The sequence below is a fragment of the Phragmites australis genome, chromosome 15 (assembly GCF_958298935.1).
Source record: "Phragmites australis chromosome 15, lpPhrAust1.1, whole genome shotgun sequence".
In the NCBI taxonomy this organism is placed as follows: Eukaryota; Viridiplantae; Streptophyta; class Magnoliopsida; order Poales; family Poaceae; genus Phragmites; species Phragmites australis.
The window spans coordinates 2,750,340-2,878,730 of NC_084935.1; the positions used below are offsets into that span (position 1 = coordinate 2,750,340).

At 43.5% G+C, this 128,391-nt stretch overlaps 9 protein-coding genes and 1 non-coding gene across 13 annotated transcripts; 3 read left to right on the forward strand and 7 right to left on the reverse strand.

Annotated features, from left to right (window-relative positions):
- Positions 1–17,616: 17,616 nt before the first annotated feature.
- Positions 17,617–19,543, reverse strand: LOC133893604 (myb-related protein 330-like). The gene is made up of 3 exons (XM_062334669.1): positions 19,154–19,543; positions 18,838–18,967; positions 17,617–18,722 (listed from the first exon to the last, which is right to left on the reverse strand). The coding sequence occupies exons 1-3, from the start codon at positions 19,284–19,286 to the stop codon at positions 17,936–17,938; spliced, it is 1,050 nt and encodes a 349-aa protein (XP_062190653.1). The 5' UTR covers positions 19,287–19,543; the 3' UTR covers positions 17,617–17,935.
- A 20,481-nt stretch (positions 19,544–40,024) lies between these two features.
- On the reverse strand, positions 40,025–44,129 carry LOC133892497 (pectin acetylesterase 12-like). Its single transcript, XM_062333316.1, has 12 exons — positions 43,470–44,129; positions 42,535–42,617; positions 42,274–42,403; positions 42,064–42,137; positions 41,825–41,911; positions 41,617–41,741; positions 41,420–41,480; positions 41,195–41,248; positions 41,042–41,119; positions 40,829–40,934; positions 40,593–40,738; positions 40,025–40,472 (listed from the first exon to the last, which is right to left on the reverse strand). Exons 1-12 carry the CDS (start codon positions 43,639–43,641, stop codon positions 40,356–40,358), a joined length of 1,233 nt encoding a protein of 410 aa, XP_062189300.1. The 5' UTR covers positions 43,642–44,129; the 3' UTR covers positions 40,025–40,355.
- Positions 44,130–49,780: 5,651 nt separating this feature from the next.
- TRNAH-GUG (transfer RNA histidin (anticodon GUG)) lies at positions 49,781–49,852 on the reverse strand. The gene has a single exon. It is a non-coding gene; the product is annotated as a tRNA-His (tRNA).
- Positions 49,853–54,738: 4,886 nt separating this feature from the next.
- Positions 54,739–57,128, forward strand: LOC133892498 (uncharacterized protein C24B11.05-like). 2 transcript variants are annotated; one of them, XM_062333318.1, is made up of 9 exons: positions 54,829–54,886; positions 55,078–55,112; positions 55,506–55,567; positions 55,669–55,734; positions 55,818–55,915; positions 56,036–56,161; positions 56,274–56,480; positions 56,581–56,646; positions 56,747–57,128. In XM_062333318.1, the coding sequence occupies exons 3-9, from the start codon at positions 55,522–55,524 to the stop codon at positions 56,900–56,902; spliced, it is 765 nt and encodes a 254-aa protein (XP_062189302.1). In that variant the 5' UTR covers positions 54,829–54,886; positions 55,078–55,112; positions 55,506–55,521; the 3' UTR covers positions 56,903–57,128. The 2 variants fall into 2 exon arrangements, with proteins under 2 accessions (XP_062189301.1, XP_062189302.1); XM_062333317.1 differs by lacking the exon at positions 55,078–55,112 and having other exon boundaries at positions 54,739–54,886.
- A 4,698-nt stretch (positions 57,129–61,826) lies between these two features.
- LOC133893440 (ras-related protein RABA5a-like) lies at positions 61,827–64,795 on the reverse strand. Of its 2 annotated transcripts, none has more exons than XM_062334455.1 (4): positions 64,444–64,795; positions 62,870–63,268; positions 62,228–62,559; positions 61,827–62,087 (listed from the first exon to the last, which is right to left on the reverse strand). In XM_062334455.1, exons 2-3 carry the CDS (start codon positions 63,207–63,209, stop codon positions 62,231–62,233), a joined length of 669 nt encoding a protein of 222 aa, XP_062190439.1. In that variant the 5' UTR covers positions 63,210–63,268; positions 64,444–64,795; the 3' UTR covers positions 61,827–62,087; positions 62,228–62,230. The 2 variants fall into 2 exon arrangements, with proteins under 2 accessions (XP_062190439.1, XP_062190440.1); XM_062334456.1 differs by lacking the exon at positions 64,444–64,795 and adding an exon at positions 63,793–64,421.
- Positions 64,796–72,614: 7,819 nt separating this feature from the next.
- LOC133893691 (anaphase-promoting complex subunit 13-like) lies at positions 72,615–82,914 on the reverse strand. Of its 2 annotated transcripts, none has more exons than XM_062334782.1 (4): positions 82,729–82,912; positions 82,583–82,645; positions 73,565–73,644; positions 72,615–72,927 (listed from the first exon to the last, which is right to left on the reverse strand). In XM_062334782.1, exons 1-3 carry the CDS (start codon positions 82,820–82,822, stop codon positions 73,637–73,639), a joined length of 165 nt encoding a protein of 54 aa, XP_062190766.1. In that variant the 5' UTR covers positions 82,823–82,912; the 3' UTR covers positions 72,615–72,927; positions 73,565–73,636. The 2 variants fall into 2 exon arrangements, with proteins under 2 accessions (XP_062190766.1, XP_062190767.1); XM_062334783.1 differs by lacking the exon at positions 72,615–72,927 and adding an exon at positions 72,950–73,071 and having other exon boundaries at positions 82,729–82,914.
- A 5,782-nt stretch (positions 82,915–88,696) lies between these two features.
- On the forward strand, positions 88,697–90,771 carry LOC133892767 (uncharacterized). Its single transcript, XM_062333717.1, has one exon. It carries the CDS (start codon positions 88,817–88,819, stop codon positions 90,530–90,532), a length of 1,716 nt encoding a protein of 571 aa, XP_062189701.1. The 5' UTR covers positions 88,697–88,816; the 3' UTR covers positions 90,533–90,771.
- A 2,132-nt stretch (positions 90,772–92,903) lies between these two features.
- Positions 92,904–96,892, forward strand: LOC133892769 (DEAD-box ATP-dependent RNA helicase 36-like). Its single transcript, XM_062333719.1, has 6 exons — positions 92,904–93,918; positions 94,688–95,040; positions 95,457–95,660; positions 95,757–95,838; positions 96,221–96,319; positions 96,478–96,892. Exons 1-6 carry the CDS (start codon positions 93,253–93,255, stop codon positions 96,598–96,600), a joined length of 1,527 nt encoding a protein of 508 aa, XP_062189703.1. The 5' UTR covers positions 92,904–93,252; the 3' UTR covers positions 96,601–96,892.
- Positions 96,893–97,066: 174 nt separating this feature from the next.
- Positions 97,067–101,948, reverse strand: LOC133892768 (probable receptor-like protein kinase At2g42960). The gene is made up of 8 exons (XM_062333718.1): positions 101,570–101,948; positions 100,668–101,360; positions 100,443–100,547; positions 98,572–98,694; positions 98,311–98,481; positions 97,998–98,127; positions 97,609–97,818; positions 97,067–97,521 (listed from the first exon to the last, which is right to left on the reverse strand). The coding sequence occupies exons 2-8, from the start codon at positions 101,333–101,335 to the stop codon at positions 97,399–97,401; spliced, it is 1,530 nt and encodes a 509-aa protein (XP_062189702.1). The 5' UTR covers positions 101,336–101,360; positions 101,570–101,948; the 3' UTR covers positions 97,067–97,398.
- Positions 101,949–116,569: 14,621 nt separating this feature from the next.
- Positions 116,570–119,672, reverse strand: LOC133891978 (IQ domain-containing protein IQM2-like). The gene is made up of 10 exons (XM_062332705.1): positions 119,531–119,672; positions 118,898–119,345; positions 118,681–118,795; positions 118,503–118,568; positions 118,313–118,401; positions 118,135–118,225; positions 117,900–118,046; positions 117,705–117,797; positions 117,481–117,582; positions 116,570–117,386 (listed from the first exon to the last, which is right to left on the reverse strand). Exons 2-10 carry the CDS (start codon positions 119,314–119,316, stop codon positions 116,751–116,753), a joined length of 1,758 nt encoding a protein of 585 aa, XP_062188689.1. The 5' UTR covers positions 119,317–119,345; positions 119,531–119,672; the 3' UTR covers positions 116,570–116,750.
- Positions 119,673–128,391: the final 8,719 nt, after the last annotated feature.

The following is a 128,391-nucleotide window of genomic DNA, read 5'->3' on the forward strand; positions in this document are numbered from 1 at the left end:
TGCAACGCCTGTGCGAAAGTCCACACGACGATTGCGACCAAGCACGTGCTATGCTAACGCTGGCCCCCGGTTGGGTAGAATGAGCACCTCGCGGCCACCACCGATCCGACCAGGACCCCAGCTATGGCTGACGCTAGGGGCCCTACCAGTTCGGAGGCCCTTCAGTAGCAGTACAACGACAATCTTGTTGTACCCTAAGGGGCTATAGAGGAGGCCACGACTGTACATGCTACCACGGCTAGCCAGCAGGTGCACATGGTGGCCCTTCGGGCTTAGCTAGAGGAGCTACAGGCGTCCTTGCATGCTGCACAAAAATCTGTGAACATGACTGTTGCCGCTCCCATGATGGTCAATGCTATGGCAGCCCACACTCCGTGGGTCGGCAAGGGTGTCGACTTTGCTACTCATCATCCTCAAGCGCCATTGACGATCAGTCCACAAGCACCAGAGCCTCGGGCCCGTTGGCGTGAGGCTCTGCTCCTAGATTCTGACTCTCCCTTTCAGGCTAGCATACAGGCCATGCCCTTCCCGGACGGGTTTTGGACCCCCAACTACCCACTTCTAGAGGCGATTCGGATCTGGATGAGTTCGTTCGTGTGTACGCTCTTGCCATCAAGACTAATGGGGGCGGGCAGGCCATCATGGCCAAAGTGCTTTCCTCTTGCCTTGGAGGGAGTTTCCCTTCGATGGTTATGGGCGCTGAAGCTCAGGGTCATTTACACATGGGGCCAACTCTGAGATGCCTTCTGCAACAATTTTTAGGGCACCTTTGTCGGCCTTGTGACCTCTGGGAGCCTGTTCGTTGTTAAGCAACAGTTGGGCGAAACCCTCCTAGAGTATTTTTGGAGGTTTGCCCAAACTAAGACCTAGCTAAAAGGCATCTCGGAGTCATCGATCATCGACACAGCTACCCAAGGTCTGGCCTCCAAACCCATCTTTGATCGTTTACATCAACGTCCGGTGTGCACAATGAATGTTCTCATGTGCAAATTCGAGGAATATGCCAGTGAGGAGGAAGAGCGGCTTCATCAGGAGGCCATGGATGCAACTGTGCCCCCCCCCCCCCACATTGAGCCTGCAAGGCCAACCTCACAGACGGGGTCCTCACACTCTCCGTTACCCCCTTCGGCAAAAAGAGGCTCCGAGGAAGCTAAGGGCTCCAGAGCGCGTGACTCTCGGCAATGTCAGTGGTGCGGCATCCACAACATTGATTATGGGGCAGGCCCAGGGCACTCTGGATCCTTCCCTAGGTGATAGCGTGCCCCGAGCCAACACTCGGAAGAAGGGTACTGGTGCAATTGCACGGAGCCAGACGCGCCCACAATACCGAATCTTTCGAGAGGAGTAACGAGCAGTCTGGAGGTCGTAGGCCTGGAATGGGCCGCCAGGTGGATCACTTGGCTTTACCGAACCTTCCTCAGCTGGGTCTACCTCCTATGCCTCAGTCACAATTGGTCCAGCACATCAACGAGGGGGACCGTGTCAGACAGGTGGTCCTTGCAATAATGGGAGGGTGATCCTCTAGCGGTTCATCAAAGCAGCAACGACAAGACTACGAGCGTGGGGTCAACCATGTTGCTCCAACTTGCATCCACCACCAAATCCCTGGATGGGTTGAAGCCCCTATGACTTTCGCCTATGATGACACTATGAGGGTGAAATTCCCCCACACTGATGCCCTGGTCATCACGGTTAGCATCACCAACGTCGAAGTCCGAAGGGTTCTGGTCAACGGGGGAAGTTCAGCAAATCTCCTCTTGGTACATGCCTTCGACCAGCTTTGCATTTGGTGGGGCCAGCTCACTCCGGCCGGAGGCCCTGCTAGGGATTTAATGCCCCTTCCCCTCGATTCCTTGGGCTAGATAGAGCTTTTAGTCACCTTCGACGAGGGCTCTGCTACCCGGGCCGAAATGATCACCTTCGACGTCGTGGACATACCCTACGCATATACCGTCATCCTAGGCTGGGGAACCTTGAATAAATTCAGAGCGGACTCCCATCATAATTACATATGCATAAAGTTGCCTGGACCCCAAGGGTTGATCTTCATCCACGATGATCAACACTTGGCTAGGTGCATCAAATTCGGACACCCTGCCCCACTCTACAGCCGCCACATGCATAAAGTGGCCAAAGGCCCCCTTGAAGACCCCCCTCCGGAGTGCCACGACCACCGTGGCCCTCTAAAGCCCTAGCCAGAGGGGGACGTCAAGCATGTCCCGTTGGGCATGGGGAATCGCCATTGAACCTTTCAGATCGGGCCGAACCTCGCTCCGGAGTAGGAAGCCCAGCTCCTAGCCGTCCTACGGGCCAACATTGATGCTTTCACATGATCTCCATAGGACCTCCCCGGAGTCAACCATCGCATCATCGAGCATGCCCTCTGAGTTGACCCACAGGCTTGACCTATACGCTAGGGGCTCTGCAAGCTATCCTCCGAGTGGGCGGAGGCCACGAAGGAGGAAGTTCAGAAGCTGCTGAAAGGCGGTGTCATAGGGGAAGTCATCCGCTCAACGTGGCTATCAAACCCCGTTCTGGTCAAGAAGCCTAATGGGAAGTGGAGCTTTTGCATTGATTTCACAGTGCTCAACAAAGCCTATCCTTGAGACCCATACCTGCTCCCCCGCATAGACCAACTAGTGGACTCCACCGTCAGCTACGAGTTTCTTTGTTTCCTAGACACATACTCCGAATACCACCAAGTGTGGATGGCCAAGGAAGATGAAGGCAAAACCAGCTTTATTACCCCTCCGGGGTATACTACTATGTTCGGATGCACTTTAGCCTCCAGAATGCCAGAGTCACCTTCTCTCACTCAATACACAAAATTCTAGAACAACAATTAGGCTGCAATGGTTAGAGTTAGAGGAGTCTAAGGATGGCAATTTTTTTCCTTAATGAAACGATGTATTATCCCCCTCAAAAAGGTGGCCTAAAAGGCAATGCCAAGATTTTAAATAAATCTCATTACTCACATCACATACATTTAGAGATATTAAGAATTCATTCAGAGGAAGTAAGCCTAATAATTTCTAAATTTAAACTTATTGATACCCTTATTGTCTCTGAAATTACATTAATAACAATAATCGTCCAACGAAGAAACTAAAATGAGATTCCTCTTGATGGAAGAAACATGAAAATATTATTAAGATGAAGGATGAAGCCGCTATGCGCTATCTAATACTAGTGGAGGTGACCCGACGGCTTCAACTTCAGCTTTCTTCTGTTGGCGACTCTAAGAATTTGCTCCCCTTTCTTAGGGTTTTCATGGTATGGAATGTCTGTAATGAGTTGGCAACATGCACAATGAAACTTAAATCAATTCACTAGGTTGAAGAAATTAACATAATGAGATTCATTAATAAATATTATTATATCATTACCCTTTCTTGTGAGCCATTTTAGGAAACCAGCATAACCTCTCTGGTAGTGTCCTTTCTTGTGGTAGAAGTGAATTCATCATCCTCCATTTCTCCAGTGGCAGGGGCAGAAGGAGTAGGTCCCTTGGGCTTCCTCTGCATTGCCCTTTCAGGCTTAGAGGAGAAATGCAACTTTTTCTTAGATTTATATTCCCCTTCGAATTCCCTCTTACTGAGGCTGCTATCGTGATGCACATAATCTTTACTTTTGACCCTTAGTATCCTCCTCTTGGACACACATCGTGATCAAGTTGCTCATGATCCACTTCTCCTTCTGATTGTTGTAATTGATCTTAAATAGAGTAAACTTAAGGTAGAGAGATCATACTGAAATGGACAAGAAAACCTTCAGAGATCTCCATGTCCACGCCTATAAGCTTTACAGCCATGTTTGTCATCATCATAATGTGCTCTCTAATGCTACCGGACCCATCATACTTAGTGTTTAAAAGTCTTTGAATGAGCGTACTTGTTGGAGGGTGAACTCCTCAAGCGGGGATCCGGAGGGACACCCTTTGAGATTCGGCCGGGGGGGGGGGTGATTCTGAGTCCGCCTCGTACGTGAAATAAATGGGAGTATATGAGATGCAGGTGGAGTGGATGATCGGATGCATGAGGAAGTAAATGCTCATGGGATTTTTGACAGGTTCGGGCCGCACTGAGCATAATACCCTACTCCTGTGTGTATGCTATAAATGCTCTAAGAATGTCTCTCTGAGAATCTACTGTGTTACAAGAATGTTTGTCTAAGTCTATAGCTTCGTGCTTCTTCCGTCATCGTCGTCCGGAGCTCGTCGGATGTGCCATGACCGATCTCTGTCCGATGTGTTCTTCAGGCTCTGTCTCTCTGTCTTCTAAAAGACTTGTCCCCTTCTCCGGGGAGCCCGCCCCTCTTTTATACCCGGCGGGGCCGGTGGCGTGCCCAGAAAGGATTGACGTAAGTTCCAAGGCGCCATAAATGGAAAGCAACCATCATGGGCTGATGCGTGAGGTGACGGGGAGGGTTGAAAATGCGCCCCCGTCCGATCTTCGTCGTCATCATTCCGCTTTTCAACGGATGCAGCGAGGAGGGCCCGCCGGGCAGCCACCGAGCAGCCCCGCGTGCCTACCCGGTCAGAGTGAGTCTGACACAGCAGAGCGGCAGGCGTCGCGCCTCGAGCCCTGCGACGTTATCCCGAGGCGCGCCGGATGACGTGCGATGGGACCCACGCATTAAATGTCCACACACCTCACCTCCTTGCCAGACCGTGGCAGGGACTGACAGCAAGCGTGAGGGAAGTGGTTGTAAGTGACAGGCCACGCACCCTCTTAAATGCAGTATCGGGCCTCCCACCAGTTGACACCTCACCGCTGAGCCCCTGCGGGGAACATCGGCGAAGGACTTCTCAGGCCCTCGGGGAACTGTGAGTGCTCGAGGACTACTATTTACAGCCCCAAGCACTCTCTCCCGGATATACCCTCTCTTTGTCCTCGGGGAACTCGGGTGCTCGGGGACCACTGTTCATGGCCCCCAGCACTCTCTCCCGGAACTTTGACTGCTCGGGTCCTCGGGGAACTTGGGTGCTCGGGGACCACTGTTCATGGCCCCGAACACTCTCTCCCGGAACTTGACTTCTCTTGTTATCGGGGAACTTGGGTGCTCGGGGACCACTGTCCGTGGCCCCGAGCACCCTCTCCCGTAACTTAGCCTTCTCGGGTCATCGGGGAACTCGGGTAGTCGAGGACCACTGTGTATGGTCCCGAGCACCCTCTCTCGGAACTTAGCCTTCTCAGGTCATCGGGGAACTTGGGTACTCGGGGACCACTGTGCATGGCCTCGAGCACCCTCTCCTGGAACTTGGTCTTCTCAGACCTCAGGGAGATAATCCCCGAGGGAGGGCGCCATGTGGCACTCTGCTGTCCTGGCCTCGGGACTCGGGGACCCCTGGTTCCCATGTCACCGACAGTACTGGCATCAATCTTGGAGGTTCCTTTGAATTGCTCCTCCACGGACGCCAAGTACTTCTCAGCAGTATCGGAGTCGGGGATCTCTCCCCTTAAACCAACAGAAATGGAGTTCTTCATTACCATCAAACACAAACGGTTCGATCGCTCCCACTTTCGGTAATTGCATCATAATTTTTCTTAAGTTCATTATAATTCTCCATGCCAACGGTGGGAGTAGTGAGAGCGTCGACCCTGAGTGTATAATCAAGATCCAGAATACCAAAGACAACAGTTACTTTAGCATTCCAAGTGGGAAAATCATTCCCCATGAGGTCCTCTATGCCATCAACGGTGGCGGCAATGGTGGAAGTGTTAAGAGCTAAAGGAAAGTTTTGGACCAGATTAGAACATTATCATGAAAAAATAATTTGCACGAAAATAACTCTACGTTGGTCACCATTGCGCAGAAAACTCAATTCCAACCCGTATCACCATTGAGCAGAAAATGAAAAAAATAATTTAATAAATACATAAATGACACATAAGTACAATCAATATTGGCCAGAAAGTAATTATGGACCTTCAAAAAATTAATCATAAAATTTAGCACATGATTGCGAACAATGTTCGTCAGTATACAACTGTGACCAAAACAACATCAAAATTCTCTAAATATTTTTTCCAGTTAGTTCCAATTTACCCAGAGAAAAAATTTATAAATTTTTTGTGCATAAACTCCCATTATTTGGGCAAAATTAGTTTAATTAAACCAGTGCATAAAAAAACATTAAATTCACTGGAAAAATTCCATTACATTAAATATTATTTATTTAGACCATTATCATAAAAATTTCAGTAAATAAAGGAAAAACATTATAAATCACTGGAAAAATTATTTCAGAGAAGTAAGATTAAATTTGGGTACATTAAAAAATATTTCTTTGGGCCATCAACAAATCCAGTGTATAAAAGAAAAACATTAGAAAATTCTCTGGAAAACCTCTTTAAATAATGAAGCCCAAAAACCCTTATAAAACTGGCCCTATCCGAATGCGCGGCTCTAAGACAGGCTGGTCCAAAAAACCCCGTGTGTGCGTCAGCCTGGTCGGTAGCTCAGCCCAGCCGTGCGGCCCAGTAGCGCGGGAGCGGATCCGAGCCTGCGACGCCTCCATCGTGCGCGCTCGGCCCGTTAGAGCGGCGCTGGCCTTAGCCCACGCGCGGCGCACGCATGCGGCCTGGTTTGCGGCTCGCCGCGGCCCACCTTAGCATGTCCAGCCCAAACGAGGGCAGCGCCAGCTCCAGATGTATCTTAGCCTCTCATCCTCATTGGACGGCCATGCGCATGTTTAGCCGCATCAAAACCATGGTGCGACGCCCGGAAGCCCTAGCCCTAGCTCATTTCCTCACCTTACTCCGCTCCTCGTGACGCCCAAGAGAGAGAGAGAGAGAGACGATAGCGGCGGTCGTGCATGAGGGAGATCTCCGGCAATGGCAAGCCACCGGCAACATGTTGGGGATGCTCTTATTTCGAGGTTACCCTGTAATTTTGCTTCTCGCCGACACCTCTCTGCTCACGCCACGTGTCCACCCCGATAAGCAAACGAACGACTTGTTGTTGAGTGTTGACTCTCCTTCTACATCTTGTCGCATGCAGGTGAGCGAGGCAGCGGCCAGCCTACTCCCCTCCGATTTTGAAGATTTTGGACGTTAATGGAAAGAATCTTCTCCAAATCGAAACTTTGTTCGCCTAGATTCAAAGCTTTTGTTTTTATATCATAAGTTTTGTGCTATGAATTGTAAGATGTACGATAAATTGTAAGTTTTCGTGCATGAATCAAAAGTTCTGTTCTTGAATCGAAGGTTTTGGGACGTAGATTGGAAGCTTTTGTCGATCCTCTAACTTTTGGGATGTAGTGTCACTTTTCTCCATCCAACGGCTCGTGGAAGGGCTAAAGTCATGAATACTGTAGTGCGGTGATTTTACTCTGTAAAGGTAGAGGATCTCAATCCCTTTTATCTACAACTTGACAGCTTTCGCGCATTAATTGGAAGTTTTACTCTTGAATTGAGGGTTTTGAGCCGCTGATTGAAAACTTTTCTCCAGGAAATGAATTTTTTTCTTACAATTTGGAAGCTTGTGTTCTTGAAGAATTTTGTTTTACTCGTGAATCGAAAGTTTATTTGCAAGGAATTAAAAGGTTTGAGAGAAAGGGAGGGGAGGGGTGGGGGAGTGGACGAGACATCAAAGGCTTCAGGGGAACCAGGAGGAAGACGCACCGGAGGAAGGAGAAGAAAGTGGACGAATCATTGAACGCCACGTTACTGACCGCGAGTTCAGATTGCAAAGGTTGACCCGTGGGTGCCATTTGGGCCACGTTTAGGCTATCCTTTTTAGTGATTTTTTTAAAACAAATTATAAGTCATTTTTAAATCGATCATCTCCACTCAAAATTTACTTATGCATATGCACGGCACTGCTGGAAATAAATTCCACTCAGTAATGTTACCGGAGCTCCATCTTTAAAAATTCTTTAAACTGAATATTTCTAATTTTAAAAATCTGTGAAGGTAGAATTGGAGATTATATTATTTTTATTTTACATTAAAAATAGAGACATATACTATTTTATTTTAGCTTACAATATCAAAATCTAATGTGAAATTAGAAGTTAGAGCTTTAACAAACATATATGTATCCTATATCGCTAAAACATATCGGACATGCGAAGGTAACACAAGTAATCCCCGGCGATCGGCCATGCGTCGCACGGTGCGCCACCCCGGCCACCCGCAAAGATCGATCGTCTTTGCCTTCCCGGCCCTCACTGCACGTATCAAATGACCCTTGATTCTAGGTCAGTTTTCTCACTCCTGCTCGCGTGCCACCCGGTCAATGCAACCTCACTGGCCGCTCCGTTCCCGCACCGCCTGTCCCTGGCGCACACATTCCTCCTCCCCTAGGTCACCCACTACTCCCACTACCGCCAGTCCACCGCTCTCCCGACTCGTGCCTGTAAAAGCCCCCGCCACATCCCACTCCGAGTCTCCAACCGCAACCACTTAGTCCCTTGCCACGCCTGGCCGTGCATGGGGTTCCCCACACATGTTCGCTTCGACACGTCCGCACCTGAGATCAGCGCATGAAGCTCCCGCTCAAGCCGTGCCGTGGAGGCGAGGAGGCGTCGACAGCTGGTCGGCTGGGCCACGATAAGCAGGAAGTGGCGGCGGTGGACGGGTGCCAGACACCGAGGCGCACCTAGGGAGTCATGGCGAGTGAGGCGTCGTGCCCACCAGTGCCCAGGAAGCGGAGGCCTCAGTTCGTGTTGACGTCTACGGTAGCGCAGCGGATGGAGTTCTACACCGAGGCCAACCTCGAGGTGTTGTTTGCCGCGCACAACGTCTAGAGAGGCTAACTAGAACCACACGTTCGCAGCAGCATGGATGCACTGGATTACTAGTAGTGTAAGGGTAAGTTTGGTTTGAGCGCGAGGTTGAATGTGATAGAGTCATTTATGTTTTTTATAGGATGATTTAATTATCTGTTTAGTTGGGATGTATGCAGTTTTCTATTTGATTGGTGGAATTAGGTTGGATAGTATGAGCTAATTTTCTGTTTGGTTAGTGAGATTGAAGTGAATAAAATAATCTATTTATATTTATAGTACATCATATGAGAAGAATATTAGTGATTTTTAAGTTTTATCTAAAACATTAAAAATTACTAAAAGTTACAAAACTAGTTTTTTAGAAAAATTTAATTAAATATTGACTCATATTTTTTTATCAAACCAACTAAAATAGGTTACTAGTGAGCTCTAGAAGTCTAGATTACTTATAAAAACTTTTAGATATTTTGAACTATTTTTATACTTCTAAATAAAATCATGAGTTAAATAAAAAATCGTAACGCCTATGTAGAGCACGCGAGCCTAAGTAAACTGTCTATGAAAATATTCCGCCCTACTCAGCCATCTAATACTGTCTCGTGCAACCAAACAGCAGATGAATCTGGATGGCTATATCCCAGACGCAAACGGACCTAAGTAAACTGACGAAGGTAGTAGCTAGCTAGGGACTGTGCTTAGCATTTTGTTTGGTCGGCGAATTAAGGCTTGTTTCGCTCGCTCGTTCAATCTCTGTTTGTGCTTGGCAAACGTTTGTTGGAATCATTGAATGGTGGTCAGTGGTGGATCGTGAGAATTTCTGTCTTTTTCAACAGTAGATCGTCCTTCGGTAGTTGATTTTCCTTTGTGAATGGTCATGCACTCATGGCCATGGCCTGCCGCAGCGAAGGAACAGTTCCGTCTCTGCGTGCAGGGTGTACTGTATTTCTTAGTGGTTCAGATCAAGAGACTCTCCCCTGAAATTGCAGGGCTGAAATTAGTACAGCAATGTATAATTTCCGGTGTCTTGCAGGAGCTATCACACACACACATGTCCAGAAGATTTGGGCCAGAGAATGATTCTTGCCATTTGGCGCGAGACACAAACCTCAAGCTTCAGGAATCTGGGAACTTCTGGAAACGAATTAGGCATCTGAGACCTTTGCAGTTAACATTTTTGTTTTGAGCTGGACGGTCTACTCTTTTAGTTATGCGGCGGGATCCCATCGCAGTCGACTGCACCGATTGTCGGCCGTCCGTTTCCGTGATGAACAATACAGATACATTGCTACAGTACCAACTGTTACAGTAATTTTCTGTCCATTATTTCTGCTACAGTATTCCACGTACGCCTCGACCGCTGCTAGTGCGACTGCTTAAGTTGCAGTCACACTAGCAACTGCACAGGAACCGGCTCCATTAGTTATACTGCCTGTCTGTCTATGACTGTGATGTGACCGGTGATCATCATCAAACACTCAAAAGCATAAAAAAAGCCAATTTGCTCGTTTACTAGTTTCATAGAACATGATACCAATATCTTTTGCAGTAACTTTTACCGTTTTTGATCCTACTATCACTGGCACGCTAGCCAATTTTCTTGTTTTTTTTTTGTTATAAAGATTGAAGAACCTTACTCGACTAGTCCAGTAATGTCTCAGCCAAGAACAATATATCCTTGAAAAGCCGAGAAAATCAGCTACGAAGTGCTGCAACATGAAAAAGGGTCTGACAAATGGACACCGAGACTGAAAAAAGACAGAGATACGTTAATGCTATTTTTCAACTCGGACGATCTATGTGATAGTACCAACTACCAAGCAATTTGCCCAAAATTTGATAGGTAGTGAACACTGTTCGTATAGAACGAGAGAAGCAACCTATCACACTTTTCTGCCGTTTCTCTGTTGGTTGCATGCACAAATGATTTGAAGCATGAAGGTACGCAAACAATCATTTTGACGGGGTACTTGGACTACGGGAGACCTGCGTTATGAGTCCTTTATTTTTTCTCTTTATGTATGGTACAACTACTGAACTCGCCAGGAGCTAGGCCGGCCGGCCAGGCAGCGTGCTTCTGATGCGTGTATACGTACTCCACAGTGATGGCTATACGATCGTACGTTCAACGTAAAAACTGTGAACTGTTCACCCTGCATTCGATCTTCTGACTGCATTTGCAAGTACACATGTATGTCCGACTCGTTAGGTACCTGATCGATCGACATGAACCTTACGCGCAGTCAGGTACACGCTCGTACATGCATGTACGCACCATTTCACACGGTACGTGTAGTTAATCACCTTAATTAAGTAGGCCACCATCGTGGACCGATTGCTTTACTACATAGTATTATTGCATGCGCTGGTCCTGCATGAGGTGTCTGTCTCCATGCATTAATCCTGGATGGATTGGAGAATAGTTCGATTAGGGCATCTTCCGTAATCTATATTAGCTAGTTATAAAGATGTTCACACCATATATTTATCTATGCAAAGGAGAGTTAATAAGAGAGAGAAAAACTCGCTACTAACGTCAATGTTTGTCTACGTGGAGTAGAGTCGATGCGATGAGAGAGAGAGAAACTAGCTATTAACGTGTAGTTAGTCTATAACGTATTTCAAGACATATGCAAACTTTTAATACCATATGACATACACAATCACAATAAATTAGGAGGTAATAATATAGCTTCCTGGTTTATTGAAATGGTTGTCTATTGTGTTATCTATAAATGATATAGATAATTTTTATAGTTAGTGGTTGACTATATTGTTATAAACGCTCTTAGGTTATCTCTAATAATGTAAGTTAGCTAGCTATAAGAGATGTCATGTCGGATTTTTATCTATATAGACGAGAGAATAAATGAAGAAAGAGAAAAACTAGTTACTAATCAGTAGATAATCTATTTATTAAATAAAATGATATAGTAGTCTATTGCATATAGGTCTATATTAATTTTGCAGACATTGTTATGATTATGCTATTGGAGAAGTTGGGTATTATATTATCTATTTGTGACATGTATAACTTTTGTAAATAGCTGCTATCTCTTAGGATATGAGTGCGTCCATGTATGTCATTTGTCAATCAGAGCTTTGGTTTTGGGTTATAGATGGGTAGATGATGCTTAGTCTTGTTTCCGGATATTAATCATGATAATTGTTCTACGAATTTGATAATAGTGCTATACAACAATGATAAAATATAATGGAATATTTTTTAGCAACATGATATAGGGATTTGAGTAGTGGTATGATGAGATGTATGGTTGGAAAAGTGGTAGTCTTGCTCAAATCTAAGTACCGGTTTGTGGGGTGATCTTTATATGTTTACAGTACAACCACAAGTCTGAAATGGATGGGCCAAGCCAAGTAATTTACTTACTCCTAGAATAGTGTAGACTAGGCAGAAGAGCGGTGACTGGACAATGTCTTGAGATCCGAAAGGTGCAAGAGGGGGCTTCCGTTGTTGAGGTAGAATCACACGACAGTGAAACCTTATCGAGTAGACATGTGCTGAGAGGGGGCATTGCAAATACTTTGTAGTGGATTCCTAGCACAGACCTCGGTAGTGTGTAAGAGTTCTCCGTCGGCTAACGGATGCTCGACAAAACATGATGGAACGTCTTGTGGATAAAATACAACCTCTATAGAGTTAAAACTGAATATTCAACCACGCTCGATCATAAATGGCACTGAAAACCTACCATGATTATAACTTGATATTTTGGTTAGTCGGGCCAACTGTGATGGTGGGAATCATAGTTGAGAATGGTTAATCATAGTGGTGGGAACTATGATTGAGGGTTCAACCTTAGTGGATGGAATTTTGGGTTGAGGTGTTGGTTAGTTGGTTCAAGATGGAAGGAATCTAAGTTTAGAACCAGCTATATTGTTTCTTTTAAACGGTTTGTATTATTGGCATTAATAGTACATACGGTTCTAGTTTAGAACCGTTTGTACTATTCCTTTTTATGGTTCTAATTTGAAACCCGCTGTACTATTAATACCAATAGTACAGACGATTCCAAATTAGAATTGTTTGGACAAAAAGGAACAATATAGACGGTTACAAACTACAACCGTCTGTGTTAATAGTATAGACAGTTCTAGTATAGAACTGACTATACTGTAGCATCCCACTTTGTTGCAACTGCTCGTTACAGTTTTCTAAGACGGTTCTAGTTTGGAGCCGTCTGTGGTACTCTTTGTACATGTGGCTCCATATATCCGTCTGTATAAATGTGTTCTACTAAATGGATTTTGTAGTAGTGTTTGTTTCTAGCGTCATAGGTCCTAGCCTTCGCTCGCCAATACTTATCAAATCCTATGTCAGGGTGGCGGTGGTGGACCTAATCCTTGCTAGTCCATGACACGAAAAAGTTATCCCACATCATAGTTATGGAGACAAAATTTTTGGCTACCTGCGTAGAGTACAAAGGGAGGACCTACGCAGGAAGCAAAGATTATCAAGATATTTAACAAGAAATGAAGCAAAAATATATTACAAATTTTTTTAGTAACATCAAGTGTTTCAATTCCCAAAAGTTAGTGACAATGTGTATCTCCTCGCTCACACTTGCTCCGAACCTCTGGTCACATTCGGTGCATCATCAACAATTTGCAAAGGGGCAGGCAGTCAAGTAGGCGGGATAGAGGGTCATGCAGTTGCCGAAGCATCCTTGGTCTTCGCGGTAGCTTGCAACCAAAACCAGTCAAAAAAAGTGAAGGAGAGTATAATAAAACAATAATAATGCATAGCAAAGAAAAAAGGAACATACTCTTCGGCAGTTGTTCTCCGCCTCTTGAAGGGCGAGGTTGTGCCCATACTTGCCCCAGTAGTTGCTGGTGAAAGCTTTGGCGGCGGCCTTCGACACCTTCAGCACCGCCCCGGTCGACATGTCCGGGGGTAGTTGACGAAGGGGGTATGGAGCGCCTTGTGGTGGTCGCAGCCTGTCATCTCTAAAGATTGTATAAGGCTTCGATAAGAAATCATGGCTTAGAAATTGCCATAGAAGTGTCCTACTTGCCGAAGGCCTTCAAACAATTACATGATCCACTCAAGAATGTCGTTGAGGTCGCCGTGGTCAAAGGCTGGAGTTGAGGCTGAAGCACCTAGTTCTTGAAGAGTTTTGCCAATAGCTTCGCTAGCCCTCAGATCCTTTTGCTCCAAAACTTCAACACATTTTGAACACATCCTGAGCAAGTTGCCTTGCCTTGCATAATGCTTCGACTAGGCGTTGATTTTCAAGTTTCTCGGTCATGAAGGTAGTACCAAGCTCTGACACGCGTGCTTCAGATGCCTCTGCACGTTGACGAAGGATGTCTACCTCCATCTCCAATTCCTACACGTGCAGAATGGTTGTTTTTATTTGCGAGACATTCGCCAAGCTTGCCTTCACCCTTCTCCACTCTTTGGAGTAGCATATCCCTCATCGCCTCCGCCCCCTTCGAGCGAGCCTCCGCTTGTTCCGCATGCTTGCGCATATACGAGTATGCGAAGGAGAGCATAATAATAATCGAAAGTACCTTTGTTGTCACGACGTCGAAGGCCTCCGCAAGTTTGGAAGCAAGTTTATGTGCCAGTTGTATCTCGAGCTTCAGGAGGGCAAAGCTACTGAAGATGTTCTTTGTGTCCTCTACCTCTCAGGTCGTCAGTTCAAATGAACGCAGTTGTAGCTCTTTGGCCTTGATAACTCTAGCATTACGTGAGGCACCCAGTGACAAAAAGTCTTTGCCACCACAACACCCTAGCTGTGGCAAAGCATCCTCCTCATCTTTGGCATTCGTAGTCCATTGACTTTCGGAGGATTCGGAGTTCGAGCTAGAAGGTGAACTGGCTAACTCGGATACATAATCAGCTGTGCTAGCCTCTTCTGTGCGCTTGTCGCATCGAAGCTTGGTCCCCTCTCTTTTGCCACAGTTGAAGAAAGATGAGACCCCAAAGGTTTGTTGTCATCGTTGTCGATTATGAGGGGGGCGTAGTCGATCAACGCAGATGTCATGGCACACTTAGGAGAAGGGGCAACAACATATGTTGTCCGCTTCGGAGGTGCCTGTCAGAGGGGTACAACTTCAAAGACTTTAGGGCCCCTAAGGTCCTCACTCGGCACATCGCCAAGGAGTAGTTGGACAAGCCTTTTCTTCGAGGCAATCATCTTTCTTGGCCCCTTGAGCCAAAAGGGTTTACAATTTTTCTCTTTTGCTAAGTTTGGGTGACGAAGGGCTCTCCGGTGCTAGAGTCCAATGGATGCCCCTTTTCGGTGCCGCTCATAGATGACCCGATAAGTTTTGGCCTATCCTTGTAGGCGAGCCCCCAAAGCTCAAAGATCCGATTCAGCCAGCGACAGAGGGCCTGTTCTACACAAGCTTGGCCTTCGGTTAGGATGAACTTCCATAGCAGAAGCCAGGCTTCAGCCTCTGCATCATCGACCGTCACAATTGTTACAACATATGAAAAACTTAAGAAAATAGAAGAAAAATCGAACATTAATGGGAGTTAGGCCATAAGACATATCAGGTTTTCCCTCAAAATTAAACTGGGGGTGGCAAAGCCCCTCTGCCCCTTTAACCCGAAGGATGGAATGGACCACACTTCGCTCAGCAGCCAAACCCCTGTGGTGATGAACTCTTCAATGAGATAGTGAGTGCTCAGGTGCTTCGCACACCTCATAAACGCCTCGAAGAAGGCCCGCTGGGAATCCTTTAGCAACACATCTGTGGCGCGATTACCTTTGTAATATTGCATTTATACACTAGGTACTCTTTCTTATCTACCTTATGGTAGAACCACCACTATGTCCAGTCCTTCAGCCATTTGTTTTTGTAGGCAACAACAGGCATAGCCAAGCTTACGTAGTAAGAAAAATTAACGCAATCATAGTGGGCTTCACACTGCACGTTGTCTATGAAAATCGGCTTCGACTGGTGGTGGAGCTGGTGAACAGCAACGAAAGCTTTGGCGGAGGCCTTCGCTCCTTCTGACCTTGCCACCTAGGCAAAAAGGTTGAGCCGAACGATGGCGTTTGGTGTCAGTTGATGAAGAAAAACTTTGTACAACTTTAGGACCTTTTCCACCATCTCATAGCAAGGTAGGCAAAGTCCCACGCGGAAGTAATCCACGAAAAAAATGGCTTCATTGTCTATCGGGCTTGGGATCTCCTGCTCCTTCGAAGCTGGACTTTTGAGATATCGTTAATCAGACCTTCTTTTTTTAGTCCGGCTAGGACCCCTTCGTCAACCTTCGACCGCCTGATCTAGTAGGTCTTCAGCTTCATGGACTTGCTTTTGGGGCCATCGGCTCAGAATGTCTCGGCTTTGGTTGAAGGTGCGTAAGTTACCATGTGGCTTCAGGCAGAGCGATGGAAGTAATTTAAGAGGGCTTGAAAGCAATGTGTTTGCAGTAAAATGAAATGAACCACGGGGTAAAACTTATATAGCGATCGAAACGTCAGCTGAAGAGTACTCGAAAAGACGATGTGCGTTGGGAATCGAACCATCGCATTAATGGCAATTAAGACAAATGAATAGTAACCAACATTCCAAAAATCAAACCGTCTCCCCAGATATCATCACTTTTAGAAAGGATATACCCTTCGGGAAAGCAAAGGGGGCCAAATTCAACGAAGGTGAAACGTATAGCGGGAGGCCTTCGATGGGCCGAAGGGGATGGCGTTTGGTGATACCATCTAATTCACAGGTTTGGCCCATCGAGGAGGAACCTTGGCCATGGGGGGATGTTGTTGAGGAATGGTCTCGCAGGCCCCCTTCGGACCTTGAGTCGAAGACCACTACAACCACCGCAAACTAACAAAGCTTATAGCTATCGTGGATCTATCGTCCTGCAGGAATCCTTCAAAAAGGCGAAGGTACCCTTCGAACACTCGGCGTCGCAGGAGCAATTCCAATAACTGGGACAGGCGAAACCTTAGTCAGGCCTTCGGAGAGCGGCCAAAAGACTTCGCTCGGTGTCACGAGGGAGTCAACCGAAGGGACGCTGAAGGTGTTACTGGGCGGAGACCTTTTGGGGTCCAAGCGAAGGGAGGGCCGTTGCTAGCGACCGAAGACCATGAATGACAAGATTGTAAATAATCTAGATATGCTTATAATAGTATCGTATTACCCACGAATATTCCGGGAATGTGACAGTTGAGTGGGTAATCTTGTAAACGGTACAAACTCAACGCACAAACTTTCCAAATTCCAATTAAAACTTTTGACTTCTTTCAACTCCTTTAAGTTTCAAATTCACTACTTTCAATATGTTCTTTGGGGAAATTTCACCTTGGAATGGTGCACAATGGAATCTTGCGGTCCTCACCAGCTGTAGAGGCAACATGGGTGACGCGTAAAGTCTATTGATCCAACACGAGTGATTTTGGCTTGGGAAAGGAGAATAAGAGGATGACATACTATGTCATGGGAGGATGAAGGGTCGCTCGACGTTGCTTGACCCCTTTAGAGAATGAATCAACTCCGGTATGACGACCCTCAGGTAAACTGCCTCAAATAATGCAAGGTTATAAATCATGTGAGTACAATATATACTGCACTCCCTCTTGCGCGTGGGCACCAATTCGCAGCATAATTTTCTCAAGAACGTCCGTGGAGTTGCAACATTCTTGAGTTGAAAACTGTGATGGGTAAGGGTAAAATGTACAAAATCTAGTTTCCAAAAATTCCATAGAGCAGTCATATTCCGAACAATTTTTGTGCCAGCTAGACGACAAAAGTCGTGCTGCAGGCAAAAGAAAGTGTTTGCGGTACAATTCAATCATAGCCAAATTGAAGCACGAGCGACGCCGGGACCAACACCAACACCATCGCGGAAAGAGAAAAACGGAGGACCCCATGATAAAGCCAGCTCTGAAACAGAGAGATTACTGATCAATCACCATCCCTTTATTTAATTAACCACGCAATTTATAAAAACCTCTTATATATGTATGTATATATATATCTATATACCTTTCTGTCTCGTCATCACCATCACCATATGCACTTAATTTACATGTCGAACCGGCAAATTAACACGCAACGCAAGCCCGATAGACCATCCAGAAGATTTTGAGAAGAAATTTACAAACCAAGCTCACCAAACATTATATATGAATCGTACGTACAAGCACATGCACACGTATATAAGTCTTGAGCTGATCGGCACGCGGTGGTTAATTGCTCGCCGCCGTCTGCGCTGGCTCAATTCAAGCACCAGCTGGTGCTGAGCCCGTGCCCGTCGACGAATTGCACGGCGTCCTTGCTGTCGCCGTAGATGCACTGTCCCGCGGGGATGGCGCCCTGCTGGTACTGGCCCCCGCCGTAGCCGTCGAACACGTAGTCGGACCACTTGAGCTCGTCCAGCGCCGCGCCGTAGTGGTCGACACCGGCGGCGCCGCAGCTGCTCGTGCCCAGCTCCAGCCACGGCAGGTGGTTGGTGGCCGTGGCGCTGCAGCTTTGCGTCGACTCGAACCCGTTGCCACTGTTGGTGTTGCCCTGTTCGTCGGTAGCCGTGGTGGTGGTGGCCGCGGGGCTTAGGCCAGCCATCGAGTTCAGCGTGCTGGAGCTCGACACCGACGGGAGAACGACCGCCGGGACACCGGAGGGGCCACACTGCAGCGCGTCCGGGTCCAGGTAGCATGCAGCGAAGTCCGCGGTTTGGTCGTACCCGGACAGCGACAGGGATCCGTCGCTGCAGGCGTGCCCGCTCCCGCCGCCGTCGGTGCTACTGCGGCTGTACACGTAGCTCTCCGCCGTCACGGGCGGTGGCATGTGCTGTCCCGCGGTCGACGATAGGATGAGCTCGGCGTCACTGAACACCGCCGTGCGGCTGGCTGCGGCGGCGCGGCCGCTGCTGGCCTCGGCCAGCGGCTTGTGGGTGGCCGGGTCGATGCCGCGCTGGCGGAGCTTCTTCTTGATGTACGAGTTCCAGAAGTTCTTGACCTCGTTGTCTGTTCTTCCCGGCAGCTGCGCCGCAATCTGAGACCACCTGTTCGTGCACGCACGAGCAAATTAACAACTTTTCCAATTTGATTAGCTGAACTTGGACAAGATATCATCTCTAATTTCCTAATACAGGTGTAAAAATTTAGTATTATACGTACTTGTTGCCTAGCATGGAGTGGAGATGGATGATGAGGTCTTCCTCTTCCTGTGAGAATGCGCCCCTCTTGAGGTCCGGCCTAAGGTAGTTGATCCACCTCAGCCTGCAGCTCTTTCCACACCTATCAAGGCCTAACACAACAACACGTCAAGTAATTAAACTAGCTCACGACTTCGACGTTGGGACTCGATTCAACTAATATCTAGGATCCTTTTTTTAAGCAAAATCAAAAAAGGATAGCAATGTCGCATATTGCCGTTGGAGAGCTAAATTAACAAAGTCTCTGGGGAGTCTATAAGCATGGTATAGTGCACTACCTGCCAGCTTGGGGACAGAACTCCAGCAGCCGTGGCCATACTTGGCAATGTGGTTCATCAGCTTGTCGTCCTCCTCCGGCGACCACAGGCCTCTTCTCAGCTTCTTTTTGGGGCCACCCGCCCGCCTCGCCATACCGCGAGAAGGAGGTAGTAGCTACCTCAACGGCGGTGCAGCCGTTGCTGAGAACGAAGCGGCCGGAGAGGACGACGACAAATGTGGCAGGAGAAATGGCCAGGGAAGAGTGAGGTATAAAAGAAAGCTCGGACTGGGAGGCGGGAGGTCGCTCTCAAGTAGGTGCCAATTTACTGTAGACTATAGAGAGTGTGAGCGAGTGTACTCTCTCTCTCTTCCTCCTCCCCTCCACTTTTCAGCTCTCCTTTCTCCTCGCTTCGTCCACCTTTGCTCCGAGCAACAAAGGTTGTCGTGAATCATGCATGGAAAAGGCAATACTACCACTGCAAATCTTCATCCGTGTGTGTGCTGATTGATTAGGTCTCGTAACTGTCCACCGAGCTGTGTTGGTAGGGCAGGCTGACTCCTTTCTGCCTCCCACTTCGCTTGCACTTTCTCGAGCTGAATTATTTTCACCTTGACACTCTGCATCCACCACTGCAAATGCTGCCTGCATGCATGGCCCTGTTGGACTTTGGGCGTTCACTTTGCGTTTACATCACTTCATGATAAGGGTTATTTGGAACGCAAGCAATCAACATGGCAACATGCATGGTTACCTCATAACCTGATGAACATTATAAATTAGCAATTGCTATCAAGATTAACGGCAGCTAAATAAAGCAGAACCAGTATGGTGGCACAAGCTAATAGCGTGCCAGCCTCACTGCAATATTTTATCACAATAACATTGATTAATTATATTTTACATAAACTTTTTATTTAGGTATTTGATTTTTATCTAAGACTATATTTGATGTGATCCTCCTTTTTACATATACTCTTTTTATTATTTATTTTATTTTATTTGGAATTTTTATTTAGATATTTTGTTTTCCAAACCAAAATTAAATTGTTAATTTTTCATAATTTTTAATTCCGAAATTAGCTATTTATTAATTGCATTTGATATAGATGTCTTGCTTTAATCTAGACCGTTATATGTAATCTAGACCGTTATATGTTTATAACAGTGAGTGGTCTAGATATTTTTCTTTTTCTTAATTAATGTGGCAATTTTATGACCATGAGAGCGAATATGGTATCTACTTTTAAGGATCTATTTGGTAGAGCTCTAGCTCTAATAATTCTGAGAGCTAAAATATTTCTAACTCTTGAAATTTGAGAAATTTGTGGAGCTAGGTTTGTGGATACACCAAAGATATTCATGTGAGTTATATTATTTTTATTTTAGTCTAAAACTAGAGACTTAAACCATTTTATTTTAAACTATAAACACAAGATCTGATATGAAGCTGAAGCTCTATCAATAATCTAACACTTAAATAATAATATAATAGATAGATCTAGCCAATTATGGCCATGGGGGGCTACTACCTAGCCTCATAGGCTGGGCCGGGCACGACACAAATAGGGTTGAAAAGGCCCTATGCAAATCTGGCGACATCACAGCACAGCACGGCGGCACTGCCTGTGTGTACGAGACGACGATTCAATCATAACCACATGCTGTTAACTTTTATATGCCTTTAGCTAGCTTCGCCATTTGGAGTATACAAGCAGCAATATAATCGATATGATTTTCTAATTTGTGATTGTTAATGTGTGATCTCTCCTTTGCCACACACACACCAAGGCTGGCCTGTCCTTTGTTTTGGAACAGATCATGCCATGGATCATTTTCCCTGGCAGAAAAAGGGTCGCCACCAGCTTGTTACCTCAAGACGGAGAGTAGCAAAATCGCACGCGCTTCTTTATTCCCCCTTCACACCGACAGATATATGTCCTGCTCACTGTAAGCATCAAGTGCTATTTTCACGCAATAGCTTAACATGTTTTTTTGGTAATTCAAGCACACGCTTCCTTGCTCGAGCAATCAAGCAAGACTCTATCTGGACTAGCTACAACTAATAACGCTAGCTAATTTTATTCAGATCAGTTGTGATCAATTTAGTATCCATAGAATGATTCCTTTTCTGAATAAAAAAATTAATTAGTACACGTACGTGTCAAAATCTCGGGGGAAAGTAGCCTAAAAATCTACAGCTACGTACGTTCATGCAGTAGACTGCGACCGAATACATGTCACGTTCAAGTCAGTGCACAGACACGCATGCATGCATAGATAGAGTACAAATCATATGCTGAATGTCCAACTGAAAGTTCTTTGCTATTGCATCTACTAGAGCTGTTGTTTTTTCAGTATTTATGCTTCTTGCTTTCTCCTCCTTTTCAGTACAGCAGAATTGGTTATGGATTGAAATATCGGCAAATGAATACATAGGTGTACAACAGCTGAACGACAGAACTGTGCCATCCATATATATCATCAAAAGTAAGTGAAGAATACTGGTCATTGCTTGCTTCAATCAGCTTATTTAATCGTCATGTATTATTTGGAGATAGCTCTAGAGTATAACAATTTTTGTGGCAAAGCTTCCTGATGTTAGTTTTGTAGTGAACATGTTTTCGGAATATATATGTAACAAAAAAGACGTGTTGTTGGAGAATTATGGCTCTTTTGGAGACACGCAAAGATATCATATATGGTTGAGTTATGCCGGAAATCAAAGAACATAAAGAACATTTAGCACAATTCATAGAAATAAATGATGAAACATGCAACCAAATGAATTGAGAAAACCATGCACCATGTACCAAATTAAAGTATCCTTTGGACTCGCGATCGTTAGCAAATGTACGACTTATGAGTTGGAGTGGAAGCTGAAGGACACACATACGTAGGGCCCGTGTAATTTTCGGCCACTTTTTTAAAACGAGTTCTCAATTATATGCCATGTTCATGATCGCAACTTGAGTAATTACACGGCCAGTATGGAATATCCGGGATTCCTTTGATCAAACAGGAGCTGGCAGCATAAAGACAGTACACATGTAACGCATGTTAGGTACGCAATGATGCATAAATTATTGGGGTTGCATGCGAAGATAGGAGGCGCAGCTTGTACTCTCCGTAACTGCTAATAATGGAGAAGTATAGTACGTTTCAGACGATGGAGATGTCCATGTTACTAGTAACTCTCGGCGTATTATGCAGACTTACGTCTTTTCTATTTTCCTATATGTGTAGTAATATGCTAATGGATAGAGGATCAGGCATGCATATATAGGGTAATATTGCTTCATATAATTTTCTTTAATACATAATCGGTAGGGACGATCCTACTGTTTTCTCAAAAACAAGCTACACATATGTACATTTGGAATGGAGGTGTAGCACATACTATATATTATATATGCACATGTTGCATGCTACCGATATAAATATGCAATAAAGACTCAAACTTGTCCATGATCAGGACATGCACCAACAAGCAACAACAGCTGGTTATAATTTTGAAGCCAGCAGTTAGTAATTGGTTTGGTTTGCTAAGGCCACTCCCAACGCTCTGTTGACGCAAAAAGATATCACATCAAATACTGAGTATCTCGTGTGCATAATCCGACGAGTAGCACCTAGGATACCTCAGTCATGACGCTACAACGTCACCCACGCTCAGGAGGGACCCCATCATAACGTGAATGAACGGTGGCTTGCCTTTGACCGTCGAGATCAAGAACATATAGTAATGTAGATTGGAAGAGAGAACATGACTACAGAAGCTAGGCAAAATAGATAAAAACGAAAGATAAATTGTGTTTTGGTTGATTGGTCGATTCTTTCAATTGGCCATGACCTTCTCATATTTAAAAGGTGGCAGGTTTTAGCTGTAAGAGATCAGGACTTCTAATTTAAACCGAGCAAAACTTACAGATATGATTCGGCTATGCCTTTTGATCTCCAAAATTTCTATAACCAACATACATTTCCTAATCGACCACGTAAACTCCCATATATCTACCCGAGTATCTTTTATTGCAGCTCGGCCTTCTTGGATTCGATCACATGCTTGACCTATCCATGTACTTGAATCCAACTAGCTCTTTCACCTGTCCGGAGACCAACGGCTGAAACAAACCGTGGTCACTGATCGTCTCACTGGCCGTGACCACTAATCGTATTCACTAGTCGTGGTCATGAAGTATTGTTCACTAGTCGAAGTTACTGTTCATCTAGTCAGAAGTATTATCCATCAGGCTAAGTAATGTTCACCCTGGTCGGAACATTGTTCATCATGCTTGGAGCACTGTTCATCATGGTCTGAGCACTATTCATCATGGTTGAAGTAATGTTCACTGATCAGAGTACTATTCATCGGTCAACCAGGAAACTTTCAGAACCAAAATTCTTCACAATATGCCAGTTTCAATCGTCGACACATGCCCCCTGTTTTTTTGGTAAAGCTTGTGTGCCAAAAAAAAATCTTCTCTACTTCTTCATTTCTTAGGGCAATGATCAAAACATCAACCATGAATATCTTAGGACGATGGTAACTAATACATTAGTCTTACGTCTTTCTTATTGATTCGCTACACCATTATTTAACCAAAACTCTGAAGGTAACATAAAAATCATATTAATGTTCATACCTTCGGTTGGTGAAGCATCATTAGAATGCACCGGTGACTCCACATAATCAAGTAATTCTTCATATTCCTTGTCATCTTCCATAGGCGCCGACGTTGTTGTTGGTGAAGGGACTGTTGTACGAGCTATTATAACATCTAGCTTTAGTCTCCATATTTGCTTCACGGGTTGCATTGACTTAATCTCATTGAAAGTAGCATCACATAACTTTTCATCATTTTTTACTCCACCAATTCTTGCTTGCGTAGCCATCGCAATTTTTGTTTCTTTGTGTGAGATAAGCCTAAGGGACACCACCATAGCTATAGGTATTTAGAAAGCGTCTTGATGCTACTTGCTTCATGATCATTAGCCCTATGAACAATTTGGACAGCAGTAGATATGTGTTTAGAGTTGAGCGATTTATCATGGCCAATATATTCATTGAACCACTCTTAATAATATCAGCAGTAGTAGCACATGCTTTATCAACATTAGAATATGAAAATTGAGTAGAAGCACTATCCTCCTTGACCCAGTATACTACATCTCTAGTATATTGAACATCAGTATACCGATTTGTCTGCTTTAATCGATCATGAATTGGACGTGATATTCTATAAAATACCAGCCTTCGTGGTGCTGTCCACTTCGAATAAAAAGGATTAAATTGCATAAAAGGAGGTGGAAGCCACATACCGTTATAGCCCCAAGTTGGACAAGGAGGAAAAAGCATTGGAGGAGGCATCCAGGACCATGGCGCCATATCGAATGGTGGGTACATGTTAGTAGCATTATCCTCCCTTGATTGATGATGATTGTGCACTCCTTGCTATGAAGGTGATATTGATCGCTTAGCTCCACTTGGCCAATTTGTATTTGCTTGGAAGGCCTTATCTTTCTCATATTTAGACAAGAGTTGCTTGAAAGTGAGCTTGAATTTCTCAACCTTGTCATGTTTCTTTGTCTCATTGATTTTCCACTTGCCAACCTCCAGATTATTTGGTTTGATCATCTTTGGCTTAGCATTGACATGCCTCCCAGCGGCTGAAGTGTTCTTTGCAGTCTTGACCAATCCTTTGCCTTTGGGAGTTGGCCAGATTAATATGTTCTTGTCTTGTAGATCAACCATATTAACTGGGAACGGTTGAAGATCTACTTGCATCTCCGTAAATTTCAATCGTCCTTTATTAATGGTCGATTGAATCTGTCAACAAAAAATATTGTAATCGTTAGTAGCATAAGAATAAGAATTATGCCACTTACAATAAGCTTACTTCTTTAATTCCTCCAATGGTGGAATCACATGACCATAAGGCAGCTTAATTTGTTTTTCATATAGCAAGTAATCAAATATTCTATCACACTTTGCTACATCAAAAGTAAACTTAATTTCTTCTTGCTGATTCTTAGGAGGCATCGACTTAAGAGCAGAGCAAACAAATGGTTTAGACTTAGAAGACCAAGCCTATTTAGCCACACATACATCAACATCACCATCGTCCGAATTTTCATATTCATACTCAAGCATATGCACATTAGGACGATCCTCTCTTACTCTATCATTTGATTTATGAAAATTTCTAGACTCTTTAGCCCTGCTTTCTTAGCCAGAGCTTTTTGTAATACTTGGCTAACATCTAACAAATCATGATTCTATAGCTTTTTTTTAAATGAGAAAGTAAACCAGAATAAGCTAAGCCAGCCAAATCTCTATCAGAAATTATCAAATTAAAACATCAATTTCTTGTATATCTAAACCTTTGAATGTATTTAGCGACGGACTCGTTATGTTTTTGTTTAAACGATGTTAAATGTGACAATCTAAGCTCAGTGTCCCCAGTATAAAAATACTTATGAAATTTATGCTCTAATTGGGGCCACGTATAAATGGAATTAGGTGCCAAAGAAGTAAACCAGGTAAATGCAGGGCCAGACAATGGTAAAAAAAATAATCTTAATTTTAACATATCGGTAGCACTAGCTTCACTACACTGCAAGATAAATTGAGCGATATGTTCTAGAGTAGTTCTACCATTATGCCCAGTAAATTTAATAAACTCAGGCACTCTATACCCTCTAAGATACTAAATATTATCACAGAAATTAAGGTATAGTTTTTGATAGACACGTGCTCTGCCCTTAGGTTCTACCCCAAAGTGTTTCTTCAAAATACTAGTCATTTGCTCTCTAGTATTTTCATGTCCCATAGGTTACTCAGCTGGGGACCGAGTAGGAACCACATTAGTTTGTTGCTGCTGCCCAAAAGAATGTGTAGTTGTATCATGAGAGTGCGGCACAACGGCCTGCATATATGGAGTACTTTGTAGAGGCACTTTGAAACAAGATTCCAGCAAAGGACCATAAGGGATACCAGAGCTTTGTGGAGGTATAGGTGGTGTACTATATGCAATGGTATTATATGGAGCTACCGGTATGTTTGCAGAAATTTCATTAACTTGGCTATTACTATTAGCTACATGTGGAATTGAGTTAATTATACTAGATGTCGTGTTTGATAATGGAAAAAAAAATGGTGTGACCTCCGGTTTAGTGGCATCTAGTGAAGTAGGCGGTGGTGTCACAGCATTGGTCAAACCTATAGCATTAGTTCGGCTATAAATTTGTTCCATCGTCATACTTTGTTGTGTAGGCATAGGTGGTATAAATTTTACCGATGAATCAAATAGACCTTGCTGAATTATACCATCATTATTAGAAGTTGATCAAGCACTAGCATTATGTGATAGATGTTGTTAGTGTATCCTTAATATTTTGCATCTCAGGAACCATAGACGCTAAACAACTATTGAGTGATTGATTAAAACCCTTAACTAATGCATCAAACTTGTTACTCATAACAGCACCTACTTGCTGATCAATCATCGAAGCAACTTTCTCTTCAAAAGGAAGTGTGTTACTTACAGTGGGAGTTACCTCGGGCTTGGTATCTCCTCCCTTCCGGACACTGCCCTGCCTCGTCTTTTGGTAGCACGAAGCGAACGCCCTGTCGAACTTAATCTTGTGCCTTTCATATTCTTATTGTGCCTCCTCATCATGCTCTTCAATGGTGGGCACAATGACATTGTCGGGGTCAACTTCAGATCCTTTCGTCATGGCTAAGGTTTTAAAATTCGGTTAAAAGGCAGTCGAAAGTTTCTTCCCCAGCGGAGTCGCCAAAAAGTGTGTTGACGCAAAAAATGTCACACCAAACACAGAGCACCTCGTGTGCACAATTCGGCGAGCAGCACCTAGGATACCCTAGTCATGGCACTGTGTTGTCAGATCTTCATCGTCACCCACGCTCGGGAGAGACCCCGTCGGAGTGCGGATGGCCGGTGGCTTGTCCTTGGTCGTCGAGATCAAGAACAGGTAGCAATGTAGATTGGAAGAGAGAACAAGATTACAGAAGCTACGCAAAATAGATAAAAACAAAAGATAGATTGTGTTTTGATCGATTGGTTGATTTTTTTCAATCGACCATGAACCTCTCATATTTAAAGGGTGACATGTCTTGGCTGGAAGAGACCAAGACTCCTAATTCAAACTGAACAAGACTTACAGATATGATTCGGCTATGCCTTTTAATCTGTAAACTTTCTATAACTAACATGCATTTCCTAATCTACCTGAGTATCTTTTATTGCAGCTCGGCCTTCTTGGATTCGACTACATACTTAACGTATCCATGCACTTGAATCCGATTAGCTCTTCCACTTGTCTGGAGACCAACTACTGAAATAAATCGTGGTCACTGGTCGTGACCATTGATCGTAGTCATTGATCGTGGTCATGAAGTATTGTTCATTGGCCGTAGTTACTGTTCACCGATCGGAAGTATTACCCATCTGGTCAAGTACTATTCACCATGGTCGGAATACTGTTTATTGTGGTCGGAGCACTGTTCATCGTGATCAAACAAAAAACTTTCAGAACCAAAATTCTTCATAATATGTCAACTTTGGTCGTCAATGCGCACCATGTTTTACAATATCTTAGGCATTAATTAGTTAGCTACGTTGGACAAAAGAGGATGTGATAAGGAATTAAATGAAGAAAGAGAATGAGCTAGTGTCTTTTATATAACATTAGCTTAGCTCAAAATACAGGAAATAGGTGCATCATAAATATGCACTAGGGTAATTATGTCTTAATGATGTGAGGTGAGGGAAGATAATATGTATTAATTATGTGGATACTACCTCCATTCTTAAAAGGATGTCGTTTTAGCTTCCAACACGTAGAACAAGGTGACATCAATTCTTTCACCTTTGACATATCTACCCCTCTTAATTGCTCCCACTTCCAACACTTCTAATTAATTAGCATACAATCCACTACACTCGTTCACTCAACTCCAATTTCTAATTAATTAGCATACAATCCACTACACACGTTCACTCTCAACTCCAACTTCTAATTAATTAGCATCTAATCCACAATACTCATTAATTCTCAACTCCAACTTCCAGTGGCTTTTAATAGAGGCTCTTTGGGGAAACATCACCTCGTAAACCTAAAACAACATGTATTTAAGAATAAAATCAACTTTCTAAAACGACATCTATTTCAGAATGGAGTAGTACTATTTTAGATACAATATATTAGGGTAGTTTATGATATTAACTTGTGATGTCGCATTGGGAGTGGCATAAGGACTCCAGTGAAATCAAGTCGAAGTTTGCCAATAATGTGGCGTGTGTATTGTATTTTATGTAAAGACACTAGTGAAAGCAACTTGTCACCAACTCTCGTGGGGTACTTAATTAAATAGGGTAATTAATAGAAGTAAAACAGCGTCGATTGGAGAAATGGGGACAAGCGAGGGGGTAACAGCCACGGACAAATTCATGCCATATCTAGCTAAATTTGGATATAACTCAATTTACAAACATGCATGTGTTATATGGAACCTAAAACAGACAAAAATAGTTAAAAGTTAGCTATCTTAGTTTACGTACGACTGGTACCTGATATACAGGTCTGTAATTAACTGTGTAACATATACAACTCGATTCGTTTAATATATTTGTTAATAAAAGGAGGTGATCATTCCACCACACAGTGGCTAGAAAAAATAGACTAGACATTCTAAAAACAAACTAAATTACATATATAGGGGACTAAGGCACATTTGCTAACAACCAACTAAAGACGCCTCACAAAATGTTTATCAGCCACCACGCATGTATGCACGTAGACCGGCTGTGGCCCCATCCATGGCCGATCCGTCACTCCGGGTGTCATTTTGCGTCGTGTTGGTACCTGATATTCTGCAAATGTCATGCATGTACGCACAACCACGGGTAGAAGTCAGGAACCATACAATGTTCCACCCGGCCACCAAACACGGGCGACTATTCCAGCACACAACACACAGCCGACATGCGCTGCTGTCCCGCTTGTTGGCACAGCGCTAGCTAGGCATATAGCAACACTAGATGCACTACGCTACACAACACCACGCGACGCATATGCACGGCCGGGACCAATATTCCACGCCATTTTTCACAGTCACGTACGGCAAAATCATCAGCTCGTGAGATCTGCCAAAGCTCTTCGCAAGTGCTTGAGCAGGCACATAGCATGAGCAGAGGCAGTAGTAATCTGACGCAGACAGCGACAATACCATACGGTCCCATCGAGCAACAGAGCCATGCATTGCATTGCACGCACGTCTGACGGGGCGCGCGCGGGCGGCTTTAACTGCGCGTACGCCCGGCCCTCCGCGCGTCCATGCCGGCCCATCCACCCGGGCCGCGTCCCCACGGCGGACGCGCACGTCCCACCTGCCCCGCACGCCTGCACTCGTCACCCTCGTCCGTCCGGCTGCAAGAAACCGAAGTAAAGGAGCAGGGCGTTGAATTTAATTAACTGGATCGTTAGTTCTAACATCAAACAATATCTTAATTGTGAAAGCACGTGGACATGCCCGTGTTCGAAGATATCATCTATAGTTGATCAGTGAGGAGGAGATGCGTCGGTGTAGCCGTGCAGACCGTCGATGTAGTGGAAGCCAATGTGGTGAAGCACCTCGGTGAAGTGACAGCGACGACGACTTTCACCTTGTTCTCTGCATCTTTTTAGATCAGATTAGAAGATGCAGGAGAGGTCAAGTCAGACGTGAAAATTACGATGGTACGTTAGAGCACACCGATTAGAGCATTGGAGGGAGAATGGACTCCTCCTCTTTCTCGGTTACATTAGAGATCATGTCAAGGCATAAGATCGAGATTAATTTCAACAGGGGGGGCAAACCAGCCGGGTGGCCGTCGCGGCGCGTCGCTCTCGATCGGCTGGCTGCTAGTGCTTGCGATGGCTCTCGTGGAGCCGTGGGCGCGCGCGACCGCTTGTTGCCATGGCGCTGGTGCGGTTCGGCCCCGCGCGCGCTTACACGGGCTAGCTTGCTATTCGGCGTCGTGGAACGCGCCCGGCCGGGAAATTTAACAGGCGTACGTACGCGAGTGTCCCGTGCCGTGCGTGCATCGACTAACCGGTCGGTGGCCGATGGTCTGATGGATCGGACGTGCCGTGGGCGCGCGGGCGAGCGAGTCGCCGTCGCGGGTGCGTCGTTGTCCGTCCGTCGGAGGCGGAGCGTGGGACGACGACGACCCACCGCGCGTCGCTCGCCGATGCGTAGGTACTGTCGGATGCTTGACGCGTGCGTACGTAGCGTTGGGCACTCTCGGTAGGTACGCGCATACTCGTACGTACCGGAGCACGTCCTTGCCTTCTGCGACAGTAGCAAGTTCAACATCGATTAAAGATGTGAGGTCGAAATCAGATAGTAATAATGGTCATGTTTTTTCAACTATGAGATTGAAGATTTCTCGAAGGGAAGGACCAATGAGTTTTGAGTTTAAAGCTTGCGTGTCGGAGCAAATACCAGATAGATCAATGCATAATCCAGTAGCCAGTTTTGCAAGAAGAGAGAAGAAAAGGTAAGGCGGTGGCATCTGGCTTCGGCGTCGTGAATCATTGGACATTGACATTTGGGCGCTGCCGATCGAGAGGCAAGCAGCGTGTTCAAGGTAAATGAGTAGAGACATAGACTCGAGATTGAGAATGAACTTAAGAATGAATTACATTGTCTTGATTCAATAGACTGTATATATATTTATACATGAGGAATACACGGCGGTTGCCGTTAGGGATAAATGTCTCTCCAATTGACAACAATAACTGCTAATTGCATGCAGTTAGGTGAAATTAATCATAGCAATTATTCCTAACACTCCCTCTTGTCAATTTCGTCATCTGTATAGGATCAGGTAAAATACCATGTTACAAATAAAACACTGCAACCAACTATGATGCAGATAACACTAGAGTGAATGAGTAACGGTGGTAGATCCAAGTGATGAGGGGTAGGTACCTTTGAGCGCAAGGATTCTGGTGTTTGGGTTCATGACCACGGAGTCCGCGGTGATGGGCCGTCAGAGTGACTACATGGACATGGCCATGTAGATGACGATGACGTTGTTCTGAGGGGAGGTCTCGTGGACGCAGATGTACTTCTCCGACTCCATGGTGACATGGGTGAAGGTGATGAACTTTGGCGTGATGCCCAGGCTAAGCGGAGAGATCTGCTGTGAGGGAGGGAGATGCGAGAAGGGGACAGTATTACCGTGAGGGCCTCGCGCATGGCGATGGGGCGTTGGCCGCCACCATAGCGACTGGCGGTGGTTTTGAGATCACTCTCGAGTCTGGAGTGTGAGCGAGAGGAGGCTGCGACGGTCTGAGGGAGGGAGATCAGATCTGAGTACACTCCACCGCCGACCACCTCACCCCACCACCAAACACCGCCTCGCGCATATTGGATCTGAGGCGGGTCCAGCCTCACCACCGTTGGATCCGCGTGGCCCTGGTCCTGCCTTGGCGCACCTCGATGTCATCGGATCCGGGTGGGCCTCGACCTCGTGGCCTCCTCTTCCTCGTGCGGGCGCTGCCTCTTTGAGCGGGCACCACATTTTTCTCGCACAAGCGCCGCATCTCCGTGCCACCATGCGAATGCCCAGGAGAGCCATCGCCTCCGGTCGTCTGGATCTGAGAGAATAGGAGAGGTGAGAGAGGAGAAACAGAATGAATGAAGGAGAGAAGAAACATAATAAATGTAGGAGGGAGGAGCTCAAGCTCATCAACGATGGCGTCTGGTAGCCCCATGGCGGCGGAGGCCAGCAGGGAAGGGGGTAGCAGTGTGGTGGGGAGGGGGCAACGGTGACGAGAGATGAGTGAGTGGATGAGAATGACCGGGTGTTGGGCGGAGGAGATATTTGCCCTCTCCTCGACAGTGCCAGGTGTCTTTTTAAACGCATCACTAATGACTGATGTATCAGTGACGGGTAATAACTGGATCCGTCACTACTATTATTAGTGATAGCTCAAGTTGAGACCTGTCACTAATAACATGTCATCTAAGATGGGTTTGAGCCCGAGGTTGTTTTTGTATCGTATTATCTTTGGATCCATCACTAATTACACATTAATGATGTATTTTGAGCCGCCGTCATTAATATTGTGCCTCCTTTGTTAGTCAGTAATCACACAAGTATTTCTAATGGAAGGTTCTCAAGTTGTAGACCTAAGCAAAACTTGACCCATGTTAAGTAATTACTCCCATCTAAGACAGTTCAGTGAATTCCTTTATGTAAATGCCAGCCATGTCCCTTTGAGATGTGGCTGATTAGCGGTAGAGAGCCGTGCGTGATAACTTGTTCAATGTAAATGAGTAGGGACATCAGAGACTGAATGAACTCAGGAATGAATTCTGTTGTCTTGATTCAATGGAGTGTGGGTACAATACATGATGAATAGACAACAGTGTCTTCCCAACGGACAATAATAACCGCTAACTGCAATTAGGGGAAATTGATGACAGCAATTATTCGTAACACAGCGGTCCCTGACTCCCTCCCATTGAACATTGCTGCTGAGTCGATTGGCAATGTGGGTGGGCCGGTAAAGCAACAATTCAGCTCAAAAAGAAGAGAATAAAGGATCTTGTGGGCTGTTGCAACCCGGAGATGAGATGGCAGGGGAGCAGGTCGGCCCGTAACGTGTGGTGGCCATGTGCTTATGGGCCGTTACTGGGCTTGCTGAAAGAGAGTCGGCCAGTCGGACCAACGCGGCCTGCAGGCCCGCCGAGTCCGAGCTGCCATGGGCCATCTTCCACAGACCTCTACCCACGGTAGGGAGCGCACAGCCGCGAATTTTTTATATATATATTTTTCAATATTGTACAAAAGTAAATTTCGTAAAACTATAAATATTTTGATAAAATTATCGTAAACTACATATTAAACAATAATTTTGTAAAACTACACATATTTTGGTAAAAATATCGTAAAACTACATATTTAAACAACAGTTTTACAAAACTACAGATTTAACGCTAATTTTATCAAAAAACTACATATTCTAGTCCCGTTATCATGACAACCGGGTCCCATTTGTAATCTCACAGTAGCTATCAGCTCATGAAACGGACTATCCGTGAGTTCATGTGACTGCAAGCAGGACTCATTCGTCAAGTTAATAGGTCTGTAATAGAATCTATAGTTTTACAATAAAATCGACGCTAAATTTGTAGTTTTGTGAAATTGTTGCGTAAATCTGTAATTTTGCTATTCATGATTATTTTATCAAAGTATATGTAGTTTCATGAGCTTCCGGATGGTCCGTTTCATGAGCTGGCAGTTGCTGTGAGACTGCAAACGAGTTCCATCGTTATGGTAACGGGGCTAAGAACAGTTCCTCTAAAATATGTAGTTTTGTGATAAAATTGGTGTTAAATCTGTAGTTTTGTGAATTGTTGTTTAAATCTGTAATTTTTCTAAAGATATAAAATTGACATTAAATCTGTAGTTTTACGTTCATTTTGTCAAAGTATCTATAATTTTGTGAAATTTACTCTTTGCAAAATCACACAGTTGTTTCAAAAAATTGCATCAATAGGATATCGGTGCCTGTTCATCGGGCGAGAGCAAGATCTCATTCCATGAACGGATGACACCTTTTGAGGCTCGCAGGTTAGGGAATAAAAATGCGACACGATCTCGAGTCGCCCGTTCACTTTGTTGTCGCTCGGTGAACGGGCGAGATCTTTGTGAGAGCAACTATGGCAGGCCTACCCAAAAGGTGTCGCCCACTATTCGAGCAACACCTTCGGGAATAAAAACCGCGCACACCGGCCCAGCCAACATCAGCACCACATTTGCACTGAGCGCAGCCGAGAGAGAGGGAGAGGGAGAAGAGAGCGCCGGGAGAGGGAGAGGGGAGGAGGGGAGGGAAAATTAGAGGCGAGGCCCTACTAGAGGAAGGAGGTATATTTTTCTATCTTTTTTTTACAAATTCGGTAGGATAGTCAACAATGGTATATTTTTCTATCCTTTTTTTTTTTACAAAGCCTTTAGAGGTTAGATATAGGATTTTTTTTATAAATCCGGTAGGATAGTCACTAGACATAGGTTAGAATATAGATATAGGTTTTGAATTAGGGTTAGACATAATTTAGCAATTAGATCTTGTTTGTACATATATTTTAATAATTAGATATAATATTTAGCCATATGTTAGGTATTAGATGTAGGATTTAGACATAGTATAGGCATAACTGAGATAGTAGATGTAGGATTTAGATGTGTTTGATGTAGCGATTCAGAGAAATTTTGTTGCAATGTAGATTAACTGTTGGAACATGTTTTTAATGAATGTAGCAATAATATTAGAGTTTTTGGTCGATGCTCGCAAGTATGTCAGATAAGTGGTAGTTTATGATTTTTTATATGGACAATGAAATATTATATGGTCTGAAAGGGGCACTATTGTCTGTATTTGAGTCAATGGATAAGGGTATTTCTAGACCTATGCAGAAGAGTGTTGGATACTTGTATGACTAGTTGATGTGGTGTTTCAAAATAGATCTCGAGGTTTAAAAGATGACCATTAGTATTATGGGTAACCGTTCTAGAGATGGTGTGTACTAGGAGATGTACCTACTTAGGGAAGATCAAGTCTGGAGGATGTATTTGCAGGATGTTGTGCAAAGAGATTGGCTACCTATGCTGCTTGTGCAATGGAAGAATAAGGAAGCAGTTGGAGAGATGAAGGGTGGGGGACGCAGAGGAGAAGGGTGATAAGGAAGAGTATGATGAGGATGAGGATAATGAGGATGTCGATCTGGATGCTGCATATTAATCGGACCATCCGACTGAACCGATCGGTAAGGCAGATGAGGAGGAACGAATCTCTTCTCTAATTGAACGGACAATGGCATGATGGGACATGTGTAGCCAGATCTGTAAAGTAGGTGGTGCATGAGGCATCTGGGTTCAAACTTCTTCCGTCAATTTAAGAAAAAAAACCTTATGAACATGCTCGAGAGATTATACGATCAGAACCAGCAAAGGAAGTTTGATGCTCTTTAGAAGACACTGGATGAGCTGATGAAGATATAAACACGGGAGCATGCATGGAGGTCTGTGAGAGGACTGGAGGACGAACCAATACCTCTTGAGTCCCTAGCAACGGACAATGAAGCTGGCATAATATGAAGGATCGGGTCATCTACCTAGTCATTTAGCGAATGGATTAAGAATGAGACGAAGGAGAAGTGTGTTCTGCTCTACGACACAAACGGGGCTAGGCATGGTATTATGACTACTAATTTAGTATAGGTTTGCAATTAGGTGATGAAAGGTGTTAGGGAGTTGTCACTGGTGGAGATTGTAGAGTTCATACTTCAAGAGACATGCAAGCATTTCAGAGAGCGATATGCAATAGCGCACCCGGTACTAAATGATGCTCGTCTGACTTATGGGACGAAGATGGCCAAGTACATGGAAGACAAGATGGAGGAAACAAAGATGCACCGAGTGGAGGACATGGGAATTGCATAGCATAGATACGAAGTTCTATGTAGGGACAAAGGAATGAGGGGGCAAGCATGAGAGAGTTATCTTGTACCCTCTTCAATGACAAGTGCATTTGCAACTACTATAGGTCGATGCTACTGCACAAGTCATGCTCACATGTGATTATCGCGTAACCTGTGATGGGGATGAGAACTCGGGGGTACGTCTCTGACTACTTCAAGAAAAAAACTATGTTCAATACCTGGAACCATGAGGTCTATGGTTTCGGGATTTATTGTTCTTTCACGAAGGAACCTGGGCCCAATTATGTGTTCATCCTTGATCCCTATAAGATGCAGTAGCAAAAAGGATGACGCGGGACTACGAGGATCCGTAATTATATGGACGAAGCAGAAGTCGGCTGTCACATGAAATTGTGCACCAAGTGCAATAGAACGGGACACACTTACAAGAAATGCACCATTGATGTTCCAAGTGTCAACCCCGTGGAAGCAGATCCTTCTGGCTTAGTTGCAGATGTGAGACATCCTCGTGCTCATCGATCATCTGCTTCATTGACTCATCGAGTTTGATAATTATCATAATTCGTGTTGTGATGGTTATTAGTGTGCACAATATTGTATTTTATTATTGTATTAGTGAGACGGTCACTATGTTTCAGGTTGTAACGTCTTACGTTGTGATTCGGTAACATATTTTGTGTATGCTTTGAATAATCTATTATATCATGTTACATGTTGTATGCTTAATTGTTACTCTGTGTTTGTTTTGCTTATCAAACTGTAAATAACTTGTGAACATGCAAGTATGGCGCAACTGGAGCTGCTTGACCCTCAGCTGGATATTAGGTGCCATTCGTACCGTATCGCCATGCAGGCTAAGGATATCCCAGTACTACGACCCCATGTGCCAGATGAGCTCATGAGGGTTGACACGCGCTGGATCTTGAGGTTTGTACCATTTGAATGTAACATTTCATACGGCTTGTTATTTGTATTGCTCGCTAACTGTTGTTTACAGGTTGCATGCTGCTGGGCTACTTTCATTGTGTTAGCTTGAAGGTGGACACTTTGGTAGGGGACTCGGAGGTGTCCATGCGGTTCAGCTATGATAGGGTCCTACTCGCGTCCCTTGTCAACAGGTGGCATCCCAAGACGCACATGTTTCATCTCTCGTGTGGCAAGATGGCACCCACGCTCGAGGATGTCTCCCTACTGATGGGCCTACCTTGCGTGGGTGTCGCAGTTGGAGCCAGGGACATGAGCGTGATGTGGCGTGACAAGTTGATGGGACGCTTCTTCGTCGTTCAATGGAGGGACGACCTAGCCCCATTCAGGGCTTTTCTAGGGTTCGAGAAGCACGGCCCGATAAAGGCTTTTCTCATTCAGCTTGTGGTACATTAGTCTTGTACTGCTTTGGCATATCCTTTACATTACTAACTAATAAGCATATTTGTAATTGTTTGTTATGTGATAGGTAGAAACCATCCACCCACTAACAGACAACGATGACATCTCCCGTCACTTGGAGGCGTACCTCCTATGGTTGTTTGGGTGGATTATGTTCATCGAGACTGACGGCAACACAGACTCAAGGAGTATGATCCTCTACGCGAAAGAGGTTACAAACGTCGATCTGGCGAAGGTCCCACAATACAACTGGGCTTCTGTTGTGTTGGCTGCAACGTACTGCGGCCTCTACGACGCCTGATGAAGACCGACAACAAAGCGATTCTCACCGGGTGTCCCCTTATGCTTCAGATATGATCATACAAGCGCTTCACCATCAATAGGCCCCTTGTGGACCACAGTGGATACAAGTACCTTGCCATTGGTGTCGACGACCCGATCATGGGCTCGTTGTGGTGCAAATATAGGTAAGACCTATGAAATTTGCACATATTTGTTAATTACTATCTTTTTTTTGTTTCTCTAACTTATTTTGGTTACACAGTTGATTTGGTCGCGTATAGACACATTGCACGTATCCGAACTTTATTCACCAGTTCGATGAGCTAACAGTGAATAATGTCCGCTGGAGGCCATATATGGAGGAGGTACTTCAACGTGCTCTGCTTGGACTTACGGTGATGTGCTTATGAGACCGGGAGTACTAGATCACGCGGTGCGCCCTCGTCTGCGACACCTACGTCGAGGAGTACTTTTCGCATCGCATCGCATGATGCGACAATTCAGGAAGTTACAGGTGTTCCCGCTCCCACTCACCAGGACAGTGCCTAGCAACATACACAGGTGCGTAACATTGCAATTACCTTTTCATTGGAGATGTTGATGCATATTTTTTCATGTTCTTATATTTTTGCAGGTTAACGTGCAAGGGGGCTCATAGCATGAGCACGTTTGCATCTCGTGTGCACACGTGGGTTGAAAGATGGGACAAAGCTATCGAGGACGTCATGGACAAGGATCGACCGCACTATGAGGAGGCGTACGTGAAGTATCTATCCTGGTTCATGCCTCCGACATGGATCTGGGTCACGTACACACCAACCGAGCTTCTGTGACATGAGCTAAACATTTGCAACACGTACCCCACTCATAGGGACCAGGCACATTCACTTTAGGTACATAGAGTACTATGCGACTCCTCATTTACAACACTTGTTGGTAAAAAAAAATTGTCTAATGAAATGAAAATTTTCTTTGCTGAGGGGCATACTACACCAAATTGAGGTCAAGGTGCGGATCGACAATGGCATCGAGGTCCCCAAGGCCGAGGTCAACACGGCGTTAGACCGGGTTATTTGACAGGTGAACAAGGTGTTCAGGGTGCTCAGCTGCAGGTCATCCTTGGACGTTGCGATGGGACCACGAGTGTCGACTCCTCTCCTAGCATGCCCTTCGACCATGTTCACCGAGCCGCCGCACCCACCAGTACATCCAACTTTCGTCGCATAGCCGTCGAGGCCTTCCTCCTCCTTAACACTGAGCACTGCGTCAGTTGGAGACGCTTCCATGAGATAGAAGCCAATGAGAGGATAGAGGCTACTCGCAAGCGTATTCAGGAGGAGCAGCAGAAGATGAGGAAGGAGCGTAACCGCATGATGGCAAAGGCCCGTGAGGCAGAGAGGGAGAGGAGGTGTGAGAGGGCACGTCAGACGCGTGAGGCAGGACTAGAAGTGACAAGGAAGGAAAAGTACTCATGTTCCACTCAGTAGGCCAGATGTTGTAATCATGTTGTTTACATTCCCTAAGATATGTTAGGTTTAGACGCGGTACTTGTTTAGGTTAGAATGATGATGTATCGTACATGACATTGTCCGTGTATGTCATTATTCCTATTAACATTACCGTGTTCAACTTTTGGTTTCCGTCAATCCGGGTATCCAAAATATCGCACAAACTTATAATGCCACTCGACGAATTGAAAACATAAAAATTACGCCGCACAAATGCCTATTCTGTCACAAATAAAATTAAATTTGGCCGGCTAAAAAAAATCGACCACAAGGTGTCGTATGTTCATTGGGCGACACATTGCTATCACCTGATCAGTGGGCAAGATAAAGGTATCACCCGATCACCGGGTGATAGCAAGGTGTCACCCCATGAATGCGCAACGTTTATCAGGACCGTTCATTTGCGTTGACATTCGTACGAGAGAGGTAGGTGAAAGAAATTGTAGAGTAGGTGAGAGAATCAATTGATAGATAAGTATCAAGTGAGAAATTCTACGGTGTAACTAACCAACAAAAATATTATATGAAAGTTGTAAAAAAAGTCTGATAAAATATGATAGTGTAGATCATGATATCATCTATCATCTCATAAAATTTGAGCTCAAACGACAATTTGTATAAGTAGAAAAAAAAGAAATTTCATCTGTAAATAGTATCTCTGTATGAATCACTAAATTTTCTCTTTTTTCTCTCTACAAGTTATTGTTTGAGCTCAAATTTCATAAGATGATAGATGATAACATGCTCTACATTATCATATTTTTGTTAAAAAATTTACAACTTTTAACGTAGGGTTTAGTTGATTGGTTACACATTTTTGTTAGAATTTTTACAGCTTTTAACATAGTGTTTTGATTGATTGGTTACATAAATTGATTTATGTAACCATTACACAATACAAATTTTCCCAGCCTAGATGTATCGGACGAGGCTGGGAGACGAGATTGGCTAGTTACGCCGCGCGGCAGAAGAAAACTGGAGATCGGTGCGGTTGGGGCCTGACGCACGAGCATCCCGGCTGCCCTTCCTGCTGGCCTTAGCCTGTCTGCACCGCCCACTCGATCGGCCAGCTCCCACACCATTATTCCATCATCATCCCCCACTGCCCCGCTTTACATGAGGCTGGGGTCATGTAGGACAAGCTCACACACACGCATTTCGCAAGCATACCAGGTACCAAATGCCAAACTGACGGGACTTCCTGTGAACACTAATTCATATTATCACGTTTCATACATGAATGTGTAAGGTTATACAGTTCACATACATGGTCAAAATGTTCAGGAACATGATCAAGGGTATGTTCAATGAAAAGAATCGATATCATGATATGTGAAACTAATGCAGAGACCTCCTCGCGTTGACGCATTCGCGTGCGAGGCCCTGCCCTGTCAATAATATGATCATAGAAAGCGATGAACAAGGGCAAGCCAGTCACTTGCACCCTTTCTATATCTATACCTTGTTTTGATTCTGTACCCAATGGGGTTCCTTTTACCATCCCCAATTGTTGGTGTCAAAGAACAATCTTAGTGGTCTCCCCTGAACACGAGATGATGGCAAGTGCCATCGCAAGGGTATGCACAGTCTGTGTACTTCGCGTCCCCCCTCTGGAAGAACCAATCCCCGACAGCTTCAGCAATTCTCTGTGTGTCGAAAGACATGGAGACGGTAACATCAGACTAACCTGATCATTCGATTAACTAACGAGTCCTACCATGTAACTGATACAAGATAATCTGTTATTTGCATCACTGCACGCGTACCTTGTTACCGAGACGCGGCGAGTTGTTTGCGTACCATGTATCCTGTCTCTCGCTCTGACAATGAGCAAAACATGAGTTGATGAATACACCATTTTGCCCTGACGCAGAGAAACCCTTCACAGCGTCAAGCATTTGGTTCCTGAAACCTGCATATTCATAGGAGTTCAGCGGTCAGCCAATCTGGTCGTAAATTAACAAAATTACAACTCAAAAGATATGGGAAACCAATGAAATACCTTGTAAGAACTGAAGCTGATTGCCATTACAAGAGGCATGGTTCATCCTACATCCTTGCCATAGACCTTGGGGATCAGCTGTTTTGGGGGCCACACTTTGTTGAAGCTGAAAAGTACAAGGTGTAGAATTACTTCACTGAATATTTTTATTTACTCAATTTCAATTTCAGTTCTAGATCAATTGCAGCATAAGGTTATATGCATAACAAGTACCTGCCACACATCATAGGCAGTGTTCAAAATGAAAGTTGGGGTCTGAATGTTCGGAACAACGTTCTGCGGGAAAAAGCACTGTAGGGAGAAGTAGTTAGGAAAAAAAGTTTACATGTTTCATCTTTGATAGATATCCCTTGATATTTGTATTACCGAGGTTTTGTCCATACGGGAGGTGCAAGACCTAGGCAGGCTTCTTCCAGAACCCTGAATTTTATGTGAATTTCATTAGAATGGTGTAGGCAAAATGACGTTATTGCTATTGGTGCATGGATACTCTGACAGGAATTAGTAGTGGCACCAATGGTTGAAGTAGGATTTCCAGCAAGAAGAAATTATCGTGAAAACAAGAATTATGGCTGACAAAGTGACACATACCTGCAATCTCACAATGCCATTGAAGAAGGATCTCATTTCCCGACGACCAGAAACATCAACGCTGCAAATGGTTAAAGGACCGATTCACCTTAATATACAATTGAAGTGATTACACTTTCTTGATAGGAAATAAGTAACTGACTATGAGTAAAAAGGATGATATCAAAGCAAGTTTCACTGTATATTCATGAACATACGTGTCAAGAAACATTCCAGCATCAGCAAGGCATTTGACTCTGGTATTCGATGGAAACAATCCACGGAACTCATCACAGTGAAGTATGGTAGAAACACCACCAGCAGAGCATCCAGAAAGAAGGGCCTGGTACAATAAAGTGCATCAGGGGAACGGAGATGATTCCCTAGAAGCTATAGAAAAATGAGTAACAGTGGAAGGATCAATACCTGATTAGCATAGCGCATTCCTTGGGCCATCAGATCATCCATTGCAGCCTGCCAAATGCGCTGACCTCGAAAATAAAGGCCTGCAGCCTAAATATAGAAATTCTAATCAATTGATGTAGTTCAGTAAACAAAACAAAAAGACATGGATTGTTGGATTTATATCCTTCAGCGCATGCATTTAATATTTGGTGAAACTAGATAAAATAAAATTTTGAGGCATGAGACAGAATTGCACTAACCGCATCAGAACCTTCACCAGTGAAGGATGCGCCATCACAGTACCGAACCTTCACTCTATTCCAGTTGTAGAAATCTAAGAGGCAAGAAAAATCATTATGATTACTCAATCAGAAACAGCAACTAAATAATCAACAGCAATATTTTTTTAGAGCAAAGTAGTACGAAGTCTGAAAAAAAAAATCACAAGGCAAACTTGCTCAGAAGAATACCAGGATTTTCTTCAGGTCTATTACTCATTATCCCTGTGAACTGGAGTTGCCTCTCCATGTGATTTGATGACCCACGACGACTGCTCTTGCGGAACACACAGCTTTTAACATCATTGCACCAGCCTCCACCCTGATTTCCATATCAATCACAAGCAGATACTAAGCCCAAATGGTGCATTGCAACATCTAATAGTACAAAGAGCTATTTGCATCAATTTATCAGGAACTTCAAATATATGTGAATTGAGAAGTATTACTCACCTCCAGATTGACAAGCCAACTGTTTGCTCCTGATCCAAACCCTCGGTGCAGGTGGTAACCCGGTAAGCTTCCATCCAAGCACACTGTAAAAGTTATCACAGGAACTAAGCATCAACCTTTACCAGCTACCAAGCTATAAGCTAGAATAAATTTCATGCACACCCAAATTTTGATCTAAATTGAATTAATTCCTGTTGAACTACTTCTACGGTGCTATTACTTTTTAAAATCCAAAGCAATTGCCACCCAGCAGACTTTCTTTGGTTAATTTTACACAAACAAGATCATCATAACATAGATTCAAAAACAAACGCCGCCCTGCAGCAAGTATAAATCTTGAGAAACTGACTGCCTAAGTGCATAAAAACAAATAGGAACCCAGGTCGCGAATTGTTTGGTATTTACAATAGTCACTAGGCAATCACGCATAACAACTTACAAAAAACACATGCAATAGCCGGTGTTTTGTGGCTAGTCCCTTTTCCCCCAATCAAGCAACAATAATTCATCATGACAATTCTAAAAATAATGATAATTCATCATGGCAACCACAATCATTGCCAAGGCTAGATCCGCACCCATACATTTATCAGGATCCACACATGACACATGCTACGACCAAACACCGGAAGGATAAGCCTGCATGATCAATCAATTAACACAGCACCTATATAAAAGGGGATATGGAAAAAAACACGAGTAATCACAATCCAATCGACTAATGCATAGATGCTCTGACCAACCAGGGTCAACTCAGCAGGGACATGCATCACATAACTCGATGACTCAACCAAGGCACACCGCACACTCCTCCAGTCCACTGACTCAACTCAAGAAGAACTCGCGTGACTGCTAATAAAAAACTAACCTTTGCATCAAAAAGCAGATTAAAGAAAGGAGCAAGGAACAATTCAGCTGGAACAAGAATATATTACCGGCTCCCTTGGCCGCCGCCGACTGGATGAGTGTCAGCCCGACGAAGACGCCGTTGCTGCCGCCGGAGTTGGCGTTGGTGCCGTACGCCTGCGTCTCGTTCCACCACGGCTCGGAGCCACGCACTGTCCCGACCAAGAACGCAAGAGCCAGGGCGAGAACGCAAGGAGCCATGGTTCTTTGCCTCCCCCTCTCCCTGCGCTGGCCTCTCCCCGCTCTCTCTCTCGTCGCAGGGGAGGTGTGACTTGTGAGCACGGGGAGGAGTGGATCTGGAAGGGAGTGAGACTGGGAGGGAGATGGAGGAGAAGCGAGCGCAGTCGCAGAAGCGGCCAAGCAAGAAAGGAACTTATACGCGGCGGCAGCTGGCAATGGAGATTCTGGAGGGTGGCGCTAGTGGAAACGTGTAACGCGGCGTGCTGTTGCCTGCTGCGGTGTTACAATTGTGAAGTAAAGCATCTCCCCATTGGTGGTGCGGAGAAAAGAAATGGGGAGCTTAGCAACCAACGGTGTGGTAGTAGCGGAATTACGGGGAGGCGAAGGAGGAGGAGAAAGAAAACGGCTTGGGAGAACTGTGATTGCATTTACTACTTTTCGGGGAATCCAAGCCGAGAGCCGCTATTACAGCTGTGTGCTCTGGCTGCTGTACGCTGGTTGGTATTTTGGGCTTCATTGCGAGCAGCCGAGCACAGCTTTTTATGGGGAGGCGCAAAATAGTTGATGTCGGCTCCTACTACCACGTGAATGTCCTTTCGTCTTTGTAGAAGAACAAAAGAAGTTCAAATTTACTGACATGTAAACAGACTACAAAAACATTGAATTGTGAGGAAAGAAACAGAAAGTTTACAAGACAAGCGTATCGAAACGGAGTGAGCAGCTCACGTCCCATACGGAAACTACAAATGCAAGTTTGGAGTAAAGCATTTCATCTCTGTGGTTAGCTGCTGCTCGCTACACTCCCACACTGTGATTGACTAGTTTAGGCGGTTAATCAATGGGCATGCCTAACAAATTCTCTTTATGATCTAGTAGAATCCTTTCGCAAAAATATTTTCGTTCTTTTCAGCATTTCAACAATTTTATTTTACGATTCTTTTTAAAAAAGATTCTTGAGATCATTCTCTTTATGATAAAATTCTCTACTTACTCTTTATGAATCTTTTCAAAAAGAAACTGTTGGAGATAAAAAAAAAATAAAGAGAATAGAAATAGAAAAGAAATCAGAAAAAATAAAATGAAAAAAAAATGATTGGACATGGTATAACAAAGTGGCAAGTTCCTGATAAAGCTCGGATTAGTCCATCAGCTAAGAGCGAACGAAACGAAATGACACGGTCGTATGGACCACCGACCACCTCTTGCAGGAAAACTGCAAGCTTTGCAGTGCTGAAAACAACAGCTCGCTGCATGCAGCTCGCCTGATGCTTCCACGTACGTAGCGTCCCGTCGCTGGAAAACGAAACCTGACCGACTATATTCAGCCAGCCGGCACGTGCCGCGGGTGTACGAGTACAGCCTGATTCTCCCAGCTCAGCTGAGCCCCTAGTAGAGCGCATGGCTCAATGAATTCTCAAATAATCGAGCTTACCACTAGCAATCGCCTCGAGGAATTTAATCATGACACCCTGGCGAATCCAATGATCAAACAGTCACGAGAGCTGATGGACTCCGGTCGACGAGGCGAAGAAAAGAAGATTTTTATAGTACACTTAAATGAGTGTAGGTCGTTTATTTTTTTTATTCTGTGATTTAGATTGATCTAATGATACTTTATCATTTACCAGTATCATAGGTATCATTAAAGAGTATCATGGTTATTATAAGGGTAGGATTGGAAAACAAAAAACCATGATAAACTTGTAAATTATATATTTAATTAGGGAATGTCAAAATGTTAGCTTATTTCTCGGATAAGCTTTCACTTGTTCTGTTTATTTCATTTATTAGGGTTTTCACCCTCCGTCGGCTGGTATGGGTGACGAAGGTTCAAAGTCCGGTCAGTCAATGACATAATTACCTCTAAGGATATTAAGATAATTACAATAATACCTACTAAAATAGACGATTAGATCACAATAATAATACTCCTCACTATTTAATATCATGGTGTAATGTAAAGGTTCTCGAAGAAAAAGGCACTCGGCTTAATCATATCGATCAGATCAAATTTAGAAAAGTTAGGTCTTGAAGGCGAGCAGCGAGTGACAGCAGGAACCAGTGAAATGGCTCGTGATTGCAGGGCTGCGAGCGAGTGACAACTGACAGCAACATCGATCACCCCCAAAAAAGAACAAATCTTCTCCATGCAGGCTCGCCAGATAGCGCGCGGCACCCGCCGATAACTGTGCAGGTGTGATTGATTTTGCGTATGAATCTTATAGGTATGAATCCTATATATAATCTAAACGAGTCATATTTGTTAAAAATGATATATATATATATAAGTTAAACGAAGTTATATTTGTTGAAAAAAAATATTTATTTGGCTATATCGGTTTGGATAGGCTGAACTAAGTTCTATTTGGTTGATCAAATTTGAGACTACGTACATGAGTGTAATAGTTGAGATTATGATTAATTGTTCGTATAAAAATGATTCTGTGATTATAACAGGAGGATATGTCTCTATGCAGAAGCCTGTATCCGTCAGATAAACTATGGAATTGAGTTTCTCTCCTAAGCTAGATTGTGAGCGTGTATTTACATTAACTAAATCAAAATATAATAATGTATGTAGATAATTAAATATATTTCTCTTTTAATTATTCCCTAGCAACTGGATTCATGCTCGACCCACTGATCAGAAGCTTCCGCCAAGCAAACGAACGGGAATGGGAGCCGGAGCCACAGTGCCGCACAACACAGAGCCGAAGCACAAGGCCGCATGCTGCACGGAAGTGCATGGGCATGGCCATGGTGGCCAGACTCCAGAGTGCTCCGCAATAGTTGGCAAAAAAGAGAGAAAGAAAAGGAAAAAAGCAAAGTGCTTTGCAAGAGGAGGTGGAGACTGGAGAACACGCTAGAAAGAGACGTGCGGAATAAATTGGCCGCCCGCCCCCGCCGACACATCGATAATGGGAGGATGTGGGATGGTATTCCATCGGCGGTGGTAAAGAAGAGGCTCCTTTTGCCGTCCTCCGTCCACAGCGGAGAATGCTCCTGCTTTTGGGAGAACACGTTGACCATGGCCACTGCCCTTTTGTACTACAAATTTAGCGGTACAAAGCGAGCCGACGCATGTTCAGTGGGGGCGATTTGTTGTCTGTATAGGTTTTGCGTGTATAGGGTTGAGAGTAAATAGTTTGAACGGAGTTATATTTGTTAAGAATAAAAAATATTGTTTTTTATCACCGTCTGCGTTGAGTTTCTGTTTAATTGATTGAATCTAAAGTTGTACTAGAGGATGTAAGATTTGAGACCAGGAGGAGGTGATTGATTGCCCGGATGAATAGATCCTGCTCGGCGGATGCATATAATTTCAAAGAGAAACGGGATTGATTACTCGCATGTATTGTTCTAGTCTGATTCGGTGGATGCAAATATATGTTCGCAGTCTAGTCCGAGAGAGATGCTCCACAGCTTGGCTCAGTAGATGCAGGCTGCTGTATCCACTCAAACAAACGGGTCCATTTGTCGGTGTCACAAAATCACCTTTATATGAGCACCTAATCAGAATCTTAGCTCTTATATCCGTTTATACGGCCTCATATTCAGTCACCCAAATAGAAACTCAGTTTAACATGTCCAGACAGATACAACCAATCAAATACTATCTTTTTTAACAAACATGATTTCGCCCAGCCTACGTATACAGTACATACGGATAATAGCACATGCAGGCAACCAATCACACCCTGATTGGTTGCTCGTATTAGAATAGTTTTGTGATATTGATAAGTGAGTTTATCTATATGAGCGAATGTATAAACTTGTATCCGTCAGGTTAAAATAATATATACGAATAACTAAATCTATTTTATTTTAAGATTGCACGTATCTGTTGAGTCGAATTGTTTTCGTGGAGACAAACAATACCCCAAATGACACCTGTTGTGTTGTATCGATGAGGACACCAGGACATGGCGACATGCATCTGCTCTTTTCTTTTAGCAGATTGATGCATGTTAGGTGGTAGTAGTATTAGGTAAGATCTATCGTCTACTTTACACTGTGGGTTTATTCTCTAACGGTCCATCACACATTACAGCACAATATGGACACATACTCGTAATCTAGTGCTATTCCCTGCATCGATCCGTGCCATGCAGATTGGTATACAGTCTACTTACCAGCCACAGAGAGCTGGTCAGGTACTGGCTGTCAAGCAGAGTGTAATCTCGGAGACCTAGTGCCTGGTTCTCAGTTTCCGCTCAACTGAAACAGTACAAGAAGGCCACGGAGCACGACGGCGAATGGTACACTCACGGCACGCCGGAGTAGGTACGGCGCATGCACCACCACCATCCATCGAGCAGAGCAGATGCATCCGTCGAACAAGCACGCAGAGCGCCCATGGGCCGGCCGGGAGCACATGGTCATGGAGGTCGCCAGTGCTGCCTGTGACGTTGCGTAGAAAAATACTGTAATCAGCTGGGTCTTCAAATAGAGTATGAACAAGTGACCTGCCTGCCGTGCACACTGCCTTTTTGGATCATGCTAGCGCCCAGTAGCAACCCAGAATCTCTTGCGATAAAACAAAGGAGGGGGTGGATTAGATTACGCTGACAGATGCGTTGCCTCAGGACAGGTCGAAGCTAAGGATGTTCCACTGTCGAACAACAGTCTAGTCTCTACTACTCTCTAGCGCGCCGCGCTGATCAATCGAACACAGCGATCGTCATTAAGATGCTGCTTGGCTCAGCTTCAGTTCTAATATCCATACTGGTTTAAGAGTTTACAGAATAAAATAATAGTTTAAATAATTATTTTTAATTTAAAATAAAATTAACATGATTCAAGCAAAGACTTTTAATCTGTTCAAAGCTCCAAACTAATGATGATTAGCTCGAGCTGAAGTTCTAGTAAATAGTAGGTCCTAACTTAATGCAGATTAGGTAGAGCCTGCATGAGTAGAGTAAACGAAGGCGAGTTCCGATTAGGACCGCATGCATCTTGAGTAAGAGAGCGCGCGGCACCGAAAAGCCGGTGCTCGATTCGAGCGGTCGTTGTGCCTGGCGAATGGCGATGCGCTTGGAGCGCCTGCGGCGCGCTGTCCATCACGGTACGAGTTGCCGCTCTGCCCTGTAACCTGTCCCAACCGCCATGCGCCCATGCCGTGGTGAACCGGTGATCTGAAACACAAACACGCACGAGAAGTGGACGAAACACGCAGGAATTTAATCGTCGGTGGGACGCACCTGCTCATGAACAGAGGGTGCCATTGCCAACATCCTGAATTTTTCTTTGCGGGCCCTCTCAAATTTGGCTCTGTACTTAGCATGGTGCCAGCACTTTACAACGAAACAGAGCATGGCACGGCAGCTGCCCAAACCGCGTCGTCGTGCTGCAACTGCAAGTGGACCGGTACAGTGGCTCACATAACTCCACATGAAAAACAGGAAGGGTGATAGAAAGGTAACGCAAACCTTATAGAATCAAGCTTCCTATTCTTCGTATGTCTAAAATCGTGCGAGATTTCAGTGACGTTGGACGAGTCAGGGAAGATGGACTTTTATAGTTCGGGTTTGGAAGGATTTTACGGATTTGAGCTTAAAAGAAACTATGAGAGAGGTAGGCAAGCCAGGAGGGTTGTGGGCGGGGTGGTGAGGCAGTGGGCACACCGCCGGCTGTGGGAGACGGAGGATTACCGATGGGCTAGGGTGGGGTGGGGGCGTCACGGCGTGCCAAGTTAGCGTGACAGGGACTTCAAGAGCAGATCTAGCGACGTCCTCGTCACTTGAGATGGGTCAGCGCGATAGGAACAACAACAGTAAGGAAGGAAGACAAACAGTCATGTAATTTGATCGGAGGTTGAAAACAATATATCATTCGTCAGATCCGTATCCGGTGGCTAAGACCTATCGATTGAAAAAAGCTCCGATTTCAGGCTTTTGAAGTTTAGCAACCCCCTTATAAAATACATCACCAAGTATTATAATCATATTCCTTCATCTTAAAACATGAAAAACAAGGGAGGTTCAAAGAAAAATAAATTAATTAATTTGCAGAGATGGGCCATACGTGAACGCCCGACTGCAAATTACACGGCCCTTCCGTAGCCCGCTGTTACTTGGGCCAGAACAACAGATGTTCAACCGGGCTCAATAGCCCAGTAGCTCATCGCCAAAAAGCTAATGAAAAAAAATGATGTTGAGAGTGTGGCTGCTGGGATTCGAGCCCAGGTCTCCACGGCCACAACGTGGAATTCTCACCACTAAACTACAGCCACATCTGTGCAAATTTCTGACGGATTAAAGCTGAAGAATTTTTCTTTATTAATGACCCAACTCGCAGGCGCACAATCTTAAGTCTTGATTGGTTCCTGACTAATTTTGCCATATATTATGTTTAAGATTAGTCTTGTTATATTTTTATTGTAAGAAAATTGACTAACTAATTTTAGATAAACTTTAATAAAATATTGTATCTATGACAAGTGGATCAGAAAGCTAAAAAATTAAGCAATCTAGAATGATGGCACCAACCAAACATTGTCTAATAAAATTGAGGTTGACTAAACTTAAACGAGGCAAATATAGTTACAATCTAAAAGTACCCTTAAATTTTGTATGCATTTTATTATTTTTATATACATATTCATTGTCATCTTTGTAGATGATTAAATTACGTATTCTGTGATACCAAACATATGAAATCAGGCACAAGTCTTAGCTAGGGTGCAGTCGATGCCACTGTCACGTGCTACTCCACGAACCTTTCTTTCATCGAATCAAATCTCCTTAGAGATTTGGTCGACGAACCTTTCTTCCATCGAATCAAATTTTGTTAGAGATTTGGTAAGTGATATTTGTTTTAGCTGTAGATTATGAATTATAGAAAATTAAATTGTAAAAATTGTACAATATAATTTAACTTTTAGATCGTAACAATCCAGCAATCTATTTTTCACTGAATCCTATAAATTATAGGATACAGTTTTAATATCAAACTTTTTACAATCTAGCGTGTAAAAGACAGATTACTGAATTATTACAATTTAAAAACTAAATTATACAATTAGCTTTTACAATTTAACATATTTATTTTAACTTATAAATTATTTTAATTTATAGATTATAATAATAATCTATAAACTAAAACAAATAACCTTAAATCACGAAGATGTGACTATATGACTCCACCGGACCATCCCTGCATGCGGACCGTATCCACGCACACTTTACACTTCCTATCACATGGCCTGTCAGCTGACCAAATGGACAGCAACTTGAAACTGAAAAGAGCGAAAAAATCAGTTCAGCTGCTTGTTGCAACCAGGTTTGAAAATTCGTCCATTACCAGTCGATAAGCGTGATTACCGAACTTAATGTTCCCATCGATTTCATAATATGACTGGTTTACGAATTTGAATTAAAAATTCAAAAATAAATAAAAAAATCCTGAAAAAAAAACTAGAAATAATTATAAGACCTTATGTGAAAAAAATTTAAAAATAATATCATTTGCATCATATTCTATAGGGAGTAAGTTTGAAAGAAAGAAAAAAAAGTTGAAGGGTGTAGCTCATTTATTAACTTATGTTAAAGGAAAGCTTAACATACCCACACATATTTTTTATGTAGCGCTTATCTTAAGAGGATATTTAAAAAATTTCACTTTATCTAGAGTTTTATTAATTTCTTCATGATTTTTACAAAGTTCACAAACAGAAAGTTAACATATTAAGAAACAACATTATAATTAACTTTTTCATGTATACCATTATTTTTCATATATAAAGCATAGTATAAGTAAACTAATAAAAATGGTTTCACTAATTTTTGAGGTGTGATAGGTTAGTTATGAATTAATCTATTTGTAACATATTTACACAATCTTGCATATTACAATAACTATTTCATGAGTTCATATATTTTTAGAAGACATAAGATCATGTAATAATACTAACAAAATTAGTTTCATGATTTTTGGATTAGCAAAGAGTTAACTATACATTTAACTAGGTTTAGCAAATACATTTTCTCAAAGAAAATATTCAACTTTTTTATGAATATAATTACTTCTAACATGTAGAGCATGTTACAAGAAAAAAAAATTGCTTCATTTGATTTGAAGCTCAGATGAATTAGTTATTAATTTTATAAGGTTGAATCATTTTTTTTTTTTGGTTGAACTTCATCCGTTATCGAGAAATACGCTCAGTAAATCAAAAATTCGACCGGTTACCGTGAATATGGTCAATTCAGGAAATACGGAAAAAAACATCAATAAATTGGTCAATTTGGCCAGTTATCGGTGGAATTCGACCGATTACCGTTCGGTCGATTCGATCTGAATTTGCCTCAAATTGTAAATTTTATCAAGTGGATTTGTCCAAATTCTCACCAAATTTTAACCAGTTTTTGCGTTAACCACACATTTCTGGTTACCATCGGGGACCGATTTTCGAGATCCAAACGAATTTATAAATCTTGGTTACAACACTGTGCTTGCATGGCGTTCTTGATTCCTCCTCCTAATGGCAGAGAGCCAGAGAGTAGTGGGTTGGTGCAGCTAGGGATTTAAATTTCGATGAATTTTTTTTAATTTTGAGAATTTCGGAAGGGATAAAATATATAATTTCATATTTTTCTTTCACTGATATGCAGGACCTACAGAGCAAAGGACGAAAAAATACCGAAATTTTAGCGAAATCTCTTGAATTTCGGTCTTTTCGCCGGTGAACAAAATAAATTGTAAAACAAAATCGAAATCCTTGATGCAATGGCTCAGACACGCACTAAGAGTCTATTTGTTTGAGCTTCTATTTTTGTCCTTTCTGCTGTCAAAAGCTAGAAACTCAAACAAACAAGATTATTGAAAAGTGGTTTTAGAGATAAACTAGAAGCTGAGAAACTAGTTAAGAGTAGTTTTTTCTGGAGAAGTGGTGTGTTGAGAAATTGCGAATTTATTGTAAAAACTAACGGCTAAAATTCAAAATCAATTTTTCAAAAAAAAAAATATAGCTTTTCAGAAAAATCAAAAGTAGAAATCTAAACAAACCAATCCTAAGGCCCTGTTTGTTTCCTGCTTTTTGTTCTGCTTCTGCTACTGGCAGAAGCCAGAAGCCAAAAGTCAGAACAAACGGGGTTCTGGAGAAGCCAGAAGCTTGCTTCTGAGGAAAATAAACTAAAACTGAGAAGCTCGCTGAGATACGCTTTTCTGAGAAGATATGTGCTGAGAAGCCAAATATTTGTTGTAGAAGTCAACAACCTATTTCCAAAAACAGTTTTTCCGATAAGCCAAAAGTACAGCTTTTCAGAAAAGCTTAAAAACAGAAGCTCAAACAAACAGACCTTAAGACATAGTGATAGCAGTGCTAATGGGGAAGTAACACTAGCCCCGATCCAAAGCAGCAAGCCCCAGGGTATGAAGCTGATGTTCCCCCATGTTTAGCGAAAAGACATGCTCTCTTTGTGCTGGCTAGTTGGAATGTGGACTCATGCCATGTTTGTTTTCTGCTTTTGGTTCTGCTTCTACTGCTGTCAGAAGCTAGAAGCTAGAATAAACAGAGTTCTGAAGAAGTGGTTTCTGAAAAAGGCAGAAGTATATTTATGAGAAAAATAAACTAAAACTAAGAAGTTCGTTGAGAGATATTTTTCTGAAAAGTTATGTGCCGAGAGGCTAAAAATTGTTATAGAAACTAACAACTTATTTTTAAAAGCTGTTTTTCAAAAAAACTAAAAACACAATTTTTTAAAAAACAAAAGTAAAAATACAAACAAAAAGACCCTAACCCACACAGGCAAAGGCCTAACTAAAGCCATCGTCACTCGTCAGTGGCCAGGTAGCTCAACTCCACTTCGGTTAGGATGCCTACCCATGGTACTGAAGAAGAAACTAAGGCAGAGGAAGTGAGGAACGATGTATTGTGTAGTAGAAGAGTTTAATTTATTTCAGGATATATTAGGCACGTAAAGTTCGAAAGGAGGCTTGCAGTACTAACTTTTTTTAGTTTAACTAGTCCATCAACATGTACGCCTGCATAGCTAAAATTTTAGAAAATACATAGATAATAAATTTTTTGAAATACCTATTAACGTATTAACTTTAATATATTTCTCTACTCAATCAGAGTCTTACGCAAATTTATTTTTCTTTTCCCCTCACATTCACGATATTTGTTACTCCTTCCGTTTCATTATGTTTCTACATAGTACACCATACACACTAAACAAGAAGGATTAGACCCAACAAAAAGATAATAAAAAATGACCATCCAAACCCCTATTAAATGGCATGATACAACCACTTTTCTCTCTTTTAGTATTTAATTAGGAGTAGAGAGTAGAAATATTACAACAACTGTACTCTTGTTTTCTTAATGGACAAATATTTTAAAACCATAGACAAAAATAGTGAAACGGAGGGAGCAATATGTGTGGGGTTATCCATGGTATAATATTTTCTTTTTTCGTTTGTCTCCGGACTCTACCACATAGTTGAGAGAGAACTAAATTCATGTTTAGGTGAAAAGCGTATGAAACATTGCAAGGCATGAACACTTCGAGTTAATTATGTTATAATAGTAGATGTGAGTAATTTAAAAACAGATGATTAGTTTTTTCATAACGGCTGCATTGTAAACAAAGTCAGTAAGATTTATTTTTTCGTTCCGTTGTAAACATAAAAGAGCACATTCACAAAAAAAAGAGAGAGTTAATGATGATAATGAGCTTGAACAAAGTCGCCACGGCATCTCAAAGCATGAATAACACACTTTAACTACTTTGTGCACACACATCCTCCAGAAAAACACAGCCACACCCATCTTTTTCAGCACAGTCTAGCTCGAGTGATCCAATCAACAATCACCACGAATTATGCCGACCACCACCCCTTGTAACGGCAAGGCCACATCACTCATGTCAATCGTCCTCTAAGTCATCCAACATTTCAACCTGAAAAATCCTGCAATCTTGTGGCGGAGTTCCAACGCTGTTAACCTGTAAGCCACTCCAGCGCTCACTCCACTAACAGCAACGAGTCCTCGCGTAGGACGGCACTTTGATTTTCTTGATGGAAAATGACAAGTAAAGAAGATGAAAGAAGGTACTAGTAAAGCAGGAATCCATGGAGTAGTTTAAGGTTATGTGGTGGAGGAGATATGCCTCCCTCAGACCCCCACTGATGTCGCTACCGTGTGTCATCTTCCAACAAACAAAGCCAGCAGCTGCCCCTTCACGAATGATCCGTGTATAAATAGGGCAGTGTAGTCGCAATGGCATCAACCTGCAGGGCAGTGCTTCCGTTTAGCATCTAGGTATCTGCATTGTTTTCATAGTTGCTCTGTCGTTGTTTCAGTGTTTCATGTTTCCATTTCTTCCTTTTTTTGGTTAAAAAACAAGATTCAACAACTTAATTGCTTTCCTCAAATTGTTGTTGATCTTCAGTATGCACAAACTGTTCGGTCTAGTTTGTTTCCGATGTAATTTTCACTGTTTTTTTTTTCAGATAAATAGTGCTCTCTGGACTCGCTACAATTTTGGGTTGATCTTTTTGTGCTTCTTGGTCAAATTCTTCATTTACAGTTGCCAAATCTGACATTTTTTCTGTAAAACTCGGGTTTATTTTCCTAATTTTTCATGTTACGAGCTTCAGTATTTTCAATGAACAAACTAGCCTGTCTAAATTCCTGAAGACCGAGAAGTTGTCGCATGTTCTGCACTTTAATCATTAGAATCTATTAATTTCAATACAGGTCGCCTACCCAGCAAGTCAGTCTAATCGATGCAACTAGTATCACATATCTATTATCATCTCAAGCACTGTGCTCAAACACACACACAAAAGAAAACACGCACGATTATATTGAGCAAGAGGAGATTATAAGCATGTTACCACAATTTAAAGTTGCCGTATTTACAATTGTTTTGTTGCAGGCACGAATCTGTGAAGATGGAATCATCCACTTCTGGAGCCAAATTTGATTGCTTGCTTTTTGGTGAGTACCTGACAGATTCTCCCCTGCATTTCAAGAAAGCATGTAACCTACTTAATACATTTTTTTTCATTCTTCTTTAACTATTTCCATCACATATGCAGACATGGATGACACTCTCTACCCACTGAGCTTAGGAATCAACTTAGCATGCCGTAAGAACATACAAGGTAAATAACATTTATCTTTGTCCACAATTCTTGTCGAGAAAAAAAATATATATTATTAAACATTTGGAACTACCAAATTGCAGATTACATGCTGAGCAAGCTGCACATTGAAGAGAGCCAGGTTCCCAAGATGTGCCTAGACTTGTACAAGGAGTATGGAACTACAATGGCAGGCCTGAAGGTATATATGGCTCGCCACTACTGAAGTACTGATAGTCTGATTGCCACTCTTCTTGTTCAACCTTGTATTACATAATTTTCACATCATTTCTGCTTTTCAATTCCCGTTCTCATGTGGTAGCTTTTGGGCTATGGTTTCGACTACGACGACTTCCACGCTTGCGTCCATGGAACGTTGCCGTATGAGAAGCTGAAACCGGACCCTGTCCTGAGGCAGCTGCTGCTTTCCCTGCCACAGAGGAAGATAGTGAGTTCTTGATGCCGCCCATTTGCCTTCCACGTGTTTTATCATCAGCGAGGACAATTACTACCTGCACTGCATTTGTATTACAGTCTGAAACTGCTGCTCCTGTCTGCAGATTTTCACCAACTCTGACAAAGCTCATGCATCAAGAGTCCTGGAGAAGCTCGGGCTGGAGGACTGCTTCGAAGGGATCATCTGCTTCGAGACCCTGAACCCGCCGACAAAACAGGATGTCCATGACCAAAACAGGATCCTGTGCAAACCGTCTTTGGAATCCATGGAAGCTGTCATAGAGATCGCAAAACTCGACCCTAGTAGAACGGTAATTGATCGAGCAACGAAATCACAGTGATTTCAGTCACGTCTCTGTTGCGAATTTGGAGCCATCATGAAAGAACTCTTTCTGCATGCATCCATGGCAGGTGTTCTTCGACGACAGTGCGCGCAACATCGCCGCAGGGAAGGCGGCGGGTCTCCACACTGTCATTGTAAGCGTTTTTCACCGCGTGTGTTTTGAGCGTGACCGCTGCAATTCACAGCGGATGCATCTTTCACCTATCGAAGGCTAATCGACATGGGACGGTGCAGGTAGGGAGCTCGACGCCGGTGCCAGGAGCGGACGTGGCGCTGGAGAGCATCCACAACCTCAAGGAGGCCCTGCCGGAGCTCTGGGAGGCCACTGCCGGCGAGCACGTCGAGGCGGTTCTCCGGCCCGCCGCCGTCGAGACCACGGTGCTCGCATGATGAAACCGCCAGGCCACGCACTACATATGTATCCTGTGCTGCGCAAAAAATGTCTTGGAATATGGTGTGAGTGAAGCACCGTGCTTATATGCATCGGAAACAATAAGGTTTGGAACTCGTTTGATCCAACGGTCCTTGCTTTTTTATGGCATGGTCCGTTTTGAAACGACTGGCTCCTTCAGATGGAGATAATAAATTTCAGAGATTGCTACCGTGTTTCTTATTTTGTCTTTTTTTTCATATTTCTTACCTCAAGATCTTAAAGAGCGATACCTGCATTCGATGCATCACAGTTTTGTTGTAAATTAATAGAACACTGGCAGTAATGGACCGAAGGGTGATTGGCCATTTAAAAGTGGTCGTCTAGACAATGACTTGCGGTATTACGAACCAGTTGTGAAAGAAAGAATTGTGCTTATAATAATCTAATGATCACAAAGTCCGTAAGTGCATGCTCCTCTCATGGAATAGTTCTCTCGTGATCCTCTCGTGGAATTGTTCTCTCTTGCAGGATGGGTTAGGAGAGAGCAGCTTGGTAGTTGGTGTACAAATCTTGATCTTCTTTGCCAGATTTTATTCGCTGGATGTGTGTCTGACCTGTTGGGCTCAATCATTATTCCCCCGAGTATTTTCCTAGCTCATAATTTAGTACGAGCGTGCGAAAAGGGATTTTTAAAACCATATTCGTTGTTCGATTTTATCCTGGTGATGATCCCATTTCATTCTTATAGTATTTGGTCTGACAATGTCAAGTAACAGATATGAATCGTGAATGATATTTGCATGTGTCCAACATTTGCCCAAAAAGAAGTTCATGAAAGCGTGGCAGATAACTTGTAACGCTACCAGAAAAAATTACTTGTTGGGAACCACATTTTCGCGGAGCACGGCACTACTCATAATGGTTCAAATATTGTGCCCACTTATTTCAACACAAAGTGTTTAATGTCTTAAGCACCTGTCGGTACTATTTAATAGTCCATCATCTACTGAATCGGAAGAGAGAATGCAGAGAGATACAGACTGAATGGCACTGTACTTAGTGATGATTAGTGCTTCGTGCTTCCGGTTTGAACTTTGAAACGGGCACTCTTTTGAGTCAGCTTTCATGGTTCCTACTTGCTTTCACTCTGCTATTGCGTTCCAATCATTTGGAGATGATCAGATGATGATACTGCTTCTACAGACGATGACAGCTTATAATGTCCTCATCATTGGGTAACAAATGATACTGTTCCCGCATATGATGATCACCTGCGATGATGTTGTCTACCTTTTGATTTTTATTTTTTTGGAACTGACCTATCTTAGTTGATATTACTCTACTGACAGTAGAAGTTTGTAAACAGCATCCCTTGCAATACTACAGCGATTTAGTCAGTACATGATTTTCACGAACTGTAGGATCGTGCAGGTTAAGGCAATTCACAAGATCCACAGGTCTCCCTGGGAACAACATTGCTTTGTACACGAAGTACGAACACGCGGACACACCTAACACAGATGCATCTGACATCTGATCCGCTCGACATCTTTTGTCCAGCTCAACATCATATGATCATCACTGTCATGATTTCCTAAGCTCCTTGCGAAGAAGAGGCCAGCAAGATCCTTAGGACGAGCGTGCTCTCTCCCAGCAGACAGCGATCAGGTCACTCGGTTTGTCCAACAACCGCATGGATTGTCCCACGCTGCTTCTGAAGCTCTGCTCTGCCGTCAGAGGGGATGTTTGTCGCTGCGGCCACTGCCTCCTTGGGCTGATTGGCTCACAAGAACGGATGCCACCAAGAAGTCCCTGCGTCCTCGCGCCTCCCGTCCTCCAGTGCCGCCGGCTCGCCGGAGCACAGCGAATCGTCGAACAGGACGACGTACCGTTAGTCGAGTGACGAAGCGGAGGATACGGGATACCCCTTTGTAGTTACCCACGCCAATCCTGGACGCACAAATCCGATCGCACGGGCATGAGAGAACCAAGGGGTGGTCGGTATTTAATTTATCATCCGGGGTGATCGGTAAATAGCTTATTTCTTATTTATTACTAGCGGATATGTTTATAGATATAAGTCGCTATTCGATGGATATACATATATGAATATAGAGAAAGTCGTCCCGACCGTTCGCTGCGTGGTCCCTTTGGTTCCCCAACCGAACCCAGGGTGGCCGTTATTTAATTTACCGACCATCCACGGTCGTTATTTGGTCTGCCGATGTGAGAACTATTCTTTGATCGATGCCCGAAGCATCCATCTTTTGTCCATGCAACCCAAAAACCAACCGTTGCATTACTCAGATACTATAGACCGTGTTGCATGTTCATGTTCCCCGATATCTCCATGATGGCGTGCTTCCAGCAAAAAATCAATTATGTTTCTAGCAACTCATGTTTCTATCAGTATCCTGTCCATCCAAGCCGTATTGAGATTAGTTCCAGCTAAGTCATGTCCTTTGTATTTCGGTTGTATTTTTTTCACAAAAGAGGCCCACACCTCCTAACCACAAAGTAGCTAAGTGACGCCTCTGGGTGGGAGCGCTGGGGATCAAATTCAGATCGCCCTCCTAGGGGCTATGTATTTTAGTTGTATTGTATTTTTTTCTTTAACTGTATCATGGTAGATACGATAGAACATAAAGGAGGTGAGCAGGTGCGGGAGTAGGTGGAGACCACCAGAGCAGGAAAATTCTTGCCAGGACATTCAATGCATTTTTGAATTTTGAATCGCAGTCATGTCCTAACACAGGGATCGAAGAGATAGAAGATGTGGACCTGATGCTTCCACATGTCTAAACCAGATTAAGGTACTAGGTAGTCCACTTTTGTATTTTGAACTACATCCATGACAAGTCCTGCCACTCATGTTTTTATTGACCTTTTTGCTCCACAAGTACTATCCAATCTATGATATAATGACATGCGATGTACTTTTATCATACAAATTATATAATCTTTTGAATTTTGAATCATTTGCGGTTGGAGAGAGCTATTTTTGAGGTACAGAATCGTGTTATTGAACATGTCCAAGCTTGTGTTCAAGTACAGAATTGTGTCCAAGCTTGTGATCGAGGGTGAGACCTCCCGGTCTCCGCCGTCGTGCATGGCCGAGGGCAACCTCCCGACCTCCGCAGCTGCGCACGGTGTACCTCAGCCCCATCACGCCTACTCTTGCATGGCTCTGTACCAGCTCACCCAGCACCATGAAAAGGACAATGAGATTGTCGAAGGAGGTGAGATGGAGGAGCAAGACAGTGTGAAAAATGAGTGAGACGAGAGAGAGCCTGTCTCTTTATTTTGTATTTGACTAGTACATGTACTGTGGGTCCCGCGTATTAGTATATGTTATTATGTGTATTTGTTTTTTTTAAACATCTGACTCACATCTTGGTACAGCTTCGGACGGGCAGGATACTGACAACCCTACTTGCGTGGACTATAAAATCCTTATTCGTGCTTCCAGCCATTGCCGCGCCGTGGTGTGCTAGCTTTTTCTTCTTGTTCGTACCTTTCTCCTGACTTGCAATGTCTGCACGGAGGGCAGATGGTGAACGAATGGGCGAGCGTCATGCCATGCGTTCGGCCTCTCCTCGCCTGCGGTCTGCTGCAAGAGTTCTTACTTGTTGGGCTGTCCTGTCCTCCTCTGCCACGGCGATGGTGCCTCTAGGCAATACTACTCTACGCTGACACGCCAATTCTGCACAACATATATTGGCGTCTTGGCGAGACAATGTATTGGCGTCCAAGTGCATAGATTGGTTTTCAAGCTGAAAGATGGGGCATATGCGAATCGGGCGCTGAAATATATAGGACAGTGCAGAACAATACGCGTTGGTGCTTGACAGTTCGTTGTGCAGCGAATAGCCGGGCTTTCAATGGCCAGAAGAAATCTTTAACAACAGGAAATTCTGGAGGGAATCTGGCAAGAAGCTATGGCTTCTCTAGTGTCCAAAGAGTTTCGAAAAGAATTGGACTCCCTAACCCTCTTGATCAGCTAAAGGATTTGGCTCTCTCGTAGCGATGTAGTCTTCAACAACCGTCGTATCTCCTTAGACTCCTTAGTTGCGATGATCTGAGAGGACATTGATTGATGGTGCGGCGCTGGTGCTATGCATCAACGTTACAGTTTCTTTAGTTTTCGTTGTTTATACCGTCTAATCTCCTATTAGGTTCTCCAACTTCGGGCTACGACATTCTAAAAATCGTTGTGTAATATTAGATTCTATCTCTTAATGTAAATATGCGTAGTCTGAAGTTTGAACGGCTGGGAGTGCCTTCCAAACCACTGGTTAGTGCAAGGCATCTGTGTTCAGTCCCACTGTTTTTCTGCTCATGAGATGGGACTGGAGCGGCATGCAGTGTACATTCCAGTGGCACTGTACTTAGTGTAAGTGCTTCGTCCTATCGGTTTGAACTTTGAAACGTTACTCTTGAAATCAGCTTTTATTGTTCCTACTTGCTCTCACTTTGCTATTGAGTATTGCGCTCCAATCATTTGGAGATGATGATACTGCTCCTACAGATTATGATATCTTATAACGTCCTCATCATTGAGTAACTACAAATGATACTGTTCCTGCACATGATGATCACCTGTGTTGATGCTGTCTACTTTTGGAGGGGGGTTTTTAACCGATTTACCATTGAGTTGGTATTGCTCTATTGACAGCAGAAGTTTGGAAACAGAATCCCTTGCGAATTAGTGCCATGCTTTTTATATAACTGTTGAATCGTTTTACAAGATGCACGGGTCTTAAATCTACAAGCGTATTTTCAGGTGCCATCTTTAAGTAGATTGATCACATCACTATGCATAGAAGGTGCAGCCCGATTGAAGTGTATTTCGTGACAAATACCTAAAAACCGAGAATGGCCGTACAAGGACAGACAAAGCCAAAGAATAGTGAAGCACGGTGTCGATGCCTAGGACTAGAATGGTGTGGAATGAAAGCACGGTTTCTAGGACTAGAATGATGCAGAATGACACAACAGTCAGTTGGTCGCACTTTCTCTTTACACGATCATGTATACCAATACCTCCAAGGGCCAATCAAACTATACATTGATTTCCTCTGATGGAAAACACAATTTTCATACAACCAGCCTCGTCAGCTTACCTTTAGAAGTGCATGGAAAAAACAACTTTTCACAAACCCAGATGTGTCTCCCATTCATATTGCACTTGACAGGGCAGTCCTGGATAGATAGATATATATTCATCACACATACAGGTTTGGAAATAAGATAGTGAATAACTGAATTTGATGGTTATGAGACCATGTCAAGAGAACAGATGGTGCAAGCTTAAGAAAGAAAGAATGGGATGGATGTCTTACAGGCTAAGATGAACAGCACCACCTCCCACCACTGTTTGTTTCATTGGTCTCACCCTGCAGCACCACAGCTTTCCCATTGCTTAATGACTGCAGCTCGCTTCTCTTCTGCTCTTGTGATTGAAATACCTTCCGACTTAGTATGCTGTAGATCTCCTTAACTACAGTTTGAAAAGCTGCTGCAACATTTGACGAATCCAGAGCAGAGGTTTCCATGAAGAAGAGGCCCTGAGCCTCGGCCAAGGTTTGTCCTTCGGCAGTGCTCACCTCACGTGCATGCCTGAGATCAGTCTTGTTACCCACCAGAATTGTGACGACGTTCATATCGGAATGAGCTGTAGGTAGTCAAAATAAGTCAACAAAAAGATGTGAAAAAACCATAAAACTAACATGAAAAATAAACCAAGTAGTGTTTGAACTTTAAAACAAAAGTATATTTTGGTTTTGAGTTGCAACTGTCCATGGACAACCTTCAAATAATCAGTTTGTGGTGTCGAAGTATATTAATGCCAAAAACTCAAAATCGTTATAAATGACTTGGAACATGTAACACACGACCACATTTATCTACTAGGGAATGGTGATGGAAGCTTTGAAAAGAGTGTGCTCTATACTGAAGGAACTATGTGAAATATTGTTTCTTACTGTGCAGTTCATTAAGCCATCGACCGACACTATCAAAAGTCTGACGCCTGCTAATATCATAAACAATAAGAGCTCCAACAGCGCCTCGATAGTAAGCTGATGTAACTGCTCTGAAGCGCTCTTGTCCAGCAGTATCCCATATCTGAGCTTTAATTTCCTTTCCATCAATTACCAACTTTTGTGTCTGGAACTCCACTCCTATAGTGGACTTAGAGTTTGGATAGAACTCATTCCTTGCAAATCTTGCTAGCAAGTTTGATTTACCAACAGAGGAGTCACCAATCAGAACAATTTTGAATAGGTAATCCTGGCTTTGCTCCTCATCTCCATCACAGGCCATCGTGAAACAACTCTATAAATGCCGCTGCCCTTCTAGTGCTTGACAAAGTTACAACAGCCCTGTAGTGTTTGCAGAGTTATAGGCTTAGATGAGTAGATCAACAATGGAAAATGATTTAAAATATAGCAAAGAAGACTTCTTAGTTATGTTATAAAACAAATTCCTTAGCTCTAGGAATATATCACATGCAGAATAGCCTGAATAAGTCAAAACAATCGCAGTAAACTAAATAATCCAGATAAAAGCTAACATTGGCATGGTAAAAGCCTAATAAATCATTGCTTATTCACAGATTTAATGAAGTGTCGAGATCAAATTACCACATCTTCACAACAGATTAAAACAATAAATGGAACTATGGATTGGACCAGGAAAATATATTTGTCTGAGCAAGTTTGATCTCATTGCCGCACCACACAGTACAATTAGTAAACTCATGTAGCAGCAGTCAGCAGGAGAAAACTTTTTCAATCGCGATCAAACCAAAAAACCAAAGGGCAGAACAGGACAGAAGAAAGAATGAATGAAATGAGAATCTTCAGCAATCGGATAGTGCTGTCATAATACAGATTAGTGCAATTGCCTTTAAATCCGAACGAGCTATGCTCAGATCTTGAAAGCCCTGGCAAACCACCACCTAGACATGAAGTTCCTGGAGAATGCCAAGTTTGGCGGCCAATTGAACTGACCCTTCATCCAGCAGAACACCAATAGAATAGTGAGAACTGCAATCCGTACACGAAACAGTCCATATATATGCAAGAATCCAATGTGGCACGACCACATTAGTGTTGCAGCCAGGCATCTACGATCGAACTACTAGTTCTTTTAAGCTAACGATCACCCATTGCATCAATAGTAATTACCAGGAATCCTAGATATTTTGATCACCAACTCCCGGAGCTCAAATTCTCATAACAAAGCACGAGCTTGTCTAACCCCCGCATTCCTCGCCAAATCACACAAACGCAATTATTACTCCCAGCTCGAGGCTGAAGCTCACCCCGGGGTTCAGTTGAAATCCCAAAAAAACTTTGGAAAAATAAACCGCACCCGCACCTTGGCTAGATTGATCTCGCACGCTGGAGAGGAAGAACATAACCGAACAATTGACGGACGGATTAGATTAGTAGCGCACCACGCATCAAACAAATTCACAACTAACTGAATGCAGATACAGAAATGTACGAGCAAGGGAATCCATTCCATCCAGGGAAATGTACGAACTACTTACACGCAAACGAGGGGATCACCCACCGCGCCACATGGTGGATCTCCACTCCACCCCTACCACCCCCCCCCCCCCCCCCACTCGACCGCGGGAGGAGCGGCGCCTCGGCGGCGGTGGGCACGAGGGTGGAGGATCCGGCAGCGCGAGGGAGGGATGGGCCGGCGGCGTTGGGGCTCGACGGCGGGGTGGACTCGGGGGAGGCTAGGTTTGGACTGAGGCAGGCCGGGTGCGCGCGTGGGGGGAGGAGGGTCTCGGAGATCTAGATCCCCGCCACCCCACCCGAGTGTTCCGCTTCCGCTCCTTTGGTGGAACTCGCGTGTCGCGTGGCCTGCCTGCCTTACTGACCACCAGTGCGCGATGCACCGTGCCTCTTAATTCTGAGCTTTTTTTAACTGTCCCACTCGCAAGGTCAAGAGTTACCGGTTACGCACTGGAAAATTCAACCATCTGACTGACTGGACTTTTTTCTCATAAATATAACATAAAAGATAACAGCTTTTTCCTCGTAAACAACTTTTTCCTCATAGATTATGTTTGGTATAGGAACCGGCAAGGATTTCAATAAACATGAGTGTCTATGAAAATTAGGATCGATACAATATGAGGGGAATAATTTGATAGGTAAGAACACGAGTAATTCTGTAGGCCGTAAATCAAATGACGAAAGGGATGACTCATCTTATAATGTAGTAAGGACTAAGTAGATAGCCGGTGACATATGATCGCGGCATATGATGGATGTGGATGCGCATGGTGGCGTAGGATCATCGTGGCCCCTCATACGTGGGACAAGTGGGGTGAAATAGAACATCATCATAAGTGCATATGTGACGAGTTGATGAGAGAGTTTGTGATGCGTGAGAAAAGATTTATGAGAAAATGGAGTTTTTAAATTGATCATGACTAATTGATTAGGTTGTAGTTTGGAAGTAGATTAATTGATATGGGCTATATTTTAGAAGAAAATTAATTGGATATTAGATATGGATGGAATGAACTGATGGTGTATTAAGAATATTTAATGTTGACAACATTCGTTAATCGATTATAGATCTAAATTGATAGGATGTTTTCAAATTGATTGGGATGAAGGAGTCAGGTGAAGATGTCATTTGCGTGTCTAAGCTGTTAGATGCAGCAGAACCGCATAAAATGAAAATTTACAAAGATGAATATGGAAAGTACTGGTTATTTCGTATACACTTTTTTTCTATGGATATATGATTGTTTACGTTCGCTCCTTTTACCGTCAAATTTTTAGCCGCAAACAGTTGCCAACTACCTGTCCACTGTACGCTGGTTCTCTGTATTTTGGACCGGTGGTGGCTGGATGAATTGACAGCACCTGTACACCCAGCGGTTGCCGGGCGAGACACTGACGTTGACAACCAAGTGAAGCATCTCAACCTATCGTGTCCTGTTGGTCCGTTTCAGCCCAACAATGCCCAGTACGAGCAAACCAACCGATGTACCACACGGCAATGATGCAGCGTAGCGCCATCCATAGCCCAGGCCCCAAGCTGCAGAATAAATGCATGTTCACAGGCGTCAAACCACCTGTACACTGCAGTGAAAATCACAGCTTTAAATCGCAATGCTGTCACCGGAGCCAAATAAAAGGTTTTTTCTTTTTTTTCTCTCTCTCTTTCTCTTACTCTCCTTCTCTTCTTTGTACCTTTTCATATAAAAAATTATAAGAAGAACTTAGAGCTCTCCATGTGCCAGAGGGTATGAGCTTAGCTGTCATAATAGGCAATTTGAGATATAATTGGTTCGCGTCTAAATTTGACGTGCCTAATATTAACCAAGTGTGATTTGACATAAAAAATATATCTAAGAAATTCTTAGCTACAACTATAGTAAAGTTAGTAAAAATATTAAATATATGACGTATAGGCTAGAAAACTAACAAATTATCGTTTATCATAATTGTAACAGTTAACTAAACAGTTATCTAAAAATTTATAATGTGACTAACATAAACATAATAAAATTATACACAAACCAAACAAGGGCTGAGTGGTGAGTGCTAGGAGATGGCAGCGGCAGCGAGGATGGATCACACGAGGACGCAAGGCAGCGAGAGCCGAGAGGCAGGTTGAAGCAAAGGAGCATGCGTTGCAGACGTTGGAAGCAAATCACCTAGGGATCGGATTGGCTCTTGTTCTTGCGGCTGGACGGCAGCTTTTACGACAGCACCGATGGTCCATGATTCCATGCTCTTCGATTCGATCTTTTCCTTCGTCTGCCGCCTTCCTTATTTCCCTTTTTTCTCTTTCCCTTCCCATCTCCGTTGGAGCTTGGATTGGAAGAGAAAACGTGAGATGAAAGGTCAAATCAAATTGCTGACCCAGTTTTTACAGCATGTCGTGGCTCATGGACCATGAGACTGTACAAACGTTTTCTCTGCCTCGTGGGTAGCTGTGTGCCTATGCACATGCATGGACGCTGGCACGCTGCACAGACAGGCTGCACAGTGCCCTGCTGCGCCACTCGAGCAAGCTAGGCGAGGCGGAGGCAACAAGCCAGAGTGTCTGCTGCCTGCCTCTGGACTCTGGAGCGTAACACATGCAATCGTCCACGTGTTGGGTTCATGCCGCTGACACCTTCTGCTTGCTGCTGCTGCTGCTGCTGCTCTGAGCTGATCCGTCAAGACACATCGTGTCATTGCCGGCCTCTCTCCGTTTTTCTTTTTTTAAGGGTACAGTCAACAGTGACTCATCCATACCATATTCACGCCACACAAGCGCACACACGCTCAGAAAAAATAAAAAATATATTTTTATATTCTATATAAATTTTTAAAAAAATTGAGTTGAATTTTTTAAGAGCTAGATTATAGTATCTTTACACCACCAAAGTTTTTCATTTTTTTTTAACTATTTCGATAGTATTTTGAATTTTGAGACAAATGCAACGCAATATTTTTTTATTTTTAATCATATCGCATGTTGGAATAGCGACAAATTTTTTTAAGCTTCTCACCGTTGAAATAGTGACATGTGTCTGTCTTCCTTGTAACGGGTGATAATAGACTTAGTTCTGTAATTTTTTTGAAATAGATGTCTATTTTTATAATTTTTTATTTTCGAAATATAAAAAAATCTAGTTCTCACACTCTCCATTTTTCTTTTTCATAAAGAGACGAGGCTTTTATCGCAACTATTCACAAAGGCCCTGAGGCCCAAGTCCTCGGGCTGGGCTGATCGTTCCACCATGGGCCTCTTATCGGGCCAACTTGGCCTGCTCGTAGATCCCATGGGTCCAGCCCATCCTTTCCCTGCCATCTGCCGCAATCCTCGCGGTTGCGGGAGAACGAGGCCGAGCCGAGCTTGCATTCTCCAACTCCAACTTGATCTCTTCCTTTCCTTCTCTCTCTCCTCCATGGCTCGCGTCCCCCCAGCAGCTCCTGGCGCCCAAGCAACCGCGGCGGCGTCCACGGCGCTCGAGCGCGACGAGCAGGGCAAGCACGTCAGTACGCGTGCGGTCTCCGCTCTTCCCTTCGCTTCTGCCCGACGCAGTGACGGTTTGATTGGAGTACGCGCGCGTGTGGTTTCTTGGTTTAGCCCGCGGGCGGCGTGTTCGCCGGACATGCGTGGATGCACGGGGGCGCCGAGCTGCGGGGGATCGGGACGTGAGGGGCCCGGGCGGAGCGCGGGAGGTGACGAGCGGAGCGCGGGAGGTGACGAGCGCGCTGCGCGCGCGGATGGCCGTGTCGATGCCGCCACCGCCGGCGATGGCTGCGACGGCAGCGGAGGTGAGCACGGCGGGTGTCCTGTGGATGTGGCGGCGCAGGCGGGACCGTGGCCGAGGTCGAGATCGTCCATCCCGTGGGTGAGGCAGGACTGTGCTGTAACTGTCACCGAGACTTACAGTTGAACTGGTGGAGTGAACTGCCCGGGCGTGTGGCTGCACAACATCGCAAATGACTCACTCCTTGTTCCTCCTAATCAGCTGGCGTATTTGGTGTTCGCAAAATGATATTGTCTTCAGCAAGCGGCGCTCTTCAACAAACAGCCTTGTCCGTCTTTATTAGGGAGGAGACTGAAACTTGGTGCCAAGCCGGAGCAAAGAACCTCCTCATTCTCTTGCAACATCTGAGTAGCTATGGCGCGGTAGTCTAGCGTTCCTTCGCGTTAGTACTTACAATTGATTTTGTATTTGTATTAGTTTCTTTCGGGCTTCTAATATCTGACCAATATTTGGTCGTTGTATAAGACACGTTATGTTTCTTCTTGTTTAATATAAAGATGCGTAGTTCTCCTGTGTATTCCAGAAGAAGAAAAAAATTATCACCGAAACGAAGTTCAGCCTCTTTCCTCTGATGTAGGAGAGACTTCGTCACTAACACACAGGCCTTATAAAAAGTTAGCATATATATCCGTGGTCATATCACGGTGCAATTATATTAGAAGATCTTCTCTTACATACGTGGCTCAGTTGTTGGAATGGTACCTGATGTGTTGGCCAACATATATAGGTTAGAATCAGACTTCCACCGTGATAACTTGGCCACTACTTGAAATAAATTCTGTTGATATCAAGATGCTAGTTTGATCGCAAAGTTACCATAAACTTCATATTTTGCGTTACTTTTGTGCGGTGGACGGCTGATACGCACATTGGCAGAGCTGAAGTATCGTAAGCATCGAATGACAACACTGGAAATAGTATCCAATGATGTATCTGTTGTTGTCATTGTTCTCTTTGCGACTGGATTTACAATATATGCAAGAAGAGCTCTGGGTAACATGGAAAGTTCGGAAGGCATCTGCCCTGAACCTGCTGGCTCAGCTGAGTTCAGAGATCAGCATCAAGGATATTCAACTGCACGTTCTGTACCAATAGATGTCGTATAATGGCGTATACCAGTAAGGTCTAACTCCTGTAAAGATCCAATCAAGTACATACAACATATTAGATTGGTGAAAAGAAATGCTAATTAAGCTTTAGTGAAGCTTATGGAATGGTCGGCTGCTGCTTCGATGATTTCTGCAACTTTGCGTGTGACTGTTGCTTCTCTAATATCCTGATGCTGTTAAGCAGTTTCTCTTCAGACATGCATATTGTGTGATTGCTGCTTTGTCAGACATGCATATTGAGTAACGGCCTTAATCAATTCTATCTTATATTATCAGGCAGGCATGTTGTGGCTAGTGTTATATGAACATCCGTGTCCAATTTTTCTTTGCCAAATCGACCATTTCTAATTGGGTCGGATTCCGACACCAGTGTTGGTGTCCAAGTAACACTGGCGTGACTACCGGCCATCTATCAGATGAGAGCTTGAAATGGAAATTGGTGCCTATCCTCGAAATGGCATTGGCTTGTTAGTAGTTTGTTCATGATGGTGCGTGTATATGACCATCAACCATGCCAATTCATATGAGTTGCAGTGAGTCTTGTCACCACGGTCACTTAACGATGCTCGATTGCTCATGTCAAACAAAATTAAGAGCCTTGACGTACAGCACGGCCTCCTCTTCTTCTTTTTTGCCCTCCAAAACTGAATCGCAAGTTGGCTTAGTTAAACGTATGCAAAGTACTCGGAGGGGTACAGTACAGTCTTGCAAGCTAGCTAAGCCATGTGCATGGCGTACTACCAGAAGCCTTAGATGATTACTACATGGGGAAGTGGTTGGTACGAGACTTCCTACTGCAGCTTGCGATCAGCCATGCATTCGTCGATCGGCGTGGCCGGCGTCGGGCGGCCGGCTTGTGTTCTTGATCAGCACAGGGAGCCAGCGCCTGCGCCGGAGCTGGCGGAGAGGCTCCTCTCGAGGTAGAACTCCCGGAGCCTGGCGTTCCGGCCGGTGCTGGCGGAGTGGGACAGCACGGGGAGCCCCCACTGCGAGGAGAACACGATAGTGGGGCAGTCCGCCGCCGCGTCCACGGCGCTCGCTATCGTCGCCAGCCGCCTCACGAGCTCCGCGAACAGCGCGGCAACCCTCCGCGCCGGCACCAGGAACACCAGCCGCGTCAGCCGCAGCCGCAGCAACTTCTTGCCGCTGGCCGCTGCCCTCCACCTCCCGGCCGCCTTGCAGCACCTCCTCCGCAGCCGCAGCGGCCGCCTCGCCCTGACATTCCCGGCCACCGGCGACTTGCCCAAGCCGTCGTCGTCCCCGAGCTCGCCGCGCAGCCGCTGGTACCTGCACGCCGAGCGCGGCAGCCGGTCCCTCGCCACGAGCACCTCGAGACCCATGTGACGTGAGCTAGCTCGATCGCTAAGGTGGCAACGAGAGAGGGAAGCGACTAACCAGACTGATCCCGGCCGGCGGCTTAGCTGCAGGAAGCATGGGGAGCGTATAGCCGTATATATAGGCGTCGAGTGCGAGCGGATCATTGCGAGCCTCGGCACATGGAACGAATCGTCCGGACTCCGGAGCACGCCAAGTTGAGAGCATAAGAAATGGCGGCCGGGGCAGCGACCGAGCGGCGCCTACGGCCTGATTGCCCTTTGACACATGCTTTCCGCCGCCACCATTATACAACTACCACTATACGCATGCGTAGTTGAGAGCTGCACTCTCTCCTCATGATTCCTCCCTGCTTAGCATTGCGTTAAGCCAATCCATCTCTCTATTTTATTCTGGATACGGGTACATGAATATGAGGGCAATCATTATTTATTTAGTTTTTTTTTGTATAAAAATGGTCTGTATCATTGTCAATTTATCATTCACCAATACAACTCCAATCATAAGCTACATCGATCGGGGCCATGTGGCTTTGAGTGCGAATTAGTACATATTTTCAAAAAGAAATTGATGATCAATGAAATCAACACAACGTCTCACTATCGAGAGATACATTGTCTACCATTGAAAGAAAATGTCACCTTGGCTAGAGGCACAAGAAGCAAACATAGTATTTAGTCCCTGATAGGCAGTGTACCAACGACTCCACTGACCATCCAACCCAATTCTCGGTTCTCGTACAAATTTTCAATGATTCACTTTTAATTAAACATGATGTGAACTGAATGTAATCTCTCAAGAGCTATTGTGATTCGTGAGTGAGTAGATGGGGCTGAAAGCTGTGGTGCATGCGCCGTCACGAACAAGCGATCTTCTTGGTCCGGTGTGGGTTCGGTCACTAGGAGCTAGCAATAACATGGCGTACTACAAAAGCATATTCGTCCATACACATATATGATGATTTGAAACGATCATTACACGATCACTTCGCAGTTTGTTTACACGTAATCTTCAGCCTTTTCCATTGCGGCAGTCCAAAGAAATCAATGCCTTCTCCCAAAACGGGAGCCTGGCATCGTCACCAGACGTACTTTGGAGCATAAACAACAGCTGCGACCGGACGTACTCCAAACATAAACAAAAGCTGCGAGCCTGCGAGAAACTGTAGGGAGATTCTCATAGATGATCAGCAAGGGCACACCATGATTTCCATTCAATTTGCAAAGCATGACGATGAAGGTGAAGGCGTATGGTAGGTTTTATCGTTAAGCCGTCATGTGCCATCATTAGCGAAGCATAAGAAAAAGGTCGCTAGAGGCCAAGGGAAATCATGGCCAATGATTGGGAAAGGGCCGGCTGTGATTAAAGTTATAGTACGATGCCACTTTGACAGCTCAGGTGTAAACCTAACGTGCCCTTTGGTAGGACGCAAGTTGCGCCGTAGATGGAAACCGATTCTGGAGAAGAATACTATGGAGCTGCAGCAAACCAGCTGCTGAGTCGGTGGCCAGAGTGCCGCTCTGTAAAGGGCGTGAAGAACAGATGCACAAGCCGTACAAGTTACAACACATCGCATGAATTGGGGTGAAGAACATGTAGCACGAGAGTAGTACACAATTAAAAGGAGGCTTAGCATGTGGCTACACAGGATCCATGTAGAGCAACACGTTAACAACCACAGTTTGGGACGGCATGCAAGTACTAAAACATTCCTTATGCTAGGTTAAGAAACACTAGCGATTGATTGAACATGAGCTTCTAAAGTTCAATGACAGATAGACAGCAGTAGGTTACCAGTATCTGGAGCACTTGCATAACTAAACTGCTGCCATCGTCAACATTGAATTTATAAGAGCATGGACAATAGGGTGCTTATGTAAAAAAACCAAGTTTTTTCTCCAACTGCAGTAGCACAGGTACTTAGACAGAGGGCGAAGTGCTTTGCTTATATTAGTGCTAACAAGATAGTCAACTATATTTAAACACTTATAGTCTCTGTTAGCATTAGAAATTATAATTTTTATTATATAGGTACTTAACACTCTGTTTACTTAAACACCTAGCTATAAGCACCTAGCATTGTTCATGCCCTAACAGGCTACCACAAGGTTCAGTGCCATCATGCAGCCAATATCTGGAGCACTTGCATAGGTTTTAAATGTGGCCACAACGAACTACAGTTCAAACCAGATATTAAACTAAGTTGAGATGAACAATTGCGTGGCGTAGAAGCCACCATGTGCAATGCAGCGCCTAGAACCTCGGCATAGAATCTTCGTCTCTAGAGGCACTGCAATTCATACAAAATTAAGCAATGGATTTATTAGCACACCAGTTCAGAATGCGGCTTGGACAGTGCCCCATACGCATCTGTCCTCCATAAATCTCTTCATCAGATCATTTTCTTCTGAGATATCATCATGCTTTACTGCATCTAAACAGAATTCAAATTAACTGGTTTTGCTTTGATTATTGCATTTTAATACGTGCAAAACAAATGATGGTATTCAACTTGGTTTGCATTGTGATCATTCCCATTGAAATCTATCTCCATTAAACTAGCAGAAAACATTAAACAATTGAATCTATGGTCAAAGATAAGAGAAACTACAGGCGTGCATGAATTTCTGTTTCAGGACATATCGATCTCTTGACTTTTGAGTTTCAGAACAGATTCTTTATACCCTTTGCTTATGACAGCTTTCAAATCGTGTAAAGCAATTATATTTTTTGGTGAGTGAAGAAAAAAGTAACTTGTGGGCAGTTAGACTTCAGGTCTAAAAATACACGTAATATGTACCGCCCAAGACTAGTGATCAGGCTATGTAGAAGCACGAGATTGATTCTAACCAGATTTTAGGGTGTTGCCTAGATAATTGTAACCTTGCATCATTTCAGGCTGTAGACAAGCTAGCGGTAATTCTTACCTTGTAGAGCATGAGAGATCAGAGATTTTCCAAGGCAAAATCACGTCATACATCCCCTTGTGCAGGTTGGCTTTACTGATCTGTTGGGCATTTAGAGCATCATCAGAAAAGTCAGGATCCACTCTAGCCAGTGATCGTACAATGCTTACCAAAATGATGCCTTAAAATCATAAAATATATAAATTATATTTCTCAGGAATGTACTGCCAGCATTTTACCAGTGCCAAACAACTGGTACTTTTCAGGTATGAGCTTCTTAAAAAGATAAAGATGACAGTATGTAGACTGCAGAGAGAATTTTATAGAGGAAAGTAAAAGAGATTTGAATTGCATTTGAAACTGTCATCTCTCTTCTCAAATCAGAAAGAAAAAAGTCACAAGGATCAGCATGCTAATTGAAATAATAAACTACCCCCAGTGAGCTTCATTATTGTTCAATAGAAACAAGTCACATGTATCAGCATGCTAATTGAAATCATAAATTACAGTCAGTCTTGAGCCAAGTACTTGACTAATAGTTTCCTAGACACTGTATAAACTACATCAACCACACTCTACACCCTCCAGTGCTTGCTATTCGTTTGTATATGATTTTACTTTCCTTTCAGGAAGTTGCGAAGAAAAAAAACAGAATACCCCTTAAACTACAGCCTATATAACAAACGGAATTTGCAGATAGAATTGGCCAAAGAGTATCATGCTCACTAAATCCTACAAAAGTCTGTTTCAAGTCTAACCTAACAGATGTTTCAAATCCATCCATTAACCTAACAGATAGAATAGCTATCATGTCTAACGACTGTATGAATAAGTTTTTAGTCGATTATATGAATAATAGGACACTGCTACAAATCCTGATAAGTGGTTGTATTCTTCCACATTCAAGCAAAAAGATATAAAAAGAACTAGATCGGCATCGTGATGAGGACATCCCTCCTACGGATGCAAACGAAACTCCTCAAGTTGCTGTGCAAGATCCAATTACTCGCGCTCGCGCTCGACTCTTAAATTTACAGGTGAACTCGTTCCTAAGCAATTCTTTTTGTGAGTTTGAGAATAAATTGCTACCTAATGATTTAATTGTACTTAGGAACACAGGAGAGGACCAGCAAGGGCGTGGAGAAGGCCTTCGAGGCGTGGAGGGCCAGCGCGGACGTCCGGTTCAAGATGGAGGCCCAAACCGATTCGATTTCGTTTCTGTTTCGGACTCCAGAAACAGCCCGCACTAAAACGGACGCCCAGGTTGCATACGGAGTCGGATTTGGGCGTACTATAGATGGATGGAAAGATAATTTCAAGACGCTTCCAATGGCACCAGTATCAGGCTCAAATTCATCTGGAGTTAACGGGAATCGTCCGAACAAGTTGACGTCCAGAATCTGTCTCGGCGATGCGACGTCGTATTTTGGTCTTTGGGCCTTGTATCGTGTTGGAGCCCAATAGGGGCGCGTCCAGAGGGTCTTGCGCGACCCTAGAGTCTCCATAAACAGCCGTCGTGCCGTCGTTTAGGGCTGGGTTTTGCTTAAGTTAATCTGTCAAGAACAGTTCGCCGCTAGATCGGTTTGTGAGACCCCAACTTGTGAGCTTAATCAATTCATCTGCAATTTTTCAGATTGTGTTCTTCTTGGTTCTTGCTTGTGTCTTCGATTCGCAGGCAAGGATTAGCCTTCGTGGCGAGGTCAATCGCGCAGCGCACGGTTGATAACCCGAGGAGAAGTGGTGCTGCGATTGCGGGGTTCGAATCTTATTGATTGGAAGCCGGATCGTTTGTGTCAAATCTCCACCAAATTGTTAGTTATCCCCACCTGACGGAAGATCGGGACCCCTGTTCCCATCAAGTGGTAATCAGAGACTCAGGTATAACCGTCAGGCTTACCCTAGTTCGCGTGTGTTTCTGTCTTTCGTCCCATAGTCCACAAAAACAAAAAATTTAGGTTCTAGTTTACCCATCCTACAACCGTGTTTAGCCTTTGCATAGTCACTTTCAGAGTCCGTAGTGTTGAGTTTATGTCCTAGTCGTGTCTTTGTTGCTGGTTTAGTGCGTGTTTTAGTTCAATTGTGTTTCCCCTTTGCAACCCTAGCCGCCACCTCCACAGCTCATAGCCGCGCAATTTTTTTTTATCGTCGTTTTCCTACCATATTTGTTTGATCCGGTGCTAGGGTTCATCAATTCCACCAGTTTCCACCATCATATACACCTACCCAGATCACCACGCCACTCCAGACCAGTGTCCATATATCCGCTGCCACCGTATCACCCCCCACCGCCAATCCAATTGTGTTTTTCCCCATCTGAAAATCATAATCGGAAGCCCTAATTTCAAACGGCCATAACTCCCTCATACGGACTCCGAATCAGGAAATTTTTGATTCTACGGACATCTACACGAAATTTCCCATCCACTGGCCACCGGCTTCGCCGGTTTTGACGATTTTAGAATCCCCAAATTCGTCTCAGAAAATTGTCTGTTCGAGCTTCGAAGTTTTGGCACGCTTTTTAAAGATTTTGCAGAAATTTCCTAGGCCACATCTTAAGTCTGATTGAGCTGAAACTTTGTGTGGTTCCTTTTCCAGTGTGCCTATTGGAGAAAAAAAATATCAAAAAAATAAAAGAAAAAAGTGAAAGATTTTGATTCCTACTAGTGTCTGGCTGTCACGATAGCGTCCATTGAGCTCGATTCCAGAGAGGCTGTTTTGCTGAATTGTGCTGGTTTTTGCCTAGTCCGTGAGTTGCTGTTGTTTCTCCTATCCATACTCGAGCCTTCCTTGTTAGCACTCCTGTTCTAGGACACGTATAGGCCAGCAACTAGGACAAGTGTACTTTGGACCTTTATTCAGTATTGCTATCTGTTATTGAATTGTGTTCCACTCACATACATTTTTTTTTTGTGTGCCCTCCGAGCTCCACATATCATCTTCTGATCAATACAGTTTTGACCTTGCAATCGCGGTTTCACTCCTTCTCGGTAAGTATCACGAACCAGCCTCCGATTGTACCGTCCTCTGTATTGTGTTTTTCGTAAGATACTTGTAAGCGCTCAGTAAGACGCATTAGAGTGTGTGCCTTTTTCCACCAAAGAGAGCGTAGTCGGATTACTAGAGAGAGCATAGTTGGATTATTAGGGATAACCTTCACTGTTTGTTCCTGTTTTTGGTGTTTACAATGGCAGGAGATGATATGAAGATTCCCACAGATTTCAACGAATGTGTCAGTCGCGAAGAGCTAGAAGCTGCTCAGCAGCTTATGGAGGAAAAGATGGAGGAAACGGTCCGCAAGTCTGTCCATGACGCGCTTATTGCGATGCAGCTTGGCACCATGCTGGAGCGGGTGGACAGACAGGTGTCCGAGCTCACTGATAGAATTGCTGCATTGGAGACACGTCCACCTCCACACCCACAGAACACCGGTCCACGCTTTCCAGATGACGCGGTGTTTGATGCCAACGGTAATTACGTTGAAGCAGCTACCAAGGAAGCACGCCTACGACGTCGTCTCCGCACCAACACAGAAGGTATGGGTGGTGCTCACCATCAGCATGGTAATAATAATCGTGTACCCGATGATCCTTATGCTAAGATTAAATTCACAATACCATCTTTTTCGGGTCATTATGATGCTGAGGGATATCTGGATTGGGAGATGACAGTAGAGCAGAAGTTTTGTTCCCACCTTGTGCCTGAGCAACATAGAGTTAGACAAGCCACTAGTGAGTTTAAAGATTTTGCTATCATTTGGTGGACGGGCTTAGCTGCAGATGGTGCTTTACCTACCACGTGGGAAGAACTTAAGGTGGCTATGCGTGATAGATTTGTTCCCCCATCTTATCATAGAGACTTGCGTAAGAAATTGATGCGTTTAGAGCAAAGGGATAAATCTGTGCAGGATTATTATGGTGACCTTCAAAAGGGGTTGATGCGTTGTAGCATCGTGGAGGGGAATGAGGATTCCATTTGTCGTTTTTACTCGGGATTGAGGCGTGAAATTCAGGACATAGTTGATTTTAAGGAATTTAACTCTGTCGGCCAGTTGTTCCAGTTTGCTATGCTTGCAGAGAAGGAATTGCAGGGACGCCAACAGCATAAAACCCGGAGTAATTTTGGCGCTTCCTATGCGCCAAAGACGACTACATCAGCACCTCCTTCGAGTGCCCGTGTACCACCACTACTACCACCAGCTCAGGCCGCTGGTAAGCCTTCTTTGCAGGTACCCGCCAAGAAATCAGATTCAGCGCCTTCCAGTGGTCGCACTTCGAGCATTCAGTGCCACCGCTGCCATGGGCTTGGCCACGTGAAGAAGGATTGCCCTAGCCAACGGGCGTACATTGCTACAGATGATGGCTACATTAGTGCTTCGGATGTTGATGAGGATGATGATACGAGTGCCGTTTCCGGCGATGACAACATGTATGATGCCAATGCTTTGGGTGGTGCTGCCACGGCGGGTTTCCGGAACATTATTGTGCAGCGTGTCCTTAGTACTCAGCTTGAGCAATCAGAGAGGCAGCAACGCCATAATTTGTTCCAAACCTTCTTCGTCATCAACAATCGACGTGCCCGTGTTATAATTGATGGAGGAAGCTGCAACAATTTGGTGAGTTTAGATTTGGTCAAGAAGCTTGGCTTGGCCACAAGACCACGGCCACACCCCTATCATATTCAGTGGTTTAATGATTTCGGCAAGGTTAAGGTAACACAAACAGTACGCGTGCATTTTTCCATTGGTATATATTCTGATTTTGCTGATTGTGATGTAGTACCTATGGAAGCATGCTCTCTTTTGTTGGGTCGACCTTGGGAATATGATAATGATGCACGTCACCATGGTAGAAGTAATAAATACACCTTCATGCATCAGGGAAAGAAAATTACTTTGCTGCCTTTAACTCCTGCTGAAATTGTTCAAGCTGAAAAGGATAGAGCTGAAAGTGCAAAAAATGAACCTCATGTTAAACCTGAACATCAGCAAGCAATTAAATTGAAAGCCCCTGTCATGCTTGCAACAAAATCTGATCTTTCTGGACTTCATGATGATGATACTTGCTGCTATGCCTTGATTTGCAAAGATGCTTTATTTTCCATTGATGATATTGCTAGCACTTTCCCTGCACCTGTGACTAACCTTTTGCAGGAGTTCAGAGATGTTTTCTCCTCTGAGATACCTCCAGGCCTTCCTCCCATTCGCGGGATTGAGCATCAAATTGATTTGATTCCTGGAGCGAGCTTGCCCAACCGTGCTGCATATAGGGCCAACCCTGAGGAGACTAAGGAGATTCAGCGCCAAGTCCAAGACCTTTTGGACCGCGGGTATGTACGTGAGAGCCTTAGTCCTTGTTCTGTTCCTGTCATTTTGGTTCCAAAAAAAGATGGCAGTTGGCGCATGTGTGTCGATTGTAGAGCCATTAACAACATCACCATCCGGTACCGTCATCCTATTCCTCGATTAGATGATATGCTTGATGAGTTAAGTGGTTCTAAGATTTTCTCTAAGGTTGATTTACGCAGTGGTTACCACCAAATTAGAATGAAATTGGGCGATGAATGGAAAACTGCCTTTAAAACCAAGTTCGGCTTGTATGAGTGGTTAGTCATGCCTTTTGGGTTAACTAATGCACCTAGTACTTTCATGCGTTTGATGAACGAGGTTTTACGCCCATTTATTGGCAAATTTGTGGTGGTTTATTTTGATGATATCTTGATTTACAGCACATGTTTATCTGAACATCTTGATCATCTACGTGCTGTTTTTGATGCTTTGCGAGCCGCGCGCTTATTTGGTAACCTCGAGAAGTGCACCTTTTGCATCGAACGAGTCTCGTTTCTTGGCTATGTTGTGACTCCACAGGGCATTGAGGTGGATGAGGCCAAGGTGCATGCCATTCAGAGTTGGCCAACGCCTTCGACGGTGACACAAGTGCGGAGTTTCCTTGGACTTGCAGGATTTTATCGCCGTTTTGTGAAGGATTTCAGCACCATCGCTGCCCCTTTACATGAGCTGACCAAGAAGGGTGTTTCATTCCATTGGGGGCAGCCACAGGAGGATTCTTTTGCTCTTTTGAAAGGCAAGTTTACTCACGCGCCGCTACTCCAACTTCCTGATTTTGGTAAGACTTTTGAGCTTGAATGCGATGCAAGTGGAGTTGGTATTGGTGCTGTTTTGATGCAAGGAAGTAAACCCGTTGCTTACTTTAGTGAGAAATTGCATGGGCCTGTTCTTAATTATTCCACGTATGATAAAGAATTGTATGCTCTCATTCGTTCTTTAGAAACGTGGCAACATTATTTATAGTCTAAGGAATTTGTTATTCATTCGGATCATGAATCACTTAAACATTTTCGTTGCCAAACGAATCTGAATCGTAGACATGCTAAGTGGGTGGAATTTCTTGAATCGTTTCCCTACATCATTAAACACAAGAAGGGGAATGATAATGTGATTGCGGATGCTTTGTCTCGACGCTATGCCATGTTGTCTCAACTTGATTATCGTATTTTTGGACTTGAAACGATTAAGGGACAATATGCTCGAGATGATGATTTTAAAGATGTGCTTTTGAATTGCAAAGAGGGACGTACATGGAATAAATTTGTGCTTAATGATGGATACTTGTTTAGAGCTAACCGTCTATGCATTCCAGTTGGATCCGTTCGTCACTTGTTGTTGCAGGAAGCACATGGCGGTGGTTTGATGGGCCACTTTGGTGCTAAGAAGACGGAGGATGTGCTGTCCACACACTTCTTTTGGCCTAGGATGCGGCGTGATGTCGAGCGCTTTGTTTCTCGATGCACTACGTGTCAAAAGGCTAAGTCCCGATTGAATCCACATGGTTTGTATATGCCTCTTCCTATTCCTTCGGTTCCGTGGGCTGATATTTCTATGGACTTTGTTTTGGGATTGCCTCGGACAAAGAGGGGGAGCGATAGTGTTTTTGTTGTGGTCGATCGCTTTTCTAAGATGGCACATTTTCTTCCTTGTCATAAAACGGATGATGCCGTTCATATTGCTAACCTCTTCTTCAAAGAGATTGTTCGCTTGCATGGTATGCCTTCTACTATTGTTTCAGATCGTGATGCAAAATTCTTGAGTCACTTTTGGCGTACGCTATGGAACAAATTGGGTATAAAGTTGCTGTTTTCTACAACATGTCATCCACAAACAGATGGTCAGACAGAGGTTGTAAATAGAACATTGTCTGCAATGCTGCGAGCGATATTGAAGCAAAATTTGAAGCTGTGGGAAGAGTGTTTACCTCATGTTGAGTTTGCATATAATCGGGCGGCTCACTCCACCACCAAGGTAAGTCCTTTTCAGGTAGTGTATGGCTTTAACCCTCGTGCTCCCATTGATCTTTTGCCTCTACCTACTTCTGAGCGAGTACATAGTGATGCTACGGAGCGTGCTGATTTTATTTTGAAATTGCATGCTTCAATTAAAGAGAACATAGAAAAGATGACTGAAAAGTATAGAATTGCTGGTAGTCAAGGTAGAAAGGAAGTTCAACTTGAACCAGGTGATTTAGTGTGGTTGCATTTGAGAAAAGATAGATTTCCAGATTTGCGAAAGTCTAAATTGATGCCACGTGCTGCTGGTCCATATAAAATTTTGGCAAAGCTTAATGACAATGCATATAAGCTTGAGTTGCCTCTCGAGTTTGGGGTTAGTCCCACTTTTAACATTTCAGATTTGAAGCCATATTTGGGAGAAGAAGATGAGCTTGAGTCGAGGACGACTCCTTTTCAAGAGGGGGAGGATGATGAGGACATCCCTCCTACGGATGCAAACGAAACTCCTCAAGTTGCTGTGCAATGTCCAATTACTCGCGCTCGCGCTCGACTCTTAAATTTACAGGTGAACTCGTTCCTAAGCAATTCTTTTTGTGAGTTTGAGAATAAATTGCTACCTAATGATTTAATTGTACTTAGGAACACAGGAGAGGACCAGCAAGGGCGTGGAGAAGGCCTTCGAGGCGTGGAGGGCCAGCGCGGACGTCCGGTTCAAGATGGAGGCCCAAACCGATTCGATTTCGTTTCTGTTTCGGACTCCAGAAACAGCCCGCACTAAAACGGACGCCCAGGTTGCATACGGAGTCGGATTTGGGCGTACTATAGATGGATGGAAAGATAATTTCAAGACGCTTCCAATGGCACCAGTATCAGGCTCAAATTCATCTGGAGTTAACGGGAATCGTCCGAACAAGTTGACGTACAGAATCTGTCTCGGCGATGCGACGTCGTATTTTGGTCTTTAGGCCTTGTATCGTGTTGGAGCCCAATAGGGGCGCGTCCAGAGGGTCTTGCGCGACCCTAGAGTCTCCATAAACAGCCGTCGTGCCGTCGTTTAGGGCTGGGTTTTGCTTAAGTTAATCTGTCAAGAACAGTTCGCCGCTAGATCGGTTTGTGAGACCCCAACTTGTGAGCTTAATCAATTCATCTGCAATTTTTCAGATTGTGTTCTTCTTGGTTCTTGCTTGTGTCTTCGATTCGCAGGCAAGGATTAGCATTCGTGGCGAGGTCAATCGCGCAGCGCACGGTTGATAACCCGAGGAGAAGTGGTGCTGCGATTGCGGGGTTCGAATCTTATTGATTGGAAGCCGGATCGTTTGTGTCAAATCTCCACCAAATCGTTAGTTATCCCCACCTGACGGAAGATCGGGACCCCTGTTCCCATCACATCGGAAATATCCATACGATATAGTCCCCATGGGCAATTTCATTTTAGTGGAATCTAATCATCTATGTCCATGGAAATGATGAGAGTATTTGCATTTGTTAACTAATTTCTTACTCTGATTCGCAGTTTAGCCAACAGAAGGTTTAACCTAGCACTGCAGCTCGGAACCACGCCTATGGCCTAAACCAGACCCATCGTTTCAAGTCTGCATTAGCCATCCGACCAAGCGCATCTGGAGTTCTCTCGGTTATCGCCACACGCGGAGCGGAATCGGAACGCATTGCAACGTTGCGGAGCGTGGGCTGAGCAAGAGAGGAAGGGGTAGGTAGGCAGCGAGAGGGCGAGCGTACTTGCGGGCGCTGGATCCTCGGCGTCCTCGGTCTTCACGGCCATGGCGGGCGGCACAGGGATATCTGCAAAGCCAGAGACGGCGAGGGGATCGGGGCAACCAATTAGGCCACCAGCGCGAGGAAGGAGGGGAGAGTAGGGCGCGCACCGTCGGCGGGGAGGGTGTCGCGCATCCACTGCTCGTCGACGACGTCGATGAGGATGCCCAGGCTCAGGCCCAGCTCCTGCTCCAGCCCACCCATGTCCTCCTCCTCCTCTCTTCCCCGGCAACGCTCTGCTCTCTCGTCTCCTCGGAAATGGCGGCTCGGGTGTTCGCCCGCTCTCGGTGTCAACGAGTAAATGGGCCTATGGGCTATGGCTGCTTTGTAATTTGAGGTGGTGTTTGGACTTAACGGCCCGGCCCGGCCCGGCCGGTGAGTAGGCCCATTTGGCTGCGAGAGCCCATTCAGTAAAGGCTGGATGCCAGGAGCTCCAGAATTAGACTATGGGCCTGATTTGGACATGCATTCCAAAATCCAAATATATTTAGAGTTTCTATGTATCTTGCCTCTGCTCCCGTACCTCTAATCCGCTATTTTTGTTAGTGAAGGATGCTTTTATTTCAATATAAAATAATGCTTCAGTCTGTGCACCAAGCAGATATATGTAACTATTACACAACCATCACATAAAATAATCGAAACAAGTCGGTCTTACGAGACAAAAGGAAGGAAAAAAACTAAAACTCAATATGCACAAAAGTAACATTGAATTTCAAACCAGAACTTGAGCTCGTAACCGCAGTACACTCCATGTCATTAAAATGTCCCTCTAATCCTCTATATAGAGTAATTACTCGGAGCCCGATGATTTGCTATGGAGTTTCAAAATCTTCCTTTTGTACTAGTGAATAGCTAGAAGTTCTTAGGGGTGGAAACGAGCCGAGCCGAGACTTGCATGAGCTCAGCTACGAGCCAGCAGAGTTTGGTTCGGCTCACTCAATTTCCCATGCTGAACATGAGTCTCGGCTCGGGCTCGGTCAAGCCTCGAGTCAGCTCGACTGGCTCAAGAACCGAGACTCATGCTCGGTCGAGCCTCGAGTCAGCTCGACTGGCTCAAGAACCAGGAGTTTTATAATGTCTAAGTTAAGATTAGACTAAATTTTTTGTTGTTGAGAGTCTTCATTAATCATTAGAAGCAAAATGATACATGTCCGAGCATCCAACAGGAAATCACTCACATTTTTCTGCTATATGGAAATAAAAAAAACAAATGTATGAAAATAATCATTCATTATCATGACTTGAGCTTCTGTGCTTGTTTAAGCGAGACACTACAGCAAGTTAGCAACTTGAGCTTCAGTGCTTCATGGCATAAGCTGTTTCAGCAACCAACTTTGAAGCAAAACAGAACTACATAAGCATAAAAAAACATAAGCAAAACAGCAAGTCAGAAACTTGACTTCTTCAGCAAAACAGAAACATAGAAAAAATTGTCATGCTACTACAACATAATGCAAGAACCATGTACAGATGTATATAATATTGCCAGACATATTCCAGCTTTGCTCTCAGCACAATATATAAGACCATGGGTCCATATGAAAACAAACTCAACACATTACATATGTTCAAAGTCCTATAAGAGCAGAGCCAATTAGCATATATTGGAAAATAACTTGCCAAAAAAAGTCCAAACATTCAAACAAGCACCGACAATAACACACATTAGTTCCGTTGTCATAGGATTAAAATCTCACAGTAACACATACTAAATTACTAATTGATTTACAATGACAGCCTCACACAATAACACTTAACACACATTACAACCAAATGAACAAGCAACACCCATCAGGAGATCAGCTCAGGCTTAACCAAATGCAACAAAACAAACCTAATCTCCATAGCTCAGTACAGACTTTCTTTCCACATTTTGAACCAAAGAACCAACCACTTCTAAAAGATAAATCTAATGTGCTAACAAACAAGCCAAAATCTAAAACAGAGAGGGGTTTTGAAGCTTAAACCGCACCCACACAGAAGCACGATTTGAAATTCAGATCCCCATGTGCCTGAACTTATCCAACAAAAGACCAGATTACACATACAACGAAACATACACCTCTAATTGTCACCCCTGAAAGATTTGATGGTGATGATTTAGCTCGTAGCTCGGTACGGAGAAAATAATTGGACACATCACAACTGTTCACTCCCAAGATTCACATCCAAACAACAGAAGGGCCCTGCACCATCAAGTTGGTGTGGATCGGGAACAAGAGACGGGAGGGCCAGGAGCACTACGAGCCTGCAATCTACCTCACCTCATGGAATGCAGGAGGATCTGAGAGTGCGATGCGTGTGCTACTTTGGCCGGGTGCCGGATCTGAGAGTCGGGCAGGCGGAGAGGCAGCAACAGCGGGCAAGCAGGCGGAGAGCCAGAGAGGAGGTGGCATGGCACCTTGGCAGTTAGCGACGCTTGGTCGGCCTGTGCGAGCGATTGAGCGTCTGAACGAGGTTGCGATGGTGGAGGCAGGCAGAGGCTCTATGATTTTGGGATCGAATGATCATCGATCAACTCGAGGTTCCCACGCAGATCCTGCTAATTGGCGCGCGCTCGCTCGCAGCGCTCCGCGCGAATCTCGAATAGCAATTTGACAAAAAGCTCTTGCGAGTCGCCCACCCCCTTCCGTTACAAGGTCGCACACGTCGGTGTCTCACGGTCTCACCCGCTCGAATCTCACCTGACCTGATCGACATCCAGCAAAGCAACAGTGTGTGTGGCTCAAAAGTTTTGTCTCAAATATTTTGAGAAAAAGTTTGTATCAAAAGTTTTGAGAAAAAGTTTGGCTAAAAATTTTTGAAAAAAAGTTTGACTCAAAAGTTTTTCTCAAAAGTTACCAAGAAAAGTTTAGCTCAAAAGTTATAATGAAAAAGTTACCGAGAAAAGTTATCGAAAAAAGTTTTGAGCAAAAGTTATCGAGAAAAAGTTGTCAAGAGAAAATTATCGAGAACATTTTTTTAGCACAAACTTTTTTCAACAAAAGTACCAGCCTATGTCCTCTACCCCTTTGGGTCAGATCAGCCGCGCGCGCATTCTTTTTCTCCTCTCTAGGCTGTAGCAGCCTAGGTCGGCTTAGAGGGCGTCCCCTTCCACCACTCATTTTCCCCATCGCTTGAGCCGGTCCGCAGTCGGTCCCCCAATCCAGCGCGAGTCCATCCGTGGGCTACTCGGACATCGTCGTCCGTGACTTGGTCGCTCGCGGGCACGCTCGGAATAGTTTTTTCGCTCTCAAACCCTAAACCTAACTAGCCACGCTGGGGCGCTTTGTGGGCTATGGATTGGCTACCTAGGCTAGGCCTATGGCTGAGCAAACGAGCCGCTCGTGAGCCACCTTGGGCTCGGCTTTGAAAGGATCGAATAGCCCAAGAGAGGGGGTGAATTGGGATATTAATTAAAACTTCTACCGCTTGAGTAAATAAAACTAAAAGGAAATGCGACTAAGGGATTTAACTAGGACAAGATAACTAACTAAGCAAAAATTAACCAAGAGAGATAATCTTAAAGAAGAACTTGCAATAGTAATAAAAACTCAAAATAAGATGCGAGAAAGTAAATAGTTAGAGAAGACAACACCGGTTTTTTCCCGAGGTTTCGAGAAGTTGGCACTTCCCCCTAGTCCTCGTTGGAGCATCCACCAAGGATGTCGCTCCCCCTTGAGTCACCAAGGCTCAAGTGCTCCCTCTTGATTACCCCTTCTCCATCTCCGGATTGACGGATATCAAACCAAGTACACCTTCTTTTCCCGGGGCTCCCACAATTCCTCCAAGAGCTCACCGAGAAGTCCTTCAATCACCAAGACCGTCTAGGTGTTGCCAACCACCAAGAGTAACAAGCCTCAAGCTTCACTTGACAAAGACCAAGCCTAGATAACAGTTAGATGCACACTTGTTACTCTTCAAGCACTCAAGTTAGTCCTTAATCCTCAACTAAGAACTTAGAATTGACACAAGTGCTCTCTCTCTTGCTTATAAATGACACACCAAGTGTATGAGTTGCTACAGGGTCGCAAGAGATAGAGAGAGATCCAAATGAGAGGGTATTTATAGGCTAAGGATAAAAAATTAGCCGTTGCCTAACAAACCAGAACTTTTTCTTAACGCCGGAAGGTCCGGTGTGAATAACACGCTTCACAACGGAATATCCGGCGCTAATACTTCTGACAAAATAGCCGTTAACTGCTCCATTAGCCATTAAACCTCCGGTGTTTAATCCGGACTTACGCCGGATCATCCGGCGCATTGAAACAGGCCAGATGACAATTTGCACTCTCTCTGTGTAAATTCATCTGGTGATTACTCTATTATACGACGGACCATCCGGCGCTTTGAAACCGACCACAAGCTAGTTTGCAACCTCTCTGTATAAAATCATCCGGTGATTACACTTTGCTACGCCGGACCATCCGGTGTGGTCTTCAATAAATTTTCAAGTCAGAACTCTTAGGAATTTGCTCCGGTGAATTCACTCTGATACAGAGGATCATCCGGTGAATTGAAGTTTCGTTGAATTTATCTATTTCAAAACCATTTTGAGTTCTAACTTCTAGATTCTGAACAAAAAGCTTTTTGAGATTGACCTAGCAATATAAAGTCATAAGTGTGTATCGACTATGTCTAGACTCACCGAGATCAAGCTACAACTCTTAACCCCTCTTTATAGTACGATCAAAAGACGGTATAAAAATAGAACCTATACTACTCTAAGTGTCCTTTATCTCCTTGTGACACTTAGATCTAGAAGATCCTTATCCTTCAAGTTACAGTCCTTTGATCGTCCATATAAGCTTTTTTAACGGGCAAGAGTTATCAAGACATCATTGTCGAATAAGTTTTTCTTTTTCCTTTATACTGCTCAAAGCACATACGTTAGTCACAAAGATACAGTTGTCATTAATCACCGAAACTCTTACCTCTTACCTGGAGGCCTAGATGCTACAGGTGCAGCTCGGGCATGACTCATTTAGCCTTCGAGCTGAGCCAAGCCGATCCGAACTCGAGTTGGCTCGCGAGCCTCGAACTTAACTTATAGCCCTAGAAGTTCTAGGGTTTATTATCCGAAAAACCATATTGCCCTCATCATAGAACAAAGAAAAACTGAACTTTCAGATGGTACAGCGTAGGAGTTTGAGCTATTTAGTGTTATGGAAGTAATATTTCAAATTTCAGTGAAATAATCGTTGAAATCTTCACCCTTCCTACCCAAATCCATCGGACGCCTAGGCAATGACGGAAAGCTTTGACTTAGATTGTTAGTGAAGGTGGTCATATCTCTACCCACCAATAATCAAACCTTAGGTTCACTTCTCATGTGTCTCACCAAGATAGATTTTTTTTTCCAGTGGTAAACGACATATTCATCAACAGCGGGACACCTATAGTGATTTTATTCATCTCTAAACTTTGCATCTTCAGTCTTAAGTGAGTATTGTGTGAATAAGTATCTATCATGGTATGAGAATGTGCGTGTAACAGGGTTTTTAAAAAACGACGCAATGACCAGCCAAACACGTCCATTGACTGACATAGTGAAGCAGCAAAGGTACTCAGCAGTGACTCACCATTCACAAAGGGTCTGTTTGGTTCCCTGAATGAGTCTTAATTTGCATAGGCGGATACATATAATCTCAAAAAAAACATATTTAGTTACCTATATCTACCGTTCCTACTTGCATCCACTCATACAAATGCATAGTCTCAACCTAGATGAGGATCCTAAATAAGCAGACACATGTTCTGCATCCACTCATATAAATAAATTCACTTATTAGTATTACAAAAATATTTTCATGTAAATAACAAATCACAATCTCAATTCATACATCCGCTCATACGATCTCAGATTTAATCAATCAAATAAAAAATTAGCTCATTACATCCATTCGTACATCCAAACAAACACACTTTTATTCAATATATATAACTCCATTCCATCAGCTTCTTTTCATTATTTCATTAAAATATAGAACACACCCAAACTTTAGTTCTCGGCCAGAGCAGGGAGACCGTACGGCGCGTGCGCGATCTTCCTTTCCCCTAAAATACCCCCGCGCCGACGCGCCAAGACAGCTTAGCAGTAGCGAGGCAGGCACTGGAGGCAGCGCCCACCGCCCCCACCCTCTCCCTCTCCCTCTCCCACGCCATCTCACCCACCGCTCCAAATCTCACCTGCACTCCCACTCCCCCAGATCCAAGATGTCCTCCTCCGACCAGGACGACGGCGGCGAGGACTCCCCCCTCTTCCGCCGCCGGGGCCCCTCCGCCTCGGACGTCGCCGAGGTCCCCGTCGCGCAGTCGCTCATCAAGGCGGCCAGCAACGTCTGCTTTTCCCTCTTCGTGCTCGCCGTCCTCGTCGTCACCGTCGTCGCCGTCACCTACCAGCCGCCCGACCCCTGGCTCCAGTCCTCCGCCGCCATCACCACCTCCCTCTCTCGCGTCCTCCCCAATTCCACCTTCCTCGTCCCCGACGACTCGCTCCTCCCCACCGGCGAGGACTTCAATTCCTCCTCCTCCTCCATCCCCGCGCCGGCGCGGGCCGACGCCGACCCGGTGCCCGACGCGGCGGCCGCGGCCGTCAACGCCACCTGCGATCCGGACGCGCCGCTCAACTGCTCCGACCCGCGCATCCTCGCCGCCGTCAAGGCGTTCAACGCCAAGGCCTTCTTCCGCAGGTCCATCGTGTTCCTGAGCTACGAGACGCCGGTGCCTGGCCCCAAGCCCGGCGTGTGCGACGTCGCCTGGCGGTTCCGGAACCGGAGGGAGAAATCGTGGCGCCGGTACAGGGACTACCGCCGGTTCAGCCTCACTTCCGGCGATGGGTGCGCTGTTGATATCGTAAGTGTGGGTAAATTCCGGTCAGGCACTAATGCAGCCCGTCGGCCATACCGGAAGGGGTCTAAGAACCCTCGTGTCACGGCGCCGCCAGTGGATGCAGAGATCAATGACACGATCCCGGTGGTCGGATCAGAGGCAGAGTTCAAGAAAGGAAGGTACTTGTACTACATGAGGGGTGGTGACCATTGCAAGAGCATGAACCAGTACATCTGGAGCTTCTTGTGCGGGCTTGGTGAAGCCAAGTTTTTGAACAGGACGTTCGTGATGGATTTGAATGTGTGTTTGTCTGGGGCGCACACGGTGGATGGGAAGGACGTGGATGGGAAAGATTTCAGGTATTATTTTGATTTTGAGCACTTGAAGGAGACAACATCTGTGGTGGAGGAAGGGGACTTCTTGAAGGATTGGAAGCGCTGGGATAAGAAGAAGGGTCCAGGCCGGATTACAGTGCGGAAGGTACCATCATACAAGGTGACACCAATGCAACTTAAGAGGGACAAGAGCAACATCATTTGGAGGCAGTTTGATGGACAGGAGCCCGAGAATTACTGGTACAGGGTTTGCGAAGGGCGAGCTGCTAAGGTCATCCAAAGGCCTTGGTATGCTATCTGGAAGTCGAAGAGGCTGATGAACATTGTAACTGAGATTGTGGGTAGGATGGATTGGGATTATGATGGTGTACATGTGGTCCGAGGGTGGAAGGCACAGAATAAGCAAATGTATCCAAACTTGGATGCCGACACATCACCTGATGCGCTCGTGGATAAGGTGACCAAGCTTATTAAGACGATGAGGAACCTCTATATTGCGACCAATGAGCCATTCTATAACTACTTTGATAAGCTCAGGTCACACTTCCATGTGCATTTGCTTGATGATTACAAGGAGCTTTGGTCGAGCACGAGTGAATGGTACAACGAGACGACGGCACTCAGTGGGGGGAAGCCAGTGCCTTTCGATGCATACATGAGGGTGATTGTGGATACTGAGGTATTCTACAGAGCAAAGACACAAGTTGAGACATTCAACAACTTGACGAGGGATTGCAAAGATGGAATCAATACGTGCAACTTGTGACACACGTGTTCATGTTTTGATAATTATTGGTGTTCATATACTCTTCCAGTGGCTGGCACATTAAAATTCGGAGGAACTTCATCCAGGGTTTGTCTTTTGGCATACCATCTTAATGTATTACTTGTGATGGAATGTTTAATTGGTTGCACGCTCATCAGAATTGTGTGCGCTCCATTCTTATTTTTGTGTAGTTTATGTATTACTCTTCAACAGTACTTCTTAGTGGGCAATTTGCAACATCTCTGCTCTATCTACCGCCATATTAGCTTAGAACTTTGCTTCCATGCTTATCTGTTCTCATATGCATCTTGCCAAAATATTTTAAGTAGGAAATGAATGTCAGTACTCAGTGAACATACACATTTTACGTTAGAACAAACAAAGCAAGGATATATTGTGTCCATCAAATTACCATTTATGCTGTTTTTTCTGTTCTTTTTATTATCATACCCGTACAACTTGAGCAATGCTCAAGCTGTGTAATCTATAACATACTTGCAGTCGTTTATCATGGTCATCTGGAAGTACCTGTTGACCAGTGTCAAGTTATTCAAATTCATGTAGTGTGCAGGCGTGGAACACAGGAGACAGGACAAAGTAAGTCCAAACGAACAGATGTTGGATACTCTTGCTTGGGTGACGAGGTCCAAATATCTGTCTCTGTAGGTTTTCTAAGGGTAAAACATTGAAATCAGATTTCACAGTTAGTTCAAAGGGAAGCTATCAATCAAATGCCATAAAGTATTCTTTTAGGTCGTTAGTCCAAACTTCACTATCAATAGAGATGGTAGGTAGCACAAGTCCTTCACATTGATAGCACACTAATAGTTAGATAAGCTGTCATTTTCAGTGTTTTGTAATCTCTTCGAGCAGCTGCAGTGAAAGTACTGTTTCACCTGGTAGTTTTCTTCTTTGAGGATATTGAACATTAGATCTATCTGTGATAAGACTCAAGAAGTCTATCTGGGCAGCTGCTTTGAATAAAATAGTAAAGTTTGCACAGAACACTTACCATAAGCTGCTTTTGGATTGCTTGCTGACCTATTTACTCGATTATTGATTTTTGAATGTGTAAGTTGAACAATAATGATGGTTGTGATTGAATTATATCGCATTTTGTTCGGTTTTGGCAAAACCTCGGAATGCCTTAAAAACAAAATAGAAAAAAAATACAAAAGAAAATACTCAACCTTGAGGAAGTACTTGTCCCTAAGATACAGACATATCTAGCTCTATATTCTTCAATTTGATATGTTGTGGGCTCTTGAATTCAATTATATGTATTATTCTTCTGGATTTGGTCGGTTGTATTATATATCGGCATTCAATTCCTTAGCATTCTTGGATATTTAGGTGGTGTGTTGCTGTAGAATGGTAGGCGTATGGGAATTCAAATAGAGCAGGTGTAGTCGTGTAGATGCGATGCTCTTTTATGGACATGCCTTTGCGATAACAGAACATTCATAAGCTGATGTTTAATTATCGGTTCCCATGTCTACAATGAACATGTAATGGTCAGAGCTCAGGAGCACTTACCTAATAATGCTAACAATCTTCAGGCCGAAGTTTCTTACATATTGGAATTTGGAAGGAGTAAATTTCTCAGAAATTATAATGCATACAGTCTTCAGGTCGAAGTTTATTACATATTTGAAGGAACTAGTTGCATCGACTAAAAGTTTATTTGACAACTGAATAACCAATTTTGTCGACGTTCGAGTCCTCTCAGAGTATATGCCACCGTGCAAACAATTGAAAACTAGATTTGAATGTACTTCGGCAGGACTGCGCGAGTGCTCTTTCGCAATGCTCTGATGGAGCATGTTGGTGTATGCTTTTGCTCTGAATGCAGCTCTGCACTTCTCTCCAGGGCATGCAAAGAGCAACCAAAAGAGTCGAGACGGTTCGCGCGATGAGACAACGTGCAGAGCTCTCGTCTCGTCGCTACGGTTCACGCGAGGTGTGCCGCGGAGGCGCGCACCGTGTTTCGTGGGTGAAATCACTACGAATTTCAGCATCCCTAAAATTTATCTTTTTTTATGTCTTACTGCAAATGGAACTTTTTAAGCTGAATTTTTTGTGAGAGCTATATGATAGAATACATCATAATTTTTTTCGAATTTTTCATGAATATTTACACAGTGTTTCGAATTTTGAGAATAATATAATACTATTTTTTATTTTTTAAGGCGATAGGTTTATTTTTTAAACATATCGCTCACATTGGAAAGATGACAGGCACCTGTCACTTATTGTATTTTCAACGGGCGATGGACATCTATTCGTGCTATTTTCTTTAAACCGGCGTTTAAAATGGCTAAATTTGAAATTTTAAAATTTTAAAATAAAAATCGAAACAAAGCACCAGGCCAACGGGCTTTTTTGAGACAAATGGGCCGGTACAACTCCCCCAGCCCACGCCTTAGCCTCTCCTCTTGGCTACCCGCACCCGCCATCTCTCTGCGCCGCCGGCCTAAACCTAGACATCCGCACTACGCGCCCGCCACTGCCCGACGCCGGCCGCTCCCTTCCGCAACCGCTCGCCCATCTCTCCTCGCACCGATTCGGTGGCACGGCTCCTCCTGCTCGTCACTACGTCTACTTGCTGCCGCCGGCCGCGGCTCCTCACCCCGTCGCTCAGCCACGCCGTGCTGCTGCGGCTAGCTGGGCGTGTGACTGTGAACTGAGGTTTAGGGGTAGTTAGCACCGGGGGCCGCAGCATGGAGGTCGACGGCGAGACACAACCTTTCCGCTTCTTCTCCAAGACGACCAAGCCCAAGCCAAAGCCCAAATCCGAGCCTGAGGCAGATGACAAGGTCCAGACCCAACCAGGATCCAGAATCCCCATTCCCGCCGCCGTCGAGAACGAAAGCGGCGACTCCGACGCCGCTACCCCCACCGTTGTGACCGAGAACGGCGAGTCCGACGACGCCGCGTTGCCCGCCACGTTCGCGGACCTGGGCCTGTCGCAGTGGCTGGTCGACGCGTGCGACGCCTTGGGCATGCGGCGCCCGACGGCCGTGCAGCGCCGGTGCATCCCGCGCGCGCTGGCGGGGGAGGACGTGCTCGGCATCGCGGAGACGGGGAGCGGCAAGACGGCCGCGTTCGCGCTGCCCATCCTGCACCGCCTCGGGGAGGACCCCTACGGCGTCGCGGCCCTCGCGCTCGCGCCTACGCGCGAGCTCGCGGCGCAGCTTGCCGAGCAGTTCCGCGCGCTGGGGGCGCCGCTGGGGCTCAGGTGCCTCGCGGCCATCGGAGGGTTCGACTCGCTCGCGCAGGCCAAGGGACTCGCGCGCCGTCCCCACGTCGTCGTAGCCACCCCCGGACGCATCGCCACGCTGGTTTCCAACGACCCTGACCTCGCCAAAGCATTCGCCCGCACCAAGGTTGGTACACGACTTCCTTTTTGGCATCGATTCAGACATTATTGTTGGTTGCTTATGCTTGTGTGTGCTCTGTCTACATCAAAATTTCTCCTCTCTTTGCTCAGAACATATGTTTTGGTCTTCTCTCGATGTACGTGTTGCTTTTGAGACTTGTGTTATGCTCCAGACGAGACGAAACTTCCGCTTCTTTCTTCACTTATTCCTGGGTGGGTGGGGTGTGTGGGGGGGGGGCGTAGTTGATGTATTCTGTTGTTACAGAATGACAGCAAATCGTTATCACTGCTTGCATAGAAGCAGGGCATACTGTTCTTCATACAGTGATGTATAATTCTTTCACCGAGTTGCCTTAGAGATGGAAAATAGTAGCTTGAATTCTGCTACTCTAGAATACACTGTTTTCGGTACCTGTAGATGTTCTTGGAAGAGCTAAGACCTTTTTTGTTGTGTAGCTTAGGTTCAATGCTGTTCATTGATGTTTGATGTTAATAGAAAGTAATTATTTTATTGATGCACATTACAGGCTTGATGCAAATCATGCATAGTAAGAAAGCTGTAATTTCAATGTTACATATGTGTTCCTTACATGGGACATTTTATCGGGGTGGATGGTTCATGGTTGGGTACTTAGGTCTGGGTTTCAGAGAGGAGTATCCCTGTTTGTGTGATAAGTGTTCCATTACACAGACAAGTAACTGTGCCCTGATCAATGTTTCAGTACTTTCTGCTGCTAGTTCCAAATTACTGAAGTGTGTTGTCTTTTGTATCGCAGTTTCTTGTGTTGGATGAGGCGGATAGAGTTTTAGATGTTAATTTCGAGGAGGATCTCCGGGTGATATTTGGCTGTTTACCGAAGAAGCGACAAACCTTTTTGTTTTCAGCAACCATGTCAGATAATCTGCGATCTTTGCTTGAACTTTCCGGCAACAAGTCATACTTTTTTGAGGCATATGAAGGGTTCAAGACAGTGGAGACCTTAAAGCAGCGATATATTCATACTCCTCCTGATGGAAAAGAGCTCCATCTTTTGTATCTTCTATCAAAAATGAAGGAAAAGGAAGAAGACAGTATCCAAATGACAGGAAACCGTATCCGTTCAGCCATAGTATTTGTCTCAACTTGCAGGTATCCTACCCAAAACTGGAACTTTCATCTTGCAATTATGCTCCCCCACACGATAGCTTCTCATTGCTAATGTTGTCTGTCAGAAATCCTGCTGATTGTGTCTTATCACTCCTTTTTATTTTATTTCTGGTTAACAGTCTTAAGTGCTAGAAGCCAGTCAGTCCTAAGTGCTAGAAGCCAGATATATGCTGTTGCCATTGCCTTTAATTCATTAAAATTTCTATTTTAAAAGAAATGTGTGTCACATACTTGAACAAGGCTTCTGTTAGTGTAACCAAAATTCCATCGATTTATGTTTCAGTTTAATGATTTGCGTGAAATGTTTGGTTCTTGTCTTGCAAAATGTAATGTATAATCCATTTTGAAGTTAAATACTCTCTGCTGATTTTACCTGAATTACTTCCATTCTTTTGCAGGACCTGCCAATATCTGGATCTGCTGCTGGAAGAACTTGGCAGTCCTGCTGTCTCATTGCACTCTCACAAGTCTCAGTCACAAAGGCTCTCAGCATTGAATCGTTTTAAATCTGGTCAGGTTCCCGTTTTGATTGCTACTGATGTGGGTAGCCGGGGGTTGGATATCCAAACAGTTGATCTTGTTATCAACTATGACATTCCAAGGTGTCTTACACTAACTTTTATATGCAGTAAATATTCCTTGTGAACACATTTTGTGAATGTTGGCACCTGACTTGTGCTTGTTTATACTTATTGTAGGTTTCCACGCGATTACATCCATAGGGTTGGACGAACTGCAAGAGCTTCAAGGGGAGGGTTCTCTATTAGCTTTGTTACGCAGGTCTGCTGAATGCTTGCGTTCTGATGATGCTTTCCCCTAATGCAATTATCATTTGTCGTACTATCTTAAAGAAAACTCCAGCCTTAACTTCTAAGATGGTTAGCATATTTAGATTATGGCAATTTTTTTTATGAATTGATCAAGGGTCATCGGGGAGCTTGGATATTTCATATAATTTACGTTATGACAAATTAGTTGAACAATCTGTGGAAGTAGTGCTAACTGTTCATAATGGATTGTGTTTGTAAATTGGTGAGATCAGAAATTTAAATGGAGTGCATTACAATTTCTAAGAGAACAGTACTTGGTTTTGTTCTCAATGCATCATGGTGATTGCTCCATTCTTCGTGAAACTTGCATACTGATCCGGATATACCTGCAGAGGGACATATGCCTTCTACATGAGATAGAAGATGTTGTCGGGAAGCAATTGGATGCCTACCAATGCAATGACAGAGAAGTTACTAAAGATATTACGAAGGTATGATTTCCTGAGTTCATTTTTGTTTGCATATAGTTGACTGGGAATCTTACCTTCGTTTTTAGTTTTGCATCTGGGCAGGTATTGCCCAACCTATTATTCTAGTATATATTGTTATGACCACTGAGTTTTGTCTTCTAAATAATCCAAACATAAAGGTATTCAAAGCAAGGCGTCTTGCGAATTTGAAGATGGAAGACGAGGGCCACGAAGAAAAGGTACAAGCCAGAAAAGAGCAGAAGAAAAGAGATATAGCACGAAAGCGGAAGCATGAAGAATGAAGCCTGTAGAACTGGCTAGGTCGATGACAGATGGCTGTTGTGCCCAATTTTGAAACTGGAGATCCAATTGTGACCTCATGTTATATGTCGTGGCTTACCCCAGTGAGCTCATCCTGTAGGTTCTTCTCGTTTTTGTCAGAGAAATGGATGGATGAGATTTTGTAGAGACGCTTTTAAAACTATTATTAAATTGAGCAGAGGCATTGCATTGTTGGCGTGGCAGTGATACCTGTATTTGCCACTGTTGCATGTACCACAACAAGGATTAATTTGGAAGACGACATTTAGTCTCATTGACATGATCATAAAGATCGAATAAAAAAATAGAGACCATCGTCTAATCCAATGTGCTAGTGACGATTGCAATTTCTGGTTTATATCCTCGTACGTTTTCGTGATAGTGCCGAGCAAAACTTTCTCGAAATGCAGCCATGTCCGGCACTGTAAAATATGTGACGCATGCCACTGAAGGTTTGCCAAGTATCGCGGCCTTTATTGGGCTATTCAGAAACCACGCAATACTGTGATGGCCATCAGTGGAGGTGCATCCGTGTCCCGTGGAGAACGTGGAACCACAACACAAGGAAAACGCACGCCACGGCGGTTGATTACATAGATTACAGCAAGTCTCCGTCTCCCAGATCGATCTGACTCTGTTCTAGCTACCACCAAGGATAATACCTACAATACAAAATGCAATGTTCTTTCCTATTTCTACAATCCATCCACGCCCATTCCTCCAATGCTCGCCGGTCCGACGTCGAGTTCTTGACCACGATGATCTGCTCTCATCAGAAGTTAGGACTGATACCTCGCGGACGGTCCTGATTCTCTTCGGTCACTGCTTATCTCGAACTCGCTTGAGCTAGCCTTGGACTCTGTATCCGCGTTGCTGGAGTGACCCCTCCGGCTCCTCCGGTCCTTCAGAAGACCCCAACAAAGATTCAGACTTACTGTGACAGGATACAGTGTGATGGTATCAGGGAAACGAAGGAGAAGAAGTACAACCTCCCGTGACGGGACATCTTCCGCTTCGAGCATCCGAACAGCCTGGCCCATAGTGGGTCTCTTCTCAGCATCTGGGTCGACACACCGCAGCGCCACTAGAAGAGCGCGCTTAAGAGCCCGAGAGGTTGGTTTCAACTCCATGTCAGGGTCCACTACTTCCTCGGCTCTTCTCGTGCCGACCATCTTCTTGAGCCACTCCACCAGATGCACCTGCACGACATCCATGTTAACATTCAGAGCAGGAAAGGTACTAAAAATTCTTTTAAAGAAAAGGAAAGGAAATAAACACACTTGCCACAAGGGCTACTAGACAAGACATAAGTGAAACAAATGGCAGAAGTATGGACTGCTATAGCATGCATGATACACCAGAAATAGAAGATGCTCGCCTCATTAGTAGGCCGACCATAGTCAACTGGGTCCCTCCCAGTTACTGCTTCCAATAGTAGCACACCAAAACTGTAGACATCGCTCTTCTCATTTAAGAGACCTGTGTTGGCATATTCAGGGGCCACATACCTGAAACGGTCGCAAAACAAAAGATGAGTTATTATTTCCACGCCAAGCTCCCATAAAGCTATTTGCTTTGAAACATGAAGAACAAAGTTTTTCAACATATAATTTGCCTGCTGTAAATGGATGCCACACATTTCCAGTGAGTGAAGCTAAGTGCTATAACAGAATATCAGGCAAACAACATACCCAAAAGTTCCCATAACCCTAGTCGTGACATGGCTCTTCCCTGCACCCAAAAGCTTTGCCAATCCAAAGTCAGAAAGTTTGCCATTGAATTCTTCATCAATTAGGATATTGCTTGATTTGATATCACGGTGCACAACTTTTGGCTCTATGGCTTCATGTAAATAAGCAAGCCTGCATATTATTCAGTTGTCAAAAATGTCTTGCCCAGCTAACATATACATAAAAAGAAAGAGGCGGAATGATGAATGATTCATTTCTTACGCCTTAGCGATTCCAAGAATGATTTTCATCCGGGCTTCCCAAGTAAGAACACCATGTTGACGCATGGCACCATGAAGCCACTGCTCTAAGTTCCCATTATTCACATACTCATACACAAGCATCCTGGATTACGACAAGAAAATATAATGGGAAGAAGATTGAAATAAATTACAAAACCAAACGAATATATGATGTATCTGCAGATAGATCTGCATGATGTACATTCACCACTAGAAATGTTTGACAAAAAGGGCTTAATCTTAGATGAAGAAAGCAAAAGCAGATATTACTAAAATCAAGTATTCTCATAAAAACTTATAATAGCCAAGGTATATCAAATGGTTGGGCCAGTAGTAATATAGAAAGCTAAAACCGAGGAGTATGGCTTCACTATGTTTAATTTATCATGAACTGGAACGGGAAAAAAACACTGCTGTTGATTACAATAACAATTTCCATATCAATACCATAAATAAAATGAGTGTTCTATGGAATGAGTGAATGGCATTTTTTTAAAGGTGCAAAAACATAAAATGCTAGAAGGTGCAACGACTTTATTCATTTCTTTAGTCATATAAGATTGATAGAAAAAAGTGTCCCTTGAAGTTGGCAATTTTAGATAAAAGCATGGCAATTAGAATACCACAATTTTACTTGTAAAAACATGTAACATGAGTACGGTCAACCTTCTGGCTGATCAAGCTACAAACAGGAAAAGATGCTTGAAGGAGACACCGTTTATTTAGAAAACCTATTTATTTGGTAATTAGATAATCTGAACACCTTCATTTTAAGAACATTTCTGGAGCAACTACCAACCTTCACGGTTATTTAAGCAGCATTGGTTACACATTACACACAGTTACACATAGCATTATATAAGGCACCAATTGTAATATCTCTAGTATTTCAGCTGGAAGAGGAGGGATGAGGTATAGAGAAAATATAGATGAGGAATAGATTTGTATTGATAATTGATTGCCTCATACAGACTGCCAGCCCTCTATATATATAGGGGTTGGAGAATACTAATTATAGAAGGTTATGAAACCTATTCCAAACCGACTCCAATCCATCTATCTAGAACAAACCGACTCAAATACTTCTATGTATAGCAAAACCGACTCCAAAACTACTACATCCTGACTTCATTTCTGACCAATCTTAACTAATCCGAAAAGGTATTGATTTAATTCCTTTTGAGGCGTCTCCTTTGATAAGTAATACCGCACATAACACCAATACTGCAAGAATTTGGTGCATGCTAGTTTCTAGAGCTATAAATGTTGGTGTTAACAGCTTCGTGAATGGTGGCTGCTTGATTTCTGATTAAGGGACTGTTTGGTTGGCTACCACACTTTGCCACGCATAATTTTATGGATGTAATCCCTTACTTCGAGGCCAAGGCTAGACCACTAGACCTACAGGGCTTCTGAATGCCACAATTGGGAGGCACTGATATATCAAATGAAAGAATGGGACAAAAGACATTAATATGAGTCATTTCCGACATTGTTTCCGTCAAGTAAAACGATTTCAATTGATACCATGCCAACTCAAACTATAATAGCTATACATAACAAATTGATGTACACGAAGGAGTATTCATAATAACGGTTATGAACTGATGGATAAGAACTAAAAAGTTTCAAGATCTGAAACTGCATAGTTGAATGAATTTACTTTGGCAGGTGTGTTCTCAAAGTTTAATCAAGTGTTAATTTTTTAAAGGGTATAATCTTGAGGATTTATCGTGAACCTAGAGTGTAATTAGATATAAATCAGTAGTCATCCTATGCTAGTAAATAAATGTGATAGCAGAGACAAAAGCTAGCCATCAGTCAGTGCATTTGATTGGAAAATAGCTTCACCTGTGGATTCCTTCAACACAATAACCTAGAAGGCGGACAAGATTCTTATGCCTGACGTGACCAATAGCCTCAACTTCAACCCTGAACTCCTTTTCTGCCTGCCCCCTACAGTGACATTTCAAACACTATCAACATGCTGAGCCCATCAAAGAGGGCAGACTAATATTTTAAATCCTAAATGGAAGCTGTTCTTTAAGGTCAAAAATAAACACAATAGCTTCTTACATGTTATTAAGAAGCTTTTTTATTGCAACATCAGTCCCATTTATGAGTCGACCACGGTAAACTACTCCATATCCACCCTCTCCAATGATATTCTCCTTAGAAAACCGATTGGTTGAATGCTCCAAATCCCTCAGAGTAAACCAATGACCCCAACCCAGATGCGAAAACTCGGGAAGTCCAACCAAAGGAGATGCAGTGACAGTTGCATATTGAGAATACTGCCTCATAGCATTGCCTGAGCTGCCTTCATCGCCAGAATATGAACTCCCAGCCCTTTCACATTGGTACGCTGAGCTGCATTGGCTCAAATTATCAGCATCACTCGATTTGCTCCTAACCAAGTGTGCCAGCATTTTCCCTGAATCTTTTTCGTAATTTTTCTCCTGCACTGTCAGGGAATGGCTTTCTTGCATACGGAAGTTTTCAACAATAGCATGCTCACGCACTTCATCTACTGCAATCTCCTTGGAGACATCCGGAATTTGAGATACTGGGATCTTATCAAAAGATTTCGTTGGCTTCCTCCGATATATGGACCAGAAGCACATGAAAGCAAGTATAAACAATATTACCACCCAAATACTAATGCCAATCACAACCCATAGCCTCAGACCGAAAGGCGGTGTCCTAGATGATAGCTCTGCTCGTAGGATTTCGCCTGCTGGCATGTTTATTTCTCAGCAACCTACACACCTGCATCAGCAATGTAGCGTTAGGTTAGCACTTCACTTAAGAAAGCAAGGAAGACAGACTCAAAGGAAGATTTTTTTTTTTTTTTTTTTTTTTGGTGGAGGGGGGATGGATTTGATTGCTCACAGAAGCAGGTAAGAGATCTATCTTCTAGAACAAACATGTCTTAGAAAGAAAGAAAAAATTGATCCAAGCAAGCTTGGGTTCCTTACCAACGAAAGAAAACAACCGTAAGTTGGGATGGATCACCACTCCATACCAATCCAATGACACTCGACGCGTCGGCGAGCGGAGCGCGACCGGCTCTGGCTGCCTGCCGCGCTTCGGTGGAAGAGGCTGGCGGCTGCCGTTCTTCTTGTTAGGTAGAAGGATGAGGCTGGCAGTGGATTGCTCGGTTGTCGGCGCCGTTGTGCCCGCCACCCGTCGTGCCCGTGACGCGCTGCCTCCTGGCGATGCGCCGCCTCCCGTCGTGCACTGCCACCGCCCGGTGGATGCGCCGCCGCCGCCGGCCGGTAGGGTTAGTAGCAGCCGAGGAAGAGAGGGAGGAGTGAGTGAGTAGTGAGCTGTGACTCTTTTTTTTTTTTTAGCCAAAGAGAGGTGTGACTGTGAGGAAATGGGCATTTGCGAAAATGCTACACGGCACGCGCGTTGCGAACGAATACTGGACCCACACGCCAGCGAGATTACGCAACTCCCGCGTTGGATAGCGGTGTGCACACAACAACGGGAGCGCAGTAGTTTACTTACGATTTTACCCCCATGGGGCGGGCCCACGAGAACTTTGACTACAGAATCTGGGTACGCGGGCAGCAGCAAGTGACGAAAAAGCCCATGCGGTACAACGGCTAGCTCCCGGACAGATCTGGGTCGGGCTCCGGGTCAGACGATCACGCCACGTCCATCAGTCAATGCTGTCTCGCACTCGTTTGTGTTACCAATACCGACAATCATTCTCTTAATCTTTCTATTTTACTTTTTATTTCCACTTACAACACGTTATCGATCATATTGCTTCACAGAGGGTTCACTGCCGATTCTATAGTTGTCAAGGCCAACATTCACCCTTCAGTCGTCACGATTGTCGTCGACTTCGCTTCTACTGTGACCGTAGACACCACAACCACCACAGTGGTTTCCGCCACCCGAGGGCACCGGCGCCTATCGCCTCAGAGGCAAGCAGTAACTCGTCAGAGAGGACCCGCATAGCCACTCCTCCGACCGGGACGGCCATCCCATCGCGCATTGTCAGCCTCGACATTAACACATCAATTGGAGCAATGCACAACCTCCCATCCTTGACATCATCCTCCGTGGGGTCCCCATGCCTCCACCATCGAACACGACATCCTCCAAGGCCCATCGTCGGAGTTGGATCTTCAAGATGAGGCAGGGCAGGCGAAGCCCATTCTACATCAACCGCCCAACCATGGACATTAACGCCGAATTTGGCCCCCATATCGGCCTCTTCCCCGACGTCAGCGCTATTGTGTTAGCCTCCTTCACGGTCGCGAGTGGCGCATCCACTCCAGTCGATGCCACCACAATGCCACCACCGCCCAGCTTCACCTTCGGCACCTTGGCAACCCATTGATGAGCGGCCCTTTCTTCACTGAGCAAGCCACAAAAGTGCGGCAACACCGATAGATCCCACCATTGACGAGGCAACAACGGCCCCTCCATCATTGAATCTGATGACTCCATCACTCTGCCATCTCCGCTAAACGACAACGGCGATGGTATGACAATGGCCGACCGTCGCCCGAGACTCCGACCTTGGACCTCCTCCACAGAGGAGGCCGGGCTCCTCCTCCTTCTGAATCCGGAGAAGAGCACCGGAGGCGAAGGCACGTAGGCGTGCGGCAGCTTGCATGGGAGGGCTGTGTCGGTGCCTCACGACAGGCGGTGGCTGGTGATGGTTAGGGTTTCCAAACCTTAGCTGCATCGCTCTTGCCTTTTATACGACGCCTAGCCTGCCTGGGTCGAGTGGGTCGAGAAGGCCGCATGGATCGCAACCTAGGTTGGCTTAGCCCACTCGGCCAGGCCATAATGCAGCAGGCCTTCGACCATTTTGCATAAAGCCCTTGACTTTCCGCATATTTACATGTTTGTATAAAAAATTTAGTGGCTCACTATTTCCATTTAGGCCCTTGGGTCCCAATAAATGGCCTATATAAATAGTATTATGTGTATTATTTCTATTATAACCCCTATAATTATTTATAATTGTACTAGTTTATGTACTTTTATAAATATGCACTTCGAGACCATATGAGTCCTAAATTTGCACAATGTTCTATGTGTATGCATTTTCTCATTCCCAATAACATATCTACTCTCTCCGATTGCAAATGTAAGTCGTTTTGGACTTATGCACAAGGATTAAGAAAGTAGATCAAATGACCTTGTTGCCCTTCATTTATTCTGCATTGGAAAAGATAATTCATTCATTTGTGAGAGCGGTAGCATTTATTAAATAAGGGCAAGACGGGAACAAAAGAGAAAAAAAATGCATAGAAGTTCGAGAATAACTTATATTTAGAGTAGTTGAGAAGGCTAAAATGGCGTATATTTGCAACCAGATGGAGTATCTATTTATTTTTGTTCTTATTAATACTTGCAATTTACTTTCATGTTGCAATTGTGATTATTCTGCACTCACTTTTATATTTAAACCCAAAATTGCTTCATATAAACACAAAGCGCTCAATTCAATGCAGAATTTTAAGTGATTACATCAATTTAATATTTGAGAAACATAAGGTAATGGATCTATGGCATTTACTGCATATTTGCAAATTATCCATCATTACTGTGAGGTCTATATTTTATTACATTGACTTAATGATTACCTTCAATATGTTCTTTCCAATAACCTACTTAGTATAACATAAGGTAATAGGAATATAGTATCAGATTATGACTCTTACTACTACGAGATCTGCACCATATTTGATGATTATCTTCAACATGTTAGCTACATAATTTGACATCTACACTATGTACTTCAAGTCTCAACTTGACTCTACATAATTTTGCATTATTTACAACATTATCATGATTCTTCAATTTAACCGAAGTGTAAATTCACTCGATCATTGGTTATTTTTGTTGGATAAAATATCCAACGTCGAGTTAGATGGCTGAAACTATCTAACTTGGGCAATGGACATGAAGATAAGTCTATCATTCCGTGAACTAATAAGGACAATTTATCCTCCTCAAGAAGGAGATCCGTCACTTCTAGATCAAATCAAGTATGAGTCTCTATACTTCATAAGATACCATCCTCATCTAGATTTAAAATCTAAATACTTGATGGATGAGAATACAACCATGATGTTCACAAGATCTGCTCTAAGTTGCTATTTTGTGACAAAGCTCCTACAAATACGGAGAAAAATGAAAAAAAAATTATCTATAATGCTTCCTGCCCATAGGGTGTTGCAATAAAAATACCGTGCTAAGAATTAACATCACTATTTTGAGTTAACTCACATTTTACTTCAGGCTGAAAACCATGATTACTTCTTTTTAAGAATCATCACCAGCGCCCAACAAGCACTGCTCCTTTAATTGAAGTTAATTCTAAATTTAGAATACCACAAAGTTCAACGGCAACAAACGCCACCCCAATAACTTCAAAGGCAACAAGAAGCGCAACAAAAAGCAGAAGTTGCATGGCCCAACAAGGGAATGACATTTCCAAAAATAGCAAAGTTAAATCTATAGCAGCTAGAGGACCTTAGGAGCACCGACAACATGATCGTGAAATTTACTTCCAATGACTTGTTTGGAGACCTCAATTAGTCTCTCAATTAATTAGATATTATTATATCTATATCCTACATAGTATTTTAATAAGTTATTATCATCTTATACTATATTTTATATTTCAATATTGTATCAACACATTGATGTTCAATAAAGTTATATATATTTTATATATATATGAAGAATTTCACTTTAAATCCTCCATTTCTATATATAGATGTCTACGTGGGACAATTCGATAGAAGAAGAAATATGCTTAGTAGATAGCTGTACCACTAACTCTATACTTATGGAAACTAAATATTTTTAAACTCTTAAAAAGAGTAAAGAAAATATTATGACAATCGTTGGATGCGATGATATGATTGTTGGCTCTGGTCGCACCCTAATCACTCTCCATATGGGTACTCAAATTACAATCGATGATACAATATTATATCCTGATTCAATTTGTACCCTACTAAATTATTGAGATATCCGTTAAAATAGTTTCCATATCGAAACTCATGATGACAACAAAGAGGAACATCTCCTTATTACCAAAAATTACAGATATGCTAAACAAATACTAGAAAAAAATCTCTTTGTCTTCAAGATTGTACTATACATATATCAAACATATACCACATATTGCGTACAAGGTAATTTTTTAAAATATAGACATATTTCAAATATGGCATGATCACCTTGGTCATCCCAGCGTTGGAATGATACGAAAAATTATTAACAATTCAATTAGTCATGACATGAATACTACCAAATTATCGTAATCTTTGAACTTTGTATGCACTGCATGTGCTACAGAAAAATTGTTTTTAAGGCCCTCTTATCTTAAAGTTGGAGTTGAACCACTCAAACTCTTTGAACGTATTTAAGGCAATATATGTGATCGAATCCAACTATTATTGGGACCAATTAGGTATTTCATGATTCTCATTGACGCATCTACATGATGGTCACATGTGTGCCTTTTGTCCACACGAAACCATGTATTTGCCAAAATAATTGCTTAAATTATTAAATTATGAGCATATTATCCTGAACATAGGATACAATCCATTCGAATGGACAATGCTACTGAATTCACCTCACGTGCTTTCAATGATTACTATATGACCCTAGGAATTCAAGTCTAGCATTCAGTATCATATATCCATACTTAAAATGGTTTGGCCTAATCTCTCATCAAGAGAGTCAAGCTCATCATACGACCATTATTACATAATTACAACATACCAATTTCATGTTGAGGTCATGCAGCCTTACACGTTGCTGACTTAATTCAATTGCGACCAACTGCATATCACACAGCTTCCCCGATACAGTTAGTACGTGAAAATTTTCCTAGCATTTCCCATCTGTGAAAGTTTGGTTGCGCTGTATATGTACCAATCTCACCATCACAACGTAGCTCACACAAGAAATTGAGGATCTACGTGGGGTATAACTATCCGTTGATCATAAAATACCTTGAGCCCTTCACAAGGGACTATTTACAGCCTGGTACGCTGACTGTATATTTGATGAGAAGCGTTTCTCGGCATTATGGGAGATTTCAAGTACCAGAAAGAATACTAGGAAATCGATTTGAATACCTTAGATATTTCCTCATTAGATCCACATATTCAAGAATATGAACTTTAAGTTCAGATAATCATAAATTTGTAATATATTATAAATAACCCGCCAAATGCATTTACTGACAATAAATGTGTCACCAAATCCTACATTCTTGCTAGAAATATGCCAGAAAGAATGAAGGTACCAAACAAAACCACTCAACTTCTAAATTAAAGTAAGAGGGGGGAGGGAGTACAGTCAAAAAGGACAAAAATTCCTACAAACTACCGCAGAAACAGAGGAATCCCTCCTTCAAAATAATAAATGTAAATCAATGTAAAGTTGAATAACACCCAAGGCCTACAAATACTATATTTCAAGTGGATGATCAACATCCACATCCCAACTCATCCGTTCATGCAAATATTGATGTTGTGACATCAGAATACCCTAACTCTATCGTAATGAGAAATCATGATGGGTCAGAAAGGGTAGATAAAATTTCCATCAATTATATTGATTCTGGAGAATCATTTGACCGAAAGACTACAATTGTCGAAACTTAATTCTCCTCAAAGATTGCAAACGACCTTCACAATGATCCAGATCCCAAGACCATGGTAGAGTGCCGCAAGCGCTCGAATTGGGCATAATGGAATGATGCAATCCAGACAGAATTGCGCTCGTTCTCCAAAAGGAAAGTATTCATATAAGTAATACCTACTCCTCATAACATCTTTCCTATGGGATATAAGTGGATTTTCATCCGCAAACGAAATGAAAATAACGATGTGGTGAGATATAAAGCGAGGCTTGTAGCACAAGGGTTCATGTAGAGACCCGACATTGATTTCAATGAGACATATTCTCCGGTAATAAATGGAATCACATTCTGATATCTAATTTTATTGGCAGTTCAAAATCATCTATCTATGCAGTTGATGGATGTAGTGACTACATATCTATATAGATCACTTGATTTAGACATATAAATGAAGGTTCTCGATGGAATCCAAATCTGAATCTAAATGCAAACCACAACATGTATTGTGTAAAATTTAAAAAGTCACTATATGGCTTAAAGCAGTCGAGAAAAAAGTGATACAATCGATTGAAAGAGTTTTTCTACAAAAGGGTACTCCAAAAATGATGATTGCCCATATGTTTTCATAAAGCAGTCCTCAACAGGATATTGCATAATCTCTGTATATGTCGATGATATGAATATCATTGGAAATACGTCAGATATAGATGAAGCATGCAATCATCTAAAAACAAAATTGAAATGAAGGATTTGGGTAAAATCAAATTTTACTTGGGTATACAACTTGAGCATCTTCCTTAAGGTATTCTAGTACACTAAGCCACATATATGCAGAAAATATTGGAGAAATTCAATATGGATAAATCATATCCATGCAGGACTCACATGGTTGTTCAATCTCATGATATGGAGAAAGATCCATTTAGACCACGAGATGAAGAATAACAGATACTGAGACCCCATGTTCCTTATCTCAGTGTCATTGGAGTGCTTATGTATCTTGCAAATTGCACTAAGCCTGATATCGCATTTGCAATAAACTTACTAGATGGACATAGCGCTGCTCCAACTAAACGTCATTGGGTGAGAGTCAAAAATATATTTCGATATCTCCAAGGAACCATAGATCTTGGTCTTTTCTATAAAAAAAAAAACAAGATATGAATATGATTAGATACACTGACGCTTGGTACTTATCAGATCTTCACAATGCCAGATCACAGACAAACTTAGTGTTCTTACACTGTGGAACAATCATTTCACGGAAGTCTTCAAAACATACTCCAGTGGCTTCATCCACAAATCATTCTAAAATAATTACATTATATAAAGCATCACGTGAATACGTGTGGCTTCGCATAACGATAAACCACATACAATAATCATGTGGTATTGTTTCCATTGAATCACCAATCATTATCTATGAAGATAATTCTACATGCATCGCTCAAATACAAACATGTTACATAAAGAACAATATAATCAAACATATTGGCTTCCTAGAATGATAAACCACATACAATAATCATGTGGTATTAGTTCCATTAAATCATCAATCATTATATATGAAGATAATTCTTCATATATCGCTCAAATGCAAACATGTTACAAAAAGAATAATATAACCAAACATATTGCTCATAAATCGTTCAATCCTCATGAATTGTAAAATAGTGGGGAGATACAAATCTTGCAAACTAAATCATGTAATAATCTCGTTGATTTATTTACTAAGTCTTTACCAACTTCTGGATTCTAAAAATGTATTCACGAAATTGATGTGCAACTACTATGAGATTTGTAAGGGTGTGTTTGGTTGTCCGCATGAGGTTTTGCAGAGCTGCATCGTATATCCTGGATGAGTGGAAGCAGGCTGAGGGGATCCGTATTCTGGAAAAGAAGTATGTTTGGTTGGTTGGATGAGCGGATGCAGGTAGATTTTGAGTTTGTGTTTGGTAGGTTGAATCTCAGACTGCATGTGGGGATTCGTTGTCGCTAACAAGTGGGCCCCGTGTCGGCCAGGCTGCATCCTGCCGGCCAGGACGGCACCTACGGCCGATTCGGCCTGCTCCCGACATGCAGCACGCGCGCGTATTCGCTGCACCCACGGCTGCAGCGCGCTCCGTCGCTGCACCCATCCAAACGCGCTGCTCCCTCGTCGTATACGGCTGTGGCTGCACGCGCGGCTGCATGCACGCACGGCTGCGCCCATCCGAACACGCCCTAAGGTTCTGGGGGAATTGATCCCCGAATAATAAATTATTTATATTATATTGTACTCTTTTCCTTTATGAGTTTTTTTATACGATTTCTCATATAAGATTTTTAATGAGGCAATATCTATCTTATTCCTCCTATTTTCTCAAATGGTTTTCCAGAGATTTTAATATGATCCATAAATCATGATTATCGTTCTCTAAGCACAACAATGAGTTTTTCCTATCTAGGTTTCTCATATGAGTTTACAATGAAGCAATAACTAATATATGACATATCATTTTTCTACTAGGTTTTAAAGTAGTTCTAATAGCATATCAACATATCAATTTTTTTTTCTTCCCATTTTTCCCACATGGTGTTGAAGAAGTTTTCAACCAAAAGTTTACATTACGAATAATTGATCACGGGAGTGTAACGAATAGAGATCCTTTGGGTGTTAGTCATGTGATCAACTAGAGAGTAATTGATTAACAATTATTAATCCCAACAATCACAAACATGACTATTCACGTACTATATAATGTAAATACTATTCATCAGGGCATGTGTAGTGGTATATACGAATGTTGTCTGTAATACGATTTTATGTCACATATAGATAATATAATAGACAAACTATTATGTAGGTTGACTGGAAGTAATCTAAATGACGCATAAAAAATTAAGGCTAAAAATAACATACGACATCCATACAATGAGAGAAATATTGTCTATAAGAACGAATGTCTGATGTTTTGTACCATCCGTTAATTAATAGACGACATCTTCTTTGTCATATTTTTCTTTCCTCCATATTAAATAAAATCGAAATTCTTTTCTAGACGACTGATATCACTTATTATACACACCCTCTATAAATACACACAATCATTCTCTTAATCTCTATATTCTACTTTCTATTATTTCTACTTACAACAGTTTGCTTAGAGCAAGTCCAACGAGGTCACGTCACTTGACTTATAGCCAAGACAACTCAGCAAAATCCTACGTGGAAGGTTGAGAAAAGAGGTGAGAGTGAGAGTCGGAGAGAGAGAGCATCCGACGCTTGCAGAGTGCAGACACGCCCGGCTGAATGCGCTTCCCAAGGCACAACAGCCCGCTACGCGCCCGTGATGCGCCGAGCTCGTCAATTTGCAGGCGGTTTGTGGGCCCCCATGTGCAAGCCATCGGCACTTCCATGGATGGAGGCCGGGCGTGGGCAGCGACGTCGCGTGGCTGCGGTGTCTCGACGGCGGCGACACCCTGCCCCCGTTGTGGACGTTGGCGGGACCAATCCGATCAGATCTGGCGAGGGCGGGGCGACGGATTGGTCCGTAGAGTTGGTCTACAACTGATATTATCTATCCTATCTTTCTATGTAAAACACAAATTACTCTTATATTATTTGTTCCTTTATTCTCCTTCTATCTATAAAAATATTTAAAATTTAAATAATTTATTTATTTTTATCATACATTATTATCATCCAGTCTTCTAATCTCGTTATCGACAACAAATATAAAACTTATTTTACTAATATAAATAATTAAAGAAATTAGGAAGAAAATTACTCAATAATCTTCTACTCTTTTTAATCCCATCTAAAATTAAACTACTGAAGTATTTATGTTCCTATAACTTTAATTTATATTTAATGTTAATATACCTAGTATTTATGTTTTTATTATAATGTATAGCCACTTAGCTAGTGGTACATGGTTGCAGACTTGCAGAGCATGTGACCTGGGTCCTACGTCCAACTATGTATCTGGAGAGAAAAAATTACATAGCGTCCTCTCGCCAACATGTAATTAATGGGTCACATGATCACATTTAAGCAATGTAGTGCCCTCATGTTTTCAGAAAAAAGCTGCAAAGTTTATATGATTGTCCGCTGTCATGGTGGAGGATTGATGCATGCATGCATACATAAACATAGTTTTTGTAACTATCGACCGTCTTTTGATTAACCTTACACCTAGTAGATAATTAGACACCAACAATATCTTCGGTCACTTGTTTTTAGTGGATTATATATGAAAACTTTAGGGTCTTGCTATGCTTCAATTACCGTTTCAGTTTTTGTTATCGCTTTTGTAATTATTCGGTTCAAACCACTAGTTTGAAAAAACTTTTTAAATCATTGCTACTAGTTCGGTCCAACTAATGGCATCAGTTTAACAAGTTTTGAAATATATGACATAATTCTAAATATTAGAAAAATGATAGCAAATATCAAAACTGTCATTAATGTAATGGCAAAAACCTAAATTTCCCATTATATATAGACTAATTAATCCCTTTGCTTGGTGTTCCTCTGGTCTAACGGAATGATTTCTGAATGTTGTACGTGGCATAACTTGTGAGGGTGAAGGCTTGCTTTCCAACACCTGATGGATGGAAAAGAATAAAGTTTTTTTTCTTTACCTTTTTATGGGGCACAATTTGATGGCTTTATTAGTGGATTTGAGGCCCCGCTAATCACTTGAAAGGTGTGTTTTTTCAGACGGTGTTTGCTTGAAGCACGTCCTGTTCATTAAAGTGTTCCTGACAAAATTACGTAACCTTACCAAAATTCAGACCTTTCATTTTGTTTGTTGCCAGAATTTGGCGAGGTTCTGTTCCCTCAGCTGTTCCTCTGCTCGGTTTTTCTCCCTTGAAATTTGATATTGCCAAATATTTTTCCCAGGCTTGGCACAGCAATTTGGTTCCCTCTCTCTCTTTTCACTCTTCCTATCTATCATCTTTACTCGGACACCTGGTATCTTGAGTTCTTAACTGGCAAGTAAAAGTAGACAGATTGTGCTAGCTTTTGATGTCCGCTTTTGCATGCTTTATCGAGGTGATCTATCCTATCGTGTGCTCCGATCAAGCACAATCTATCCTATCGTGTGCGAGAGGTGATCCATGGCTTGCCGACAGATGGAGGTACAAGGATTGCTTTTGGACCAGTGCCAGCGAGTCACCAGAGTCACCACCCCGTGATCCAAGAAAATGGAAAGATCTACGTGAGCCAGTGAGTGAGCTCCACGGCCGGCCTCGGTCGTCACAGGCCGGCGTCGAATCAGCAGGCCGGCAGCTTTTTCCAGCTGACTCACGAGCCACCTCGGGCTCGATTCTGATTCAACTCGTCTTGGTGGCCAAACGAGACAAGCTCGAGCCGCTTTAGGGTCTGTTTGTTTCAGCTAGAGATTCTGAAAAGCAGTTTATAAAAGCTGGATTGTGAAAAGCTGGATTATGAAAAGCTTTTAGACTGTAGATTCAAAAAAAATTAATAGACAGTTTAGTAAAATGGACTTTCACAATCTATCAAAAGCTGAGGAAAACCAGCTTCTCAGATTCTCACAATCCAACTAGCAGATTTTAAAAAGCTATAACCAAAAGCTGCCTGTTTGTTTCAGCTTCGGATTATAAAAGCTGAAAGCCAGAATCCGAAGCTGAAACAAACAGAGCCTTATTAGCTCGATGGCTTGTTCTGCTAGCTGAGCTTGGGGCCACAACGGTGACAGGCGTCTGCATGCGCAGGATTGAACGAACTCGAGCAGCGTATGGACCTCGGTGACAACGCACCTCCCCTCTTCACTGTAGCGGCGACATCGTGATAATAGAGGCGATAACCGAGGGCGCCGGCTAAGGGGTGGCAAGTGAGTGGTGACTGGGCGGAGGCACCACGATCGGACCACATGTAATAGAGGCGGTGGTAGGAGAGTAGCGATGGAGGGGGTGGCAAATGGGCTCATGAGCCTATCTGAGCTGACTCGAGCTAATAACAAGCCCAAGCTAAATTGCTTTTGTACATAATTCTACTCATTGAACGGAGCCTAACTCACTGGTAAGCTCGTGCGAGCTGGCTCAGCTCGTTTCCACCCTGGCCCAACTTTCTGAGGCCACGAGCCCGTGACTGCTGCCTTGCTCGTGCCGAGCGCGAAGACAGGGAAGCGGGTTGCGTTTGCTATCCACAAGTGCATCTTGCAACCTTTTTTATATATATTTTCTAGCATAACTATTAATAAAAATATACCTCGGTTAAAAATATTTGTAGGAATAGACGCCTACCGCTATCTGAAAAGGATGCAACACTTTTAGACGATGATAAGAGTGCCACGCTTTCAAAGGACGATAAGAGTACCACGGTGGCACGACATGCGCCACCTGACCCTTACTGTCCTCTCATGAAGCAATTAGACCTTACCGCCTTCTGAGAGGACGATAAGGATACGCTGGAGGTGTACCGCCCTTTCAGAAGGCGGTTAGCCCCCTCCCTTACCACCCTCTAAGGGGGCGGTTAGCCCTCACCCGCTCAGGCCCCCTAGGTTAGCCCTTATAAAAGGGTTGAAATTCAGCAAAAATTACTATTTTATTTCAGAAAAAAAGAAAGAGAGGGGAGGGGAGGAGAGGAGAGGATGGTAGCGTGACGAAGTCCTACTGTTTTTGATCTGCGGATATCTTAGATCTCAGCTTCGGTAAATTTTTCTAGACTTTTGTTTTTATTAGTAATTAAAATACTACTAGATCTAATGTTTAGCGACATAATTGTAGTTACATTAGATGAGACCTAGAGTTTAGCACGGTAATTAGAAAATGAGGCTTTCCTGTCTTTTGTAGTTTATTGTAAAGCTCTATTTGAACATAATAGGATAGCCATAAGATGTATAGTTGTATTTAGAGCACGGGAGTTTTGATTACGTAGACTTTACAAAATAGTGATTTAGTTATAGGGGGTTTAATTAGTTTAAATTGGTTAGTTTGCTTTGGAGCAATATTGATTGTAATGAACTAAACATATTGTTAGATGATCATCGGTTCTGGTAATTTTGTAAGAGTTTCGATAATCAAAAGTATAGGGTTCTGGTATTAATGCTGGACATATTTTCGGATGTTTCGATATAGCATGTGAACATTGCCTCCCTCTTGTGCTGATAGCTAAGGCGTACCAGAAGGATCCAACAGAGATAAACGTCGGGGAAGCATTAACAAGAACAAGTCAGACGGTGGTGGATGAAGCAGACAAGATAACAGTGTGGGATGAGAAGGACGTTGGGGATGTGCAGACGATGCAACCAAGAGGTGTGGCCGATGAGGGGAGCACATCTCTAGCATAATTGAATAGATGGAGAGGGAGGATCAGGAGCTCGAGGAAGCTATTGCTAATGAGGATTCCTTCGGCAAGGAGGAAAGTGCTTCTGTTCTTACAGAGTGGAGGAATTAAAAATTTTCACAGCTAGTAGTCAGTGAGGGTCATTGAACACCATGAGAATATCATGATAACGATGTGTCCTATAGTGCTATGTACCCTAGTAAGAAGGTTGTTATGAATGCAGTGAAATACTGGTCGCTGTCTTTTCGGAGGCAGTTCAAGATTGTGAAGTCAAGCAAAAGGGAGTACGATGTCAAGTGTTTGGTGTCTAATTATTCGTGACAGGTGCACGCATTCAGGAGAAGTGGATTGACCACTGGAAGTGCTTAATAGTTAGAGAGCTTACGAGCTATGACGCGACATCCTTGATATACTTAAGCGTGAGGAAGAAAAGCGAAAGAGAATTGAAGACCCAGAGCAGAAGAAGAGGGGGATCGAGCTACAAATAGAAGCGCACGAGGCACGTATGCCATGGTGCAACTGCGGCAAAATAGCACGCCAGAAAATGTTCCCGCTTGCCACAGTTGCTTGGTACCGATGTGGGGTAAGTTTGCACGACATCGTACTGTGCTACGAATTTCATCTAATTCACATGCTTCCCTCCAAAAATATGACAAGCCTAGGTGTAAGTACGAATGGTACGCAAACGAAGAAGATTACGCGAACATCAACTACGGCTACGATGAGGCTGAGGCAATGAGGCACACGGATGTTGAACGGCTAAAGAATAGGCTACAGAAGCTCAACGAAGAGTGGTGGGATAAGTACCTCACTACACGCGGTAACATGTAGGTTCCTCCGCAATGCGTGTGTGGCCTACCAGCTGTGCCGGAGCCATTGGCATGTGGACTAGTACAAGGGTACGTATGCAACAAGTTATACCCTCATGGATGCAACTTTCAAGAGATCTGCTGATAATATCTGGATGAGAAGTCTTCATCTTTTCCACCCACCTAGTAGATGTTGTCTTACACCCGGCAATCTGTCTTTCCATAAGGCATGCTTCATTTAGCGATAGAGTACCACGTACCATTGTAACTTGTTGTAGATTTTGTACGAATAGGGTACATTCGGTGCATATTGTCATATGTAATGTAGCCACAGACAAACAATGAATGCGTACGATGATCCTTATATGTGATGTATTGGGACCCGATATACTCGAAGATCACGAAAGCCTATACTAGGAAGGTCTCGATCGGGTTAATCGACTCAAGCACAACTAGTATCCAAGCTGGATTCGACTACCTTAGCTTGATCTACAAGACAGAGAACTCTTCATCGATCACACCAGCATTTAGGGTCGTGTCAGGGCCTATATAAGGCGGGGCCTAGGCCCTTGAAAGGAGGACCATGAGAACTAGAACTTCAACTTCTACAAACCCTATAGCTTCGATGACCTAGAGCAGTTTAACACAATTCAACTCGACGCAAGCATCAAGATTATAGGAGATACTCGACGACTTCAACTCAAGTTTAGTTTAGATCTGATCTACTCCTTGTAATAGGTCTAGCCACTTTGCTTGTACTCGAGAGAATACAAATACATCAACCTTCATATAAGACATATGATATTATTCTAGCTGGATGTTCGAACCTATCTACATCGTATGTCTTATTTTGTGTTTGATCCTTGATCTCGAATGTGCCTAGTCTAATTCTGGATACGTTGTTAGGAATAAATCTTCAACAATAATTTTGTTCTTCTTAAATAATAGTATAATAGATACCATGTCTACGCCACAATAAATACGCTTATTTTTTGGAGGGTGCTCTCTCTTTAAAAGAGGTCCCAACAGTTCGAACTTTTCAAAATTTAATTGAGTCGATGAGAACAATATGTATCCACACATGTCTGAATAATGAGAGATGCTTTACATTCTCTCACTTAAGTGCCAGTGATTCCTCTGCAAACGCTATCGATCCAAAAGAGGACTCAAGAAAGGTTTGAGAATATGGTATATTTCATTTGACAAGAAAATGTGTATTGATCATTGCATTATTTTCATCAGTGAGTACAGGTACGAAGAATGAAAGAATTTGTATTGATCACGTATTATATCACTCTACAAGTTCTACACGGGAAGCATTTTGTACTCTCCCTTTGTTCTTTCTTGTATGCACAATCCCACCAAAAAGATCAAGAAAAACTCTCTCCATTCATCGTATGCTGAACTCCCGATCACCTGATCAGCAGCCCCTGATGCAGGTGCGTGCGGAACGCCTCCCTCGGCGGCGTGAACGGCTCGCAGCACCCTCTCGCCATCGGGCTGCTTGCCCTCTGCGGCGAGGCGAACCGGGACGACGACGCCCTGCCGCTGCTGCTCGGTGACAGGTGCACCTGCTCCAGCGCCCGGTGCTGGAGCTCCGACGGGTAGTCCCTGACGCACACGATCCGCGGCCCGGCGCCCGTGGTCCACTTGAAGGACACCTGCTTCCCCAGCTGGTACGACTTGGCCTCCTTCGAGCTGATCCTCTGCAGGATCTTCTCCCTCGGCACGGCCGACTGGTCGTCGTCGTTCTCCTCCTGATGGTCTTCAGTTAGGGTGCCGTCGCTAGCAGTCGACGTCTCGGCGTCGTCTTCGGCTGAAGCTTGCCTTGTGATTGTCGCAATAGGACTGGGAGTATTGCTGCTTTGCTCATGTGTTGAGGCCTCTTCAGTTGCGGTGGCTTCGGTGGGTTGAGGTGCCTGGCAACGGCCGGTTTCTTGAGCAGCAACCGTGTCGTGGTCTTCAGGTTTGTCACCGGCGGTGTGCAGGTCGGAAAGGATGCTTTTGAGCCTGCCCCAGAACTCCTCATCCTCTTCATCCGGGCTCATCTGCAGCATAGACATCGACAAGTGTTAACAAGGCAAACCTTGCAAAAAAAAAAAAAATTGACAGCACTAAGACAGTGGTCGTTAGCATGCTGACCTTGACGTCAGTGAGATCAACATTGTTGTCTTTGAGGAAGCTCTGGAATTCCTGGAAGTTCTCTTCGGTTGGGCGGTAATGACCGCTGTGAGGCCAAATAGCCTGTGAAAGATCATCAGAATGTATCAGGATGTTGTCTGACAAAGTTTGAATTGGGCGATAAAAGAGATTGCACCAGCAGTATAGCACCACTAGATGTTACTGTAAACTGAGCAGATAAGTACCTTCAGAATTCCATCTTCAACAACAAGTCGACCGGCAGCAGATGTAGCCCCTCCGGCGAGGAAGCTGGAATGCTGAAATGTGCCCTTCTTCTTCTGCAGTAGAGAATCATGGACAATGTTACACGATGAAGCGATGAACCAGTGCACAAGAAACTATTTTGTGGTGTTGGCTGTACCAAGGTAGATGGAAATTACCTGCCCAACATACAAATTCTTGGATGTGCTTAGAACAAAGATCCACTTTGCGTCTCTGGGTCCGCCCGATGTGTCGAGGATTTGCCTGCTGTTCCTGTACATGATCTTGCCATCCTCAATTACAACCTCGTAATCCTCTCTTTCCTTCTGCAAAATAACAGTTTGGTTCATCATTTCCTGAATGTTTACCACAGCAGCTCCAGATAACCCATTTAGATTGTTTATGAAGGCTTACCGGACCGAGATACTTGATGCACTGGCTCAGAAGCTTCGACCGCGGGCATCGGTCTTCAAGATTGATTTCCTTGCCTTCTCCAATATCAAGCCTGAATAAGGAAACAAAAAAAGTCAAAGTTCATCAGTTATGAAAACTTCAGAAGCTACAAAGGTCATGGTCAGATAATGACACTGACCAGTAGAAGAAGGGCTCTTTGCTTTCGCACTGCAGCCAGCAGTCATAGTAGTAGTGAAGATTATGACCATACCGGTGGCGCGGGTCAATCTGCTCATAAGAATTCCAGCACTTCACATTAGCACATGATTCACATAAAAAACCTGACTTCAGATCGTACAGTATCTTCAGCAGAACACAAAAATACTCACAGCTTCGAGCCAATGCTGCAATGCGAGTTTCTGGGCTTTCTCGTCCTTAGACAACCCCTTTCCGACCTGAATTGGGCATAATTCGCAAACGCCATTAGTCCAATCGACCAATCTCACATTGTACTAGAGCTGATGTGATGCGACGAAAAAAGTTGGCAGGTGTGAGATGATGCCGTACCTTGGCGGCTCTGGTTCTTGCCCTTGACCACTTGGACACCGCGGACTCCTGCTTCTCGATGTCAAAGAATGAGACGGAGCTGCGCTTGAGCAGCGCGAAATCCAGCAGCTTCCACCTGCAAGAATCACGTCGAGGCGTACGGATTAGCGTTTGGCGAGGACGAGCGCGGAAGAACAAGTCTGTGTAGGTAGGTGGGGGTCAGCCGCGGCGTACGCACCAGCTCTGCTCGACGAGCACGGCGCAGTCGGCGAGCCGGCGGCGCGTTCGGAAGCTCTTGTACACCTTCTGCACCGTCACCGCCGCCGACTCGTGCTTCGGGCTCTCCGGCGGGCTCGCGCTCGCCGCCGCGTTAGCGAACCTCATCCACGAGAGCTCCCTCGGCATCGGCACGGGCGCCTCGGCGGCGTTGGCGCGCGGCGACGTGATGGAGACCTTGGTCTCGACCTGCAGGAGCGCGCTCGGGCTCTGCTGCTCCCGCTTGAAGCTCAGCGAACCCTCGATCCAGAGCTTGCCGGAACCCAGCGACGCCTTCAGGACCGTCGGCTCCCCGGCATTGCCGTACCCCGTTGCCGGCGCCGGAAGGCCACCTTCCGCCGCAGTTTCATCCTCCACAGGACAAGAGAAGAGCCCACCCATCACGACGCAGAGTAACTGGCACCTTCCACCTGCGAGAAGAACAGAACAAGCAAAATTCCACCATTGCTCAGTCACCAATCTTGCAAAGAAACACACACATCTTCTTGGAAAATCAAGGGAGGGAGAACCACGTAGGAAGTCCTTGCAAAATTTCCAGCAAACAATTAAAGCGCCGGAAAAAGGACTACTGCAAAGAACAGCAAAACTCACTCACCTTGCTTAATTCTTCTCTCCGCAGGATCAGCTAGTGATTGCTGATTCTTGCGTTCTTGTTTGACTCTGCTGGAAAGCGGCCACTTGAAGCCTAGAGATTAGAGTACAGTGAGGATCATTCAAGTCTGAGATGAGCTAGCTAACTACCCGAGGTGGCAGGCTGAGCCGATGGCCATATATAGGAGGGCGCTGAACGGCTGAAGCAAGCGGAGGCGGTCCTCGGATGCGGAAAAGCGCGGTACGTCGGGGTACGGTACGCTTGAGCGCAACTCCACGTGTTCCAGTGGGGAGAGGATCTGAGGATGTCACTGGGATTTCCAGAGGTGCAGTGCGGTGAGGTGCTGTGCTGTGTTTGACCTGACCTGTCGTGGTTAGTGAGAAGCGTGTGTCAGAACCGATGAGGTGAGCTACGAATTGAGATCCTCTAGCTTTACAAAGAAATTGACATTACAGTGACTAAGGGGATTATGGGTGATAAAAAATTGAATTGTGAAAAAACTTTTTAAATTGTAGATTTAAAAAACTTTTTAAATAATTTAGTAAAATGCATTTTCACAATCTATGAAAAATTAAGAGAAAATAGCTTATCAAATTATCACAATCCAACAAATATATTATAAAAAGCTATAAAAAAAAACTATCTATTTGTTTCAGCTTCAGATGGTAAAAATTAGAAATCACAATTCAAAACTGAAACAAACATGCCTAAATACTAAAAATATTGCGAGCCATTTCATATCAAATGGATAGATAAGATTGGTAGCTACAATACCATAGGAACAGTATAATCACAACAGTAATTAATTAACAGCAGATTCTCTACCGTGTCGATTGTGAGTTAGTTGTTTTGCTTTGACTTAAGATTTATTTGGCAGAGCTTTCAGATCAACTTCTCGGTTGGAATTAGAGGGCGCTACCAAACAGTAGTTTTTAGTTTACTGAGTAAAATCTGTGAGAGTAATTCTCTGAAATAAACTAGAAACTGAGAAGCTGAAAAACAGCTTTTGCTGATTCAATTCCTATATAGAATCACTTCATCTATATAATTTATTCTAGAGGATCATTTTCAATCACATAATCATTTTTCTAAATAATCACTTTTCACAAAAAAATTAAATAAAAAATAGGATGAAGTCAGAGCAACCAAAATCGCGGTCTTGATCGACCGTGGCATGAGTCTACGCTAACGCTCCCTCTCCGGCCATGGAGCACAAAAAAGAGACGTTTTTTAAAGAACTGGCCCCCCTTTACCCAGAGCCGAAAGAGACGTTTTCGTTACCTGTGATCAAACAATTTAAACTTTAGGTAATAACATGTTCTTTATACATTCCAGAGATTCCAGAGAAATCAACGCTTCTTTATTGGATAAACAAATTTGAAAATTTTCAACACGGGGCTTAAACACTCTATTCAGTTACCTGCTCATCAACATTTTCGAGAAATTTCAACGCAGCACTGATGAGCAACCAAATTCAGTTTCCACATGAATTTGGAAATCAATTCTCACGTTCTAAACAGTGCGTAAACATACATGCGGCTAATTCACCATAGTATTATGGTCACTATGCGCTCATCTTAATTGTGCGATTAGTTGTCTATATATATATATCTAGATATACTGAATCTAAGACTGTATGAATAAATATAAGAGTTAAGATTATTATTAGTTGCTTATATAAAATTAATTTATAATATTGATAAATAGATTCGTCTGTATAAGCGAATACAAAAGACTATACTTGTCAGACCAAAATATAAAAAAACAAACTAAACCATACATACATACATAAATACAATCAAATATTTTATTTCTCCTTAAAATTATGCATATCCACCGGACCCCCTCAGGCCACGACCCTGTCGTCGGAGAATCATGTGACGCGCGCGGATCTGTGCGTCTGATCGGTGCGTGATTCGGGGCAGCCAGTCTGGCCGAGACGACGCCGGGTTGATGCCTACGGCTTCCCATCCCTTCCCTCCCCACCGATCGGTTCGCCGATTTTGACTTTGTGATGGGAATGTGCCGCCGGTCCTGTCCACTCGATCTGAACAACTTTTGCCCATGCATGCCGACTGCCGTGTCGAAATGCGACCGCGACCGCGACGCCACTCTCGAAAATTCTAGAGGAAATCAATGGTCGGAGCGTTGCTCGCTCGGTGCTTACCGGCTACAGAACTCTTGCATTGCCGTCGTGCCGTGTGAGGCTGTGACTGTGAGCCCATAAACTCCTTTTTTCTCAAGTCGGTGAACTCGTGGATCCATGATGTGGACTTGAAAGTTGTTCGGTGTTGCTGTACCATGGCAAAAGTAAACGTACTAAAGATGTTTAAATAGATGTATCTACCGGGCCGGAGACACGACACTGTAGCCACGGCACAGCACGACTCGAGTCGAGACGGATCAGGTAGCATGGTACGGTCCGAAGCATAGGCATGGCACGTATGGATCCAGCTATTTTTTATTTTTATTCTTCTAATTTTATAACTTTTTTTATTTATTTTCTATATTTTTATCTTATATATTCTTTATCTTTAACTTTATAGTAATTTTTTATTTTATTAGGCCGACTCTGCTCGCCGTGCCTATCGTGCCCGTCGAACTGGCCATGCCACCGGGCCACAATCATATCCGGACTGACCCAACACGGCACAGCGACCGACGAACCGTACCGTAGACCAAGAGGGAGGCACGAGGACCGACATGGCACGGCCTGTTACAGTAGCGGGGCCGTTCGTACCGTGCCAAGCCAGGCCCGTGCCTAGGGTTAAAAAAACGATGGTAACCGAGCAAAAATCGTGATAACCGACCTTCTCGATCCGGTTTGGTTTCAGAAACCGAACGGTAACCGAATTTAAATTAAAAAATTCGAAAAAAAATCAAAAAAATCTTTTATAAAAAACTAGACACAATTCTAAGACCTTCTGTGAATTTTTTTTTTTCAAAAATAATGTCGTTTGCAACATATTATATAGGGAATTTTTAAAAAATTTAAAAAAAGAAGCGTGCGGCTCAGTTATTAACTCAGGTTAAGTAAAAGTTTAACATGTAAACACATATTTTTTTTTAAAATGTATCTTAAGAGGATCTTTAAAATTGATTTCACTTTATTTAGAGTTTTATTAATTTCTTTATGATTTTTACAAAGTTCACAAGCATAAAGTGAATATGTTAAAAAACAACACTGTAATTAACTTTTTGATATCTACTATTATTTTTTCTACGTAAATCATAGTATAAATAAACTGATAAAAGTGGTTTCACTAATTTTTGAGGTGTGATGGGTTAGTTATGAATTAATCTAGTCGCACCATATTTACACATCATGCATATTACAATAACTAATTTAGGAGTTCATGTATTTTTAAAAGACATAGAATCATGTAAGAAGACTAACAAAATTAGTTTCATGATTTTTCGATTAGCAAAGAGTAAACTATGCATTTAACTTGGTTTAACAAATACAATTTCTCACAGAAAAATTTGAACTTTTTTATGAGTATAAATACTTTTATCATGTAGATCATGTTATAAGAAAACTAACCAAATTTGTTTCACTTGATTTGAAGTTTAGATAAATTAGTTATTGATTTTATAAGACTGAGATAATTTTTGAGTTTTTTGTTGAACTTCACTGGAAACCGAGAAAACTACTCGATAAATTGAGAAAACCGAGCGGTTATCGACAATGCGGAAAATTCAAGAAAACCGCTCGATAAGTCGCAAAAACCGCTCGATCGGTTACCGAATGGCTAAAATCACGATTTTTTTTCAAATTTCAAATTTTGTCCGATTTTTTTTTTTTGAATTTTCGACCGGTTACCGTGGTAACCACAAATTTTCGGTTACCGCCGGAGCTCGGTAACCGAACTCCGGTCGGTAAGATGAACTGTGCTCGTGCCGAATTGGTCCGAATGACCTATTTAAACATCTCTAGAACTTACTAAACCTTTTTTTAGAGAGCTGTTACTAGACAAGGTCTAGGAGAATCATGATGTTTTAGGATAAAGAAAACCTTATTAATTACAATTGGAATATGGTTTCGGTCTCTATAAAGAGCAGATGCACCCAAGGAGAATCAAGATGTCGCAGTGTTAGATATATTGGGGAGAAGTCTCTAGCACTATTGCTAGCCAGAGTATCTCGTCGTAAGTAGTATTTTTTTTTAAAAAAAATGTACATTAAATTAGTAAATAATTTTCAATTTTACTAAAAATTGACAATTGATAATATTAATGTTCTTAATTCAAAACATGAGATATGTCCATCATAAAGCTATACACAGTTTAGGTTATATTGAATGAAATAGTGGTAACTATTATCCATAACTTGCATAATTCATTCGATTGCATAACATGAATTAATACCCTCATAAATTGTAGCTATAAAAGTACGATATATGTAGCATACGGTACACAAATGCCTTACATGAAATATATTGCCAGTAACAAACTTAATGGTCTATACTTGTTAAACCATCCTTCCCACGAGATAACTTTTCTTTCTCCGTCTCCAACCTCGCAAATTTCTCACCCACTTTTTTCAACCTCTCCTTCGTCTCCTCCGCTTGCCGCTTCATCTCGAGATCTTCCATGTCCCATTTCCTCAATAGATTCACCCATTCCTTGTCATCGGCTTTGATGTGGAAGTCGATCCACGTTATGAAGTCAAAAAGCCTAGTGAACGACCGTACGCATAATTTAGTGACTATTCGAAACAAAAACTGATAAATCATGCGAAATATGAACTAAATTAAATACCCCATAACACACAAATGAAGGATCAATATTTGAACATCGAAAGAATCTCCTCTCATAGATTTCGAGCTTATGGGATACCTTCATCACACAGACAAGACAAATATATTCTTATTTTGATTTTGCTATCTATACCTGATACATGATTTTAACAATTGATCAAAACATATACCAATAAAACCGATACATTATATAATTCGTGTACAAATTTGGAGCATAAATAATTTTCTTTTCCACTAACATAATCTTAATTTCTTTTTCTAATTTTATGTGTTTCGTAAATAGATGACGCTAACTTCATAAAAAATTAAATAGACTAATTTTTAATTAAAAATTATCATAATAAGATATTATAATAAAATTAATTATATTATTAACATAGACCAACTTACTAATTACTAATATAATATAAATAGATAGATTAGAAGGGTATCGCAATCTTTCTCGCCGTACAAGAGCAGCAAAATGTTGACCTACAGCGAGAGAGCGAGCGAGAGAATTGAATGGTATGATTTGACTGACCGTGGGTCGCCAGGTGGGGCCAATCTAGTCTATGGCTATTCAACACCATTAATTGAGGTAGATCGTTCCATTAATTCGATCCATGCATGCATCCTTCAATTCATGGCGTTCGTTCCTGCGTAAAAAGCAGGCCATGTCGTTCCCACTCGGCAACATTGCGTTCCGTACGTACTCATCTAGGGAAAAAACCGTGCCATTTATGAAGTAAAAAATACACGTAATCCTCTTTCGTAAACGTTTGTATAGATTAAAATCTGGAGTGTATATAAGGTGTGTGTATATAAAGTATGGTGTAAGTTTAGATATTATGAATTGTACCCCACTGTTGAGGCTAAAAAAATAAAAAATACTTATATTGTTATACACTAGCGCATTAACCCGTGTGTCGGAGGGTTAACTCCTATCGCAGGGATCCTGAGGGACCTCTTTCTGAGATTCGGCCGGGGGATGATTCTGAATATGTTTGCTGGGAAAATAAATGGATATTAATGCAATGGCAGGTGGTATGGAATGATCTATTGCAGAACGCAGTAAATGCACTGGAGGGATTTTTAGACAAGTTCGGACCGCACTGAGCGTAATACTCTACTCCTGTGTGGATGTTATAAATGTCCTGAGAATATCTCTCAGGAATGTGCTGGTTACAAGAATGTCTGTCTATCCTAGAGCCTCGGGCTCCTTGTCCTTCAACTTCTGTGCTTATACGAAGATGTTCTTCGATCTCTGAGCAAGTGTCTGAGAGTTTGAGCGTTCCTCTATTCGCTTCAACTTGTCTGGGATTGTTTCAGCCTGCCTTTGTCCGTGCCTGCCGGCTGCCTTAAATACCCGCCGGCAGTAGTGTGCCCTGAAAGGGAGGGCACGAGTTCCAATGCACCATAAATGGAAAGGGAGTCATCATGGCCTCTGCGCGAAATGACAGGGGGTTGAAAAAGCGCCCCCCTGCCCGGTCTTTTGCCGTCGTAATGGCGATGGCAATGGGCGCCGTGGAGAGGGCCCACCGAGCAGCCGCAGAGCGGCCCGGCGTGCCCGTTCTGTCTTGTACGCCTGCCACAGCAGGGCGGCAGACGGGGCGCCTCGGGCCTTGCGAAGCTATCCCGAGGCGAGCCGTATGACGCGGAATGGGACCCGCGCATTAAATGTCCCCACGCCCTTCTGCCAGAATATGGTAGGGACTGACACCGAGCGTGGCGGGAGCAGTTGGAGGTGACAGGCCACGCGCGCTCTTAAATGCGGCATCGGGCCTTTCACAGGCTGACACCTCATCGCTGACCTCTGTGGGGGTCACCGACGAAGGACTTCTTGGGCTGTCAGGGAACCGAGTGCTCGGGAGTCACTGTTTCACCTCCCCGAGCACTCTCTCCCGGAAACGCCCTCTCTTGGTCCTCGGGGAATCGAGTGCTCGGGGGCTACTGTTCACGGTCCCGAGCACTCTCTCCCGAAATTGACTGCTCGGATCCTCGGGGAACCGAGTGCTAGGGGGCCGCTGCTCGCAGCCCCGAGCACTCTCTCCAGGAACTACCTTCCTTGGGTCCTCGGGGTACTCGGGTGCTTGGGGGGCCACTGTTCGTAGCTCCGGGCACACCCTTCCCGGTACTCGGTTTTCCTGGTCGTCGGTGGACTTGGGTGCTCGGGGGTCACTGTTCACCTCCCCGAGCACTCTCTTCCCGGTCACTTAGTCTTCGCAGATTATCGGAGAACCCGGGTACTCAGGGACCACTGTTTGTGGCCCCGAGCGCCCTCTCCCGGGACTTAGTCTTTTTCGTACCTCGCGGAGATGAACCACGCAGGAAAATGCCACGTGGCGGATTGCTGGCCTGGCCTCGGGATTCGGGGACCCCTGGTTCCTGATTCACCGACACCGTGCGACTGCACATGCTAGAAATTTAGTTTACGGTTGAATTGTAGATATTTGTGTTAATAATGGTTGTATGCTAAGATACATCAATTATTTATATTTAAATATTAGAATGTAAAATATAAATATAATTTTTTTTCATAATATTGGAATCATGTTTATTATTTGTAAATAGATCTAATTTATAATTTTCATTTTATATGATATGCAAATTGATTTTTATTTGTTTCTTGATTTTTTGAAATTATTATTATTTTTAATGTCATCACCTTATCTCATATTATTTTTTTATAAATACATTATAAATTCTTTGATATTATTTTTGTGTGATAATCCATAATATGTTTGTGTTCTGTTCTTTTAATTTTGTAATGTTTGATTATAATTGATTTGGAAAAATGTGTTGATTGCTAACGTAATTAAGTTGGAGTTTGCTAACGTAACCTTGTTGGACAAATAATATTACAACAAAAAAGGGAAAGAAAGGTAAGGTAAGAAGTAGTCTTGAGGTTGGACTCTATGATTTTTTTTTAATTTTCTATGTTGTTTCGTCTGGTTGTTGATCCATGATTACAGTTAGTCAATCAATTAATTCGACGGTTGGATGTTTTGCTTTTTTACAAGAATTTTTAAATTTTTTTTAGGATTAACGTGGATGCACCAAAAGGAGCCTCCAATTAGTAAATATAAGATAAGCGTATGCGTACGTGCCCATAGTTTATATATACCAATGCAAAGTGCTCCATCCATTTCAAAATACAGAACTATTAGGATTTGGAAAAGTTAAATTTTATAAAGTTAGATAAATAATTAATCAAATTATGCATATATTTAATGTACAAAAGTTATATCAATAGACTTGTATTTCATGTATATTTTAATACGATATAGATTTTATAGTAATTATAATATTATAAGAGAAATTGATGGTTCAAATATGGGGATGTTTTTTTAGATGCCTGATTTTTATTTTATTTTTCAGGCAACGGCTGTGAGCCATTGTATTTTTATAGTAATTAATAATACTATAAGAAGAAGGAGGTAGAAGAGCAAGAAAAAGCAAAGATAGCTATTCTTCTTCAAAAGGTTTTGAAGAAGCCTGAAGAATGAAAAAAAAAAAACGATCTTCTTTTTGTATTTTAGACTAAATTCTTTTGTTTCCTGTTGATCTGTTTCCAGAAGATTTATGATATCTTTCTCAATGAGAGAGCAAATGTGACACTCTTTTTCCTAAATTAATATTGAAATTTTCATTTAAGATCCTCTTTTCTCCATATGATTTCTACTTCTGGGCAGTTAATGGCTCATAGCCGTCTTCAACCTCATGCTGCCCACGCCTGACACTACCCACCCTCCTTCGGCCATCTCCGCCCTCCATTCGCTTCCCTGCCTCCGGCCGTCTCCGGCGACAGCCTCATTATCGGATGCACGACCGCCGCTCTTCTCTCACTAACCTCTCGTTTCCGTTCACCCTCGCCTCGGCCCCACCAACCGATCATCCTTCGCCGCCCACGACGAGCTGCGTGACCCACCGCTTCGTTATTTCGCCCTACCCCTGCCCCTGCACCAGCCTCCTCCGCCGGGCCAATCTTACTTCCTTAGAGCTTCCTCTAAACCTACCGGCACCGGGAACCCGAATCTTAACCCCGCTGCCGCTAATCAAACGCCTAAAACAATAGCAAATTTCAAGCATCAGAAATTTAGAAAGTGTATTAAAATATACTTTCAAT

Bases quoted from the DNA above. Each gene is read 5' to 3' on its own strand.
- LOC133893604 (XM_062334669.1), bottom strand. From the start codon at position 19,286: ATGGCGAGGCGGGCGGGTGGCCCCAAAAAGAAGCTGAGAAGAGGCCTG. The intron at 18,968-19,153 runs GTAGTGCACTAT...TTGTTGTGTTAG, and splicing joins TTCTGTCCCCAAGCTGGCAG to GCCTTGATAGGTGTGGAAAG. The intron at 18,723-18,837 runs GTACGTATAATA...GTGCACGAACAG, and splicing joins CACTCCATGCTAGGCAACAA to GTGGTCTCAGATTGCGGCGC.
- LOC133892497 (XM_062333316.1), bottom strand. From the start codon at position 43,641: ATGGCTCCTTGCGTTCTCGCCCTGGCTCTTGCGTTCTTGGTCGGGACA. The intron at 41,481-41,616 runs GTATGTTCATGA...AACCATTTGCAG, and splicing joins GCTGGAATGTTTCTTGACAC to CGTTGATGTTTCTGGTCGTC. The intron at 41,120-41,194 runs GTAATACAAATA...TTCTCCCTACAG, and splicing joins CCCGTATGGACAAAACCTCG to TGCTTTTTCCCGCAGAACGT.
- LOC133892498 (XM_062333317.1), top strand. From the start codon at position 55,522: ATGGAATCATCCACTTCTGGAGCCAAATTTGATTGCTTGCTTTTTG. The intron at 56,162-56,273 runs GTGAGTTCTTGA...TCCTGTCTGCAG, and splicing joins CCCTGCCACAGAGGAAGATA to ATTTTCACCAACTCTGACAA. The intron at 56,481-56,580 runs GTAATTGATCGA...CATCCATGGCAG, and splicing joins AACTCGACCCTAGTAGAACG to GTGTTCTTCGACGACAGTGC.
- LOC133893440 (XM_062334455.1), bottom strand. From the start codon at position 63,209: ATGGCCTGTGATGGAGATGAGGAGCAAAGCCAGGATTACCTATTCAAA. The intron at 62,560-62,869 runs GTAAGAAACAAT...GACTACCTACAG, and splicing joins ATGGCTTAATGAACTGCACA to CTCATTCCGATATGAACGTC.
- LOC133893691 (XM_062334782.1), bottom strand. From the start codon at position 82,822: ATGGGTGGGCTGGAGCAGGAGCTGGGCCTGAGCCTGGGCATCCTCATC. The intron at 82,646-82,728 runs GTGCGCGCCCTA...CTGGCTTTGCAG, and splicing joins CGACACCCTCCCCGCCGACG to ATATCCCTGTGCCGCCCGCC.
- LOC133892767 (XM_062333717.1), top strand. From the start codon at position 88,817: ATGTCCTCCTCCGACCAGGACGACGGCGGCGAGGACTCCCCCCTCTTC.
- LOC133892769 (XM_062333719.1), top strand. From the start codon at position 93,253: ATGGAGGTCGACGGCGAGACACAACCTTTCCGCTTCTTCTCCAAGACG. The intron at 93,919-94,687 runs GTTGGTACACGA...TTTGTATCGCAG, and splicing joins AAGCATTCGCCCGCACCAAG to TTTCTTGTGTTGGATGAGGC. The intron at 95,839-96,220 runs GTCTGCTGAATG...ATATACCTGCAG, and splicing joins CTATTAGCTTTGTTACGCAG to AGGGACATATGCCTTCTACA.
- LOC133892768 (XM_062333718.1), bottom strand. From the start codon at position 101,335: ATGCCAGCAGGCGAAATCCTACGAGCAGAGCTATCATCTAGGACACCG. The intron at 98,128-98,310 runs GTATGTTGTTTG...CGACCGTTTCAG, and splicing joins AGGGTTATGGGAACTTTTGG to GTATGTGGCCCCTGAATATG. The intron at 97,819-97,997 runs GCGAGCATCTTC...GATGTCGTGCAG, and splicing joins ATGGTCGGCCTACTAATGAG to GTGCATCTGGTGGAGTGGCT.
- LOC133891978 (XM_062332705.1), bottom strand. From the start codon at position 119,316: ATGGGTGGGCTCTTCTCTTGTCCTGTGGAGGATGAAACTGCGGCGGAA. The intron at 118,226-118,312 runs GTCAGTGTCATT...TTCCTTATTCAG, and splicing joins AAAGAGCCCTTCTTCTACTG to GCTTGATATTGGAGAAGGCA. The intron at 117,798-117,899 runs GTAATTTCCATC...TCTCTACTGCAG, and splicing joins AGAATTTGTATGTTGGGCAG to AAGAAGAAGGGCACATTTCA.